General features: G+C 42.3%; 1 protein-coding gene and 1 pseudogene across 2 annotated transcripts; one reads left to right on the forward strand and one right to left on the reverse strand.

Annotated features, from left to right (window-relative positions):
- Nucleotides 1-28,824: 28,824 nt before the first annotated feature.
- TGFA (transforming growth factor alpha) lies at nt 28,825-121,518 on the reverse strand. Of its 2 annotated transcripts, none has more exons than XM_039852404.1 (6): nt 121,108-121,518; nt 88,469-88,522; nt 49,322-49,442; nt 37,335-37,484; nt 34,514-34,623; nt 28,825-32,639 (listed from the first exon to the last, which is right to left on the reverse strand). In XM_039852404.1, the coding sequence occupies exons 1-6, from the start codon at nt 121,145-121,147 to the stop codon at nt 32,632-32,634; spliced, it is 483 nt and encodes a 160-aa protein (XP_039708338.1). In that variant the 5' UTR covers nt 121,148-121,518; the 3' UTR covers nt 28,825-32,631. The 2 variants fall into 2 exon arrangements, with proteins under 2 accessions (XP_039708338.1, XP_039708339.1); XM_039852405.1 differs by having other exon boundaries at nt 49,322-49,439; nt 121,108-121,517.
- LOC120594708 (uncharacterized) lies at nt 69,284-69,398 on the forward strand (annotated as a pseudogene).
- Nucleotides 121,519-130,250: the final 8,732 nt, after the last annotated feature.

Genomic DNA, 130,250 nt, shown 5'->3' on the forward strand with positions numbered 1-130,250 from the left:
AATATATTTCAAGGTCCATTACAGTCATTCTCTTGCAAACACAACTCCATTGTCCTTTACTCTTTTCCAAGTATTCTTTAGGCAAGAACTCAACCCTGGATAAAGTAATCTCTCCACCTACTCTAGCCCCAAGCAGCAGATGCGGCTGAAGGGATATCCATAGCCATGCTTAATGTTCTTGCTTTATGTGTCTGACCACAAATCTCAAGAGATCTCCTAGTGCTTGCTGCCCAGACATCCTGCCACAGTTTTCTATTCATCTGCCTGATCTCCAAGAGGGCTTTTGCACACCTCATTGTTCTCCATAAACTACAGCAGTCCCTTCCTCCTTCTCAGCTGGCAGCCTCATCTCTTATTTCACTGAGGAAGAATAATATTTCCTCTTTGCACCATCAAATCAACCACTCTAACTTCATCTGTCTCCATGTACTCTACCTTTGCTTCTGGTAACTTAGAAGAATTATCCCCTCCTTCTGTCTAAAGCAAACTTCATTCACATTGAATCCTATCCCCTTTGGCCTACTGTAATTGCTTCTTTTCTCTCCATCGCTAAAGTGTTACCCTCTCTGTAGGATTATTCTTATCAGCAAATAAGGATAGCAAAATCTTCAATAGTCTTCAAATCCCCTCTTGCTATTTCCCCCTTTCCATTTACTTTTTTGAAGCAGCATCTCAGAGTTGCTTTATACTGTCTTTCTCATCTCCCAGCCCACTCTAATCAGATTTTTATCCCCACAACTCCACTGAAAGGACTCTTCTCAAGGTCACCAGTGATTTTTATCTTGCCAAATCCTAAGTTTAATTTTTCAGTCCACATTTAACTAGCTTCTTGGCATCTTTGGATAATTAACCATTCTATCCTTGAAATTATTTCTGCACTTGGCACTGCCCTCTCCTTGCCTTCCTCCTTCCTTGCTGGAAGCTCCTTCTCAGTCTCCTTTGTTGGTTCACTCTCTTTCAGATCTCTTAATGTTGATGATCTTGGGATTCAGTTCTTGGCCTATTACTCCCAGGGTGATCTCACTATTCCCTTGGTATGAAAAACTATCTCTGTGTTGATTACTCCAAATTTTATATTTCTAGCCTGATCTCTCTCCTAAACAGATTCATTTATACAATTATCTACTCAACAGCTGAAGACAGTTCAAACTTAACATGTCTAAAATTTGCAGCCCCATCCATTCCTTCCTCAATTACCCCCATCTCAGAAAATGGCTCTACAATTTACTATTCACTATTCTACTACTCATGAGCTTGGGCCAGTTAACCATCCTTGATTCTCTTTTCCTCATATCTTACATCCAAATCATTGACAAGTTCTGCTGAGAGTCACTTTAAAATATTTACCCCCAATCTGGCCATTTCTCACCACTGCTCACCACTTCCACCATCTTGATCCAAGACACCACAGTTCTTGCTTAGACAATTGCAATACTTTTGTCTTTTTTTCCTGTCTTTGTTTTTGTGGTCAATTTCCCACATATTAAGAATTATCTTTTAAAATGTAAATCCTACTTTAAAATACACAACATTCCTCTGCTCAAAACTCTAGTGGCTTCCCATATACATGAAATAACATCCAAACTCCTTATATCATTTCACTGGCCCTACCTGATCTGACCCCACCAGTGTCTTCTTTATCTCCATCTTCTAACCAACTGGCTTCATTGTTCTCTTCAGATCCAAGCTAGTTTCTTCCCCAGGTTCTTTGCATAAACTCTTTATTCTATCTGGAATACACTTGCTCCACATGCCTCACTCCCTCTCTTCATTCAGGTCTTAAGGATTAACTTATCAGTAATTTTCCCCCTGACCATTCTAAGATAGTCATCCATACCATGGCTCTCCATCCCCTGATTCTGCTATGTTTTTTCTTATAGCACTTGTATTGTGTATAACATTATATTATATATTTATCACCTGTTTCCTCTACTGGAATGTAAGCTCACGAGAGCAGGGAGTTTTTGTCTTCATCATTACATCTTCAGTGCCAAAACAGTGACTGTGCATTGAAGGTACTCGATAGGCATATTTTGAACGAGTTCTTGAATTAAAGAGAATAATTGTTCCTGGTATGTCTTTCTGAATAGTTTCTTTAAGAACTTGTGATAGAGGTGAGTAGCCCTGGGTTTTAGCCAAATACCATTTCATGGTAACTAACAAACATCACCAGCCCTGGCTAAAGATCTTGTAACATAGTCTGATTGAAATATCTGAGAATGCTTCTTCCGAAAAAAAGATGATTTAGGAGAGACAGACTACTATTTTTAAATGTTAAGATGTATCTTGGAAAAGAGGAATTAGTTTCATTCATTAGTGCTCTAAAGCTCTACTCTCCAAACTTTAAAAGTTGTTCATATCAGTAAAATATTTTTAGCACCCTTCCAATAAAAGCATACTTATTTATAAATTATATACATATTAATCATGGATGATGACAAAGTGACCCAAATTTTCTGTTTGGAAGAACAAACACCAGCTTCTGGGAATAGACAACTCACTTGGTCCTTGGGAATGCTTACTGTACCTGAATGAAAATTAGTCCTTGTTTAACTTCTCAATGAGAGACCTCTGGTATTCTGCCTCCTGCCTCCTGCTTTCTGTACGTGGCCTTACATTACAACCTCGATACTTAGGCTCACCTGAACACATGTCTTCCCAGGATCTGAAAGCACCTCCCTGAGACACTCTTACATAATGAAGAACTTCCTAATAGTAAGAGCCATCCAGTAGTGGGATACGCCGGCCTTCCAGGAGGTATGTATTGTCTTACGTTATTGCTTCTGCTCAGGTGGCTTGGCTTCCTGGAAATTGGCATTTATTGGAAATTTGGACTAGACTAATATTTCTCAGTGCCATCTGCATTAGAACTGGATGTATGTAGGGGTTTGGGGGTGCTGTTAGAAACGTAGATCTCTGGGTCTTACCCCGACCTCCTACATCAGTGTATCTTGGAGGAAGGACCCAGAAATCAGCAAACTTCAGCTGAAGTCCTGCTGGAATAAGCACACTCTGAGGTCCCTCCCTACTCTGAGTCTATGCTTCAGCTTCTAAAGCCATTTATTAGCTGGGACTAGCAGGGAGCCCTTGAGTACAAAATTAACCTTTTGGGCCTTTGTTTTGCCACCTTCAAAACGGAAGTTAAGCTACCATCTCTTCTAGCTCTGGAGCCCCGTGCCTCTATTTCTACCTTGTCTCTCTTTATAAAGTGAGGCTTTTGCTTGTAGCTGGGTACAAATTAGCATGTTAAAAAATGTTTGTTGCAATGAAATGAAATATAGTAGGTGCTCAATAAATTTTTTGATTGATTGCTTGGTTAAAGGTTAGTCAAAGGAGACCATTCAAAACAGGAGGAAAGCCGCATCTTAAAAGCCAGTAGCTTCCCAAACCTTGGCTCACTTCAGAGCCTAACATGAAAGCCGTTATTTAAGTTGTGCTTCTGAAGTGGGTTGGAGGGAGGAGGCAGTGACTTAGCATCATAAGGCTGCTACAGGCCAATAAATGATCTTCTAGTGATGCTTGTTGTCCAAAAGGTTTTCCCCGTGTGGCTTTATCAAAGACCACAGGCCAGCAGCCAGATGCACAGAGCTGTTCCTGTGTGGGCACAGAGACTCCTTGTCAGGCTGCCCCTCAGAGGAGCCACAGAGCTTTCCATCCACTGTGTAGGGAGGAGAAGGAGGCCCATGGGGTTTGTCCAGATCTCAGAAGCAGCAGGCAAGACAAGCAATACTCATGATCACATCTAGGGATGCAGAAGTCTCAGGCTGATGGCTGTGGCTGCAGTGTTTTCACCTACTTTGTTTTTAAGAAAACATTTAGAACAGAGGAGAATTGCGTTTTTGTCAGGAACATTGTATGTTATTGGGGATCTGACGAAGGCTTTTGTCCGTGGGACCTATGTTTTCTGTCAGCTAAAGGTGGATTCAGCTGGTCAGACTGCCTGGGTGGGGACCTGAGGATTCTCATCAGAGTCTTCATTCCTTTTCTGGAGAGTCTGTCTTCAAAGACATCTGAATGAACTGCTTCTGCTGATGATCATTCCCCTGGTTAGGACCTTGGTGAAGACCCCAGTGTGGTGACTCAGTGATTCTCATCCCTTGCTCTCAGGCTCTAGTCTCATGCAAGCTTTGTGTAGCGGAGACGGTTTGGAAGAAGAGTCGGAAACTGGAAATGTGTAACATATGGATAAAAGAGAGGAAGATGGACAACACTTCCTTCGCCTCCTATCTCCATGGCCTTTTATGGAGTTTCTCAACAATGCTAGCGTTGTAATTTAATAATAGTTACTCTCAGGTCAGTAGATACAAGCTACAGCCAACTCCCAGATTCAGCCTCAAAACCACCTCTGTGTTCTCAGCTACTTCCTCTTATCTTTTTCTTATCCTCTTAAGTATCCTTTTCTAGTCCCTAGAGCAAGAAGTCTTGGAATTGGTCAGGCATATGCGCCCTTCCTGTAACGTGTCCTTGTGTGCAAGTCCACATCTTCTTCCAATGTTCTTGTTGCTCCAAGCACCAAACATCCTGCCAGGACCGCAGGCGTCTCCTACAACATTTCCTCTTTTTCTTTTTGCTGAATTTTATTCAGCATTACTGAGAACACAGCGGCCTGAGTCTTTCTTAATCCTTGGCTTCTTGAGAATCTCTTCCAGACTAAAAGAAGAGCAAGTAACAAACAAATTACTATCCAAGAAGCAAAAGATGAACCTATTAACCTATGAATTTGTGGAATAGGATTTAAATCTTTAATACCATCAACTATGCTTTGTAGCACTGCGATCCCCTGTAATTTAGGAAGCTGTTTTTGAAAAGTGTCAGCAATATGTGTTTGTAAGTCTGTAATTAAACTTGAAGCATTACCATACCCCAAAATATGCTGTCTTACTTTATCCTATTCAAACATACTTCCATTATACGATACAGGAGTTATACAAAAGGAAGTTGTATTCCAATTACATTTAAGTTGCACCCGTTTCTGCAAACTAACAGTTTGATCTCCTAACAATATAACTGCTTGCTGTAAATCTGCCACTTGACTCTGCAATACGGAGTCAATTTGTCTTTGAGAAGCCTATAATTGTTCAGCATCTCGATGCCAGGTTCTAACATATTCAGCAGTCTGTACAGATTGATGCAGAACCACTCCAGCCGCAGTAGCAGCAGTAGTAACAGCGATGATACCCACAATAGCAGCTATCAACATGCCAAGGAATCTTTTAGCTCTTCTTTTAACATGGTCCATCAGTTGCTGCAATATCATAGTGGCAGGGGAGTCCTGCCAGGGTTGAGACAACTTAACTGGCATCCATACTCCAGTTCTTGCTCTAAGAATATATAAGCTTTCATGTGATTTGTTAAAAAGAATAGAAGAGTTAATACAAGTATAAAAAGAACAGTTTTTACATGAAATATAACCTAAAGTTTCATTCCACTCCACTGTACCCTTCATAATGATATAAGGGAGTCGAACACAGGCTCAAGCAAAATGAATAACATTTTGTTGAAAGATGGATATGAGAAGAATTCCTAGATTGATTTATGGAACCCTTCCAGGCATGCATGGGAAATAAAGCAGCCCCTAACTTCCATATGTGATTCTGTAGTCCTTGATGGGGTAGTTTGGGAGATGGAGGGGAAAACCCTCCATTATACCTGACGACTGTGTTATTGCAAGTTCTGTCTGATGAAATGCTTACTGAACCATTCTCTACCTTTCAGTGCCACTGCAAATTTACACCTTCTCCTTTCGCTCGGGCGGAGCCAGAAGAACTCCAATCAATGACTCTTCCACAGGGAGTATTAACCAAAACCTGAGCCTATTCAGCTTGACACTGAGTCCACTGAACCCAATGTTCAAGTGTCTGAACCTTCGCTTGAACCTTCGTAGTGGCACAGTACGGTAAATCAGGTGGAGAGGGGTCATCCACAGATTCTGTAACATTTTTAAATCTCTCTATACTTAACAAAAATAAGTGACCTAACCAACACTTTAATTTTTCTGCCTCTTCCCTACATTATTTCCCTTCAGAGATTTTATTTCCTTAATCTCAAAGGGATGTTGAGGGAGGAAGGTCTCTCTTTTGTAACTTCTTCAAAGCTGAGATAGGGCTGTAGTCCCTTCCTACTGGGAATGAAAATCTCTGAAAGCCTATTCTAAGGGCACCAGAGACAGACAACGTGAAGTCATTCCAGCACGTAGAAGTGGTAAGAAGCCTCACATCCTAGAAGATATAAACTTAGCAAAAAGATAGAAAAGACAAGTCAAAATTAATAGTAGAGGTAATTGACAATGAAATACTTTCTCATGGCAGTTTGTTAATTCAAGGTACACAAAAGTTCCTGATTTCCTGAGACATGTGGACTTATCTAGTTTCCAGAACAAGAGGTTAAGATCTTCCATGGGTTCAGAGGAACAGGTTGTACTGATTTATTTTTGAAGGAATCTGTGAGGACTCATAAGAAACTTGGTTAATTTAAGGTAAATGTACCTAATTGTTGATTCCTTGTAATTTGACAGTAGTTGGGAACTTAACAAAACTTAGTAGGGCCCTTTCTGTTTGCCTTGAGGGCTGACTTTTTATTCCTGTCACCATGTAGTTAGCATTGGAGAGAGGCCTATGGGATGGGTCAGTACAGAGTTGGTAGCTCTAGTATCTAGTAAAAATTTAGTTTTCCCTTCTTGCTATGTCAAGGGTGACCTGAGGTTCTACAGTTGTGATCATGGTGGATTTTTTTAACTGGAGCTTGGAAGTGCTTGAGCCTCCACTGTTGGAGGAGAGAGCAGCCCCTTCATGAGAGACTTGCTATGTGGGGCGAGGGCTTAGGAAGTCCACCGCTCCCCGGCTTCCCAGGGCTGAATGAACACTCGCCCTTTTTAGTGCCTTCAGAGTTAGATTGCAGAGGCAGAGTTAGATTGCAGAGGCTGAGAAATTAAAGTGCATAAGGACCAAACAGAAACAGGGATGGGATCCCCTTGTTGATGAGCTCTCCTTAAAGCTTGCATGACTTGCTTCCACACTTTAGCATTTAATTGGGACTTTCCCTCTGGCTTCAACCAATAGCAATGTCTACTTACAGCCATAAACAATTCACGAAACTGACTTTTCTTTACTTTCACACCTGAAGACAACAATAAATGTTGCAACAACTTGACGTACTGGGCCGCCACGTTTGATGGAGAATTCCCCATGATGATATTATGCCGAAGGTATCGCTTACCCATGAGCGGACTTACCTCTTTTGGTTTCCAGTGTAGTTCCACACCCTCTTCTTCGTGCCCCACGTTGGGTGCCACTTGTAGCGGAGACGGTTTGGAAGAAGAGTCGGAAACTGGAAATGTGTAACTTACATGGATAAAAGAGAGGAGGATGGACAACACTTCCTTCGCCTCCTATCTCCATGGCCTTTTATTGAGTTTCTCAACAATGCTAGCTTTGTAATTTAATAATAGTTACTCTCAGGTCAGTAGATACAAGCTACAGCCAACTCCCAGATTCAGCCTCAAAGCCACCTCCATGTTCTCAGCTACTTCCAATTAAGTATCCTTTTCTAGTCCCTAGAGCAAGAAGTCTTGGAATCGGTCAGGCGTATGCTCCCTTCCTATAACGTGTCCTTGTATGCAAGTCCACATCTTCTTCCAATGTTCTTGTTGCTCCAAGCACTAAACATCCTGCCAGGACCGCAGGCGCCTCTTACAATAGCTTTGTCCAGGCTCAAGAGTCCTTGACCGTCCCCCTCACTTGGGTCCCTTCCTTGTTCTTCCCTGAGCCCTATGCCTATAGAGATAAGCCTCCAAGAATCACCAGAGCTGAGGACTGGATGGCAGCCCAAGGAAAGAGAATTTGTATTAAGTACCCACTATGTGCTATGTACTATGTACTAATGCTTTTCAAATGTGGTACAAGATCCCCAAGGGTCTTGGGGAGCAGGAAAACATAATAGGACTTCTATTAGTGTTTATTTTCTAATCCAAGAAATAAGAAATAAATTATTTAATGGAAACTAGCTCCTTCATGTCCGATCTGAGGTATCTTGAGGGTAGAATGGGGGTTACAGCCACATAGAAGGCTGACAGTGGTGTCCTCAGGCTTTTGCTCATTTATCTGTAGCATATTGAAACAAACTGTAATGAACATGAATAGATTTATAGACTTTAAAATCATCCTCACAAAGTGGACAAGTGGCTTAGAAAGAGGCTATGGGTTGAAAATAATGCTGAAATTTAGATATAAGCAAACAGAAAGATGGTAGGGGGATACTTTTCTTCCCCAAATGAGCTGCATCCGCCAGCCATGTTACAAAGGAAAACAGTGGCAATCCAATCGGATCTGATGAGAAGTTGGTAAAAAAGGAGTAAGTTGGTAAAGACTATTTGAAATATTTACACTTGTAATCTGTAAGATGACCCTCTAATTTTATAACATGCTTTGAGATAATGGCTAATGAATGTATAAAACCATCACATTTAGCAACAAATTTGAAAACCAAGCACTCAAAACATGAAGGTAGATCTCTATAGTTTTCCAGAAATTTTTAAAGTCATGAAAAATCAGTGCTGTTTAAGAAATTTTATTAAAATTAATACATGTTTGAAATTTCTTTGAGGTTTCTTATGCAACAGCAAAAGACAAAAAGACATACAGTATTGGAGAAACACTTCCTGACTTCCTGGCTGAAATACACACGAAACAATATGGCAAAAAATTAAGATGCAGGATATTGAAAATTGTTGAATGATGCTTAGAAAACATTGCTTAAGATTTGAAGCAAAAAGTATTAGAATAAAGTGTTAGATTGCTCAGTGTGAGAGTTAGTCTATACATTTGGATGAAAGTAGAGCTGTATCTAACACATTTCGGCTTTTGGTAATTCCTAAATTCTATTTCAGTGAAGAAATACTATAAAAACTTTGCTTCTTTATAGACTATGAAAAGCCACAAGAGCTTATTGAGCACACACTAGAAATGAGAAAAAGTTAGACAAAGACTCAAAAAAACGTCATCAAATGATTTTGAACTCGTTAGAGAGCTGAGGTCTCAAACTGACCAGGTTAACTAAATTTCAAGGGATGAGAGACTCTTCTGAGGAATAGGACAGACGAACTGTTTTCACCTTTGTACAGTCTTGGGGAAAGGAGTTGCCAAAACAACAAATAAGAAAACGGCTGAAATGTTAATGAATTCTTAAGAGCCAAGTGTGGTTTTAGAATGACAACTTAGAATCCCTGGAAACCCCACACCCAAGGAGAGCCCATATTTACTTGCCAGCTCTTTTGTATGAGCTTCTACTAGGTGCTCATGTTGAAGACTGGGGTTTGTTAGGAGACTTGAGAGATCTTTCCTCTTGGTGTTGTATAGACATGGAACCCTACCTGCTTCCAGGATTCTTTCATGTGGAGCAAAAGCCACATCCTCCTGGGGCAGGGAGTGAGGGAAGGAAACGCTCCCATTCCCTGATCCTAGGCAAAGAACTACTACCACTGGACTAGAGGTAGAAATAAAAGCCATTTGCTGCTGGGGGAGGGGAAAGAAACCTGCTTGGGAGTTTATAACACATGTAGAAGTAAAATATTAGACAAAAGTAGCACAAAGTATGAGCAGGAGGAATGGAAGTATACTGTTGTAAGTTAAGGTTCTCCTATACCTGAAGTCATAATATTCTAGGGTAGCTTGCATATTGTAAACTGTAGAGCACTCACTAAAAAGCAAAACAAGGAGATACAACTCTTAAGTAGTAGAGATAAAATGGGATTATTAAACTCCTTAATCCAAAAGAAGTCAGGAAAAGAGAAAAAGAACAAAAAATAGGTGGGACAAATTATCAAATGGTACATTTAAATCTGAGCACATTTATAGTATTAAATGAAAATGTCTAAATATTCCAAATAAAAGACAGAGATTATCAGACTAGATAAAAAAAAAAACTCTGCAAAAAACCCTACTTCAAACATAAAGACATAATAGGTTAAAAGTAAAGATAGAGACATATCATTTATTTTTATTAAGTTTATTGGGGTAATGTTGGTTAACACAATTATATAATTTTCAGGTATACATTATAATTTGACATCTGTATATTCTATTGTGTTTACCACCCAAAGTCCAGCTTCCTTCAGCTACCATATATTGATCCCCTTTACCCACTTCACCCTCCCACTACCCCCCTATATTTAACCCCCTTTAACCATCTACCTACCCGCCTTCTTCCCAACCTCCTATCCTCTGGTGACTATTAGTCTGTAGTCCATGTCCATAAATCTGTTTGTCCTGTTAATTTGTTGCTTTTAGGTTTATATCCCACATATAAGTGTTATGTGATTTTCAACTTTTTCTGTGTGGCTTATTTTGCTTAGCATTATTATCTCGAGGTCCATACATGTTGTCACAAATGGCAATATTTCCTCTCTTCTTATGGCTGAGTAATATTCCATTGCATATATGTACCACAGCTTCTTTAGCCAATCATCTGTCATAGGACACTTTGGTTGCTTCCATGTCCTGGCCACCGTGAATAATGCTGCTATGAACATTGGTGTGAAAACATCTTTTTGGATATGGGTTTTCAAGTCTTTGGGGCAAATACCCAGTAGAGGGATTGCTGGATCATATGGTAGATCAATTCTTAGTTTTTTGAGGACCCTCCATACTGTTTTCCATAGTGGCTGTACCAATTTGCAAGCAGTAATTTAAAAAGTAGAATGGCTGTATTAAGATTGGACAAAGTGGACTTCAGGACAAGGATTATTGATTACAAAGAAAGATGTTACATAATGATGAGTCAATTCATTAAAAGATACAATTCTAAATATATATTACCTAATAAAAGAGCTTCAGAATACATCAAGTAACTACTGATGGAACAGAAAAAAGCAATAATCCACAATTATAATTGGAAACGTCAAAAAAGTTCACTCCCAGCTCACTCTAGCATTGGGGGTTCTGACTCTAAAATTTCTTCAAGCTTTTTAAAATCGCCTACAGGGAAGATGCAGACACCTCGGCATGGTCTCCCTCCTCTGTCCTGAGAAGTTAGGTAGGTAGGTAGACATGGTACAGTCCAACTCAGACTTTCAGACCAGAGGCTACTATGGGTATCCATAATGGAGAAGAGACTGATTAGAAGATAGAGAATATGAGAGAGGTCTATTCTGATCTCTTCATTTTACAGACAGGTAAAACAAGGTCCAGAATCCTGAAATAACTGACCTGAGGTCAAGCAACTGATTGGTTGCACAGCCAGGACTAGAACATAAGGACACTTGCCCTCAGTTCAGTGCCGTTTCTGGCAGAAGAGGGAAAAGGTGTGAAGAGCAGAGTAAGGGAAGAATGGAAAGGAGAAAAGGGTAGGAGAGAAGAATGATCATTTTACAGCTGAGAAAACTGAGGCTTAAATGCTTAAGTCAGCTTCCTAGTAACATAGGTCAGTAAGTGGCCAAGTTTGGAGTCAGACCCTGTTGATTCAACCCCTACTCACCTTTAGGGGATGAGAAATGTGGTTTCATATTGGATAGGGTCCCTTACAGGGCCTGTGTGAAGAATGGAGAGAAGACTAAGGTGGATGGTGACAGTTGTGCCTGGGAGAGTCAGGGTTTCACAGACAGAGAAACGTTTTAGGTGGCTCTAAGACAGGTTACTATATTTGGCTGACCATTGGATCATCCAGAGAAGTTAAGCAAAAGCCAATTCCTGGACTTCTCTCCAGACCTATCAAATCAGTATGTCAGCGGTGGAAAACTGAGAATCTACCCGTATTTGTCTCAATGGCTTCCCTGTAGCTAGATGGAGACACTTTTGCAGCACTGGGCAGGCTGGGAGCTGAGGCCAGCACAGGGCCTCCAATCCCATGCAGCTACAGGCAGCGCTTCACACCCTTCGTCTATGGGGATGGGTTCTGAATGGAAAGCCAGAGTCTTGCCTGATACTCTAGGTACCTAGCTGGGTCCAGAGACTAGGATCCCATCAACAGGGCAGGAACCTCCATGATCGGTGCCACGTGGACTCATTTACTGCCATCTGCCCAAGGACCTGTGTGTACAGAAATGATTTCTTTGTCAAAACATACTACAGGGAGCCTGCTTTGGCCCCAGGCCTCTGTTTCATAACTCTTTTTTATTGGAACAGAAAGAAGCAGCACATTATTGTTCTTCTACTTCACGTTTTCTCATGGATCAAGAAAGCAACAAGCACTTTGTATAAATAGAAAAGGCTGCTTTGTTGTCTGAAGACCAGGAGGTGAGAGACAAGAGGACAGCCTTTCACAGACCATAAAAGAGACACATCACACAAAGCAGGCTTGAGGCAGATGGGCGGGAGGGCTTGGGAATAAGTGGAAAGAAATTATTTGCACTTATTCAATGGCTCATCAAGTTTCACACACTTCAGTAGTAAAAGTAATCTGGGCAGGCATGTATCAAGGCTCTCTGGCAGAGCTGTTTCTTCTAGGAGGATCATTCTGGGATGATTTTATATAAGAATGTTTTTTCTGTAAAACTGAGCATGTTGATCAAGTTGTCGAGGGCACTTCGATGCTTTAAAAAACCTTGGTCCTAATATGAAAATTAGTGTACTTTCCGTGTATCAACTGTTCTTCCTCATGACCTGTGAGGAGACAAGGTGATTGTTGTCATCCTCAGCGACAGACGAAGCAACCAAGGCTCAGAGTGTGAGTTCTTTGCTCAGCTCATGCAGCAGAGCCAAGTTCAATTCCTGATGCATGTGTTCATTTTACTTTATTCTGGGGATGTCAAACTGTTAGTAATTATAAGTATCTCTCTACCTTTATTGGCTTCACAAATCTGAATTTTCCTATGTTGGATTTTCCTCAAGTAGAACACAGAAGTAGATTCAACTGAGAAGTTAGCACACACAGCCCAATAAGATGTGCATGTGACTTTGATTAGCATTCCTAAATATAATTTTTTTTCAACCAGACAGAAGTGAATAAACAAGTAGAAATTTTCCCCTAAGCTATATCTCTTCTTTCCCCACCTCAGATAAATGCTCTTTCTGGAGCAGTGATGCTCATATTTAGTGAGCATCGGAATCACTTGGAGGGCTGATAAATCAGATTGCTGGGCCTCATCCCTAGAGATTCAGATTCAGCTGGGCTGGGGTGGTGCCCAAGAATTTGCATGTCTAATAATTCCCTAGTGATGCTTATGCTGCTGGTGTGGGGACCCTACTTTAAGAACCACTGTTTCATAGTGTTTTTCATATATGTACATAAAACATGTATCTCTAATTCTGCATGTATACACACATAGATTATTAAAAATGAACCCATGCTTTATTTATAATTTTGAAATTTATTTTAGTTTAACAAAATATCCTAAGCATCCTTCCAACTCTGTAGTTTAGGATCTACATCGCACTTTTTAATGGCTGCATAGAATTCTATTGTGTCTGTACCATTATTTAGTCCATCTCTATTATTGGATATTTAGATTGTTTCTATTTTTTCCTACTACAAACAATAAATAGTACATATATCTTTTCACATATCTTCACACATTTGTGCTAACATTTCTGAAAGATAAATTCACAAAAGTAGAATAGATGGGTGACAATGATTACATGTCTTAAAATTATGTACAACTGTCAAGTTATTCCCTCCCTGTCATAAAGTTTGTTCCAAATCATATTCCAATAGAATTGGAAAAATCCCTCATTAACACTGAATGTTAAGAATCATTTTTATCTTTGCTAATCTGAGGTGAAGGTTATATTTTAATTTGCATGTCTTTATTAGTGAAGTTGGACATATGTTATTGCCCCATTATACTTCTTCTGTGAGATGCCTTCCTATATCCTTTTCCTATTTTCCAAGGAAAAATTAAGAGTGACAGAAAAATATACGGCCCTTTCCTCACTGTGTTGGGAATGGCTTGGGCCCCTGACACCTTGCTGAAGCAATTTGGGAGTGCCACAGAAGAGAAACAGGAAACAAGCCACAGAAATGAGCAAAAATGATTAAAAGAATAGGTTTAGAAAAGCAAAACGAATAAAAATTGTTTAGGCCAGAGAACAGAAGACTTGAAAGAGCAATGGAAAGTAGGAAAGCCTTACATTTCGGAATGTGTAGTCATTCTGCCAGGAACGTGGACCAGCTTGAATTCCCATAGATGGGATTTATTCAGCATAAGGAAGGTCTTCGATTATAAGTGTCTGTTCTAGTCAACATTTCTACTTAGAGACATTTCGACTCAATTGGACATAATTTTGGTGCAGTTCTTCCTATACTTCAAATCATGCAGTACGATCTTCTAATACCTGTGTTCCTTTTATTTAAGCTAGAGAAACTTAAAATACAGTGGTCAGGTCAATTTGATTTCACTTAAAGTTTAGGGCTTTTTCCAACCCACTTTGTGCTGTAGTGTTTGCAGCCGTCCCTCCTCAGCAGCATGTGACCTCAGCGCTTTGCAGGGCTCATTTATGGAGCTATGTCCTCTGCCTGGATATTGACTCTGGCACCAGAATTAAGATGACAGAAGCCCAGCCCAGCAACTAAGAGATCCCCTCTCTCCATGGGACCTGAAGCAAAGTGTTTTGCACGCAGGGAGTTTCTGGGGATCTAATATAACCCAAATATCAGCCCTACTTGCATGTGCTCTGTCTCTGCCCCATTGCCGCAGTCTTGACTCTAATCTCATTACTGGGTTCTTTATCCTGTTCTCCAGAGATTCCTCTTGTACCCAAAGCATTAGTGAGCAACAGCAGTAAGATGAAGATACAGTCAAGGCCCCGGGAGCTGATGATTTCTTTCTCATGAACAGAATTAGAGTCCAAGCTAGAAAACCGAGGCATTGTCATCTCCTCTCAATTCCTCCCCATGCCACCAGTGACTTGATCTTACCAAATATCTCTAAAATATCCATTTTTAAATCCTTATTATCTCTGGTTTTAGTCTAAGTCCTTTCTCCCTTTCCTGAATGAATGCATTGGCCTGCAGGCTTCCTTCAGTCACATCCTCCTCCAGTCCATTTAATCATATAACCATTCATTCATGTATTCATTTATCTATCCATCCATCCATTAATCTGTTACATGAGAATTGACTTGTGTTTGTGCCAAACATATTTAAGAAATACCACAAGACTGAGCTATTACAAAGAAGACATCCAAGCCATCAGCCTTGTTGGTTCAAAGGAGTTGGGGTGCTTTCCGGAGTGGGGTACCAGAGGCAGAACTTGAAGTGGGCCTTGAGGTGTGTGTAGGCAATGTGGAAAAATGCCATGAATCATCCATCCAGCTGTCATTTCTCATTCTTGCTGCAGTGGTGCTATTCGTTCACCTTCTCATGTGCTTGGGAAAGCTGCTGCTCACTTCATTTAGCTCACTTGTAGTTGGGTCTTCAGTTACTTGCAGCCCAAAGTATTATGCATATGGGACACAGCCCAATGCAAGTGGGATGGCTGTTTCTTGGCTTGCAGTCCTGGGGTCATAGTAGGCACTGTTTGTTTCTCTGATTTCCTCAAGGTCAAACCTGCAGACTGCAGGGTATATTAGTACCAAATCTGAAGCCTGGCCTGATGAAAAAGTGGGGGATCAGGAGCTAGGACGTGGGTGAGAGCTTCTCTTTCATTCTCATTTTACGTTAGAGTGCCCACACATCCAGAAATCATGAACATCCAAGTTGGAAAGGCATCTTGGCCACCATCTAGGTTAGAATTCAGGCAAGTGGTGTAAATGAACAAAATAGGTTTGCGTTAGTTCACCAAACATGTACAAATAGTCTTTATTTCATGAAGAAAGATGCTCTTTAATTTCTTGATGCTGGTTGACCTCTTGGTTTACCTTTCATTTTCTTAATGGGAATGGAAAAGAAAAACAGTTCTCTACTGAAAAATCAACCACCTAATTCTCAGCTTTGAAGTTGGAGAGACAATAGGCTGTATTGGGGGATGTGGAACTGTAAAGAGGACCCATCTAGGGGATGGCCATAGAAGGCACCAAGTGATTGTCGCTATATGGGAATGTTGGAGCAGTATGACAGGTCTTCTGATTTCTCAAGAGAAGCCAGAAATATGATTAACTTCTTTTGATGTATCCCTTTGCTTGCGGAGCATGTGCATTACAGGGACACACATCTGGAAGCAGAACCTCAGGATGGAGGCATTTGCGGGTTAGGAGTGCAGAGGGAGTGAGTAAAGATGCAGGGAGATGGAGACAGGAGCTTGGGCTTTTGAAGGACGGATGATAACTTCTGGTCTAGATGCGAAACATGAAAATGAGATGAAAAAGCACACTATAAAAACGCAGAAAAGCATAAAGAAATAAAAACCACATCCTGCTATACAGAAAAGCACTAATTTTTAATCTTTTTCCTTAGTCTTTTCCCCTCTTATGGTCTTCCCTGACGTTAGATTGTAAGCATTGCCCTCTCCTCATTCAAAGTTCTCTGCAAAATGATTTTCAAATGATGATGTCTAAACCCAGTGCCAGGGCCATGTCTCATGTAACTTAAATATTCTAATTCTGTCAGAATAAAAGTCCTTTCTGGACCTTGGCTGGTTGCTCTGTTCGCTTCCCATATATTAAGTTGAAATGTCACTTGTCATGCTACAGTGGTTGAATGCCTGCATCTCACCCTTGGGAGCAGAGTGGGAGGCGATAGGAAATGGTAAAACCGATAGAGAGAGAACTTTGAGGGGACCAAGGCTAAGCCAATGACTGCAGGTCTTTAAGTGGAACTAAAATCAAACTTAAGTCATGCCCCGAATGTGATTCCTTTGAGGAAAGTTTAATTAAATAAATATTGAGCCCTTCCTATGTGTAAGCCACACATGCTCTTGGGTTCTGTAGGGCATCTGGGAGTCTGTAGGAAGCTCCCACTGCAACACTCCTGCTGTTACTCTCAGGAGGCTGGGCTAGGCGTGGAGGAAAGGATCCAGGCATATCCATGCCCAGCCCTGGAAGGGCGACTCAAAGCACTCTCTGAGCAGTAATTTCCGCTGGTTTGTCAACAGTGCAAGGCCCTCTAGCTGTCCTTTCTAGGGCAGGTGCCAGGGGCCACCTAGAAGGGGTGTGTGTGAGTGAGGCCTATTGAGTCCCTCAAAAATGAGATTGTAACATGGCCTCTGAGTCTCATCTTTCTGTCTGTCACCTCTCACTGCCCTCTGGTTTACGGGTGGGGGGCCCCAGCAGACACACTATACCTGCTTTGTGACTACGTGCGTCTCCCCGAGGGTGTGTTCCCTGTGCCTTGTGCAATGACTGCTGAGTCGCTGGGCACAGGTCTGAATGCATTTCCCAGGCAGCTGGCATGATGAAACCTGGCTGGCCCAGCTCCCCTGAGAACACTTGGCTCTCCTCGTCTCTACTGTGTTCTCTTAACAGACACTTGACATGGTAGTGGGAACCCGCTTCAGTGATCACTCACAACACACCTGTGTTGAGTGAGATCTTGCTTTGTGTGTATGTACCCATGATTCCCAGAGATCAATGAGGGTGAAACCAACAAGGTGAATAGAAATGTAAGGCAGATTGTTTGTATTGCTAATAATAATTAATACAACAGTTGTTTATTGAGCATTTGCTATGTGCCAATCTTCAGGCTAAGAGCTTTTATACATTAACTCATTTAAGCCTCACAAAATCTCCCTGAGTTAGGTACAATAAACACTCTTATTTTAATAATGAGGAAACTGAAGGCCAGAGAAGTTAAGTAACTTGCCCAAAGTCCACAGTGCTGGAGCCAGAACTTAATCACAAACCCATGTACTTGACCATGAAAACATATTTGTAGGAATTAACTGTAAAATAAAATATTGAGCCAACTTTTAAGCATAATCACTCAAGTATCAGTTATCTTTTTAAATGTATATTTTCTATTAAAATTGTTAATAAAGCAAAGAAAATGATAGCAAAAATTATAACATCTAAATGAGAGTCTTGATAGTCACTATTACTTGGTTTGTGTTTCTTTAAATTATAGAATTTACTTGTTTTAACATAATTGTCATACCATATATGCAGTTCTGCACCTTAATTCTTTCCTTACATTAAACAATAAATACTTTTCCATATCATTAAATAATCTTCGTAAATATTTTTTCTTTTCTTTTTTTTTTCATGAAGCTCCACTTTCATGGTCTGTACTCGTACTGAAAATCAAGATCGAGCAAGCTTTTGCCCTTCTGCTACATGGGAGTAAATATTTTAAATGTTTGCCTTTTAATCCATTGAGTGATAAGACGTATTGGACATTGAGGTTATCTTTGATTTTTACTCAATTAAAAAACATGATGAATAACTTTCTAAAGAAAAGATCTTTTAAATCTTTGGGAATTAGCTTTTGGCAGTGGAATTATAAATCAAAAAATCATATTTTATGCTCTTGATATTTTATTTCCAAAAGAATTTTACCCATTTATATTCCTACTGCGGATATATGAGAATCCATTTTCATCACACCCTCACCAGCACTGGACCTTATTATTTTTAATCTTTGCTAATTTTGTAGGGGTTAAAATGGGATCCAGTTTTAATTTGCATTTCTCTGTCAGTAAGGTTGAACTTTTCTCATATGTTTGTTCACTAACAGTAATTTCTTTTAGTGAGTATTCATAATCTTTGTCCATTCGTCTTTTCCAGTCTTTATACATTTCAACTAATTTATAGGATTTTCTTATTTAAGAAAGATATTATTATTTGTTAAATCTGTAGCAATTATATTTCTATTCTTTGCCTTTTTATTTTTTGTATATAAATTACATTTTTGTACATAGTAAAGTCGTCTTTTCTTCCTGCAATATTTTTGGTCACTTCTAAGTTGAGAAAGTGCCCCCTTTCACAGGTTTGATAAATGATCACCTCTAGTTTTTTCTTTCCCATGTTTTGAATTTTTTACATCTCACTTCTTAATCCATCTAATTTAATGTAAGTTCAGTATATAAGGTGAGGATCTAAAATAATCAGTTTTTTATAGAGGATGATTTGGGGAGGGGGATTGGGAGGCTGGGAGAATGGGGTGAAGGGTTAAAGAAGTACAAATTAGTAGTTGATATTTGGGCACGGGGAGCATGGAAGAAGGAATGCAGTTAGCATTAATATGATGGCTAAGTGGAGGGCCAGGGGAGGGAGGGAGCAATTGAGGGGATCGTTTTATGAACATTATAGATGTCTAACTAATGTATTGTGTACTTGAAACTAACTTAAGTAAATTATTTTATTTTTTAAATAAATTTATCAATTTTTAAGCTCCATTTGTTCTCAAACAATCTCCATTTGTTGATCACAAATTCTTTGTTTCAATTGATTTCTTCACTTTACTATTTTATATTACTTTACCGTTAAGTTGTTAAAGTAACAAGTGTACATATTATACACATGCATATATGCTGTTGCATTGCTTCTTTCATTCTTACTTATTATAAGACCGATAAATAAAACAACATAAGTTTTAAAGTCCATTATAATTTTACTTCTATCCTTATTTTTCTAAATTTTCTTTGCCATTTTTACCATATAAAATTTAGTAAATTTCTCTTACCAAAAATTCCCATTGGGATTTTGATTAGAATTGCATCAAATCTATTCTACATTGGGGAGACATAAACTTTATGATATTACTTTTTTTTTTCAAATCAGGAACATAACTGTCTCTCTGTTTAAAATATATTTGACTAAAGTTTAATAATTTCTTCATATACATTCTGCATATTTCTTAAGGTCACTTCCAGATATTTTATGTTTCTATTAACAAGATCCCCCTAGGATCTCATGCAGTAAATTTTGTTGAATACCTTGTATGTGTTAAGGTCTATGCTAGACTCTGGGATTCTAATGGTGTACAAAGACAGGTACATCGTGCACTCATGGACCATATAATGCTGTGGGGGAGACCAACGTTAATCAGATAGTCACCCTAATGAACGTATAGGCACATTCTGGAATAAGAGCACTAAAGAAATGGAATAAGATACCATGAGAACACATTACAAGCAAAACAAAACACCTCTACGCTGGCCAGGATGGGTGAAGGAGAACTTTCTGAGGAAATGACACAAGCTGAGAGCTGGAATGTTATCAATTATTAAACAACTTATATATAATCAATATACTGAACTCTTTAATTGCAAAAATTCCAGTTGCTTTGCTAGGGTTTTCTAAGCGTACAATTAAATCATGATAATATTTCCTCTTTGTCCTGTATTTTTAATTTCTGTTTCATGTCTATAGTTTGTACTAAACAGATCTTTCCAAATAATTCTGAGTAACTGTGATGATAATGAAAAGTTCTTGATTTTTAAAATGAATAATTTAGTGTTTCTCTATTAAGAATAATAGTGGCTATTGACTTGAAAAGATAATCCTGTTAAGATGGTGGCCTCTGTTCCTACTAGGAGATTTTATATTTTTCATTGGAAATGGGGATTGGATTTTATCAAATATTTTACCAAATAGACTCAAACATATGGTTTGTCTTATGTGACTTATCATAATGTATTTTTAGCTGCCCTTCATCCTTGTAGTCCTGGAATGTGCCCTGGGATTGGTTGTGATACTTTTTCTTATATACTTCAACTTAAATATCTAAAGTTATAAGGAAAAGAAAAACAAGCCAATTAAAAATGATTAAAGAATATAATTCAGAGATGAAGGAATCCAAATGGCCAATTATTATCTGACGAGATGCTCAATCACATGAATTGTCAGGAAAATACAAATTAAAATATCATATTTTTTCAGGTACCAGACCAGCAAAAGTGAAAAAGGTTTATTATATCTAGGATTGGCAAGAAAGCAGAAAATGTGCACTCTTTCTATGATAGAAGTGTGAATGACTGCAATTTATTTGGAAACTGTCCTGACAATATCAATTAAAAATGAATGGGTACCCCTATGTTCATTGCAGTGTTATTCACAATAGCTAAGACATGGAAACAACCTAAGTGGCCTTTGACTAATGATTGGATAAAGATGTGGTACGTATATACAATGGAATATTACTCAGCCATAAAAAAATATAATATTGCCCTTTGCGACAACCTTTCTCTGCGCTTAGTTAAAAAAAAAAATTACATTTGCATCAAGACACTAGTTAGTCACATAACCTCTGTGTAGTGCAGCAGCCTGCCATATTGTGCATTGAACTGTTTGGGTCAAGCCAGAGTAGGAATTTAGTATCTAGAGTTAATTACTACATTTACCGTGTGCTCTCTTTTTAGTGTTTTAGCAACAAAGACGTTCCTATGGAATGACACAATGAATTTAAATTGTTTCCTTACTGAATGATGCCACCATGGAAGTTTCATCAGAAGTCTCATGTTAACATCACAAACAGCACTGTTTGTGGTTATGCTAATTATGACCTGTCTACATTAAACTTTTCAAGAATATTCTCAAAGCAAAATAACTTATTCTCCAATGTTGTCTAACATGAGCACATGTCCAAAAATTCTTTTCTCATGTTAAAAACCAAAAATCGAAAACAAACAACATGAATTAGTTAGCCATATGATATTATTCAGATCTATATTCTCATTGGCTATAAGAAAATATCACAAATTATTCACTTGTTCCCATGTAACTTGTCCTGGTGTTTTAAGCCCTATTGTCATGACGTTGAGCAACAGCATTTTCAGCAAATGTATATTTTGTTGAAACAAAAACAATCAAAATCCCAGTCTACTTCTTTAGGTCAGTGGTTTTTTTCATCTGATTGTTTTTCCTTTCCTATGGAACGAGGTCTTTAGTTGTCATTTTGTTTTAGTAATAGCTTTATTGAAATGTATTTGATATACCATGAAACTTACTCTTTTAAAGTATAATTCGGTAGTTTTTAGTATATTCATGAAGTTGTGCAACCATTACTACTACTTAATTTTAGAACGCTTTCAACATACCCAAAAGAACCCTATATCCTTTAGCAGACACTCTCTTCTCTTCTCTCCCAGTCCCTGACAAGAACTAATCTATGGATATGCCTATTTTAGATATTAGATATTTCATGTCAATAGAATCATGCAATATGTGGTCTATTGTGACTGGCTTCTTTCACTTAATGTTTTCCAGATTCATTCACGTTAGAGCACATCCCAGGACTTCATTTTTCTTTCTCTCTCTCTCTTTTCTTTCTGTCTTTCTCTCTCTCTGTCTTTCTCTCTCTCTGTCTTTCTCTCTCTCTGTCTTTCTCTCTCTCTGTCTCTCTGTCTCTCTCTCTGTCTCTCTCTCTGTCTCTCTCTCTGTCTCTCTCTCTGTCTCTGTCTCTGTCTCTCTCTGTCTCTCGCAATATATATATACTGTTAATAACTTGACGTGTATGATAATAGCGATGTATATATGCCAATCTTTTGACAATATGCTGATATATATACTTGATATGCGCGATTAATATATAAATATATGATGTATATATGACAATATAGCGTGTATATGTGATGCTTATATACGTATATATGGCATTAATATGATGTATGCTGCGGTGTATGCTTAGTGTATATACTGATAACGCATTAATATATGCTTGCGTGTAAAGTGTATATGCTGACATTAATATGCGATATATATGTATATGCGGTAATATATACTGATAATATATATACTTGATATATATATGATAATAGCGATATGCGATATATATACTGCGATATATGATATGGCGGTATGCGTGATGTACTTGATATGCTTGATATGCCGATATACTTACATTAATATATAACATTATGCCCGATGATAATAACATTAATGCCCAATATAGCGATATATATACCAGTATACTTGATATAGCGATATGCGCATTAATATATATGATATATATGCGCGTGATATATATGCCGGTATATATACTGATATATATACTTGATATATGATATGCCTATACGCGTGATGCGCGTGTAACGTATAGCGTGCTGATATATATGTATTAATATATATATACTTAACGCGATAGCGATAAACATGCTTTCCGGCGCGTAGATAATGATCCATGGTGTGGATTGTCAGTTTTTAAAGAATCCGATGGTTTGATGGACATTTGAATTTTTCCCCCTACTTTTTAGCTATTATGAGTAATGCTGCTATGAACATTCATGTGCAAGTTTTTGTGTAGACATATATTTTTATTTTATGTTTATGCCTAGAAGCAGAATTTTTGAGTCATATAGTAACTGTATGATTAGTCATTTGAGAAACTGCTAAGCTGTTTCCAAATTGGTTACATCATTTTACATCACACCAGCAATGTATGAGTATTTCAATTTCCTTACTTCCTCATCAACACTTGTTATTACCTGACTTTTTGATTCTAACCTTCCTAGTTGGCATGAAGTGGTATCTCACTGTGGTTTTATTTGCATTTTTCTGATGATTGATGATGCTGAGCATCTCTTCATCATGTTGGTCATTTGTATATCTTTGGAGAGATGTTTATTCAAATCTTTTGTTCAGTTTTTAATTGGGTTGTCTATTTATTGAGTTATGAGTTCTTTATATATTCCAGATACTTGACTTTTATGGGATATGATTCAAAAATATTTTCTCTTATTCTGTGGATTCTCTTTATTTTCTTGATGGTGTTCTTTTATGCACAAAGACTTTAATTATGATGAAATCCAATTTATTTTTTTTTATGTTGTTGCTTGTTTTGGTGTCTTATCTAAGAACCATTGCCTGATCCAAGGTCTCAAGGTTTACTTCTATGTTTTATTCTAAGAAATTCATAGTTTTAGTTTTTATATTTAGGTCTATGATCTATTTTGAATTGTTATATATGGTATGAGGTAGGGGTCCAACTTTTTTCCTTCACAGGTAGATATACAATTGTCCCGACACCATTTGTTGAAAAGACTACTCTTTACCAATTGCATTGTCTTGGCATCCTTGTCAAAGGTCAGTTAGCCATAGATGTATGGCCTTGTTTTTGAACTTTCAATTCTGTTCCATTGATCCTTGGTTACCATTGCTTTGTAGTAAGTTTTGAAATCAGGAAACATGCATCCTCCTACTTTGTTCCCCTTTGTTTTCCCTCTTCTGGATCCTTTGCAATTCCATATGAGTTTTAGAATCAGCTCATTAGTTTCTACAAAGGATCAACTGATATTCAGATAGGGATTGCTTTGAATCTGTAGATCAATTTGGGGAGTATTGCCATCTTTATAATGTTAAGTCTTCTAATCCATAGATTTGGGATGTGCTGTGGGTGTGTTGGGAAGGCTCTGCATGGGGGCTCAAGGAAGGCTTCAGAGAGAGTGAGGTGTGAGCCTGTTCTTAAAGGAACAGAAGTTTGCTCAAAGAAGAAGCCATTCCAAGTAAAGAGAACTTTGGAGGCAGAGAGTTGTAAAAGGGCCTGGCAGAGCCAGAGACAAGCAAACAGCTTGAGAGTGGAGGCTGCAAATGATGGTAACCTGTAGACAGATTTTGCTGGGGCCACAGACTGGCTTATAATCTTAAGCCACATTTAGAAGTAGAGATTTTGTGAAAAAAAAAAAATCAAGATTTCCTGCTTTTCTTGAAAAACTGAAAAATCTGGCCACCCTCCTGGATATCTAACACAGGCTGGAACTGAGAAGTGACCAACCCCTTCAGAAGGGGTCTGCGCACTCCCGTTTATCACAATGTCTACCTCTCAGTCCAGATTCGGATATACTCATGGGCACTCATGCTTTCATCAAATAGTTGTACTAATTCAGATTACTAGATTCTCTTCTGAGGCATTTTTAATTTTTTAGCTTCTGCTTAATCATTCCTGGAAATTAAAGAGCTGGGAGTGGGTGGGGAAGATTGGCAGAGTTAAACTAGTAAATGTGGGAAGCTGTGACAGCACCTCCCTCCCCCCAAATAAAGAGGACAAGGGGAGTAAGTGGTGTAAATGAAGTGTGCTGAGAGCTGGAGCTGGGGAGGAAGGTCCCGAGAGCCTAGTGCTGGGGGGTGTGATTGCTCAGACGCAGCAGCATCGGAGCAGGGTGAGAGTGAGGTTGAAATACCTCTTCTCTCCTTCAGAGCCTCCCATTGGTTGAATCTGAAGTCAGATAGCAAGCGAGCCCTGGGGAAGACATACACAGGGGTCAGGCGCCAGACACAGGGCACGGTGGATTTGAGAGAGCAAATCACAGGCATATCTAGGTCTTTGGGGATGGAGAAAACCAGGAAAGGCCCTCTCCGGAGTCACTCAGGCTGTGGTTCCTGTATAGGGAGCCTCCTAAGGAGGCTCCAATGCCAACAGGTGGAGAGAAGCAGGCTGGGTGGGGTCTGAGAAGCCCTTCAATCTCTGTGAAGCTCTGGGAGGCCACAGGACCCAGAGCAGAAAAAGGGGAAGGACAGAGGCTCAACTCTGGGCTCACAAAGACTGTTCCAGAATGGCACTGTGGGAGGTAGAGGCTTGGAGCACTGGGGTAACCCATGGACTCATGGGCAGGAGATGTGGTCAGAATACTAGAGGTGGATGGGCCCCCAGAGGTTTTCTGGCTCATATACCAGTTCACCAGGGAACCTCCTACGCCCCTGGAAGTCACTCAGCCTCTGTTTGATCATTTTGGTGTTAGCGAGTACACTGACCCAGGAGTCTGCCACGGCCAGGAGGTGGCTCTGATGTTGAAAAAGACCCTCTATGGAGCCGAAATCAACCTTTTTGCCTCCTGGCCCTGCTTCTTAAGGCCAGACTGATACCTCTTTGTTCGAGGACAAATTTCCTCCTTCCTCTGGGTTCCTAAACACTTCTAAAAGTGGTGTCCTGGAACCACAATCCTCTGGTTGTGGCCCTGTTTGCCATTGACTCTTTGAAAATATTTCTCATGAAAGTCACTGGAGAATGGGGCCTCCCACGGACAATATATTAATTGCATTCAGGATTACACTAGATTTTTAATTCCAAGAGTCGGGCTGTGCAAGTGGGTAGTTTTTAAGCTTTATCTCAACTTCCTGACTAAAAAGGCAAGAGTTAAATAGGTCCCAGAGGCTCAGAGAATCAGTAGCACCCCATGTAGCATTCAGGGGAACCTGAGCTGTAGCCGACCCCAGATCTTCGCTTCTGGGACTCCTTCCACCACTGGGGCCCAGAACCCTGTGCTCTGGTTGAGAGTTTCTTTACAAAGGCAGGTGGGAGAGTCATGCTGCAGGGGAGGTTGTGGTGCTTGCCCTGTTCTGGTGGGAGTGGGGTTAAGTGATGCCGGCTCCTCACAGCACAGTCCTTCTGGTATGTCCCATTTCCAGACCTGAGGAATGCCCCTCTAGGATGTGCTGGTCGACAAAGCTGTTCCCTTGCCCAGCTTTCAACTGTATCCCCCCGACCTCCTGAGACGGGCTCCCCCACAGGCCTTGCACTTGCCATGGAGGACTTCATGGCAGCGGGACACCTGTGCTGCTGCACATCAGGGCTTGAAGCTTCCATTGGAGCAAATGTCTCTGAAAAGAGGCCTTTTCCCATCTCAATCCTGTTTCTCTTTCAGCATAAATGTTGCTGTGTTTTTATTCCCAGTTGCAAAATTTGACTCCTGAAAAGCCATGGCCCACTTGTGCATGACTTCAAGTGCCAGCTACATGGTACTCCTTATGGGCCCCTGCCCCACAGGTGTTTTCTCACTACTCTGCCTTAGATGATCCCACTTGAAAGGAGGCCCAAGCCGCCATGTTTCCCCAGGGGCTAATCTCTGCTGGATCTTAAGGATACCTAAGTAGGGACCAGGGCAGGATGCCCTGGGTGGATACCAGGCACTCTCAGCTCCAGGCATCAAAACTCTCCCATGCCATCTGCTCCCTGGGGCCTGGTGTTTTTCAAAGAGCAGAAGGGACTGTATAAGAATCACTAGAGAGATTTTAAAAAGAGCTCAGAAAAAAAAAATTGCTCAGGGTTATACAAAGAGTAACAGGAATACAAAGTACGGCATAGGGAATATAGTCAATAATATTGTAATGACTATGGTGCCAGGTGGATACTAGACTTATCGGGGTGATCATTTCATGTTACATAAACGTCTAATCACTGTTATATACCTGAAACTAATATTGTATATTGACTATAATAGAAAAAATGTAAGTGCCCAGGGTCCACTCACAGATTCTAGAATTCAGTTGAACTAGGGTGAGAGCCACCAGTCTAGTGGAATAAGACTTTCTAATCCAACTTTTATGACCATGGGCTTGTCCTTTTTGGAGGTGAAGGGCCACAGCAGAAACCTCGGGGCCTGCCAGAAGTAGCAAGTCCTGCAGAGGGCAAATCTGGAAGAAGGAGTTTTAGGAGACAGAAAGAGCTGGTGCTAGAATTCCAGGTGCATGCAGGGCAAGGACCTCGGAGCTAGAGGGGAAGCAAGGCTAGGTCACACTCAGACACCCCTAAAGTGGGCCAGGCAGGAGTCAGGGCATACAGAAACCAGGCAAAACGGGGCTCTGAAGTTTGGGCCAACACTACCTAAAAAGACGAGGCTCAAACAGTCTAGAACATGTATTCCAGTTGGCAACTGCAGGTCACCTAGGAGGTCTGGCTTGACTCAAAGTTCATAGGTCATTTTTCCTGGGATGTGTCCCTCAACACCCCAAACAGTTCAGCGTACCTAACTAGGATGAGGGACAGCCACTGCAGGCAGGCAGTCTTGAGAGGAAGAGGGCTTGAAAATTGGGGAGGAGGAAAAGACATAGGATGGATGAATAGAAAACTCCTTGGGTTAGTAGTAAGGCCGGGAGATATACTTGAAGATGGAATAGGGTCATGAGGGGGCACACCAAGTACGTGTAGAGAGAGGTCTTGCCCTCTCTCTCCTAAGAGGTGGGTAAAGACTCTGTTGAGGGACAGAGGTAAAGAAACTCTGGACAAAAAGGTGCCTGGGTGTCCATCTTCCTGCAAGTTAGGCCAATCCCGAGCCTTGTGGCGCCTGGACGACAGTCTCCACACACTCATTCCAGGCTACAGAGAGCTGAACCTTCCTTGGTGACTAAGATCTCATGCCAGTCGGCAACTCTGCTTTTCTCCATGAGCTCCTCATATGTTGCGCGTGTGAGGTACGCACATGGATTAGAAGTGCAGAGGCTTAACTATGGGAATTCAAGTGCAGTGAGGCTTATAAGAACCGGGTTGACAGTTTTAGAACAATTCTTTCCTTAGAAACTGGGCAGTAGGGGACGGGGGCGGGTGAGCGGAGGTGTGGCAGGAGATGGAGAGGACTGTTTTTTTCCTTTAACTTGGCTGAACAGAGAAGATCCAAATAAACACACATCTTTATTTAAGACCATACTTCCTGGTGTCTATTACCTTTGAACGCTAAGGGGTAAGTTGTGTTAAGTTTCACTTTCCCTGCCTCTATAAAACTTTTCCTAAAAACTGTAGCCCTACACTAATTTGCTCTTCACTGAGTCTTACAGCACAGTGGTTCTCAAATTGAGCATGTATCAGAAGCACCTGGGTGTTGGAGGGTGCATGGGGCACCTCTAGAGTTTAACAAGTCTGGGGTGGGGCCTGAAAATTTGCATTCCTGCGAAGTTCCCAGGTGATACTGATACTGTTGGTCTGGGGACCACGCTTTATGCATTACTTGCTGTAATTCTTAATCTCTACCTTACAATTTCATGGTTTATTTGTGTTTTGTCTAAAATTAGTCTGGGATTTTCTGTTTGTCAGTCTGTCTTCCCAGTTAGATCTCAATTTCTTTGGGGCGGAGATTGTGTTTTCGTTTTCCCATACATTAGTTAGCATATCGTTGGACACATAGTAGATGAAATATTATATATTGAGAAGAACTTCAGAGAATTTGGTTTCTTCAAGCAGATCAACTGTGGTTCATTTTAGGAGTCCCACATTTTGAAAAGGAACATCTAATTTTTTCTAATCATTCACATTTGCAGAGAAAAATTTTAATTTGCTTCAGCAATATCCCAATCTCGCAAAAGAAAAGATCCAGTCTTGATTTAGGAAAAAGAGTTCATTCCTTCATCCTTCCAAACAAGGTACAGTACAACTGAATAACAATGCATATTACTGAAAAATACAACTGCATTTTACATTGCTCACTACTCTTTAAATATGTATAATTCAGATATCAAGGAAAAGAACCGCTAATCACATTAACGCAGTACAGAAATCAAAATTAACTTACCACACAAAATAAATTAAAACATTAAATATTAACCTTTTCAGTGCAACATATACAGAAGTCAGAGTAACAAGTTCTAAAAAAAAAAAAGCATCAGGCTTGTTATAATAAAGATAATGAAAAGTTTAACGCTTCAGTCACTTATTACACTAGAAAGAGGGGTCACTTTTCAGTACCGTGTGTGTGTGTGTGCTTACCACCAGATCTTTCAGAAAGCCTGGTAAAATCAGGGGCTGCAGAGAACAGGTCTTATGTTAGAACATTAAGAACAAACATAGATGTTTGCCTGTTTCTGTGATGTCCCCTTTGGCCTTGGGCTTTTAAATCATCCCCCGTCCTCACTGAGCAGGTTGGGAGAAGTCAAAATCCAGATCCTACTAAGGGAAAATAAGGGGTCAGGGTCCCCTGAGCAGTGCTGGAGGCTGGCTGACCCATTTCTGCCAAAATTGCCTGGAAAAGCAACCAGCTGCCTGTGTGCACTGAGACAATCTGGCCCTGCGAGACCTGGCTGAAGATGTCACTTTTCTCCATCTGCAGAGAACAATCTCCCAAGAAGTTCTAGAACCACATCTTCTCCTCCCTCGCCAATGTAGGTGGAGGAGTGTCAATCCCACCTCCCTCTCTTTTCTCAGGAAAATAAACTCCGAGGACATTCTGCCCACCTCCTCTGCTACCACACAATGGCAAGCTCACATCTTGCTTTCTCCCATGTGTGTCCAGACGTGTTTTCCAGATCACGATTGGCTGCTGTATATCATTTCATCTAGAAGAAAAAGTTTCCTGCCAGTATGTTTAAAGAAGTCATGGCCTGTAGAACAGTGGGAGAATCCAGGCTCCATAATTAGTGTAAAAGTGCCTCCTCCCTTAAAAAAAGTCTTTTCATTTCTCCTGAGACAGATATTGGAAACAGCTGTGTTCCCTGCTCCCAGATGTGGCTGCCTATCAGGTCAGGTCTTGGGAATGATTCCCTAATCATTACATAACGAACCTGCAGACATGGATTACAAATGCATTTTTAATCTGAAAAGAGGATATTTTTATAGCTAAACAAAGAAGTACCAATGCTATGAAATGGCACAGGAATCCAAAGCTTGTTGGCCATCTGATTTCTAGAAGAGAAATCACCAAAGAAGCAAGGCTGTCATATCCTAGGGCATGGATAAAGGTCCAACCACCCCTGCCTTGACTCCAGCCTCTGCTTCCAACTCTTTTTCAGACCTTCTGGTTTACAGAGAACTGATCCGATAGGCACTTCTAGTGAAGCACACATTTGAGCCTGTTCACTGCATGGTTGTATAGTCACAAGGAAGGGGCACTGGTAACTGTGACTTCCTGGTCCTGAGGACCAGAGCATTCACAGTCACTAAACATGAAGTCCCCACAGGGAACCAAGAAGGCTCCCTCTGCTTCCATCTGCATCTTCTTGCACCTCTGCAAAAGCTCTTGGATGCCTAATGACTGGACACTGATCCTTCTATCCGTTAGGTGAAGAAAGCCCATAAGACTTCTTCACAACAGTTCATATTCTTTAAAGGCAATCAGACGTCAAAGAGTCTCTAAAAGACTGAGGAAAGATTGTCCTAAAGTAAAAATGTGACCTCACGTTAAAAACAATTGACACTACTCCACTTTCATTAATCTGTCTAAATCAGAATCTCAGACTTTCAGGAGAGTCTGATGGGAAAAGCGAATGCAAACTGGGGTCTGTAAACCAGCGTCAATCGGATTGGTCTCTGAGTGAGATGCTGTAGTCGGCCTTAGCCCCACATACCTGTTGCTGTAGGACTGGGCCAAGAAATGTAAACCTAAACCTATTTTCTTTTGTAATTAAAATGTGGGAGCTGTGTCAGTTACATGGTTAGGTGGCCAGCTGGTGAACAGCTCCCATTTCTGCTCTGTGCTTCGGGTATAGCATGAGTCAAAAAAAGTGCCAAAGTTTAAGACATGGGTCGTGTAATTGTCTCAGTCGTAAGAAAGGAAGAGAAAAGTCATTGAAATAGACAGACTGGGGAAGAACTAGGGGAGAATGAAACTACCTGATAGAAATTTCAAGCCAATTTGACGTATTTTAAGGTCAATTTCACAATGCAAGGAGTGCAATGTACGGAAATCTTTAATTTTTTTCCAAATATTAGTGAAGAAAGAGTTCCCTCACATAAAGAGTTCATATATTTCATTATTATTCTGTTTCCAAATTTTAACGATCCTAGGGATGAGCTCCCACTGTCTAGTTGGAGGAAACCAGTCTTTCTCAGCAGCCCGGCCAATGGGTCAGAAAGGCCCAGATGCCCAAGAGAACAATTCCTCCCTTCTCTGAGGGGAAAGTAAGACCCACATGGTAGAGGTGGTTTCTTAGAGCTTTTGTTAATAAAACCAGCATCCTGAATGAGAAAAAAAAAAAAAATCACTGGAATATTTCTCCTCATGCTTGAAAATAAATAGGAAAGTTAAGTTTCTCCCTTTGAAAATAAAGCAACAAATAAATGAAGCCACAAAATGGAAACTAAATGACCAGTTCCCCTTTCATGGACGTGGCCCCAAATGCCCATGGCTCTCTGCTAATGCTCTATTTCTAAACAGACTCTTGGAGGGTTCACTAGGGAGTCGATGTTTAATTGCAGAGCAGTGTACTGCGTTTAACCTGTGTAGACGCACACACAGGTACTCTCTTCCTCTCTTCCCTGACAGAGGTGACATCTATGCTGTCAAATTGGCTAACTTTTCCACCAGAATGTATCCAGGGACATTTATCTGCTTTGTCTTAAATGGCACAACCTTTGAACCCCAATTTTTGCTCCCGCCAGCAACTCATCCTCTGCTTCCATCTCTGTACCTCCTGGGTGGCTTTTCCTAAGCCTTAGCTGTCCCAAAGAGGTCATACATTTTTAATCAGTATAATTTTGCAGCTAACAATATGTCCATCATTAATGTAGAAGTCTTAAAGAGCTGTATGCTTTTTACATTGTCTTGAGATTAAAAATAAAACCATCCATCTAATAAATAATCTCCAAGGGTGGTGATGACTTGGGGTCTTCAACATCATGTGTATGTGGAAGACGATGGGCTGGTTGATGGTCTCGTGGACAGAGGACAGACACAGCTCTTTTTAAATGTGGCATCTTCACATAACAATAAGCAGTTACCCTTTCTCCACCTTCTTCCCCAATAAATGGATGAGAAAAAAACTGTAACAACTATAGGAATCTCTGGTTTTGGGCAGGATGCATACTGTTGTGGGGAAATGGCCCATTAAAAAGAAATACAGCCTGGCATCCATGAATGGCAGAAGACAACTATACACATGCTGACTGATGCACACACCTTATCTAGGTAAACAGGAAGTCCACCCTTTGCAGTTCTTTGTTGACTTGTTGACCAGTCTTTAAATTGTGGTCTACTGATTTTTCTAGGTTACACCGAATAACCCCAAGCAGACAGAGTTCTTGACAGAGTTTCGAAGGAAGGCCCACCAAAGACAGAAAGGCTGCACAGGTGATCGCAGGCAGAGTGGAAAGGTCTGCCAGCACACCCCGGGCATCTCTTGTTGGGCCATCCTGAAGAAGTCCTTTCTTCATCAGGGCTGCTGCAGTCCACCTGGCCGAACTCCTCTGGGCTCTTCAAACCACTGAAAGGAAGAAAAAACAGATTAAGCTCTGTGGGTCGGACCCCAGCTATGCTTGAGACAGAAACTTGGAGATGCATCAGCCAATGTCACCAGGTTCTCTCGGCCAGTCAAGCCTGAGTACAAATTCTGCTGCTTCAGCTTCAGGGGCAGCAGCATCTGAAACGATGCTTTCAACACCCAAGGAAAGGCTGACCAAAAGTGAAAGGAGTTGTGGCAGAAGAGAATGGGGGTGCATTCTGTTGTGTGGGCCTCAATTCAACTGGAGGTGATTCAACCCAGCCTGTGGCCAGTTCCCCCAGAAGCTGTGGTTTAGCGGGCAGCTAAAGCTGGTGTAGGGCTCTGGTGGCAGAATGACTTCCTCTATGGTCAGACAAGAAGGGATCCATTGTTTCTCAATGGGTGGGGCTCTGGGGGCATCCTCTGTGGCTGCTGTGGTGAGGCAGCTTGGACCATGTTCTCAGCGGCTCCCGAGCCCAGTCAGCCTGGACATCTTCCTATCCTGGCCCCTCCCAGAGTCCCTCTGCAGTTGGGGAGGTATGTGTCATCTCAGCCTCGGTGGTTTTTTTCTGGAAGGCCAGACCCATTCCCAGGTTCAAAGCTAAAGTCCTTTCTGATGTGGGTAGAGAAAAAGTAACGTTAAGAAACTTACTCTACCCTGAATTACTCTGTTGCAGTGCAGACAAATGGTACAAAAATCTACTATAAATTTTCTTAAAAGGTTTAAACAAATTTTTTAATTGGTGCTAAAAGACAAAATAAAAATATTTACCTTCATTATTAGCTCAAAAGATGTCCCCCAGAGGTAGTAGAAGAGATGTAAGTGGGGCCTTTAGTTTAAAGGCCTTGATTCTCATCCTAGCTCCCCTACGGACTCGTGGTGGGACCCATGCAGGCCTTTAGTGGGCTCAGTTTACCCACATCACCCAAGGCGATTATGAGGATGAATGGATTAGCATCCTCCCAAGTCAAAAGAATTGCCCATGCACAAATACTATGGTCCTTGAAGAACAAATAAATGGTGCTTCTGGGCCTTCCGTTCCCTCCAAGTCAGATACCATGATGTTTAATGACCACATTAGTGTTCCAACTTCCTGGCTGCTTTTCTTCCTACCCTCTCCAGGAAACCTTGAGCTTCTGAAATGCCAAGTGTTTACCAGAGAAGGACACCTCTGGGTGGATCAGCCTGTGGTGACTGTCTCCTGACCCAGTACTTCTTGGAAAGGAACTTCTATGATGGGCTTTCTTGGTCAAAATAGTATTCCAGAAAAACTGTTGATGTGAGACTTTCAGAGCTTGTCTGGATAAAGGAGCAATTTGGCTCCATGATGCTCAGATGAAGGTTCCTGAGATATGGGCTTGACTCTACATCTGGATATCCAATCTTTGTGGATGTTGAAAAATATTCATGAAATGATAGTAAACAATGACAGTTGCAGGATTTAAGTTTAAAGACTCCTTAGAGACCTTCTATAGGCCAAAACCCTTATTTCATGGATGGAAAAAGGTAGGTGACTTCTCAAGGGAAAGAAAATGAACATCTATTGTATGTCTACAATTAGTGATATACTATACTAGGTACTCTGTCAGTACTTACTCAATTTGCACAATGTCTTTTTAATAAGAAAACTGTGGCTCAGAGAGGCTAAGTAACTTGTTAAAAGTCACAGTCACCAGGAAGAATAAAAGAGCTCCCTTTTGAGTAAAACATACCTTAGAATAAACTAAACCTGACTTGGTGTGATAAATATCTTCTTCCTTTTCTCCCTTCTTTCTGTTTCCAAGAACTTCTGCTCTGACCTGGAGAGGGTGGTCATTTTCTCTACTCAATGTTATCTCCCAAGTGTAAAAGGCCCCTACTCGATGCAGCCCCTTACCTGTTTCTGAGTGGCAGCAAGCAGTCCTTCCTTTCAGGAGGGCACTGGGCTTCTCGTGCCGGCAGATGAGTGCCCGGCACCACTCACAGTGTTTTCGGACCCGGCAGCAACTGCAAAGACAGAGACCATGGTCTAGGCAGGAGCCTGGCAGGAGCACCCAGCTGGTGCAGCATCTTTCTGAGGGGCCTGTAGGGGCAGCTCTGGGCTCTAAACTGGCCTTCCCGTGGGGCCCTTCAGCAGGACAGACACTGCAGGGAACTGAGGGCCTTACTGAGTGGTGGTCTTTAAAGCAAATGCTGGCCAAAAACAAAAGAACCAGCTGGCCACTTCCAAGTACCAGCCCCTTTTGTGGTGCTCTGCTCAGGGCACCCTGGCTCCACCTTTCCCGGATGTCAGAGGGGCCTGGTCACCCACCCAGCTGCTTGCTCCATAAAGCAGCAGTTGGGCAACTGCATAAGTGTAGTAATAGTCTCAGAACTGCTGTCAGGACCTCAGGCTGGTAGGGCTGTGAGGGCTTGGGAGGGGGGTCTTCCATGAGGCACTGCTAGCAACAAAGTAGGGAACGTGGATAGGCTGAACTGACCCATGGAAAGGACAAGAGAATGAGTCATGGATCTCAGTGGCTTTGAATCCTTTCCCAAGGACTGACTAGCATTCTCTAGTTGCAGCAAATCCAACCTCCTGGTAAGCGTGTGTTACCCAGGGTCCTGGAGCATTCAAGTTATGAACATTCCTGCCTCTCTCTATGGGCAGGAAAGAAGAGTTTACAGAGTTAGCATGGAAAAGAGAACCAGAGAACTCAAAAGAAGGTCAGAGAAGGAAGCACTGAGTTGTCATTCATTACCTAGAGACACTGATGTTTTTCTTGGGATGCCTTCCAACCTTAATGGATATGTAATCTATGCATCTGCTGACTGGGGCCAGGAGGGTCTCCTGGCTGACATGAGCCCGAGAACAGATGAGGAAACAAGCTTGTTGCTGAACTTCCTTCCCTCTTGGTGTCTGGTGGCAATTCACGATCCCCATCCCAACCCTGGAAAGGTTCCCAGGGTCCCTGAGTCTTTGGGCAGCAGAGCTGAGGAGGGGCCTTGCAACATTTCTGCTCAACTTGCTTTTGCCATGGGTGGCCATAGCAGTCTGCCTGGCAAGATTACCTGCTGAGTTGTGCAGTCCAGGTTGGGCCTAGCTCATCCCATGCTGGAGGGATCTAGAGGCCTTGATTCCAGATCTGTCAGTGACTGCTGTCTGCCGTCAGTTAGCCAGGTGGACTTGCCTCAGCCATGTCTCAACCATGAGCATCCAAAGGGCTGTGGGATCAAGGCCTCTGGATCTCTCTGGCATGAGATCAGTTGGTCCCAACCAACTCTGCAACTGAGGGGGGTCACCTGCCCAGGCAACCAGCAGCCTAGTGGGGATGAGGGCTTAGTCTTTGGCTCGGATTCTGAATTTGGTATCTGGCAAGGATGGGCTAGGTCAGAGGGGAGGTGGGGCTGGTTGCCTCCCTGGGAATAAAAGAGGTTGTCCAGGTAGCCTCATTTGTTCTAGTTTCCAGAGAATCTGGTGAAAATTAGCTTTTAAGTCTATCTGGGGAGGCCCATGTGGGCACCTGGTCTTGTTCCTAAGGCTCTAGGACCCTCTTAGCCATAGAAATAGGACTATGGAAGTGATGGGCAAGCACAGAATGCTAGCCAGACATGAAAATTGAAGCCAGTGGTCCATTAGGCTGCCTCCCCAGGGAAGGTCTTCATGAATCTGAGCTCTGCCCCAGCCTGAACTAGGGCTGCTTGTCCAATACCTGCAAACATGTCTTCCCAAAACACAAGGGAGTGGAACAGATACTGCTTGGAGAGGAAAGGCCAGCCCCATTCAGACCCATCTCTCCCCACTTAAAGCTGGCTGTTGCAGGAGAAGGACATGAGCAGGTTGTGGCTACTGTCAACAGAGACTCTTATTTATCTGTCCAAAATCCTAGGGTTAAAGTCTGGTTTCCTGCATTAACACGCAGCTGTTTACTCTAGCCTTTGCCAGAATGACCCATCCACTTACTACCTCCACCATGAGTTAATCCACTAAACTCCAGGCTGCCTTTAGCTGTTCTGTGAATTCCTTGGGCATATCTAATTAGGTATACATTTCTCTGAGGCCTTGCTCTGTGACTTAGACATCTCCAGGTATTTCCAGGGAATGAATCTGGCTAGATGCTTGGAATGCATCCCTGGGGTTTCTCCCTTTGCAGAGCAGTCTAGTTGGAAGATAGGTGCAAGCAAACAAGGCTAAGAAACATCCAAAAACAGTCCCCGTTGGTCCGGGCTCAGGAAGGCTTCCTGGAAGATGCAAAGCATAAACTGAATTTTGGGGGATGAGGAGGGCAGAGAAGTGAAGAAAGAGGAAGGGTTGTCATTAGCCTGTCATAATAGCAACAGTGGCCTTCTATGTGGCTTTAAGATTTGCAAAATGCCTTCTGCAGAGAGAAAGCACTTCTGTTCTCACCCAAAGGAGCCTGGGAGCTCTTTCCAGTTTACTCTGGAGCACCCATATGTCCCCATCATGAAAAAATGAAAGCTCCAACCCAACAATGGGGAGGGAGAGAGAGTCTTTGTTCTACACTGGCTCCCAGCAGGGCATAGACTCACTGCTGGGACCCTCCCAGGGTGTATGACCTCTCACAGCTCGGCTGTCACTGAAGTTCCTCTTGGCTTAGCTGACACCAGTCGGGCATCATCGCAATAGTGCTGAGGTGGCCTTGTTAGCTGGGCAAGCTGCAGATGTCCCTGGGAGGGCAGGGGGTGGGAGACCCGACTTAGGAGTGGCAAATACTCACTGAATCAGTACACACGTGATGATGAGGCCAGCCAGGGCCACAATGGAGACCACCACTAAGGCAGTGATGGCCTGCTTCTTCTGGCTGGAGGCCACCACAGCCAGGAGGTCCGCGTGCTCACAGCGCGCTCCGACGTACCCAGAATGGCAGCTGGAAAAGAAAGGGACATCAGCACAGTCTTCTGGCAGAAGGTCTTGTTCCCACAACTCCCCAGGGAAGGCTGGGCTGCAGGAACCCAAAGCCCTAGCGAAAGCCCAAAGGGACCCCTCCAAGTCAGTAAAATCACTCCCACTTCCATGCACAGGCACCTCTTGCTGAGAGAATGAAGGATAACTAATCAGCTTTATCACGTGTGGATGAAAGGTGCTGTAGAAGCACTTCATTATTATTGTTACTGAGCCAGCTCTTGGGGAAATAAAGGAGGCAGCAAATGTGTTTATGACACCGAATTCATTTATCATAAAAATCCAGGTTATTTTAAAACCAAATGTGTGTATTCAGAGTTTCCAATGATAAACTTATGAAAACACATTAAACCAGCAGGAGATAGGCTGTGGCTTGCTTTTTTATCTTCTTCAAGTTTAATTAGTTCTATAAGCATTTACCTGGTGGCTCAGCGCATGGGGCATGTACTGCAGTGGGGTCCAGCACCACTAACTGGTAATTGTAGGACCTGAGAAGCCCCTGAGCTCCTGTGAACCCTAGTCCTCATTTCTAACAATACCTGGCCTCCCTCCACCAGAGGATTAGTAAGGGCTGAAAGAGGTCATGTCCGTGAGCTGCGTGTAGCCTTTAAAGGGCAATGCCAATATGAGCTGCTGTTGTTACTGGTGTTGCTACTATTCAGAAGCGCATTGGCATCAATCATTTCAGTAACAGCCATCTATGTGCTGAAGCTGAAGGCTGATGTGACTTCTTCCATCTCACTCCAGCCCCGACTCCATTCTGAGGCAGGCATAAGTGGTTCTCACATGACTCCCTAGGACATGTTCTAGCCATAAGGAAGTGATGCCCATTTTCTGATGCAGGCATTTCCCACCCCCTTTGTTTGGGGTGACTTTAATTGTGACGAAAATGTTTGATCATCACTGCCTTCTCAGGTGGGGAAACTTCCTCCCCACAGGGGGCTTCCCATAGGAGCAGCCTTGCCCCAAATATCACTTACTGTGTTTAAAGTTTTGTTCTGCCCCCACCCCCCAGACATGGGAATGAGAGCCAAACTTTTTTTTTTTTTTTAAAGAATCTACCTTTTGATGAAGTAGCCAGCCTGTCACATTCACTTTTACATTAAAAGGCCTTTGAGGAACAAGGAAAAATGAAAGGGATTAAGAGTCCTGGTGTGCCTTCTATGTGCCAGAGCAGCCCCAGGGCATTGCATTTGTGGTTCCCCTAAACCTCTGCTCCTGAGCAGCCAGACCCCAGATGCCAGCAGGGTACTTGGAGCCACAGGGTAAATGCAGCAATCCTTGAATAACGGAATGCAATACCGTTGTTGTTTCGTTATAATGCTGTTTCATTATAATCTTGTTTTGTTAAAATGTTTCATTATAATGTTGATGAGATGCTATAGGAACAGTAACTCTTGCTTATACCAATTAGCCTATGGTAAAACTGGTTCCCTTTTAAGTAATTTTGTGTAAATTCCCAGAGCCTATCTATGAAGACGTTAAGTGAGGATTTACTATACAGTATATTCTCCTGGAGCATAAGTCTTGCTCAATGTTAACAAATATTTAATCGTTTTAATGTTAAAGGAACAGGTACCACATGGGTTTAAGATTTATGGCAAACAGATACTGAAAAAACTTCTGCTTAATGCTACAACCTAGGATATCAGAGCATACAAGCTTCTGTCTTTAACACCACTTAATGGAAAAGTCTTTCACTGGCGTACTTTATCCCAAAGCAGTTGTTATGTACTTCATACAAAGATATTTTTTAGTTTGAATTCAGGCACCTGCTTTTCTGTTAAGAGCTATTTTATATTTAGCATATCTTTTCTCATTTAATCCTTGCACAGAAAAATCAAGTCATTTGGCTGCCAGGGAAGAGAGAGAAATTCATACCCAGGACTGCTGACCCCAGGGTCTGGGTTCTCGCTCACAGTCCAGGCTGCTTCCCTTGCACACTCAATGAGTTGGAATAAGAATGTTATACACGTTAGGCTCTTGATCAAATCTAGCTTTTGGTTCAGCCACCGATCTTGATAGGGTAAAAGAGGTTTGAGGTTTTAGGTTCGATTAGAGTGCAAAGAGTTTGCAGGGCTTGGTAAGTAAGGAAGCTGAAGGTCAACTAGGATGAAAAATGCCATGCAGGGTCCTCTACAGACCTGAGGGGAAGAGAGCAGGCCCCAGACAGAGGAGAAATAGAGCAAGAGAGGAGGGATCTCTGGCAAGAAGACTCTTCTTGAAAAAGGATCTGGACCACAGAATTCTGAATAAGGACCCTGGCTCTCACAGACTTGGGCTGGGATGGAGAAGACTGAGGGGCTATGGGACAGGGGCAGATTTTGTTTTTGTTTGGTTTTAATAACAAAATTATGTGAAGGCAAGGGTCAAGAACCAGCTGACCCTGTAGGTTGAAAACCCACCCCTTCCCACTAGGTGGAAGCTGTCAGTGGACGGGACTAGAGTTTGAGAGGCAATAAGCAGCAGGCGTAGGTGACTCATAGATCTAAGCCGTTGGTGTCTGAAGAAAATTCTGCAGACGGTTACTTCTCCAGCAATGCTCGAAGTTTTGACCTTGCACCCAAATGGCTCCCACTTGAGTTTTGGGCTTTCTCTATTTGGTATCTGACACCCTCTCTCTGCAGGGCCCTAACCCACCCCCTCCACTTTATCACCCATCACCAAGGTTCCAGTTAACCCAAGCTGTCTCCCCTCCCCACTAGCCCAATGTCAAATAAATTCATGCCCAGCATACAGGCACTCAGAACACACTTGCCTAATGAATAAATGACTACCCTTTACTTGACCATCTCAACTCCTGTTACCTTCTCTGCCTAGAATATTATTCCTCACTCTCCTCCTCAGACTCCATCTCAAAGACCATATTCTATAAAAATGTGTAAGTTACAGACCCACTCATTGGCCCCGTCGTCCATCTACTCGGTGTTCTATAGCTCTTTCCATGGATCTCCCCAAACTCTCTTCCTCCTCTGAACGTCTTCAGGACTATGCCCACCTCTCTGACTGCCCTTGCACCAGCCTCACTGTAGGTCAGCCTCCATGCTCCTGTGGGCAAGACCTATCTCTACAAAAACTGGTGAGCCACTGAGCAGAGTAGGCTGGGGAGCCTGGGCTTTGAGGTGAAGTGTTAGATTTCTAACCAGGAGCTGCAGCTGAGCCAACTAGACTTCTTGTAGACAGTGTTAGTGCTGCTGCCTCCTGGAGAAGGGTAGTGTGATGAGGATTTACACAAATATTTGTGAAAGGGCCAGGTTATAGGAGGGTGAGCTTGAAATGTTCCCACTCTAACCTGCAGGCCCTGGGAGAGACAGATTCTGACACCTCCATAGCCACTTGGTTCTGAAAACCCTAAGAATTAACAAATCAATGCTGGGACTCTGAGAAATCCTATTTAAATAAAAGAGTGGCAGCCAGGTGCTAATTACAGCACCTACTATTTATGGAAGGCACTGTGCTAAACTCCTACATGAGTTACCTCTTTTAATCCCAACAATCACAGTGCATGTGAGGTCAGGGCTGTTTTTACCTTGTCTTACAGATTAGGAAATGGGAGCTTCTAGAGGTTTAAATACTAATGCTCTCAACCATGAAGGTTACCTTTCTGGGGTAATGCAAACTGGTTTGGGTGATACTCTGGGACAGCGATTCAATGACAAACTCACAAACCTCATAGCAAAAAGAAAGACGGGCTGCTTTGCTGACTGCCCCATCAAGAGATCGCCCTGCTATGGGTGTGGCAGGTGGCAAAGATGCCCCAGTGCTGTCTTCATTCACTGAGAAAGATAACCTCCTGGGCTGGGTCACAATCTGCTGACTTTCCATGTTCTTCCTATTAGAGGAACATTCCCCATTTGTGTGCACTGGGTCCTTCACAACCAGCCCAGCCTCAGAACTGCCCCCGGCAGCAGTCAAGTCTTCGTGTTAAGAAGAATGCCTCTGTCACCTTAGTGTCACAGCTGAAAATACAGCTGACCTTTGAACAATATGGGTTTGAACTATGCGGGTCCACTTACATTTGAATTTTTTTCAATAAATACCTGTATTTTTTTGATCCCTGGTTGGGAGTCCACAGATGTGGAGGGCTGACCATAGGCACTGATATATGGCATTTTATATGGGGCTTGAGCATCTACAGGACTTTGTATCTTCAAGGGGTCCTGGAACGCACCCCCTGTGGATACCAAGAGGCAACTACACGTTTGGGGAATCAAAAGTTATAATTGGATTTTGGACTCTTGGAGTTTGGGCGTTGGTGCCTCTACCCCCCACATTGATCAAGGGTCAGCTGTACTCAAATCTTAGTCATACTGAATTAGGGAGCCCAACATATTTCTGAATGGAAACTTTCCCAGTGAGGCTCAGGAGGCACCTGGGCTGCTGCCTAATAGGTGAGATCCAGGTCATGCCCTAGATGAGCTCCGAGAACAGGGAATCTTAGTCCCAAGCAGCCTAGCTGCAGCTGCGAGGCAGGACAGCTTGTGGTCCAGGTGCTTGGGCTTTCTCCCAAGACCACCCAGATCAAAATCACTCTGAAAATGAGGACTGGGTGTTTTAAAGAAAAGGCTAAAGGGAATTCTCATGAAGGCAAAGTTGACAGCCACCATGTAGGGTTCACCAGTGATATCAACTCTGGCTGCCTATTGGAATTGCCTAGGAAGATAGAAAAGAAATTCTGATACCCAGGTCACACCCTAGACCGACTAAATCAGAATCTCTGGGCGTTAGACCTGAGCATTAGTATTTTTAAAAATCCCAGATGATTCTACTGGGAAGCCAGAATTAAGAAGCACAATTTGGACTTTCTTGCCTTGGGGTGTAGGGAGATCCTTTCTCCACCCCAATCATTGATAATAATGGAGATGTGTCCCAGTTGCTTCTCATGATACGGGAAAAAGAAACTTTGATACTTTCTTCTTAACATCCCAAGCTTCTACTAATATTAGACTTAATTATGCTGATTATTTTAGGTATAAGTTACACAAGAAAGGGAAGAGTCACCTCACCTGGTCACAAGTGAATTGCACTTGGCTCAGCTGCCGTCCTCTCCTTTACCTCAGGTAGGCACTGGTTCCCACCTGGCTGCACATTAGAATTACCTGGGAAGCTTTGGAAAATGCCAGGGTCAAGGTCATACCCTGGGAGACGACGATCTCATTTCTCTGGGCACCTAGGTAATTCTAATGTGCAGTCAGGCCTGAGATCCACAAAGGCAGAACTATCATTTAAGTGCACAAAATCAAGGGCCGACAATTCAAAATCCCCCACTTCTCCTTTTCCTTTCTCCTCCTTTTCTCCTTCCCATTCTCTTTCTGGGCATTTCCCAGGTGGTGGCTGTAAAATGTGCCCCCTCATATCAAAGGCAAGAGAAACAGAAGACGTTGCACCCTGTTTAAGAAAGAAATCTGAACAAAATAGGAGTTATTTTATCTATCACAAAGGGGAATGGGAAATATATAAGACTGAACTTTCAAAAAATATCATTCGACCATTCAATTTCATCTGTCTAGAAGGGGTTTTGCCAAACATGAGGTTCTGGAATGCTGTTTTGTCTTCACGATGCTGAATATGAGGCTCTGGAATCACATTCAGGCTATTTTCCCAAAATATGAACCAAAAGGAAAGATGTGCCTAAGAAAGAAAATGTAGCACAGGAGCCTGAGGAGGAGGTCTGACCTGCAAAAGGAGCCATCCTGGCTGGAGATAAAAGGCCATATGCTCTAGCCAGGGGGGGTCCCTGAGGCCTTTTCATTTTTGTTACTGATTAAATCTGGAGGTTGCTTTGGTGCTTTTCTTAGGAGCAAACTTTGTGGCTGTAGGTATGTTTTAAGAAGAATTAAATGATCTATGATAACGCCTTTTGCTTCAAGGTCTAGTCCTGCCCAGTTGCTCAGTTTTCCCTTAAGTCCCTTTTGAACCCGGCTTTTAGCAACATTTTTAAATTTTAAAAAAATATAATAATGTATGTAGAACAGTGTTCTTAAAAAATTTTTTTTTAAGAAAAAATTTTACCAACTAGAAAAGGAATGTTTCTAAGCAAATCATAAAGTACATAAATTATAATAAACAGAAAAAAAAAAGAAAGCCCACATTGTTGTGTACCCTACCTCCTCAAATGGCAGTCCGATTGACGTTTCGTTCCACACTATTTCTAGTTTTTAACATAGTTAAGATATGGGGTTTCCCCCCACAATTTTATATGAATTTCTCATTTAACATCTCTTTGCCATTTTACTATGTCATTAGAAAACTTTGCGAAAGCCGTTTAAAATGGTTGTACATGGTTTGTTTCACCGAACCCTTACCATTTCGGCTGATCTAATTTTGAGATAATGCTAGGTGATTATCTTTGTGTGCACATCTGTTTGCATTTGAGATTATTTCTCAGAATAGGATCCCACAAGTGGGCACGATATGGTACAGACTTTGGAGCCAAACTGGCACGGGTTCAAATCTCATTCCTCGCTTAATGTCTGTGTGACTTTGAGCAAATTACTTAACCACTCTGTGCCACTGATTCTGCAACTTTAAAACGTGATGGTAATAAAACTTAGCTCACAGAGTTGTTATGAATCCTAAATGTGTTAATATCTTGTGATGTGCCTGACACAAAGGAAGTGCTAAAAATGTAAATAAAAGGATGGGGGCATTCTTAAGGCTCTAGAGAGACACTGTCTTCATAAACAATGATGTACTCTCCGGCAGGAGGTTAATGCTCTGATTTTTAGCCAAGTCTTTTGGCATAGGTCCCAAAATAAAGGTTTTAATATAGGGGCCAAGGACCAAGTTGACCAACGGCCAAGGGCCTTGGAAATATGTTTCTACCAACTTGCCTTTTCATATGGAGAAAACTCACAGGGCTGGGGTAGGAGTGGGCCCCTGAGCCCAAGGACACCTGTATTGGACTCACCTATTCTTGGCCTCTTAAGAATTGAATTTGCCAAGTCCTATAGCCTCTCTGCTCCTGGGGCTGGGGGAGGAGTGGGCTGAATGGAGTCAGGGCTTCCTTTGCAGCTCTCATCTGGAGACTTATGGGAGTCCCAGGTTCCACGGTCTACCAGACTTCCACTGCTTCTTTCAGCAGAACCTTACCAGTTCTTCAGCCATGGTGATGGTAACAATGAGCTGATCACAATGGGGACAGTGCTGATGACAACTGCTCTTACTGTCTGTTGGGAACTGGGCTTGAATGTCCTCCAGTGCCGTCTAATAGAACTTTGTGATGATGGAAATTGTTTATATTTATGCTGTCTAATACAGAAGCCACGAGCCACTTAGAGGTATTGTGTATTTGAAATATAGTAGTGAGACCGAGAAACTGAATTTTAATGAATTAAATGAATTAATTTAAATAGCCCTGCCTGTCTGATAGCTCTCGTCTTGAACAGCAACAGCTTTACATGCTTTATGGTCCCTGGGTCCTCATTACAATCCTACGAAGTATTAGCGTCCCCATTTTATACACAAAGAAACTGAGGCTTAACGGGGCTAAGTCACCTGTCGATGAAAAGACTCAGGTCCGTCTGACCACCAGGTCTGTGCCTTTTACTGCTGCATTATCCTGCCTAGTATGTGACCCTCAGTATCTGCTTCTCATGGGGGAAGAGAGAAAGGGAATGAGGACATGTACTTTCTCCAGACATGTGGATGGTGGTGATGTCATAACTTCTTAACCCCGGGGCCCTACCACCTGCTGGTTGTTGAGGTGAGAGTAGACCTACATTAAGTAGCTCAAGCTCCAACAAGCAAACCTGTCTATCCTAATCTCTTGGGAGGTGTGTCACTGGTCATGCAGGCAGCCCGCCGGCACACCGACAGCGGTCCCTTCTCTCTGATTTGACTCTGTTCAGACCTCATCGGAATGTCCTGTGGCCAGGGCCATGTGGAATGTTTTCCTTGGCTGGCAGTAATTTGTTTTCACACTTTGCTGTGGGAAAGTTAAGTCAGGGAGTTCAGTCACGGAGGAGCATTTTGGACAGGTGAGAAACTTCAAACTAGTTGCCACTGGCTGCCAACACTGGAACCCTTAAAACTTGTTGCTTGGGTGGCTTTCTTCAACTGTTTTCTTTTGTTTGAAGGCTTCTGCAGGCAGCAGACCAATAATGTGGAATCTGCCTCGGGGAAAACATGGTGTGTGAGTCCTAAGCTTGCATTTCTATGGCTTTACTGTCTTTGGAAATTCTTTTCCCATTTGTTTCCTCGTATAGCTGAGTACTAGCAGGGTTTTATTGAAGGGAGATGTAAAATACAAGTTAGGGTTCGTCTGTGGCATAAATGTTTAAGGACAGTTTTTACTACCTTTGCCTATCTGACTAGTTACCTGTTTTGACTTTTTTCTTGACCTCATATTTTAGTGTGAGATGTCATTTCAGGTTTTCTGGGAATCTAAAGACTATTGTTCTTATGGAGAATAAAGCTTAAAGATAACAGTATTTTAGAAAGAGCTCTCCTTTTTGATACTATAATCTAGGGTCACTGTGGGGCTTCTTTATGAGGCTGTGACAGACAAGGCCTTACCTCAGCGATGTCAGTTTTATTGGCCAGAATGTTTGTGTCAGCTCCCCAAAGCTGGGCGGGTCTTAAAAGCGGGGACAGAATGTTCTGCTTTCTTTGCACAGACTTTCTGGTCTAGTAGGAATTAATTAGAACGTTTTTCTAGGTACTATAAATACAGCAGGTATAAGGTATGGTCCTTATAAGCTCATGGAGCAGCAGACGTGAGCAAAGTGGGCTGGTGTAAGCAGAACAGAGGAGGCAGCGGGATGACTGGGGACCAATATTGGCTTCAGTGTCGGAGAGCAGTGGGGAGAGGTGAAAACTGGAGCGGGCACGCTCTGTGTTCAAGAGAAGGTGGGCTTCTGCGTGGAGATGTGAAACCTGACGTCCAAAATGCTGACAACTAATTTACCACCCAAGAACAATGTGGATTTTCATTTACCACCACACAAAACATGTCTGTGGGCTGAATGCCACCAAGATCCAGTGGGGGAAATAGAGGGACAGAGGTGGTAATTGCTTGCATGGCCGTGCTTCCCCACAGATGATCGGCTTTTCTAAACTGTAAAACTGTCTTGACTATGTCCATAGATCCTGGACTGGCCTCACAGGAAGGACTCCTTAGAGTCTTTGGTTAGGGCAGTGAGCTTGAGAATGACCCTGACCTTCTCTGGAGGAAGGTTTACCTCCAGGGGAAAGCTGCCAATACCTTCCCTGGAAACCAAAGAGCTTAGTGATTTGAGATGAACTTTGTGAGGTTGAAGTAGTGTGCTCTCTGGGGCAGTAGCTGAGAATGGATTTTGGGGTTGGAATTGATTGGACTGAATCCCTGTTCTTCTATTTACTAGCTCTGGGACTCTGGGCAAGTTGCTTAACTTCTCTGAGCTGGCTTCGTTTTCTCATGTACATAATAAGGGCGAGAATCCCTACCTGAGAGGGGAGCTGGAGCTGTGAGGACTCTGAGCCACATTATGTGGGGTGTTGGGGGCTGTGCCTGGCACATAGCGACAGCTTTTACTGAGAGATTATTTCTAATAGTAATATTTATTATGTGAATGGCGGCGAGATCACCAGTTATCCTGATTATAGAAATGTAATGATGTGTATATGTGATGGTCAAGTGTCTCTGTGAGCCAAGAGCAGAGCTTGGGATCCCAGCTGACAAAGCTCCCCCCAGCGATGGGGGGACTCGGCCACTGATGAGGTTATTGCTTTGGCTCATCTGCTGACCCAGGCTGGAGGATGCCAGCTCTCAGAAAGTTCACACCAGTCCCTGATCTGGTGGGGAAGTCCCCTGAGGAGAAAAAAGTGAGCTTTGGACACAATTTATCGGAACTCGGCAAAGACTTGTCATCTCTCTTCAAAGAGCACGGCTAGCGGCAGCCTTCTGAAGTCTCAGCCCTGGACACTGCTGGAGGGAAGACTGCCTTCTGCCTGCTGTACTGGGAGCTTTCCTGATATCTGGGCTGAGGCAATACTTCCATCAGGGCCAGTGTTTTTCTACAATGACCCAGCTACTAGCAAAAACAACCCATCAGTCCCCCAGGGGCCCCTATGTGTGTTTTAACAAGAATGATAATCATGAATAATGACTATTATCATTGTGCTTTGTATTTATGAGGTGAAGAGTGCTCTTAGCTCTGCAGACACGACCTGGGACCTTCACACAGTCCTTCCCCAAGGAGGAAGGTGGCCAGTGTGCCTCTCCAATTGAGGCTCGGAGGTGCCACAAGGGGTCTGCTCAGGCTCACACAGCCACGCCTCAGGAAGAAGAAAGCCCTACTCACTACTGCCTCTGCCAGAGGGCCTCTTGGTCCCCAGTCTCTCCTGGGCTCCAGCCTTCGATATCCTTGAGCATTATGGTTAACGTCTCAGTTGCAGGAGCCAGTCTGGATTTGAATGTAAACTCTGCTATGTAACCTGGGCACGACCTCTCTGTGCCTACTTCATGGGGTCATTTTGAGGATTATGAGTTAACATATGGACCGCGCTTTGAGCGGTGACTAACATGAAACAAAAGCTCAATAAATGCTAGTTTTTATTAATGGCGTTACTTACTGGTACTATTAGGTTGGACTACATGAAGTTGCTGACTTTCAAGCATTTTTGACCCAAAGAATGGCAACTTCATATAGATGGGTGGTTCTTAGTGGGGGAAGGGGGTGATTCTGCCACACCCCATGGGACATCTGGCAATGTCTGGAGACATTTTATTATGACTGTGGGTGGTAGTGCTACTGGCATCTGGTGGGTTGAGGCCAGGGGTGCTGCTAACACCCTTCAGAGCACAGGACGGCTCCAACAACAAAGAATTATCTAGCCCCAAATGTCAATAGTGCCAGTGTTAAGTATAGGGCCACCTAATAGCTTTTTACTATGAACAGATTAATTTTCTTAAACATCGCTTTACAAAACCGACATGGCTCTCACTGCCTACAGAATAAAGGCTCACTTTCAATAAAAGTTCCGGCCTCTCTTTTGATTCCGATCTCATCTCCTCCCTGCCGTAGCTGCACTGACCTGTAACAGCACGTCCCCGACACTCCAGGCCTGGAGTAACCTCTCTGCTCTCCCCACCAGCCAAACCACAACACCTGTTCCCAGAAGCTCTCTTCAGGGGCCTTTCTTCCCCAGTCTGGCTGACCATGGCTGGTGGCTCTTGACTAATGTGACTCCCGGGTCTCATTCCTGCAGATTCTGATTCAGGGGGTCGAGGTGGGGCTCATTTATACTTTCAGAAGCCACAGGGGCTCACACTCGGCCTGGTGTGGAAACCACTTTGCCCTGGCACGCATGCTTATTTCTAGGCTGTTCCTTGTTTTGTTATCACTATGTACACCAACTCTTTGTATGCACTTTCAGCTTTTTATTAGCTGCATGTAAAACTGCTACAGGGTAGAGACCTCATCTTAGAGACTCTGGCTACTCTAAGGATCCAATTCAGTGCCTTGCCCTCCAGAAATTTTAAGTATTAAACTTGAATTCAAGAATTAAACTTGAATCCAGGAATTTTCAGACTTTGCTGGACCCAACAGTCACCTGAGGTGCTTGTTAAAAATGCAGGCCCCCAGGCTCCAGCCCCCTGTAGTTCTGCCTCAGTGACTCTGGGCAAGGGCCCTGGGACCTGGATTTTTCACTAGCTGAGTTTGAAGCAGGTATTCCTCACCCTGCTGTTTGGATCCTCCAACATGTCAGGTGCCAGGAGTCTCAGGGGTTTAGGGCATGCCTTGTGGAGGTAAATCCTCTTTCAATTGGTTGTTGAGCCACCCCCAGCCCCAGAACCCCCAGACACCACGGGACACTTACACACATGCTGGCTTGTCCTCCTGCACCAAAAACCTGCAGGTTCCGTGGAAGCAAAACTGACTGTGGGAATCCGGGCAGTCATTAAAATAAGACACCACAGCTGCGGCCAGGGGCGGGTCTGCTAGGGAGAGAAAAGACATTTGGCTCAGATCCATGGCACAGGAGAACGCGCCTGCCGGCCCCCACCAGTCAGGACGAGCGAAGCCCTGATGGCTGGATTTCTGGTCCCTCCTAGCATCCCCTCCGTAGTTCTCACTCACTTTCTACCGGAGACTCCTGCATTGGGTGCTTTCCAGCCGGACTTTATTTACTTATTTACCTTTGTAGGAAACGAAACCACCTCTGCAAAAGATTCCCTGAGTCAGAGATACCAGAGCAATTTTACTATTTAAAGCCTACTACTTCAAAGCGATTTTGCTTTCGCAAAGTGACAGTGACCATTTTTTAAAGATAGCTTTCACAAAAATCTGTTTTAAATGCAAGAAACCGGAAAAGAAGGACAAAAGAGTACTAGGTAACCATGAAACCGACGCTGAGGAGGAACAAGTAATGATGCAAGAAGATGCTCATGATATGTTATTGTATGTGAAATAGGTACATTTCCAGCATGATCTGGATAGTATGATGCTACTTAAATGAACAAACAGAAATTTAGATATGAAGAAGTCTGGGAAGGATATACATGAAAATGGTAGCAGGGCTTCTCTGGGGTGGGCATGGCATGACCATGTCATGAAGATGACTTAAGGCACAGAAGTCCACCTGGAGCAGCACAGACAGTACTGGGAAAGCTCCAAGGGGGAGGGAAAGAGAACGGAGCTGGGGGGCAGAGAGGAGTCCTACTCACAGCCCTGACACCTATAACTCTCAAGAGCTGGGGGTGTCAACAAACCGCTCAGGGTTTTTCTTCCTTGGCTTTCAGACAGAAATAGAAATAGCCAGCCGGGATCACTGTAAAGAACAACACACAAACAGGTCTGCTGACCAGCACAAAAGGCATCACTTTGGATTTATTAAATTAGACTCCAATAGCCTTGTTTTGTCCAAATAACACTTGAGACACAGTAGGTAGCTATTTCAAGTTAGTACGACAGATACAGTTTCTATTGCTTCTTCCCAAAGGTTTTCTTATGTTTGTTTTGGGTATTTGGGGAGTGGGTCTTTCTCAATTATCTTTTGGAAAAAAATATGTTTTTGGAGTTTTAACTTTTTGAGAAAAGGCAGACCATTTCATATCGTGGGGTTCTAGACCACCAATGAATATTAAACTCACATTGCTGCTTCGCTATTCCTGAATTACTTCTAGAAGTGTCATAAGTTTGGAAATCTCATAATCCTAGTGGAAAAAGCAGAGCTAAAAATACGATAAAATCTTTGATGCGGAAGGCAAGAGAGCATGTGGTTATGACCATGGACTTCGGAGGCAGACAGACATGGGTTTGAATCTTCCCTCTGCCACCTGGAGGAAGTACTTGAGCTTTTCCGGCCTGCTTCCACCTCTACAAGACAGGAAATCTATCTCCCTCATGGGTGGCTCTGAGGCTGAATAAGGCAAAACTTGATCAGTACTGTACTCAACAAACTGCTTCTTACATTTCACTCAGCTGTCCGTGCTGCTATTACTATCACGGATAATCCAAGATGCTAACGAATTCTCACATGTGATAGGACCATCATAGTATATAGTCTTCCTCTCCCTCCGTAAATTCAGTGCAGTGTGACTAAAAGTCCAAGTGTCTCCTTTAGCTCTTAATAGCAACTTTCACATGTGGCGACCAACAGGAAGCCCAAAGCCAGGTGGAGATGTCCACGTAGGGCTGCTGGCCGGCCTTCCTCCTGGTGACAGCGTATTCCTATCTGGCAGCAGCTTCCAAGACATGGGGTCCAACTGCCTTGGTTGATTAGTTACCTGTGAGTCCAGGCCTGGGTGGTTAATGAACAGGCTTGGTTATTTATTCGCTGACAGTGAACGCTGGAAGGGTCCGCTGTAGTTCACATAACTGGGTCCTCTGTGCTCACTAAAGCTGTCAAGGAGCGAGCGTGGTAAGATGAAGGAGCTGGAGACTAGTGGATCTAATTTGATTTAGACCTTGAAAAAGGCTTTTGATAAGCTCCACAAAAGGCTATTTAGACAACCACCTCCAAGCAGTTAGAGGGAGTCCCTTGTCAGGGCTTAGAGCAGGGCTCCTCAAAGTGTGGTCTGTAGACCAGCAGCTTCACACCCCTGGAAGCTTGTTAGGAAGCCAAGTTCATGGGCCTCGCACCGGACCTACTGAATTAGGATCTTTGGGGTGGGGCCCGGAAATCTGTGTGACACGCTTTCCAGGCGATTTTTTAAAAGTCAGTTTTATTGAGACAGATTTCATATATAGTACCATTGGCCCTCCAGACAGTTCGCTAATTTTTGAGATTCAGGCTTATATTACACAGGAAACAAAAGGTAGAGACAGAAGTCCCAGAGGGATCCCTTTTGGAGCTGATCATCTTCTAGCTCTTCAAATTCCTCTGTGACATTAAAGCCTGAAATATGCTGAGGTTCTTTTGTGGTAGCTGAGTCGGGTCAACAGCAATACACTGACAGAAAAACTCTGGGATCTGTCTTTTGTGAACACTATTGTACAAGACTGGTGAGGGATAGACTCAATGTCATGGTCTCATGTATTCATAGATATTTTGCCTCTTCTCATAAATGTCTTGAAGAGGCTTTATAGAAACGGGTACCATAAAAAGAGGATGCAAATGGAAAAGAGGTGTGTGTGTGTGTGTGTGTGTGTGTGTATAAGGGGAGGGGGAGGGTGATGGGTGGGGAGGGAGAAGAGACATGCACAAACAGGAAGTGATAAAGAGAAGGAGAATGAGGGACAGAAATACAGAAGGAGAGAGGAAGAGAGATGGAGAGAGGCAGAGAAGGGGAGGGAGAAGTGAGAGGATGAAACACAGAGAGACAGAGACAGACAACGAGAGAGGGATGGAGAGATCTGGGCAAAGGAAAATAAAGGTAGCGATAGAAAAGAACAAAGAAGTCAGGTATCAGGTTATAAACGAAGACATGCTTCAGAAAGTCACGTGTGTGTGCTGAAGCTGAGTGGCAAATCCAGCTCTACGCTCCCTTGCAGTCTAAGCAAGAATGCACACAGTTCGTTAGATAGGCTCTTAAAGGTGTTTGTCTCAGATACCACTAGAATCAGCAAAGAAAACTCGCACTGTAGCATGGTCAGGCCAGACAGACAAGACCATTCCTACTGATGTTCCCAGGAGCTTCACCAAAGGGACTCTGGGGAAGGCTGAGGAGGGGAGAAGTGGGGTCACCACTTTCTGACTGTGCACTGTGTGCCAGGTGCTATTCTGATAGCACCTCACAAATCCAGGCAGAGTAGGTGGTCACGACAGGTGGAGGATTTGCTCATTAACTTAGTTAAAAATGACCTTTACAAGGAAACCCCGAAATTCCCAGCATCTTCTCAGAGAATGAGTCTTTCAGCCTCTGTCTCTTCTCCCCTCCCGACTCTCCCTATTCTTTATCTTCTTCCACTCTTTCCCTTCCCCCTCTTAATTTTTCTTTCTTCTTTCTGAAAACTTAAGGAAATATCAAGTGCAGGAAGGAAAAACCTAGACACTTAAAATGGGGAAAAAACTCCCCTCACTTAGAAAAGGAAGGCAGTGAAAATCAACTGGGAAACTCCAAGGAGGCCCCCGAGAAGTCCAGGCAGAGGGAAGAAGGCCGGCCCCACTCGCCAGGGCTCTAGACCCCGCACTCATCTCCTCCAGGCACTGAGTCTGATTAGCACACGGGGCTGATTGGAAAATCACATGTTCCGATTTTCAGAACAGGCCTCATATGGAGCCCATCGGCTGCTGCAGTTACAGAGCTGCTCAGTTCCTGTGGCTATGACGAGAGTCCTCTCCAACATTTTACGAGAGTCCTCTCCAACATGTTAACCAAATGCACGTCTTGCAGACACACCACTGTTCTCCAGGGAAGCTGTGAACGCTTTGCCCAGAGACCACAGACCCACTAATAGGGCCTGGAGCCCAGCTTCGCTCATGGGGAAGAGGGTCTGGAATGGTGATCGAGGGGCACGGAAGTCATGGATTCAATTCACAGAGGGGCCTCTCCAGTTCAGAAGGGCCAGGGAGGTGGTCATCTAGACAGCTACTTCTGACAGCCTTGCTCTCTGGGGAGCAGCATCCACACCGCCAAGTACAGTCACCCCCTTTTAAAAGCGGCCCTAATTGTACTTTCTGCTGGGCTGATGGATGGGAGCCAGCTGAGGCCGCAGCTCCTCACTCTCTCCTCCAAATGTCAGAAGTTGCGAACACGACCGCCTGTTATGGAGCTTACATCATTTATAGCCATTTCATTACTTCCTCAAATATCATAGCTAACAATCTAATAATGATGCCTGGATTTTTAGTAGAAACTTTCAGCCAAGGTTTTTGACCTGGGACTCAATATTTTCTCTTTAGACACTACAATGGCGAAGCCAGCTAATGCTTCTGGAATGTCTAGGAGAAAAGGCAGAGGATTAGTCTAATAAAGATGGGAGTCGGCAAGCAGCCCCTGGCGACACTAGGGAGTGTATATATCTGGTATCTGCACTCTGATGCTCCCAGATGGCAAGGCCTCCATTCTACCACAGGGCCAGGATAGAGTCACACATGATTCTGGGCTCAGTTCGGGATGGGGAAAGCTGGCTGCAGGCCATCAGTGGCCCATTTTACAAGGATGGAACTCCAAGCTCACATGTGACAATACATGAATTTCCACAATCAGCCAGCGTGTGAAGGAAAGGCTGATACAGAGGCTTACACCCAGGGTAGTGGAAGTGTTAAGCCAGGACTTAGAGAAATCGATGGTATAGAAGACAGGTACCTCCCCAGACAGAGATTGGTGAGCAGAGGCCCTGGTCCCCAGGCATCTGGGGAGTGACAATAAGAACTCTGAGAAGTTTTAAAAGTGATCCTGAAGGGGAAGAGCATTGTCAGTATCGAGTGTGGCAATACTACTGACCTTTACCACAGAGGAAGGTCCGTCAACTTAGCTAATCGATAAGAGCATTCCCGAGGATGTGTGAGTGGGCAGAGACAAGGAGGCAGTTTTCAATGAGCAATGGAAGTTGACAGAGTACAGAAAAGTCATCCCAGTCATTCATAGCAGGACTAGGAAATTCATCCTATTCTCAAGGGGTACTGACTGATGACAGGAACTCAGTCTTACTGTTCTGGGGATGTGTATAGTAGTAGGATAAGATAAATATGATCACTCAACTCATTCAATATTAAAACCAAGAACAGTGAATAAAAGCAATTTGAAAAGTTTGGCTTCACAGTACCATCATTTAAGAGAGAAGGGATGTTTATTTTAGTTAAACGATGAAAGAGAAGAGTAGCTTTAAGTAGTACTCTAATTCCTCCTTCCATCCTACCTGATGGGGCTGGGGTGAGGAAGGTAGTACCATTTTAGTTACTACCATCTTCTACCCCCAAATTTTCAATTTCCTGAGAGTAACTGCTATACTTCAAAGATATCTATTTTTCCTATAACTTAATACCTGTACCTGGAGTTACTAACTCTTCAGCAATCTTTTCCAACACTGGCTAATTTTGGCCCTATTTGTCCTTTACCTTTCCCTGATCTTAAACTGGCTTTAGACTCTACAGACCCCTCCACCTCCACTTAAGGGCATTATCTCACTAAAATTCTAACCACCCTGTAGGGTAAGCATTACTAGTCTCTATTTTTTAGGGTGAGGAAACAAAACCAAAGCTTAAATAACCTTGCCAACAAATACATAGCTAGAAAGTACTAAAAGTGGGATTTTTTTTTCTCAGTTCTTTGATTTTAAGAGAATAAAGAGCTGTAGAAAATTAAGACACTGTTCAAGTCCAGAAAGACAAATGATGGGAAAGCACATAATCAAAGTCTACAAATCACGTGGCAGTGAGGAAGGGGAACACTTATTAGGCAGCTTCTGATAATCAAAGGGGCACTTTTAGGAGAAACGAGGAAGTATTACTTTATTTGGGGGAGCAGTAGGGAACTATATGTATGGAACTTATTATTCCCATAAGGGAGCACTGGCTGCAAAACATAGATGACAAAGAGATTTCTATATGTCTACAGATGATGGTTAATTGAGGAGTAGGTGGAAACAGGGTAAGGGCTGGTTCACAGGATGGTACTCGGCCACCACACAAAGTACACCCCAGCAGAGTCCCAACCTCTGGGCTACATGGCACTCATGCCCAAGAGACTGGGAGCCTCTGGCTCACAGCAGGGCTAAAACGGACTCCTGAATTGCTTTTGCAACATTAAAATGAGATGCTGGGGGAACCTCAGGGAACATTTGAGTTAACTTAATTCCCTCTGGTCATTTCTCTTTGGATAAATACAAGGAGCATCAGAAGTTAGAGAATCAAGTTGAAAGAAGATATCGGTAAAGAAGCAGACAACATATTTTCTACTTTCCTACAAAGGCATTGGTTATTAATGACAGTGTGTGTGTGTGATGGGAAAACAGTTACATAATCACAGAAAAAAATCGCCGGTTGTATATGACCCCAATGGGGATTATCTTGCTTGTGCTTATTTGGAAAGCAAAGGCAGAATTTGCATCACTTTTGATATTCTTCTCCCTGTTGGGCTAGAAAAAGATATCAGATAACATGAACATAGAAATACTTTACTAGGTTCATATTCCACCTAAGGTCATGGGCTCAGTGTGGATTTTCTGAGGTTGGGCTATGATGATGTTGATGATGATCATAACACTATTATTATTAATAGTAGAATCGTCTGCTAACTGCAAGCACTATGCCCAGAATTTTGCACAGAGAATTCCACTTAATCCTCATAAAAATCCCAGTCTTATAGATCAGGAACTTGAAGCTGAGGGAGGTTTAGGCTGGTCAATGTTGCTAAGTTAGTAAATGGCAGAGCTGAAACCAGAACTCATTGTTGGCTGTCTCTAAAGCTCTGACTCTTTCTCATACACTACATTGTCACTTCGGAGTATGTGTGTGTGTGTGTGTGAATACGAATGTAAATGAATGAGTTGAGGGTTAAGAAATCCTTATGGACACCTGCCATAGTTAAGACAACTCTTTCATTTGAAGAGTAAACAAATTAAAAATTACCATGAAATTCTCAGGACTCCTAGAATTAAAAGAGCTAAAATTCCCAAGGCAAAAATGTCTAATTAGCAAAGAGACTTTAGGAATCTAAAATAAAATCTCAGTGAAATAATGTGAAGTTTGTGCTAAAACCAGAGCCTGGGTGTGTTTATCCAAAGATGCACAGCGTACATATTTCAACTTGGCCTCTTAGCTGCACCCAGCTCCCACCAGGAACACGACCTCCTCCCTCAAAGGGCAAGAGGGAGGGAGAAGCATGTGTGAGATGCCCCAAGTAGCCCTCACACTGCATTCTAGTTCTACCACGGGGTTAAAATGAAATGGACATAGCAGGGCAATGCAGCAGACCCAGATGATTACCTCCTCTCCCCTGTGTTCCTCCTCCCCTCACAAACCCATCCTTCAGGCCCTAGGTTGACCCTTCTTTCTCTGCCTTGCTCTTAGTAATTTTAAGCAAAAAACCAATTAAGAAAATTGCAGGTCAGGATTTTGCTTTGAAGACTGAAAGTCAAATCTCCTCTCTTTTATTATTTAATGATTTGATTTCAAAGAGACAGATCATTTCTTTCTTTCATATCTTCAAACCAGAAGGCCCCTTATTCTAATTACATCCTCTTGGGTGTCAACCAGCATTTTGAAAATAATTCACTTCAAATTTCCATTTGCAAAGTAAACAAGGATATCTATGGCTCTCATCAGCCAGTTCCGAACCAGAATGTGAACGGCTCTGGGAACTATAGCCAAGTTCTGCAGGATGGGGAATTCTGTTTTGGCTTTGTTAGGAGGAACAGACCCGTTTGAGCCCAGGGCTACTCAGCTTTGCAGACTGTGTGTGTCTCTTTTCTCCTCTTTATTAATGTCAAAATTGTTAGGCAAAGTGGTTGGCATGAAACCCTCAATTTACCCTTAGGAAGAAAAGCTTCCTCTTGTTGAGTCTTTGAACCCTAATCCCTTCAAACTGTCTACACTAAGTACATGTAAACACTACTGAGATGATCGTTTTTCTGAAACATTCTATGCCCTCAGGACTTTTTCATTTATGGTCTGCAGGTGCAGTCTGGGTGGATGAAGGATACTCTTCATCTTAAGTGAGAAAACTGAGGCATTCCGAGGTAAATTTATGGCAAAATTCAACAGCCTTAAAATCATCGATGTGAATTTTGTGGCCAGAACTTTGTCCCATGACAAAAATGGGACTCTTTTTTTTTTTTTTTTTCATCTAAGTTTCATAGCGATGATTTTTGGTTGCCCTTAGATAAAAGCCCTTCAATCAAGATTCTCTTCCAGAGGAAATACACCGAGATATTGAGTGTAATAGGGTTGTAGGCAGTCATTTCCTCTTTCATAATTTTACAAATTTTATAAAATGAACATTTTAGAGTTCGAAAACAAACATTACTTAAAATTAAAACCACACGACATTCTAAACATAACTGAAGTTTAAACAATTTTTATTTTTTATTGTTTTATTCACAGATAGAACTACTATATCATATAAGTCTGGCCTTTTAGGAATCTAGGTTTAAATCTGCGTAAGTTAAATCATGTTACTGTCTTGTCTTTGTTGTAACCATGATGGTGCAAGAAATTACTGGCCATATGAAAAGTCTTACAAGGACATTCTTGAGGAATTTCAATGACTGTCTCTATGCCTAAGAAATGGGAGAAGATATTGGATAATCTCTAATTTGTGTCTTCCAGACTGAAGCTGACACTGTATCTGTGAAATGACAGCAGGGAACTGTAAGAAGCAGCTGCAAGGAGATAAAAAAATATGGCAACCAATTTTAAATTCACGATGGACCAATGAGCAACAGATTGGATATTACAGTAAATCAAATCAGTGAAATGAAAAAAAAAAAGACCTGGGAAATTTCTCCCAGAACTCAGAAGGACACAAAGACAAAAATAATGAGAAGAAAGAAATCTGAAAAACAAAACTAAATGATCCAAATACAGATAACAATATTTCCAAAAGAAGAAAAGAAAGCAAACTAAGGTTGACATCTATTAAATATTTCTCTTATCAATAAAATAAAGAGAACTTTCTGAAGCTGAAAAGATTTGTTCTTAAGATTGAAAGTATTAATTTGCAATGTAACTTGACAAGTTTTCATTACAAAGAAAAAAATCTTACAAGCATTCAGGTGAAAATAAAAACGGGCTACTCGCAAAGGAATATAGTGAGGCTACCTTTAGGTTTCTCATCAACTACAAGGCAGAAGTCTGTGGTGGGAGGTCTAGGATAATGATCTGCTTTGTCAAGTATGATTGATGGGGAGTTAAGGTAGGTTCCATCAGAGACTGTGTGGCCCTGTTCAACGTTTTGATAAAGATAGAAAAGAAAAAGTTTAAACATACTGGCTTTCAGTAGCTGAGACATCTGTTTGGTAGAAGCAGAAGACAGAGCAAGTACAGCACAGGGTTTCATCTTTGGGTTAGAAGAATTTTTTTCCCCTTCCCTTGTTTGCCAGACACCCACGCCACGTCAAGAATAAGAGCTCACTGAGTTCATCACTCAGTGTGGCCCTGCCTGCCGTCTTTTCCTGGGATGTCGGTGGAACCCAGGTAGGCCTCCCCTGTCCCAGTGCCACATGCGTGGTCTGCCCTCACCCCCATACCCTGGTCTTCCAAAGTTGGGCTGTCAACGTGTTCCTGCTTATGACAATCTCCTCAGTTTCCGGAGGGGTGATTGCTGCACTGGGGCAGGATGGATTCCATCTGTACACTCAGTGGCAGAAATTCTTCAGAGCTCCTAGTACTGATGTAAGATTAGAAATAGTTTCATATTCCACTGATCACTGATTTCAATGAATGTCCAAGGGCAGATGGCAGAAAGAATTGAAATTGGCATGCTCAAGTCTCCCTTCATGTTCCCAGAAAAATCCCATTTTCCTATAGACATTTTCTATATTATGTGTACACAGGGTGACCAATATAACAATACCTCACCACTCCCACCAACCGTTTAAAACATCTCCTGGATGCTATTTTAAACATGAGTGCATTCTCACTTCTCCTCGTGGGGATCCCCAACAAGCGTCAGCAGTTTTTTTTTGCATGCTCGAAGAGCAGCCTGGTTTCCCTGGCGGATGTCTGAGTCTTACCTGGCAATACTCCCCAGGGCTGCATCCTCACCCCTCTCTCCACAGTTTGCTGGGATTCTTAAACAGAAAACTCAGTGCCCACATTCCTTCCCCTTCCATGATCTAAAGGCTTTGCCTTGTAAAAAGTTAGGAATTCCTGGTTTAAACCCCACAGGCTAAGTGTAAAGCAACCACATCAGAACTTTGTTCTTAAAAGGAGAATATTAGAGGATTCCCAAAACATGAAGGTCATTCTATCTCTTAATAGTTTCTCTAAGCCATATTGGTTCAGGAACAAAGACCTTATATTTTGATGACCATTGCTTTTCCATCAAAAGTAAAATAAGATAAATGAAGCCCTAAAGAAATTCCTGCCTGTTAGTTTGAATTCTGTCTTTGGAAGCCACACAGAATAAGTGTCCTTCTTCTATACAACAGCCCTTTCATATATCTGTATTCAGCCATCAAATCTGGGTCTCTGTGGAGATAACCTCCCTTTAACAGCCAGCGTGCAAGATGGAGCCCAGAGATCCCCTAGTATCTGTGGCCTTGTAAAGTCTCCTCCCACATAGTCTCAGTGTTGGTCTGTGTGACTAATAGAATATGGATGGTATGTGACTTCAGAGGCTAGGTCTCAAAAGGCACTGTAACTTCTGCCTTGCTTGCTCCCTTTCTCTCAGATTACTGACTGGGGGAAGCTAGCCATCAGGTCATCGGGACACTCAATAGAGAGGTCCATGTGACAAGAAGCTGAGGCCTTTAGCCCAAACTTATGTGAGTGAGCCATTATCTGGCCCCCAGTCAAGCCTTCAGAGGACACTGCAGCCCCAGGTGACATCTTGACAGCAATCTCTACGACAGACCCTGAACCAGAACCTCCCAGCCAAACTCCTTCTGGAATAATTCCTGACTCAGAACCTATGTGAGATAAATGCTTAATTTAAGCTGCTAAATTTTGGAGTAATTTGTTACATAACAGTAAATAACAAATATACACTCCAAGTTCCTATAAATGCTCTTTGAGTGAAAAAGTCTGCAAACTTTTTATCTTAGGACAGACTGTGACATATTTTTAGTGACCCTCTTAAAATAGTCCGCTAGAGAGTAACAATGACAACACCAATAACAAAAACATTTACCAAATACTTTGGGCGTTGGCCTCTGTGCTAAGATTTTACATGCACCATCTAAATTCTTGTAAAAGCCCCATGAATAGTTCTATTAATGTCTCCATTTGACAGATGAGGAATATGGGTTTAGAGAGGTTTAGGGCCTTGCCCAAAGGCATAGCACTAGAAAGAGGCAGAAGGAAATCCAAAAATGAGCAGTGTGACCCCAGAGCCCACACTCTGAAGCTCTGGGCTATGGGAACAGAGTATAGTAGGAATACCATCTTCCATGATCTGATTTCTACACTAATGTAACTTAGTTCTCCATCAATTTTGCTAGCAGTCCTGGAATGCTGTTGGGTTGTTTTAAACTTGTGGCCAACTAAGGCCTCTAGCTATTCTCCATATAAACTAGGAACTTTGGTCTCGTATTCTTCCTAATTAAACCATTATTTTTAACCTAAATACTGTTAATGTACCATTATTCAATTTAATCCGGTTGGTTGGTTTCGACCCACCATTCTAGCTCAATACTTTCTCCCTACCTTTTGAGTCTTTATTCTACCGTCTGACACTTCAGCTATTATTCTGGGCTTTGTGTCACCTCTCGATTTGATAAATTTGCTTTATATGCCTATTTTCAATTTGCTTATAAAATCCTCAAAGGAAAGGAGGACAAATCTTGCTGGGACACTCTACAGATCCCCTCCCAGGTCAATATGAATACATTAGTGAACATTTTCTGGGGATGCTCTGGTTAAAAACTTCTTGCCCATCCCAGAAGCTTATAGGTGGACCCATGTAGGGTATGCCTGGGGATCCATTTATTTTAGGTCACTGTTATTGTTTCATGTCACTGACCAGTACCACTTTTAACTCACATTTCTCCATTTTGTTTTACTGAATACTTTGATTTTGTCATGTGCCTTGCTGCAATCAAATTGTATTATCTTGATAGCATGCCCTGGCATCATTTCCTATAATGCTAAAAAGAAATAAAGTTAGTCTGCTGTGACTCATTTTGATGGATTTATTTGGGGTCCCAAGTATTCACTCTCTATCTGCTGTAATAATTTGGTCTAGAGTTTTCCTGGGAGTATCATTAAGTTTTATCTCTACTCTAAAGAATCTTCAGGTGTTTTTACTTAAAGTCAGAAACATATTTGTCTTTTTCCATTTTTTTACATTTGCTACTATTTCTTAAGAATTACCAACAAAGATGGAAAGAGTTTTGCTGCAAGTTTCTTTTGTCCACTGAGTTGTAATTCATCTGCACGCTTGAAAATAAATTCATTTATGGCATTAGGTGGTCTTTTACTAGGATCATCATTTACTATTCCTCATTTACTATGTTTTACTTCCTCTAGTTTGAAGATCCTTCTTGATGGAAAATATAAAAGCAAAATTATAGTAGTAATCTTTTCTTGGTTCTTCACTAATGTTCACCATCTGCTCCAAGGAATGGACTTATTCCTTCCTTTTTTACTTGTCTGTTTCCGAATATAGTTTTAAAAAGCCGTGTGTGTGTGTGTGTGTGTGGCCAATAGCCATGCGGGCAATCCTTAGTTGCTTCTGTCCTTCAGTTTTCTTGACATTCTCTAAACACCTGCCAGCCCCCAGAGTAACACCTGCCACCCAGGAGGCACCAACATGCTTGTATACTCAACAAAGTGCCATTTGGTACTGTTGTCATACTTCTTGGGACATGTTTTCCTTCTGTTCTTCTCTGCACAGCTTATCAAATTGAATACAAGAGAACTCCCTCTCAAGACACACTTGTGTCTTCTTTAAATTTTGTTCCTTGTCTTTCTCACGTACCCTCCGACTAGAAACTTGGAACCCTTACGAGCCTTCCAACCTCCCCAGGTCAGAGTCCTTTTTAGAATCCTACACGTGGGATCACATCCGGTTTTTCTCTGAATTTTTGTACATTCGGCTTTTCTGAAGTTGAACTATGCCTAGTGTTTCCTTCTTTCACCGTTACAAACTTTAAAATGACACATACAGATAACAACCTGTTATCCTTTCTGAGCGAGACTGCATTCAAAGATGCAAACTGAAAAAAAAAAAAAAAAAAAGATGCAGGTGTCTCTGTCATCTTCTCTACCTTCTGAGAAATAGGACAGCCAACATGTATGTAAAGAATTTTTTAGTTGTTCAATTTGTGGCATGCTAAGATTCCCAGAAAATGTACCAATCTGACATTTGCTGTCAAACCACATTCTATCCTTATGACTACTCAGTAATCAGGACCCAGGCAGTATTAATTACTTGGATAAACCATCTATCCATAGAATTGATCTATGATAATACTACTGTTGATATTCCCTCTTTTTCATCTTGAATCAAACATCCACGTCTCTTTTTAACTTGTGCTCAGCAATTTGAGGCTGCCTGACAAACATTTCTCCTCCTTTTTTAGCAGCACCCACATTTTTTTGGAGGGAGGGAATTACCTTTTCTATCATAGGTTTATGCTGGTTTACAGCTACAGTCAGATGCCCTATCTTCCCTTAATCCTCTCTCCCTAGAATTTGAATCTGGAGAAGACAAAGAGATAATACTAGCGGAGCTCATGCATGACAATGGTGGCATGTTCTGGGACGGATTCTGTAATTCTCATTTCCTGGCTCCCTGGAGCCACCTTAGTTACTGTTCATTTCCAAGTCCTATTCTCTAGCTTTCTTGCTGATTTTGTGGACTTCCAACTGCCTTCCGACAAGGTTGGTTTTAAGTTAGCCAGAATTGAGTGCTGCAATCACAGAACTCTAGTTGATATACTCCGGAACAAGAACTATCCTTCCAATGACTTATCCCAAAGATCCTCCTTCCTATCAAGTCTCCAAAGTCCACAGCATCTTGGAATCACCCATTCAACTCACTGGACTCATCTATTTATTTCACTTTTTCAAAAACATTTCCCTAAGAAACTCACAAGGCATAAACTGAATTCAAATTTCAAGTTTAATCTATCCACTGCCCCTCAAGTGAGCTTAATTAAAGTCTATAGTTACCCAAGGTCTTAAGTGTTGTTTATAGTAATGCTGTGTTCTGCATCATTACTGTTCTTTCTTAGCTCAAGCTCTCCATTCCTAAATTGATAAACATAACTTCATGGCCTCCTTTAATGGTTTGTGAAATTTAAAAATAAATTCAATATTGCAACTGAGAATTGAGAATCAATTCAAAGGGGCTGAATGCTGCTTAGTTTTCAAACTGCACTTGCCACTCTCTCCACAGCACCTGGCTTTACAGTTTAATTTGAATCTTTATCTTTCTCTGCCCCAAATTTCTGTTTAAGGACATACTGATCAGCTGGGTTGCTCTTTCGCCAAACATGTACTTACTTCCCTGTCTTTATATGTTACAGTTCATCTCTTGCTTGGATCTTTATAGGCCATGGTTATAGTTATATATAATGTTTACAGAAGCAACGACCTCATCTGGGTGGCTGTCTTTCTTGGCCATTCTCCGTCAAATCTCAGAAGGATGACCAAGAAAAACCAGATACCTACTACATCAAGGTCAACACTATATCCTTCAACAGGAAGTCACAATTCACGGCCGTATTGCCTCCTCCTGGTATTGAGGACTGTTAGGATCTTCTACTCTCCCAGGCGTCAAGGCGATGCTAATTGAAAGGCAAAAAGCTCACATAGCAAAGTCTCCTAAATAACGTGTTGCGAGTATATTTTTCCTAGCCTGCCAAGTCAGGAAGTCATTGCTTTCTACTGCCCACTGGAGCAGATCTTTTCTGGACATACTTATTTTTGAGATATTTCCTGCAAATGGAGGTCTATATTTTGCCTTCAGGCAACATAACAAAAATGCCTTTTGTAGGCCTAGATGGTGAAACAACAAACATTCAGATCTATTCCACTGAGGCACTTACGAGAAGGGGGGCCCAGGAAGCAAGGGCAGGACACTTCACCTCCTTTGATCCTCTGTTTGGGTACCTCCAGGGTGTATTCCTCCTGGTGGCCCCAACCACAAGTGCCTACTCTGTCTCTCAAAAACATCTGACCAAATCCCATCCAGGTTCTTAAAACTGCACCCCTTGCCTTTCTTTTTCTTTTTCTTTTCATTTTAATAACTTTTCCAATGGCAAAAGCAACACATGTTCAAGGCAGAAAACTTGTCAGAACAGAAAAACACAAAGAGAAAAAACCTAAGTCACCTGTAAGCCCATCACTCATTGATAACCACTGTTAACACTTCGGAGTACAGACGTTATTCTGTGCCCCCACTCTGTCCCCAACAGGAATAAAATGACACTATCATGAATATTTCCCCCACTCAGTAAGTATTATAGTACAAAGTAATCTTCAATGGCTTAAGTTTGCTACTGATACATTTTCTTTCACCAATTTCTTCTTGTTGGACATTGTGACAGCTTCCCAACATCTCATTCTTGTAAATAATATAGAACTGAATATCTTTTTGTAGGTCTCTGTTCATGCACATTTATGATTATTTTCCTGGGAGCAGAATTAGTGTGAAAAACAATCATTTCTAAGACTTCTGAGACATATTGTCAAGCTTCATTCTAGGATATTCGTAACAATTTACACTCCGGTATGAAGGCGATGAGTGTTTCTTCACGACCTTCCAACCCTGGGTATTCTTTCCTTTCCCTCTGCCTATTTCATGGAGGTATATGGGAATCTCTTACATTAATTAGCATTTTCTTGACTACTTATGATGTTAAATATTTTTTTGACATGATTATGAACATTTGTATTTCAACTTTGGTTAATTAGCTGTTTATATCATTTGCCCATTTTTCTACTAATATGTTCTTTCCAATTTACTTGTAAGAGCTCTTTAAAATAATAGCTAAATAATAACTATATATGTATATAATCGATAATCTGCGGTTTGTGTCTTCATTGTGTTTATACAAAAGTCACACCTCAGCAGAGGTTAGAGGCCTTCCCTTTCTTAAGATTATATAAATATGTACCTATGTTCCTTTCCACTATTTTATTGTTTACATTTAATTCTAAACCATTGATAATTGATTTTAGTGTATAGTGTGTACTTTATTGTTTCTAAACGTCCAACCAATTTTCCCAATGTTCATCATTTCCCTATTGATTTAAAATCGTATCTCTATCATACACTAGGTACTTATTTTGTGGCCTATTTAGTTCCATTGAGATTCTGTCTATTTCTATATGAGTGTAAACCATTTTATTTATTGTAACCTTGCAATATGGCTTAATATCTAACAGTAAAAATTTGTCATTCTCCCTTGTCCCCGCTCCTCATTCTAATAACATTTTTTTTTCCAGGCGAACTTTAGAAGTATTTACAAGTTCTCATCCCAATTTCCAATTTTTTTGAGACTGACATTAAAAATTAACCTAGAGATAACTGGCGTATTTAAATATGAAATTTTCCTAGTCGCAAACATGTTATGTTTTCCTATTTATTCAAATCTCCTTTGTGTGACCTGTAGTAAAATTCCATGGAACTCCTGTGCGTGACAACCATTGCCGGACTTATTATTTCTTGTAATGCCTTTGGCTTAGTGTTAACCATCCCTGATAGGATCTGCAAAGGCCTCCAGCCACACTGGCCTGCTGTAATAGTGTGCACTGGAGGCTGCAAGGGCTGGAAGAATGGTAACACAAAACACTCTGAGTTGGCACCTGGGTCCTAGTGGTAGCTGGGACACCTACTCTTGATGACTTTGGCCAAGTCATTCTCTTCCCTGGCTCTCAGTAAGATGTATTCCCCCCTTTCATATTAAAATTCTCATTCTATCAAAAGTGAGGTGGTAGATAGGAGAGCGCTTAGAGGAGGATGGATCCCATAGGAATTCACATGTAATGTCTATTATTAAAGGTATGCTTAGGAGCTGAAGGAATAAAGAATTAAGGGGTGACTGTTTAAATGCAGTTAGTTTAATCTGCGAAAACTTGTTAGAGAAGGTGAGCTTGAATGAGGGATTTTGAAAGGCACAGCAAACATGGAGAATCAGTGCCCTAATGTGAAATGTATGTGTAAAGGTACTGAGGCATGGGCGGTAGGGAGGGTGGGGAGGGTGGAAGCAGATTCGGTATGATGTGACTGGACGGCGGGAACCATGATAGACTCTTGATTAGAGAGCAGCAATTCAGGGAAATGAAGTTTGAGCCAGTTTTTATGTATGTTTCTTTTAGCTCATTCTTGGGCAGCAGTTTTACAGAATCCACCCATTCTACACAGAGAAGGCCTAGAGCAGAAAGAACAGCCCAGTCCTAAGATTTTCTTGGTCCAAATAGTCAAAGAATCCAGGTAAAATAACTTAGGGGCTTTGGCCTTGAATCAGTCCTTTCTAGGAACTGAGAGGGCATGGGGAGCATAGAGCAAGATGATCTTTCCTGGCCCAGAATGGAAGGCATGGGCAGGAGCTGCCCCTTCGTTCCACACCCAGGTCCCAGAGTGAAGCTCAGACAGGCCATGCATCAGAGCTATGCCAGGGTAGCTGGGGCCCTGTCCACCCTCGTGGGCATATGCATCCTGATGGTCTGCACAGCCTGCCTTCTCCCACCAGCTGTTAGAGGGGTGGGTGTTGGAATGCTGCTCCCAGGCACCCTGGCCTCGCTCAACCTGGCGTTTCACACACCCATTCCTTAACCTCATTCTCTGCCCATTTCATTCCTCTTCCCACGCAGTGTTTACTAAAATCTCTCTTCCCCATCAGCTGAAGCACGAGACCAGGGTTCCCTGGGTTGCCTAGAGAATGTTCCCACAACCAGGCGAGCAGCCAGAGCAGAGAACATAGGTTGCCACCCTGCAGACTGCGGCACGCGGCCACCCACTCTAGGGGGAAGGACCCCAATCTCCACCTTGGGGGTGACTGATGTTTTCAAGGACAAGAAAACTGTCTGGCAATGTCTGAGAAAGAGGCCTTTTCCCGTGGGGTTTGCAAATAATAAAAATCAGAAAAAACTTACAGGAAAAGGAAGATAACTCCAACAGCTTTGCTGTTTGTTTACAAAGTGGGGGACAGCAGTCAAAGGACAAGTGAGAACCTGTGTAGCATTTTATAATCACTGTGTCTCTGATCTAGTGTCTTGCTGTAAGTTTCCTTTCATGGTCTAGGATCTTGCTGCTCAAAGTGTGGTCCACAGACCAGTGGTGTTGGCACTACTGGAGCTCATTAGAAAGGCAGAATGTCAGATCCTACCCCAGAGCTGCTGAATCGGAATCTGCATTTTAACCAGCCCCTACCCCCACCCCGGCGTTGTGTGCACATCGCAGTTTGAGAAGTGCTCCTCTGGTACAGTGCTTCTCAATCTTGGCTGCATATCGGCATTGCCCTGGAAAAGCACCCATGCCTGGGTCTACTCCCAAGGATTATGATTTAATTGTTCTGGGATGCAGCTGGGACAATGAGACTTTTAAGACTCCTCAGGTCATTCTGATATGTAGCAAAGTTTGAGAACCAGTGGTCTAGTGTACACATAGATTAAAATTAAAAACTTAAGAAATTCTTTCCTGGATTATAAACAGAATCATAGAAAGTTTTGCAAACAACTAAGCAAAATTGAGAAGAAACTGAACATATAACCACCGATTTGATGTTTACCATATAGCATCAGTAAATGATGTACATAAAAAGAGAAATAAAAAGGTTGAATCATACTCTTCAGTGAAGTTAAAAAATTACTTCCTTCCTCCCATCTTCTTCCCATCTTGTGACTGAAAAAAAAACCCCTCCTCATATAGCAATTTTCAAATAGTGCTTCAGTCTTATTAGAACAATTTTATTTTTGCATTGCAAATTTCGGGTTTGATAATGCACTTTGCACTACGGTTACATAAGAACAGTGGAAGTTCTTGTGTTCATTTGTGAATACAGAGTTTCTTTTTACTCACATAGTCCTTTAATGTAGTTGGACATCAATCTTTCTAGCTTAGAAAGGAGGTTTTATTTCACTGCCAGGGGACAGAACTTCCAAAAAACACAAATGTCTTTCAGCATCATGTTGAGTAAATAATCAAGGGGGTATGAATGGGTCTCTCTCTGATTTCCTGCCTTCCTTTGCTTTAAACTCATAGATGAACTATGAAAAGACATCTGCCTTAACGTTCCAGCCACCTATACAGCACGTCAGCCCCAAAGCCAAGTCTTTGGGGCTTCCCGAGCTTCATGTGTTTATCTCCTGGAGCATGCCAACACAATGTGTAGACATGTCTGGGTGGCAGTCAGTGACTTTTCTTTTAATTGAAGCCATTCATAAAAGTGACTCCTGGCTCAAGTTTCCCCAATCATATCAGGTTTCACATATGATATGATCATATTCAGTGGGAATTGACAATGGAAAAAATGGTCAGTATTCAGTATTCCAAGCCCAGGGGCAGCAGCATGGAGTTCACATGCCCACCCACCCACTTTTAATTTAACTCCTAAAGAAGGCACTGTTAGATCCCGTGGTCTCACCAGAGATCCAGCAAGTTGTCTGAGAGTGGGCTGAGGGTAAGGACCTGAACTGGTGGATGGTGCTTCTCTCACACTCATCCCTTGGGCATGCAGTGTCAAGAATGGGGTTGGGGGTGTGGTTCCATAGTGTAGTGGTTAGCACATCTGCTTTACATGTAGAAGGTCCTGGGTTCGTGCCCCAGTGGAGCCACGGTCCATGGTCTACGGCCATGCCACCCTGAACAAGACCGGTGTCTGATCTCGGAAGCTAAGCAGGGTTGGGTCTGGTTAGTACTTGGATGGGAGACCACCTAGGAAGACCAGTGCTGTAGGCATAAAAAAAAGAATGGGGTTGGAATGGAGACCCCCAGGACAAACCCACATTGAAGCAGACCACAGTGAGGTGTCAGGAGGTTGGCCAGGACCAGTGGCTTTCGGTTCTGTGGTGTGCAGGGGAACAACAACCCTCCAGAACAAACTTTCCAGCTTGGCATGATCCAGAAGTCACTTGATCTGGAAGTCACCCCACCACAAGTGTGCAAAGAGAGCTGCTCCACCCAGGATGGTGCAACCGAAGCCCACCTGTGCACCCGTGTCTCCTTGGATTGTGAACTGGCTTACATGAAACTTGGTTTTAAACAAATGTTCATTCTCTTTATATTTTTGAAAATTCAAAAGGAACACAAGTGTTCACTGAAAAGTCTCCCTCTCACCCCATACCCAGCCAGCCAGGCCCCCTCCCCGGAGACAGCGGCATAACAGGGTCTCGTGCAAACGGCTGTTGGCACAGCGTTCCTTCTCAGAAGCGCTCCGCCCTGGAGAATGAATGAAAGGCCCTCTTTGCTGACCTCCAGCCACCTAAGAAAAAGCTTGCACAGAGCTTCCCTGCCATGCGGAATAGACCACGCTTGGCTGGTTTCTTCCTCTCGCCCCCTAGGAACTCCCAGGGCACCAGTCCACGTGGCATGGACTAACAGTTTATGACGCCCAGGAAATGAGTTGCACAATGGACACGGACATCACCAACGTCTTGTAGATGAGGCCATCAGTTCCACAAGAATTTTTTTTTTTTTTACCAAATACTAACCGAGCTCTTTACCTGTGCGAGGAAACTTACTATAGAAGAGAGAACTTGCTGTAGAATAGAACCATAAGTAAGTCATGCTCTACCTTCATAGGACCGGACTCCTGGGTGAAGTTAATACCCACATTCTAATTTATGGTGAGGCAAAGGAGAGAAAACAAAGGTATTGAGAAGGAAGAGAGGAAAGGAGGCAAGACAAAACCTTAGGCCTCAACACAATATGGGATTGAGAAGGGGAGGAAGAGCGATAGAGCTTGTCTCAAACTACATACCATGGGCCTGGACTTGTACTCCCATGTGGCACTTCCTTCTCCACACCTGGCCAAGGTAGGGCTGAGGGGAGAGGATTTTAGAGCAGGAGCTAATGAGCTCTTGGAACATGGTCAGTCGAACATTGCCCTGGCATTTTCTCAGCTGGATTGTGCATCCCTTGAGGTCAGGTGTGGACAAGATGAGTGGCTGAATGTGTCACCCATCACCCCTATTTCTCACCACTACCAGACAAGCAAGTATTATTTTTCCCATTTAACAGACAAGGAAACAGACTCAAGAGAGTAAGTGACTTGCCCAAGGTAGCTCTGCTGGTTGGCACCAGAGCTGCGGCAGAGACCCAAGACGGACTGGTGGATCAAGCCTCGGATTTTTTCCCCTCTTCACTGTGCTAGGTTGTTTTGTTTACTTTCTTGTTTCTTGATAGCTCTTTTGATTACTGAGTCTAATCTGTGTAAAGTAGGGGTTTTCCATATTCCAACGTTTAACTGAGAAACCCCAGTTCCTTTCTGCACGCTGGGATGACAAGTTATAACTAAGACCTCCTCGTATGGGTCTCAGTCACCACTTGTACTTCAAATGTAGTCCGAAAAACAAAGGGGTCTTTCATGTCATTAGCTGATAGAAACAGCTTTACTTTGGGTGTGAAGGCTAAATTCTACAGTAGTTTGTTCTTGATGGTGAGAAGTAATTCATTCTCATTTTTAAACGTAGCTCTGATCCTTTAAAGGCACAAACACCAACTTGAAAACTACATGTGTATACATTTATCTTTAATATAGTCAAACTCAAACAGTAATGGATAGTGATTGTGGTTCTCGTGCTTTTATGGAGAGGAAAGAATGTACGTGACAAAACTCCCAAATGCCTGCATACCAAGTTGTTAAACATAAATGCACTGGTATCAGGTGATAACTCACTGTCAATGTTTTGAACAGTTTCTTCCAGCAACATTTACTGTGCCCCTTCTGTGGGCCAGAGAGCTGACAGCATATGAGGAGAGAAGACTGAATAAAGCCCACTCTCCATTCTGGGAAGGTCCCGTGGGTCTTCTGGGCAAGTGACTACAGATGCCTGGGTCATTCCAATGCTGGGTTTTGATGTGACATTGTGACATTGTAACCTCAAACTTCTCCTTCTGTATGTACAAAAATTTGCATTGATTTGGAATAGGGGTCTGAATAGGAGGGATCTTCTAGGCCATCCTTCTAGAAAGGTCTCAGAACACCCTGGGAGACACTGTGAGGCTTATGTGTATCCAATCTCAGGTGCACTTTGTCATCCATTTGTCATAGTCCCAGAGGCTTCTAACCTCTGTCTGTGTCTTCACTTGCCTCCACAGCGCTCACTGAAATATTCAGGATCCTCAGCAGAACACACCACGTACCCAGGCACATGCCCCAAAAAGGAAAATGCTAACAGTAGTGTAGCCAGCTTCCAAAACAAATTCAAATCTACTCATCAGCCTCACCCACACTTATCAGTGTCACAACAATGACGTACCTCCTGATGGTAAACAAATGCTTAGGGAGGAACAGAACTTTAGGGCAAGAAGGGAACCTTAGGGATGAAGAAAATGACACCTAGGTAGGTGACTGCCTAAGGCTGTCACCAGAGTCCAGGTCTCTGAACTTCTCACCCAGGACCAACTAACGTATAACTACCACTCAAGAATAAGTTTGATTTTTCCACATTTTCCAAATATATTAATTTTCTACTGCTGCTGTAACAAATTACCACAAACTTAGCAACTTAAAGCAAACATAATTTTCTTATTTTATGGTTCTGGAGGTCAGAAGTCTGAAACGAGTCTTATGGGGCTAAAGTTAAGGTGTCATAAGGGCTGGTTCCTTTGACACACTCTAGCGGGGAATCCTCGCCTTTTCCAGATTATAGTCTGCTAGAATTTGACCTGAAGCAGCATCACTCCAATCTTTGTGTTGCCCTTAATTACATTAGGTCTACCCAGACAATCCAGGATTGTCTCCCCATTTCAAGGTCTTTAATTTAATCAGTCTGCAAAGTCCTTTTTTGCTGTGTAAGGTAACGATCTCAAGTCGTTGGGTTTAGGATGCAGGCATCTTTGGGGGACTTCTCAGTCTACCACACCAAACAAAAAGAATTCTCTTCTGTTTATTTAGTCACCTGTTTGTTGTCTGCAGAAAAAAATTGCAAGTTTGGCCCTTCTAAAATGCAAAACTGGGTAGAGCAGTAGGAAGAAGAAATCTACATTTTTTGTTTATACATTTATAATCCAAGGGCCAACACAAGTCAGAAATTCAAGCAAATGACTATGTCCACTAGTTCTATGCAAATCTAAGCAGGTGTTCAATAGCAAAAGTGTAAATTAGAAATTTGGCCCCAAATTCACAGTAACCTGCAAGATACAAAACTGAAAAACTTTCATCAAAATGGAAAAAAAAAGTGAAATAATAGACCATCATTGCCATTTACATGTACGCCTCATTCAACCCTTAGCCAGTGACTTGAGCACTAAATGTCCCGTGTAGTCCAATAATATGGACACAGGTCCTATCCATTCATTACAAAGTAATTCTAGAGCTTCTCCAGCACCTCTTACTGTATCAAAACTTGGATTTTTCCTGACCAATATCTTGCTGCAATGAACATCACTGTAGCTAAGTCTTAACATGAATCTAAGCATGTTTATTAGGATATATTCTTAGAAGTGAAATTTCTGGGTCAATGGGTAACAGGGAAGTTCAAAGCCTTATGGTAAGTATTACCAAATGGCTCTCATAAAAGTTGTAACAACTCACACCCCAAAATACAAGTCTCCAATCTTATCTACTTTGTACTCCAACACTTATCTTTGCTAATTTGATCAATGAAAATGATATCTCCCATTAATTTGCATTTCTTTAATGACTAGCAAGGCTGGACAACTTTTCTATGTTTATTGGCCACAGGTAGTTGTTTTATGACTTATCTATTCAAATAATTTGCTTGCTCTCTTACTGGTACGTTAAATTTTTTGTTACTGGTTTGTAAGGGCACTTCATATATTAAAGATGTGAATCCTTTTTAGGATTCAAATATTGGCAAATATTACCTATGGATTTTCTTATTGTGGTATTTTTGGTAATGTTCAGAGAATTATGATTTTAATGTATCTACTTTCCTTTATGGTTTCTGCCTTTAATGTTCTGGTTAGTTGTCCTTTCTTATAAGTCATATAAATATTCACCTATTTTTTTAGAGAAATTTTATGCTTCCATTAAAAATATATTGCAATCAGCTAGGACTTATTTTAGAATGCCATCGGGTTTTCATATTCAACTTAATCTCTATTTCAATGTTTAGCTTATGACCCCAGAATCATTTGAGATGTCATCCCCCCTTTTCCTGAGGGATGTGAAATGGCACTTTTTATCACATCGACATGCTTTGTGCAACTTGTTCTCTTCTGGAGATTCATGAATGTATCTATTCTTGTGCTAGCATCACAATGTTTTAATTAGTGCAGCTTTCTATTATTTGTTAATATTTGATAGTACAAATCCTTCCACCTTTTAAATCAATATTTTCTTGTGCCTTATTCTTCAAAGTAAACTTTAGAATCATTTAGTCAAATTCCCCTTACCCATTCTGATCCCATGGACAGACTAACTAGAACTGTCTTACGTTTCTAAAGTAATAATGGGAAGAACTAACAATTTTATAACATTGTGCTTTCCTATTGAAGCACAGGTCTCTTTAGTCAAATAAACTACCTCAAAAGGAAAGTTTTATGGTATTTTTAAAGTAGATTTTAAGCATATCTTTTAAAGGTTATTCCTATGCTTTATAGTCCGTTTCATAACTATTTTGAAGATGAGCTTCCCTAGTATATTTTTAATTAGTTATCGATGGTTTATAGGAAAACCACTGATTATTTTCTTGCACCCTATTAGATAGTCTTAATATTTCTAACAGGCATTCTGGTGGTTTATGTGTGTTTTCCAGGTATATAATTATATGCTTTGTAAAAACAGTGATGGAATCTCCTTTCTAACCAGAGTTTACTAAGCACCCTTTGTCAGTTTTAAGTCTAAGAACTCTGGCTGGTACATGGATGTCAGTGACACTGCAGAGCTGCCATCACACCCACATGTGTGAACCTCTGACACTCCTGCCATGGGGCCAAGGGTGTTACCGGAGCATCGTCATTGTTGTCTGGAGCTTGGCCCTCTTTTCCATTTGCTGCCATAATTATTTTTATTGTTTTGTTATCCAAACACTAAACTTTAAGATGTGCATTACATCTCAAATAAGAACCATCCATAATCCTCATGCTAAAGCAGACATCCAAAACTCCCTCCAAATAAGCTTCTAACAGAACACTTCCTTGTTACCACCAAGTTCTTTTGCACAAAAATGTAGGTAATGACCTATTTCAAAGGTCATGAACAAAAAGTTTTGAGCCATAGGGATAAACAAAATACTTCCTACTAATAAATCTATGAAGGCCAGAACAAGGCAAAATTTAAGACTGAACCATAACCTCAGACCTGACACTGGCACAGACTTTTGTAGGCAGGTAGACTGAGATCAAATCTTGGCTCTTTGTTACTGATTCTGACCTTGGGTAAGTCCCTGAAATCCCCTGGGCCTCAGGTTCCCCATATATCAACAGTGAATGTTGTAAAGATAAAGAGTGATGTAAAGCAGTCGGATGGTGCTTAGTATCCGTTCATTTCTTCATTCACTCACTCACCAAAATACCAAGTGCTTTCCATGTGCCAAGAACTGTGCTGGGCACTCAGGATACATGAATGAACTAGACAGACAAGATCCCTCCTCTCAGGGAACTTAGGTCTGCTGGGGGAAGTGGGCACATGATAGGTGAACAATCAAATGAAATCATTACAGACAGCAGTGAGTGCTATGAAGGAAATGAACAGAGGTGTGATGGAGACTGGCTGTGGGAGGTCACCATTCAAGGAAAGCTACTCTAGAAGGGGAAGCTGAGTCTACGAACGAGTCATGGGGAAAACTGGGGAAGGAGAATCTCAGGCAGAAGGAACAGCAAGAGCAAAAGCCTAAAGACAGAGAAGGGTCTGACACAACTGAGAAAAAGGAGGCCAGACGGTTGAAACAGAGAGAGTCAGGAGGAAAGAAGTGTGAACTGCAGCTGAAGAGGGAGATGGGGCTGCATTCGCAGGACCTCGCAGGGCAGGAGTGCACTTGGGTCTTAACTCTGAGACTATGTTGCTATGGCCACTGTTCTTGCACCTGAGGGTGGGAAACATTGCATTGGGTGCAGTTTAAACCAGAAGCTTGAATACATGTTCAACTATCTAATTTGCAAGAAAGTGTGCCACAGAGATCTTACTTAATGAAGCTCATTTTAAGATTGCTAAGCATTTCTGTTTAATTCAATGAACCTTCAATATCTAGACTAGACCTAACACTACGCACAAATCAATAACAACTGCACCTACTATGGGGGAGGCACTGGAGGTACCAATAAGCTGTGCCAGTGGTCCCTGCTGACAAGGAGAGCTCCTTGAGCATCTTTTCCTTTAGACATATCTCATTCCAGCCCTACTGGCTTCAGATTAAGAACCAAGGATGTAGAGGAGTCTCAGGCTGATGGTTAGGAAGGAAGTGGGCTCCAGCTATTGGAAAGACTGGGGTGGCCTATAATTGGATGCTCGACATAAAACCTCCACTGCCCAGGACCTCGGCTGTATTAGTTGTGCCAGTAAGGATCATCCCAAAGGATCTACAGCATTGCTGTTTAGGCCAAGAGGGTCTTTTGATTCTTCTATATAGTCAACAATTCATATCAAACACACAGATCTGTATTTTCACAAGTAGTATTGCATTTATTTCTTATAAGGTACTCTTGCATTGTTCTTCCTTGAAAATTGTTAGACACAAGAGGAAAAATAATTAAAAACAGCTTATTCCAGCATTAACTCTTAGCTCTGTCAATGGAAGAGAGCCAATGTAGTATTTTTATAACTAAAGAAAACTGACTTTTGAGGCAATTTCCAGGTTATAGAATGGTAGCATTTCAAGAGGTTGTTTGCAAATTAGTTGGTTAGATCTCAGGATCTAACCTGAAACAAAATATTAAACCACAGGAAACAAGATATTATAAAAAGTGGGTGAGAGTGCTAAACCAGCTCACAAAAGCTGGCCTTACTTATGACATATTTTACAACCCAGGGTGCTGCTGGACCTGCCAGTCCTAATGATACAACAACGGTACAATGCCTTGGGTATGAATTTTCTGATAATATAGATTTATTATGCTGCTCAACACATCGGAAGGCAGGAAGGGGCCTCACCCAGGTACTTGCTATCTGTCCTAGCATGGGACTGGGTTGTCAGTGGGGAATGGGCTATAGGAAGAGGTTGGAGAAAGGGTCGTGGGGGATTAGAGGTGAAAGGCACAGGCCTCAGGTTGAAGGGAGAGTGATGGGAATGGGGCCTGGGAAAGGCAATGGCAGAATAAAGGCTATGGGTTTCGGAGCAGGGAGAGAAAAAGAGACAGAGAAAGAGATTTTTTTCCTTCTTTTATTCTCCCCTTCATCACCAAGATAAACAGATGGGGAGGGAGAAGAAACCACCCACTGACTGTCTATAAAAGGAGACAGATGCGAAGGTATGGAAGATGCTTTCTCTCCTCTCCTGGCTTTGTGGGGAAGGGAGACAAACATCATTTGTATGTAGGAGTGTACACAAATCCAGTTTCTATAAAAGTCCATACCTGCCAATGTGCAATAATAGCTAATATCTGTTCAATATTGTAGTTGACAACTACTTTCACATTTGTTTGATCTTCACCGCCATTGACTCATATACAAATAGAGGCTCAGGCAGTATTAGAGGCAGAATTCCATGACTCTTGCTCTTTTCCCTAAAACTGGTTTTCTACCCTGACCCCATACCGGAATCTGCTGGGGAGACTGGAAAAGGCCTGATGGCGGAACCCCTACCCCCAGCCTCCACAAATTAGAATCTCTCAGGGAAGGACCAGGGCACGTGTATTTTCAAAACCCCCCAGATAGTTCTAACGTGCAGCCAACTTTGAGAACTCCTGTCCTACCCAACGGTCCTCAAACTTTAGTGTGAATGTGGATCAGCAAGGGAATTAAACATGTAGATACTGGGGCCCCAGCTCAGAGATTCGCTTTTGGCTTATGTACCAATATATGAACGTCTCTGTATCTAGGCACACAGAAGGCTTGGTCTTCCCCAACTCCTTGTAGTTGGGTATGGACATCTGAGTTGCTTCAGGCAATGAAATCTGAACTCCAAAAAGTGACACATATCTGGGTGACAGTGTTCAAGTGCTGGCATTAGACTTTATATCCCACTTGCTGACATAGAGGTTTAACCTGCACCTTCAGTTTCCTTGGAGAGTCACCCAGGGTCCACAATGGACTTTGAATGAGAATTAAACTTTTGCTATTAAAGCAATGAAATTTTGGGTCATCTCTCTTCAGTCTCATCCCAATCTTTTGGTCTAGCCCAGTGGTCTAATATAGTGCTTTCTCGTGTTACCTGCCCCTGTTCTGCTTAGGGAATATCGACTCGTCTTTTAAGATCTAGGTCACACATCTCCTCCTTCAAAAAGCTTCTATTGTTTTTCTTTGGTTCATGGATGAGAGATCCTGGATTCTGAACCACTCAAGATCCTCCAAATATACATTTTCAAGCCTCCTGTCCTTGCTGAAGTGGATTACCAAGCTGAGAAGGCCGTCCGTCCACGGTGGTGGAACCGAGATTAAAAACGTGTTTCTCTGGGGTGCCCCCTTCAGCTTCCTCAGGCAGAACACGGCCCAACCTGGCCCTTCCTGACACCAGTTTATTTATAACTCAGTCATTTATTCAATATTTGAATGGGCTGCATTCTGTTGTAACAGTTTGCGGTTCTATTCCTCACCCCCGTCACTTAAAAGGCTCTGAGGGCAGAGACTGGTCTTGTCTATCTCTGATGCTCAGCACAGCCCTCTGCAGTGAGCCCTCACATTCAATCATGATATTAAAAAAATAAGAAAAGTCAACTCAAATTGGACCGAAGAGTCCTTCAGTATAATATCCTCTTTCCCTAAGGTCTCTAAAAAGTTTTTTTTGCTTTTTTTTTTTTTTTTTTTGAAAGATATGATTTTCTTCCATGTGTCACCTGGGTGGTTAATCCTAAAGCCATTTAGTTCCAATAGCTCTAGTTTCTCAATTAGGAATACTTAGTTTAACTATCTAATTATTTTCTCATTTTTTATACATTTCTAACCTGTGTTCTCACTTAGATTCTCAATTCATTAGAATCAAAAGGGAATTAGGAGTGAACTCTTCGCATATAAATCTCTATAAATAGTCCCCACATGTGATCAACCTCTCCCTGAACCCTTCACATGAAGGAAAAGCAACCCATTTATACCTTATTTTAAACAGTGTCAGGGGTATCCACGTAGCAAGTGGGAATGTGAATTCCTCAGCAAGTGACCATGCTGTTCACACTCTGTATTTTTGTGACATGGGCCGAGCCCCCGCCACAGGGAGCTGAGACCTTCTTTTTCCGCCCTCTGGTGCCTCACCCGGCTGTCAACCTTTCCACATGGTGATTCCAACTGCTCTCTGTACCTCCTAAATCTCACTACTCACAATAGAGAACAACATCCCAGGTATCCCATAACTGTTACTAAAGGGGCAGACTGTGTTTCCTCTGCTTTGGGTATAGTAATTCTAACAGGAAAGCTCAACTTTTTGGCTTTGCTGGAGTAGCAGGTTCCATAAGACCACTTCCCAATAGGCAGAGTGGGGATCCTCTGACCCACACTCTCCTGAGCATCGAGATGTGTGGCTTACCCCATCAAGGCCTTTTACATGTTTCAGCTCTAACCGTATCTTTGCCACCAAAGGGCTGAGGTCTTCTTGGTCTTTCAGATACCATTTCTTACATGTATGTTACTGCTTTCTTTCTCTCTTTGTAAATCGAAATGAAAGATTGATATAACAAATAGAACTTAGTACGCATGTGACACTGTTCAAGCACTGTACATATGTCATCTTGTTTAATTCTCACGATGACCCTATGAGGTAGGCTCTGTTATCTCCACTTTGCAGATGGGAGAACTGAGGCACAGAGTGGTTAGGTAACTCGCCAAAGGCCACAGTCCCCAAGGGACACAGTTAAGACTTGAACCCAGGCCATCGGGCTCTAGACTCTACTGTAACCACTGTGCCATCAGATTCTCATGATTTTAGGTACCTTTCCATCAAGCTAAACTTTTTTAAATAGATGAAAAAGGCATAATTCCCTTCCCTGCTAATGAGAAGCTGAAATCAAGTAAAACATAAGCTCTGAGAATAACGTGAGAATTTGTAACCTGGTAACCACCCCCACTAGATATACACCCCAGGCAGCGGGCAAACAGGGAACACCATACATAATAAAGCAAAAGAGTGGGAGAACTGTGTTTTTATCCACATGGATTCTTGTGACCTTGGAGCCTTATAGGTTTAGTCCCCTGTGTTTCATAAGCTTAGTAACAGCCATTTTAGATAAATCTGTGAAAAGATTATTTCAGGAAGCACCTATCTGTGACTAAATTTAGACAAAACATTTACAATAATAATAATCTATATGCTTCAGAACAAAGACCATGCATAGTCTTCCTCAGCTGGTTACTGCCTTCTTCCAGCCTCACCTCATACTCCTACGAGATATGTCCTCTCCCCCACAGTCGGCCTGTCTAACTCCATCTCGGCCTCTAAAACTCAGTTTGAGTCACTTCCTTTGAGAAGCCTTCCCTGAAATCTCCCAAAGAACAAATTTGGGTTCCCTCTCCCCGTCCATGGCACCCGTGCAGCTACCCGACAGCACGTGTGCCCGTGTGCTGTATGAGATCGTGATTATTTGTTAGCCAGACAGTTCTGCTCTAAGAAGATGAGATTCTTAAGGGCAGAAATGATGTGTTAGTTGTTCCTCTGGTACTCAGCACACTGTAGAAATGGAGTCAGTCTTTGTTGAATGGAAGAATAAATGTATAAGGGAAGATTCCATGGTTTTGTGTTAAGAACATGTAATTAAAGAAAAGCTTATATACGCAAATGCATACACACAGAGGAATGCTTACACATGCATATGCATACAGACACACGTATGTGTCCATGCTTTGCTTTAAGATGTATATCTAATTTTTAATGGCATGGAGAATTAAAAACCTATGAAAGGAAACAAAAGCAAAAACAAAACAAAAAAAGTCTATGGAAGTTCCCAATGTGTCTTGAGTAGAACTGAGGCCCTCCAGTTTGTTCTATCTTATCCATTTCCCCTCCTTGTTTAGTGCTGGTATGTTCTGGTATTTAAGAAACGTTTTAGTCAGTGCAACCCGGTAATAAAATGGCCAGATGTGTGAGATCACCTTCCATTACGCATTCTGATAAGGGAACTGGATCATAACTTTTAAGACAGGAAGCTAAGAAGACTCAGAATGAATCAGTAAGTCAAACAGTTGTTGAGCCTGCTAAGGAGGATACCTGAACCTGACTGGATTAAAATATCTAAAGGTCCCTTCATTAGTAAATAACCAGACACTTCAGCCTGTTCCCCAAACTCGGCTTGGGCTCTCAGAAAACAAAGCTGATGCTTTACCCAAAAGCCACCGTGTTCATTACAGTAAGGCTAACAAAAAAGAGGATGCTTCAAGGTGATGGCCCAAGTTCCTGGGTGAATGCTAGAAAGTCAGTCTTGGAACCCAAACTTTCACAGACTCCTAGAAACCCACTCTGTCAGGCTGGGAGGAGCAAGAGCTCCAAGGACAGGGGAGTGCTGCTGCCTTTAGGAGAAGGCACCTCAGCCTATGAGGACGTGTACCTCTCAGATTCTTCCCATCGGCCCTTAGTAAAATGTGGTCAAGGACTAAAAGTGCACTTTTCTGGGCCACGCTTACCCATTTTCCTTAACAACATATGTGGCCATCTCATCTCACACACTCTAACATTCAGTATTGATGCTCTCAAAAATATGCCAACTTGATAGATTAAACATGTAATATATCTGTCTTTCCTAGGGGAGCGGAACGATTTTGAGAACAGGCCCTTTGTTGTGATCAGGGCCTGGCATATAATAAGTGCTCAAATAAATATGTGTTGATTGAATGAACGATATGATGAATCAGTCTGGATTAGGGATGCTGGTCTTTGCCTCTTCCAGCTCTAATAAGGGACTCTGCCCTGCCCAAGACCTGTGCTGCACTTAGGCATCTTGTTATCCTGCAGCCTTCCCCTCCCAAACCTGCCAAAGTTGCTAGGTGACCACTGGACCAAGGAAGGCAAGCCAATCTGATCCTCTCCTGAGACTCTGAGCTAAGAGGCACATAACTAAAATGAGTTGGTATTATTTTCATGGTAGGTACAGAGTAAATGGCCACAAACTGCTGTAGCCAAGATATCTGCAGTCACCCTGGCTCCTGCACGCCCCATGGCCAGGCTGCTCAGGATTGCTGTAGATTCTCCAAGGGCTGTCTCCTTAAAATCAAGCCCCTTTTATGTTGATGTGATGTGTGGTCAATTCTGCTTTTGCAATACGGGGATCCTAGCAGAGATATCCTCTTTGCCCACTTCACAGATGATAGCTACAGCCCAGGAGAGTGATTGATCAGATGGAAAACCAGCCCAGCACCATGGGTCATACTGAGCAAGATGCAATTTAACAAAGAGAATTGAAAGTATACAGTATATTGTAGAAGCAAGTGTTTTCTTCAAAGAACTTCATCTTGGTAGATCACAGCTTTGTCTATGATTTACTTTGATATGTAAAAATCAACATTATCTGCCGGGCCCTATGCCCTGTGATGGGGTCATGTTTAATTCTCATATGAACCTGTGGGTCCCAGCACAATGCCTCAGGTGAGAGAGTAATTAATGTGTGCTAAATAAACGTCAAAAACTAAAAAGTGAGAGAACAGCATGGCTTCCATAGGTCTAGAGTTTTTAAAATCCATGAGGTGCGTCACTTGCCTTGCTTCCTTCAAAGATGGTAGATGCTCTCTTCACTGAGCTTGACTTACACCAAGCCCCTGCTTTACTCAATCCATCCTCTCCCTTCCTTTGCTAAAGCATCTTGATCAATGCCCTCAGCATGCAAAAGCCCAGTTAGTTGACTACTCTAATTGGCTATTCTAGTTTACCAACCCTTTTTCTGTTTTTACCAGTTAAGCTGTATATTTACCAAGAGGACATTTGTGTTTGTTCCCAAGCCTGTTTATGTCAATTGCACTCATTACTGTATTTACGTAATTTAATTACTTATTATGTAAACTAATGACATGCCTATGCATAAGGAAAGAGCTGTTGTTTCTATTATAAGTTGAGTATTGGAAAGACTTGTTTGATAAAGGTGAGTAGATTAAAAGAACTGCTGTCAAATTAGAGATGACTAGAACAACTATAAAAGTCTAAGAGTCTGTATGGGGGTATTGAAAGGTCTAGAAAGATTTATGGCACTCTGCAAGTGTCTAAATTCTTACACTAAAGAAATCAAATCTGGAAATTATAAAGAATGCAATGTGGGTACAGCTTATAGAAGTAAAATGATGCAGAATACCTATATATGAACATTAATAACTAAAACGAGAGTATCATGAAACAATCAAAACCTGGCCTTCCTTTACGTAATGTACTCTGAAATTCTCTATTTTAAGCTATTCAATCTCATTTAAAAAATGTTAGTCGAGACCCACTAAAGTGATTTTGTGACTCAGTTTGAAAAGACACTGCCTTAGTCCTACTCCTTAATTTTATTGGTGGGGAACTGAAGTTCAGGGGGATTTAAGAGCACTACACTAAAGTCACACGGCTAGTGAGTCAGAATTATGGTCCCTGTTTCCACATTCTATGGCCTGTCTACTACCCTGAGAGACCTTCCTTCTGACCTAGCAGTTTCCTTAGCAAAAAGTAGGTGAAATGAGGAACTGGATGACAAGGATAAACTCTAGAAAAACTCTAGGAAAAGAGAGAATCCCTTCTTTTTTCCTGAGCCTCCACATTCCTGTAAGCAAGGAAGCAAGTCCCAGCACACACAGATATATGTGCTTTTATCTCCAAACTAAGACACACAAAGTGTCTTGTGCTGTAGACACAGTTGGAACAGTGAACCGTGTACCTGGGCAGTACACGTGAGCCTTCTAATTTTAGAATGACTGCAGCTCCACGTGGGAAAACTCCAGACAATGGAATGAGGAAGCAGTTTGCAATTCTGAAAAGCTTTTGTTTGGTGAGATGAGCAATAAACAGATCTGTGGCTTGCTGGCTGACCCGTGTTCTACCTGTTTTCCAAACAAATAACGCTTTCCAAGACCTTTTCCTATAATCTGCTTTGCCCTCCCTCTGTGCACCTCCAGCCCAAACTTGCCCTCTCAATACAGTTAAACTCAATGTCCCCACAGAAATCTGACCACCATTTCCCCAAGCAAGCTAATGGTGACCTTCCCCATGAATAACGCCACTGTGAATTTTCCACGTTCTTTCATGAAACCAAATTAAGTAAGCCTTTAAACATTCCCCAACTCTATGTGGCTATCATTAGACACGGGCTAGAGCAAGGAGCAGTAGTTCAGAAGTTTAAAGAGCCGCTCTTAGTATCAAGATCGTGCAAGGCAGATAGCAGAGGGAAGCCCGGCGCCCAGCTTCCAGGTGCCCGAGCAAGGCCCGCACCACACCCCTCAGTCATTAGAGCGAGTCACATGAAAACACGAGAACCAGATGGGCAGCCTGGGAACTGTGCAACATTTTGGAGAGTTAAGCAAGGAGCCACCCAAAAACTTAACCGGGTACATTCTGTCCCTTTTAAGGGATATTAAAAGGTGCCTTTTGAAGATAGGTCATAGCTCCTTCCTCAGGAGGGTATGACAGATGTTCTAAGTTGTAAGTGCTGTCACCCTCACCTTGCCTCCAGCTAATGTTTCCCTGCATGCTTCACAAATCGACAACCAGATAAAATTTTCTTGTCCTAACCCCTCGACTATTGATTTCGCTCCAGCAGCAATTGTTTTCTAAATCATGCACTAAGCAGTCAGCCCAGGCTGCCTTATGTCATTATCACATTATGGGTTCTCACGCTATCTTTTCACCTATATGGTGGGATCCTTGAGGACAAGGACAGAGAGGGACTGCCTCTTTGTGTAGTCCCAGCAACTAGAATGTAGGGACCTGAATGTAAAATAGCGTCTGGTTCCAAGAGAATTAAATACATGGCAGTCACACTACCACTTCCCTACCTTGGGTGTGTGGCAAGCACTGCCAATTGATCACTTTATTTCCTAACAGCCCGAAGGCAACCTCATAATCCTTCTCAACAAAGCCCTCCAAGTAGTCTCCACCAATCTATCGGAGAGGTCATGCGAAAAATCTTAACAGGCTATTCCTGATTCAAGTCCAACAGATGAGGAAGCTAAGATCCAAACAGGAGCCAGATGAATAACTTGTTCAGGGACCTAGTAAAACAGACCAGATCGGCCCAACACCCAGGATTCCCAACCTAACCATCTAAGGCATGTATCCCTCTAAGTCCCACACAAAGTGGATGTCTAAGAAGCATTTGCTGATGATAATAATGCCAGTTTCCTATGCCTCTGGCATCATCTACCCTCCATATCTGGGCATCTAACAGAGAGGAAGAAACTAATAAAACCTCAAAAAGAAAGGCCAGTTAACTGTCAAATAATAAGAACATGGAACTTTTTTTTTTCAAAGAGCACAGGAAAGCCACGTGGGATCAGCCCCTGTTCTTTTAAGCTCATGTACCGCACTTGATTGGCACATGAAGTTTGCAATTTCTCCTCTATGCTGTTCCCCCAAAACGTTCAAGTTTAATCCTGAATATGCCTGCAGTCTTCCTGCTCCAGCACTGTCATTCAGGAATGTATCGAATCCTTCTTACATCCATTATTCTCATTCTCATCAACTCCTTATGGCTTTGGTCCTAAAATGACCCATCTTTACATCTAAATGGATAGTTCTTGGATTTAGTAAATGGGCCCACCAACACCCAGAGCATAAAGGGTTAGAAGGGATGCAGATGAGAAAATCAATCACCCAGTATATAAATGAGCGCATTTTACAAAAACAGTGTTTTCACCTTAATATAAAATAATACACGTAGAAAGAAAAATGTGAAAACATTAAAGGAAACAAAAATTAAATGAAGTGCCACAAAATCGAATGAAGTGCCACATCATCCACTCTTCATATTTAAGCATCTGACAAAAAGAAATTATTGTTGCTTTTGTTGGTGTAATGGAACTATGGTTTTGTTTTTAAAAGTCCTCATCTGTTAGATATAATATACACAAGAGAAATAAGCTTTGCTTTAAAATAGCCCAGCAAAAGGAAAAATAAAAACTATGGGAGAATAGATAAAAGAAAAATGGCAGAGCAATGCTAATTGTTGACGCTAGGTGATGGGTATATGGGAATTGATTTCACTATTATTTCTTTTCCATAGATAGAGATTTCCATAATGAACATTAACAAATAGTTTTAATTACTGAATTAGCCAAGAGTTAAAACACACACACACACACACACACACACACACACACACATCACACACACACACTCCAGTGCTGGGGTAGCGAGTGTGGTTGGTGGGGGTGGTCCCCAGTTTGAGCTGCATCCACCACAGGATTTCAGCAATGTCTGGTGAGAAAAGAATAGGGATGGTGGTGGTCAAGGCCTACCAGAGCCTGAGGAATCTTCTAGGAGACAGGAAGTTCACCCGAAAGGAAGAGAAAGTTAAGCAAAGAAGCCAGATTAAGTCTCAAGGCCCTAGACCTTGGAAGGGTCTCTATGACACAGTCATCACACTTTGGACTTGTCTCCTAGCCCATGGGTTCATGTCTGGATCCAATGGGGCAGAACAGAGAATTAATAAAAATGGAAAGAGCTAGTCCGTTAACCTCTCTGGCATAAGTCCCATAGCTCGGTAACCCGTCAAACAGATCATTGCAGAGGCCAGACAGGCTGTCCACTTCCCTTCTCCACAGACCACCAACCAACTCCAAGATCTCAAAGCCCCCTGGACACTAGAATTTGTGGCACTGCCCCTGCTCTCACCCACCACGTTGGGTCATAGGGTGGCATTCAGCCTGTTACAGGGTGATATGCAACATAGCAGGGTATAACTACTGTTCCCTGAAGAAACATCATAATGAGGAGAGTGGGCCTCAGGTACCCGTTCATATCAGAGACATTTCCACAGAAGCACGTCCAGAAAGGAAAGATGGAACAGAGGTTGCCACCACTGCAGCAAGGACAGTCGTTCTGGGTATATATAGCAGGTCTCCCCATGTCTGCCCAGAGGAAACTGGAAAACCTCAACACACCGTACCTGAGGGAACAGGCTCAGGTACAACACCCATAGGACTTCCACATCTATATGAATGGATGGCGATTGGAAGGAAAGGTCAAATAACCAATAGTACCCATGATGGTAGCCTCAGCATTTGCCATCACTGCAACCTGTCATCTGCAAGCGTCACCTTCGCCTAACAGGTACTACAGTGATGACCAGGAGGGGCTGAGGATTCATCTAGGGGTAAATGGACCCCAGGAAGGAGGTCAGGACAATTGTGAGAACAGTACAGTGGGAGATCACTAAGCTATCCCCCTCCTCATATATTTATATCTGAGCCCTTTGTGATGTGGGAGGTAATTAAAAAGTGAAAGAACTGCTTTATGAAGACTCTGGTAGACCCTGGACCCCTGAAGCACTGCTCTGCGATGGATACACCTTTCTACCCTCAGCCCCAACAAAGCATAACACAGGAGAAGAGAGGCATTTTCTTCTGTGGCATCATGGATCATCAAGTGGACAGTTAAAGGTTCAAGAACATCAAGGATAACAGTTCCAAGGGGAGACCGTGGGGCTGCAGAAGCAGTGGTACCCTGTGGGAGTGGCAGTATCACCTGTGGTGTATTCGAAGGGAAAGGTCTTGCAGAGCAGAAGAGCAAAGTACCAGGACAGCATGTGGTTGATTAGAGAATTTGTGAATACATAAGAAACACCCACCCCCTGCACTGACACAGCCCTGAAATGACTAGGGAGACAGACAAATCAGGGGCTGCTGGTACTTCGCTTTCCCCTCCATGTCAATGAGGGAAACTGGCAGATTCATGCATTGCTGGTGTCAAATCAGCTCAAATTCCCTTAGAAAGATATTTGGCAATTTGTACCAAGGGTCTTAAATATATTTATTCTTATTCCCGAAGATATAGCCTAAGGAAAGAATCCAAAAGAAAGAAAAAGCTTCTAGGTATAAGGTGTAGCATCGTAACTTAAGCTGGAGGCAACATAAATATCCAATGGTGAATGCTTAATTCAATTACCCGTGTCAATTTTAATGGAACATCATGACATTTTAAAAGGATAAATTTTAAGACTTTTTAGCAACATGGAAAAAAGCACAACTCCAAACCGTGAATTTAAAAAGCAGAAATCAAAATATTTTCCTCACTATGACTAATTGTATAAAAATATTAGTGCACATGGACAAAGGCTAAAAGCAATGTGCAAATGTAACAGTGATGTTTCTGTAGTACTCTGACCATGAGTGGTTCGCCTCCTACGTTCCCCAAACTCTCTAATCTGTTGATCTAGGATCTTTAAAATGAAATAAAGAAAATATTACTACAAATGTCAAAAGATAAATCAGAAAATAACTAAATGAAGATCACAAGGCAGAAGCAGAAGAAAGGGTTAAAAAATCTGGGCTTTTCTTTGGATGGATTAATACATGAGCTAGAAAAATGGGGATGACTCCGAGCTCTCGGGTCCTGCAGACTGTTTTCCAGCACCCTTGCCCACGGTGATTGTCTGAAGAGAGATAGGAGAGGGTGAGCCCTGAGCAAGCAGTTGGCCTCCAGTTAAGCTCTCCCAGGATCATGACCTTAACCGCTGAGACAAAGAGCAGAGAAGGTTCAGGGCCCCAGAAGGAAGTTTAGAGCACGGGCTCCACAAACCAGCCATGGCCTGCTTCCTTCCCATGCCCCACATGCCATCCCACGCCAAGGGGATGAGGGGGCAGGACTCACCACTCAAGGCGGATGTGGTGTTCTCCAGGGCCTGGCACACAGCCAACAAAAGACCTGTGGGGGAAAGAAGGGAGAGAGGTAAGAGTCAGTTTAGCATACGACTTTTAGGATTTGAGGGCAAACCTCCAGAAAGGTAAAGACTGGGTAGTTTTACCAGGTGGCCAACAGTCAAGCCTGGCTACATTATCAGTTAAAATGAAAATGTGAGACCCCTTGTTCAAAAAGGAAAACAGTGCCATTAAATGTACTAAAAATAAAGCTTTTTTCTTTCTTTCATAGTCTCTCTCTCCACCTGTCAATGTGTTTTTTGTTTTTTGAATATCCTATAAATATGTCTATTGTGGTAACCTATCCGTAAAATTTACTATTTTAACCATTTTTAAGTGTACAGTTCAGTGGCATTAAGTTCATTTACATTGTTGTATGTGACATGTTATTTTATATGCTGTTTATATCATGTTTTCTTCGAAGTATGAGGATGATTGCAAGGTGAGCACAGCCCCCACAGGCACAGGGGCCCCCAGTGACAAAGTATGCAAGTGCACATGTGACCACCGACTGCCAGGTTTCCCCTTTGGCCAGCAGCTGGACAGCTATGCCATGACCTGGCCAGGGGCAGGGAAGTCTAGTCAGGTATTTCTTCTTTCCAGGGACCAAACGCCCCAACCAGAGGTGGACAGGTGACTCCCAAGGGTATTACAACCTCCAAGTCAGGATGTACCAGGAACCTGGTTCGGGGTAGTGGAGAGGCTCACGCCCACCTAGTCACCCACTGAACATGCCTCAGAGCTGTCATCTCTGGATGGGGACAGCTGCCACCAAATCCTGACCCGAGATACTGCAGGTGCACGCACCTAACTCCAGCCTTTCTTGTGTCCAGGTTCCGCCAGGGTCGGAGTATGGCAGGGGCAAGAACCCACCCAGGGTGGGCAGGAGGCAGTGATTGGTGGGGTCACGTGCCTCCAGTGCACACTCCATTGACCCATTGGACCTCACTTATAAGACACAAAGTCAAAGATAAAACTACTAAGAATTTCAAGACTGCAACGATACAGCATTAACTCCAAGCTCGGGGCCCATCTCTGTGTAACCCTGTGACTATACAGGTTGTATGCTGATGAAGCCACCCCTGCTGGCGGATGACCTTAGGTACCCTCACATTACAGTACTAGCGGTTTCTGGAAACACTGCAACAAATTTCCAATGAAGAAGGAACCTCTTGTGAGTTATGCAATCAGCATAAACTCAGTTAGAATGACTTCCTAAAACTGAAGTGCAAAGTGATGCCACAGTGGCCACACAGAGGCCAGGACACCTATGAGTTAGCCTGGAAGGCAGGTGAACCAAGTCACACAAAACAAGTGGAGTTCTTGGCTGTGACCCCTCCGCTGCACAGGGCCAGGGCAAAGCCTGCCATTCAGGTTGTGACGGCTCCTTTCCCCTTGCACTCAGGGTGACATAGAAGCCCTTGGTTCTCAGGAGAGAAACACACTTAAAACAGATAAAGCAATCATGCCCACGACTTTCCTTTAGGCCTTTGAAGTGAGAAACATCACAAATACTTCAGGCCACTTTTACTGGAGGTTTGGCATGGATTTCCCAAAGGCTCCTATGAAGTCCTGAACCAGATATTCGAGCTGGAGCAGGGAGTAGGGGGCAAGGAACGAAAATTAGTAAAACTCCCATGTCTTCCCTGTGCGATTCTTTCTTGCTGCTCAGTAGACACTAATTTTGGAAGCATGGCTCTTAGGGTTTCCCTGGACATATGTTAAAGGCTGAGTTTGTAATGCATACACCAAGCGTAAAGTGAGGCATTCCTGCCAAAGCCAGGAAAAGTCTTACTGGTTCCACACTGTCAGCTGGGGACCCATCACACTCTGACTTTGCTGGCACTGTCAAAGTCAGCCTTTGACCTGCAGTAACATAAAGAATGACATGAGGATTCTTTGCATAGCTCTCAAGAGGAAGAGCCACTGGCTTGTCACAAACTGTCCCTGAATCAATGAGTTATCTGGCCACCTCCCTCCCCAGCCCTATATCCCATAAGTTAGCAGAAGTAGAGTCAGTATAGACCTCTGCTTAAGCAAAACCAAGACATTTAGAAAGCAAATACATCCAACTGCAGCCAGAACAGAGTGGAGACAACCACCTTTCCAGGGATGTGGAGGGTCTGCTCCCCCAGCCTTGGGGCACGTTATTCCCTCCCCAACACCAGTTCCTCACACGTGAGCTATCACAAAGGTGTCTTGAGAACTAAACGGAGTTTGGAAAACCACCATGTTCCACAAATGAAAGATACTGGGTTTTTATTCATAATTTGAGCAATACGAGAAGAACAGTTCCTTTCTGTACTGTATCATTCTCACGGCGAACAACTTCCTTATGCCCTGGGTTTCTCCCCACGTCTCGATTCAGGCACAACTTCAGTTGAGGCTCTGTGATGACAGGTGAGGGCTCTGCCTTCCCTTCACTATGTGATGTGCTCCCTAAGAGGGTCTTAGGCGGAAAAACCAGGGGTCGGGCCTCTTTCATGTCTCAGGTGGGCGGGTGCCACTTAGTGGGCATGTATCGGTTCCCAGCCCAGTGCTTTTACATATGTTGTCTGATGTGGTCCTCATAATAACCCATGATATAGGAACCTTCCAGCCCCAGGCCTTCTGGTCCAGCTGGTGGAAACATGTGGTTTTCCAGATAAGGGAACTGAGGCTTAGAGAGGTTAAGAAATGTGCTCAAGCTCCTGTAGCCAAATTCAAACTCAAGTCCGTCCAACTCCTATGCCCAAGACAGCGTTTAATTACCACACCGCACAATAATCCCTCTGACCACAGCCTGTCATGACACACTGGTACGTGTGTATTCACCAGTTACAAACCCTAAAAAGAGTCTGAACAACAGATTTAGCGGGCCTGGCAGTGGGGCTCGATCCCACTCTTCTAGAAGCCACGTCTTGGGACTTCCCACTGCCACCAATTCCCCCAGCTATGAGCAAGGTCTCCTGAGGTGCAAGGGTGTGAACACCCAGATCCCTGACTCGTCCATCTGCATGAGCCCGGTGCCCAGACCGCGGGCCCTACACCTGTGCTTGGAAAGCTGGGCTCTGCAAAGGCCTTCCAGAAACGTGTGGCCTTGGCAGGCTCTGAGTCTCATCAGAACGCAGGAAGTCCTTCCCTGGAGCACCAGTGTGGGGACAGCACCGCCCCGGGACAGCCACCACATGCAGTGGCTCCAGGCAAATAACATACCATTCAGAGAGAGGCTCACGGCCTCCGCCATAGGCCCCTCTCACTGAATCTTGCCCACCACAGGCCACCCAGCCAGCTTCTCTCTGGGGCAGGAATCCCTTTTTAAGCTGCTCCTGCCAGCATCTCATTTCGGTTTAAATAGTTCCAAAGAGGGGAATCCCTGGATTGTGGACTTCAAAAAAAAAAAAGAGAGGGAGAATTGGTGAGGGGAAAACCACACACAACGGAAGGAAAACCTTATGAAAGGCCAATCCTCCCCCGACCCCAAGGAGAGTGGGAACTCAGGCCTGTCCCCAAAAAAGGACAAGGGCTGCAGTGCTTATAACTCAGCTGTTTGGAAGGCAATAAGAATTTCCAGCAGACAGAATGTCAAAAGAGAAGCTAGCTTATTTATCTTGTGAGTTCACAGAATGGAGCCATTGTGAAACCCATTTGCTGATGTCTGGGTGGGAGATGCTGTTGAGAGGTCCTGGGTGCCTGTCTTCCCAGACCACAGAGCAGGGGGCTCACCCACAGCCTCTCTGTGTGGCCCTTTGCTCATGCACAGGATTGGGACCTGGGCTCTGCCTTCGGCACAGGACACCCTCCATCCTCTCCTATCCATCAGCCTGGTGGCTCTCTCCCCTGTAGACCCTCATCTCTAGTGCCCAGACCTGGAAAAAGCATCCTTGGGTCCCTGGTCACCATAGCAGAGATGACCATGTCCAGCTCTGGCCTCTGCAACAGTCAGTGTTTGCTTCTAGGCTCCTAATACTTCACTGTGTGAATCAGCTGTCCCTTGAGAAAATCAAGAGTTCCATATTTCATCCATTTGCGGTCCCCTAAGCCAGGCTTCCTGGGTAATAGGGTAAAGGGGGTTTTGGTGTCAGGGAACAGTGGGGAGGATAAAGAGAGGTTGCAGCAGGTTCTTTTAGATAAAGGATGCCCTGGATTTAGAGGAGGTAGAGAGGAAAGACATATGGATAAAAAACCAAAGCAGGAGAGAGGCAGAAGGAGTATGAGTGTTTGGGGGCAGCCAGGATCCTCCTTCTTCTCCCACCATGCTTGAGGCTGGAGGGTCACAAGGGACAGAGCCAGGGGCTCAGGAAGTGGTGGGTGTTGTTGCCTAGAAGGCGAGAATCCTGCGCTTAGCACGACACCCGTAGGGGACACTCATGGGGCAGCCATGTGGGCATAAACATATGTGTAAATGGGCCTGCTGGTACAGGTTCTAAGGCCTCTTCCCTTACGAATTATATCCCAATATTAAATTTCATCTGCAAACATGGCAGGATTTTTAACTACATAGCAGAAACTACAATATTGTGTGATTTTTGTCAGTATTTTTAAATGCAAGAGGTTTTGATAGCCAGGTGAAGACGTTGGTTGTAGGGTAAGAACTAGTTCAGAAGAATGAAAAAGGGAATGCACTACAGGTAGGGGCAAGGGGGGACACTGGGAGGACCAGGAGACCACGAGCCTGCCCCCCACGATGATATCCATAAATGCTATGGCTGAAAGCAGCCACAGCATCCCCCATCACCCCAGTGCAGGGAGGCAGGCCCTCAGAGAGGAAAAGGTGACAGTTCACATTTGCCCTTGCTTACAGACTCCAGTGACATTTGCTTCAGAGGATGTCAGGCAAAGCTGCAGAGGAATCTGGGGAGGAACTGGCCAGACGGGATCAGGGAAACTCTGGAGAATGGCAAGGAGAGTTTAGAAGCCTGTGACACAGGAATGAGTCACCTTGGGCAGACGAGCTCATGGGACAGAGGGCTCTTTCTTTTACCATCTCAGCATCTGGAACAGTTTTCGAAACACAGGCTAGACCTTGCTACCCAAGGAGAGAGTCTTATCGAGACACGGTTAGTGTTGTGTTTCAGGTGGCAGGTCCTGTTGCACCGAGCAGAGAAACCAACTATGTGGGGAGGGGGCAGCTTTTAGTTCCAAACCCACAAAAATTAGGTCTTGGCCCCTGTGCCAAGACACAGCCATGACATGGGACAAGTTAACCAGGAAGGCTTTTCTATGACAGTGGCGGGCAGTGGAGGGAAGCCCCCTGGAACTTGATTTGTGTCCTGAGCTCCCTCTTCACGCAGTTCAGCCATGGGACTGTCATTGTGGCTGACGGTGTTATTAGCAATTAGCAGCAACATTTGCTTGAACACTTACTATGTGCCCCATGTCATGTCATTTAATACTCAAAGCAAGTCCTAGGAGGTAGGTCCTATTATGCTCCCATTTTAGAGGTAAGAAAGTGGATGTACTGGTGATGAAATAAGTGACATACATTGCAGGCGCAAGTTACAGTTGGCCCCACTTTGCTTCCGCTTACCCTGTGAAGTACAGCCAAAAAACACAGACATGCTAGAAAAGACCACCACCTCCTCCTCTCTCCTGGATATAAGCCAAGTATGTACTGTGATATGGAGAACTCAGCTAATGGGGAGCCAGAGACTAGGGTCATCCATGAATGGTGTCACTGTTAGCAAGTCACTTTACCTCTCTCAATCTTGGGTTCTTTATCTTTACATGACAGAGTTGGGCAATAAGATCTGCCCAGTCCCTAAATTCTAAGCATTTGTGAAGATACAGGTCTGTCTACCTTCCTCAACTATCCAGCACAGGGCGCCAACGAGGCACACCAGTTTCCTTGCAACCTTCGTAGGTGAAACTCTTGCATCGAACAAGGATCAGACAACATGAAGGCAGTATGCATTTGTCTCACTGCATGGGCTCTGTTTATGGTAATTTTGTCTTTCAATTAGCATGGCATTTACATCAAATATCAGAAGATGGGAGCGATCCTAAACCTAAGTGAGCATATCTTTCATCTCTACATTTTACACACAGTCTTGATGTTGCCTTGATAATATAATGCAAGCTCACCATCCATGAAAGAATGTACTTGGGTCAGTGAGCTTGGGACCCTCAGCTGCCCTTTCTAATGGGGTGGCCATAAGCAGCAAAGTCCAACTTGATGAGAATAAGGCAATACCTCACGATTATGACATCATGGAAAATAAGCCAGAGCTACCTGAATGTTCATAGGTATTTTCTATATCCACCTCAATATATCTGCAGATGGGAAAAACCAAAGTATTCAGAATGAACCTTTAGGATCAAGGAAGTGGAAGAGATGGGCAGATAGGAGCCTCCGCTTCAACCTCTACCATTTTCTAATTCTCACTCAGAGTTTGTTATGGCAGAACAGGAGCCTTGATGTCAGACCTGGGTTCAAATCTCGGCTCTGCCACTCCTTACCTGTGAGATTTTGATGTCCTCCTTCGTAAATAAGGATAACACCTCCTCACACAGCTACTGCAAGGATTAAATGAGATGAAATCAAGTACACAAAGTCAGGGGAAAATGGAATCTTCCATACTACAGCAAAGGCAGGTGAATTTGGGGTACCAAAGGTACCACACAGATCTCATTCCCACAGATACTTCCCCTGTTTCCATGCCCCAAGCACTGTCTCCAACCCTGGCTACTCTCTAGAGGCCTGTACCTCAAACTATGTGTTCAAAAATAACTTCATCTGGTCCCCTGACCTGTTCCACCTCTTCCTCCTCGCTCCTGGGTGGGGTTGAAGACCGAACCCCTCCCTCTCCTTTACTCCGTATCGCTGCCAAGGTCTCCTACACATCCCACCTCCGCATTGTCCATCTCATCCATCCCCTGCATCCCTGCTGCTGCTGCCCCAATTCAGGCCTCACCATCTCTCCTGGGCTATCATAATAGTTGCCTAACTAGTTTTTCTGCCAACAGCTTTTCCACCTTTGCTCCTGCTGCCGGAGGTGCCTTCCTGAAGCATTTGCTGGACCATGGTGCGCCTTTCCTCTCTATTCCCGTGGACTCTCCGGCTCGCAGAACTCAGTCCAAAGTCCTGAGCAGAGATTTAAGGTGCAGGACCTTGTCCCAAACCCCATTCCCACCCGGCTCTTCCCAGCACTGCCATCGGGCGCTGTCTCCCTTCCCCTGCACGTGACCTGCCTTGGGCTCATACCACCAGAATCCTGACTCAAGTCCTTGCATCTATGTGATATCTGCTTAGCTGCCCGAGCCTTGGTTTCCTTAACTGGAAAAAGAGATAAAGATGTCCATCCCCTGCATGGGTTATTGTAAAGGCGAGATGAGAGGACACATGAGAAACATGTAGTATACCGAGTGGCACATAAATGGAGAGCTACCATTAATATTATGTCGATCTCTCAAGTTGGCATGACCCTATCTCTACCTATGGGAATCAGATTTTCCCCTTAAATCCTCACTCAAATGTCAGAAACAGTCATTTCTTCTTCAGAGTAGTTCTTATTTGATTCTGCCCTGTAGTTTGAAAGTTTTCACGTCTTCTCTGTTTTCCCCTCTAGCGAGGTCAGGAACCGCGCCTTACTCATCTCCACCCTCACACCTGGCATGACGCCGCACATCCAGTTAGGTTTTCGATACATGTATGTTAAACCGAATTTCTCTAAGAGGTCACCAGCCTGAAAATGGATTCGGAGGAGGGTGAGTATTGAGAGTGTGCACATGGGGAACAGAAAACTAGCCAATACTTAGGAATTCCTTCCGCACAGCTATCCTGGACCCCCGCAGCCGGAGCTCTAAATCTTGGTCCATATTCCGATTTCAGTGGAGAAGAAGAACACTTAAAACCTGGCTTTCATTCCTTCAGCAGGTGCTTACTGAGCACCTACTATGTGACAGACATCGTTCTAGGTGCTGCCAAGATAGCGAAGGACTCAAAGTTCCTTCTCTTACAACTTCTGCAACATACTCTTCTGTGAGAAATAATCCTTCCAATTCTTGGAAACTATTTACACTGAACTCCATTATAAACGCCTGACTGTACCATATTTAGGTGGATGGTGAGTTAAAATGTGCCTTCTGTTTCAACAATGATGTTAACTAGTCTCACTAGACTAGAGAGAGGCCTATGGAGGCATGGGGACATGTCTTCCTTCTCGTAAGTCTGGAGTACATCTGCTGAACCGGCATGCCAAGATGATCCTGAGTTGTTTGGTCACTGATAATATGACCCCTATTTTCAGATCCTTAACTCATTTGTAGGCTTTCCCAAAACCTTTATGAGAACACAGGAAGACCTGAACCTAGGGACCACAAGGACAAGACAGAGGATGTGACAAGTAAAGTAGAACTCTATGAATGTCTTGGAGCAGCAGGTTGGCCACCCAGTGTTTGCTGGGCACTACATCTCCAAGGGCTCTTCAGGCAAAGGCAGGAATGGCCACATGTTTACAGTGTAGATGAGGAGACACAACTGAAGCAAACACACTCACACTGTGTGCTGCGACTATTTCCCATGCTCCCTCGGCAAGCCCTCTGTTCCACCCAAAGGAGTCTACCTGGTCCAGGTCTCCTAAATACACTCACTTGTTCTCTCCTGTCTGGAAAACCCTCCTGCTGCCCCAACCTCACTTCTACCCAGGTTTCCAGGCCCAGCTCGATCCCCCACGTCCTCCACAACACCCTCCTGACCACTCTAGCAGGCAGCGTTCTCTTCTTTTGACGCCTGACACCTGTCAGCACCAGGGCAGGTGCAGAGCCCACTGCAGTCACTCACATGGGTACCCCTGTCCCTCCCTCTCTCAGTCCAGACTTCATTTCTCACCATCTCTGACTCAGGGAAACCAATTACTATATTTGTTTCCCTGCTTCAAGGGGTAAATAAGATGCTTTGAGCTCTTTAGAGTCGAGGGCCTAAATAATGCCTGGAACCAACCCTATATCCATGAGCATCAGAGAAGCAACAGAGCTGCAAAAGAAAGTGACATGTGCTCCTCTTGACTTCCTGGAAAGCATGCAAAAAAAAAATAATAATAAACAAACTAAATAAAAAAGACTCAGAGACCCTTGCAGGAGGAGGTGTGTGTTGCCCTGTTAAGATAAGACAGGACCGGAAGGTGATGCAACATAGACATCATCCTCCCCACTCTCCTCAATGCCCCGCCCACTTCTGAGCCTTACAGAACAATGCTGCCTACTGATCTGGTGATCTGAGAGGACCCCTGCCAATAAAGCAGGAAGCATACAGGGCAAAATATCTTTATCAAACGATCAGTTAACCAGGATGTACCGAGCATCCACCTAGATCTATGCTGCACCTTTTTCTGTTAGGAGGCAGCAGTCACATCTTCGGCAGTTAAAGCCTTATCAAAGACCCAGACCAAGGGCTTGGTACTCAGTCAAACTTCCTCTTCTGCAGGGCCCGCTCCTGTGCTGGCTGGCTGAGGGCCCCTGACCAGGGATTGCAGGGCAGCAGGACAAGTATCCCGGGTCATCTGGAGTTCCCCGGCCACTGAATCACCAACAGGCTCTACCAGGGCTGAGCTCTGAGGCTGCAAGAAGCTGTGCCAAGATGAGCACTCCGAAATCCTGTTCTGGCTGACTGACACTGAGTTGAGGCATCAAGGTGTCTGTGGAGGGGGCTACGCTTGACATTCCCAGAGTTCCAGAGGAAAGAAGGGTGGGGAGTGCACTAGAGACAAGGCCAAGATAAGGTGGCAGACACAGTGGCTCTATCTGCAGGACCCAGACCCCTTAGCACACTGCGAATTGAGAGGAGACCTGGCTGCCAGGAAATTCAAGAATCAAATGCCAGCTCTGAAAGAGTTTACTGGATGTTACCAGCTCCCTCCCACTCCACGGAGCCCCACTGGCCCCATCTCAGCTTCGCCTGGCCTTGTGGTGGCCTCGGAATGGCCATCTTCCAGGCACAGGGTCAGCAGTAGCTTTGCCTGTGTGGGCCTCAAACCAGCAGAGTTAGCCTTCCAATAGAACCAGCGAAGTCAGGCCCATTCCTCAGCTTTGTCAAGGCCATATGTACACAACACTCACAGAGAGAGGCTTGGAAGTAGGCTATGAGTGAGGAGGAAGTAAAAAATAAGTAAAACAATTTCCTCCATATGAATAGCTTGGTGATGACAAACTCACCTTTTCCCACTGCTCTACTCAAGACAGCCCCAGAACCACCCTGTAGAAGGCACTGCGAGGTTTGGAGTTTGGGCCAAGATAAATACCAGTGTGACTTGGCAAATTTCAGATCAATGCGGCATCAGCCTGGGGTGGGGCCGGGGGTGGAGGGGGCAGTGTTGCACTAATGTAATCACCAGTGTCAGGCTTCCATTGTGTTCTGTGTTTTGGGGGATGGCCATAGAATATCCCTGTGGAGAACTCATTTGACTAGATAGGGGTCACCAATTGAGAAGCAGGGTTGAACCAGAGGAGACAAATTTCTAGAACTACAGATTTTTAAGAGTTAAAGGGAAAACACCCTGAAATTCTTGTAAGCCCGCATTTCTCAACCCACACCATGCTGTAGACTGGGAAAATGTCTATGTTCATTTCCTTGGGCCCTGGAAGTGAGAGGCAGGAGGACAAGGAAGAGGGGAAAGTAAGTAAGAAAGGGCCTGGGTGACAAGTGCAGGTATAAGCTGCCAAAAAAGGCCCGAATGAGGGGTGGGCAGCAGGTGCTCAGGTTGACCTCCTGTCACTGGGAGACCCTGACCAGACCACCCCTAGCCCAGGGGTTCTCACTGCAGGCAGTGTTTCCTAGGAGACATCTGGAAACTGGTGGGAGCAATTTTTGATGGTCACAATGACTCGGGGGCACTCCTGGTATTTAATGGGTGAGACTGGGATGCTAAGTTGCTGTGATGCACAGGACTTCGTCCCATGTAAGATGTTAATAGCACACCCTGTGGAGAAATTCTGGACCCCAACAGGGAAAATCCCTTCAACCATGGGTCATTCGGCCTCCAAATGAATGGGCAGAAGCACCCAAAGCTCAGGGGAAATGGAACAGGCAGGGCTGCTCATTAGAGCCTTGCAAACGGTCTCGGGGAAACTCGCAGATAACCATGGTGATCGGCCTGCCCTCAGTTAGCTGGGATGACCCCGTCCCCATTCGGTAGTTCCTTCTTATGTTCATCTGCCTGTCTGTCTCCATATTAACCCAAAGTATTTGGGTTGCACAATATGAAGCCTATCTAAAAAGCAACAAGACCGACAAGCCACGAACAAACCCACTCCCAGTGTTTTATACTCATAGGGTTCCAAAGAGACTCCTAGGAGCCCCAGGAGGGAGGCAACTGACAGGAGAGGTGGTGCATTCAACTTTTTCCTGGTCCAATGCCCGATTTCAGGGCTCCTGACGTATTTTCCTCAGGCCAACGGGAGTTTTTCTGGCCACACATAGCAAAGCTGTTCACGAATGTTCCAAAAGCGCTTAGTTATATGACTGAGACAAACCTGTAAGGAACTAAGCATGCCTGCCCCACAGTTTTGGGGTGGAGAGCATCATGTACCCTTCAGTGGCGTCAACTTAAAGCATTTTAAAGGAAGACAAAAACCTGGGGAAGACACAGTAGTTCTTCCAGGGGAAAATGGGAGTGGGATCTCTTCCACTGTGCTCCCGCCTCTGTCCCTATTTACCTCTTTGCCTTTGGGGGAGGGGGCAAGGTAGAGATGAGAAGCAAAGAGCAGAGAGAGCAGGAAAAAGGGAGTTTCTGCTAGGATGATTTAGTTCTAGCGAGACCAGGAGGATGAAAGAAAGAAGAATGTGGGTGGCAGCCTTGCACATTTAAGTCCTAGGGAGGAGTGCAGTGAGAACAGGGACTTGGAATATTAATATTCAGTGTATTTCTGAAGCATTGCCTAGAAAACCCAGACTCATCGAAGTGAAAGTAGGGTAGGAAACCAATCCAGCTGATGAAATGGTACAGTCATTTTGGAGGAGAGTTTGGTGGTTTCTTGCAAAACTAAACATAGTCTTGCCGTATGGCCTGGCCATCAAACTCCTTGGGATTTACCCAAATGATTGAAAACTGACATCCTTCAGTAGGTGAATCTACAAACTGTGGTACATCCAGACCATGGAGTATTATGCAGCAATTAAAAGAAATGATCTGGCAAGCCACAAAAGGACATGGAGAAACCTTAAATGCATATTACTAAGTGAAAGAAGACAAGAAAACAATCAGAAAAATTTATGGACTATGACCGGGTGATTCCAACTCTATGACATTCTGGAAAAGGCAAAACTGTGGAGACAGTAAAAAGATCAGTGGTGGCCAGGGGTTTGGGAAAAGGAGAGAAGGAAGGATAAACAGGGGACATACAGGGAGTTTTTAGAGTAGTGAATTAGTCTGTATAATACTACAATGGTGGATGCATGTCATTATACATCGGTCAAAATTTATAGACTGCATAACACAAAGAAAAAACCTTAATGTAAATTAAAGGGTTTAGTTTACATTTAACTTTAGTTTAAAAACATGAACTTTAGTTGATAATAATGCACCAATATTGGCTCATCAATTGTTGCAAATGTACCACCCTAAAGCAAGATGTTAAAAACCAGGGAAATTGTGTGGGGTGGGGTAAGGAAGTATATCGGGGCGTAGCACCTTCCATTCAATTTTTCTATAAACCTGAAACTCCTCTAAAAAATTTTCAATTAAAACAAAAAACCCCCAGCTGATGACAATTACAACACTATGAAACCAAATTATTTTATCCACATTCCGAATTCTCTAGTCCTATCATTTCCCTAAGTTCAAGTACAATGTCCTTCTCCTAGGAAAGCCAAGCTGGCATAAGTAGCTTGGGTTGGACTTTTCTGAAAATACAGAGGAGACACTGCAGCCTTCCACGGAGTCCCACAGCTCTTGGCATCAATGCTGCCCCATCAGCTTGGCAGAGTATAAAGACAGACAACAAAGCTCGCTTCCCGGCCAGCCTTTGCCATCTCTGTGAATTCTAGCTAGCTGAAAACTTAGAGAGGGCAAGAAGCACACTTACTTCTCATGTCGTGAAATGTGGTGTAGGGCTGTGCTCACTAAATGTTTATTGACAGTGGCTCCCAGGAGAAGCGATGACCACCTTTGGTCAGTGGCTGATCTGACTGGGCTGGGCCGCTGTGAACCCTGAGCCTCACTCTCAAACTGGGAGCACGTCGGATGAGAGGAAGCAGAGGAGAATCACGTTCCCCATGGAAACAGGCCAGGGGGAAGGCAGGGGACGGGATCACAGGGGAGGAATAATGGGTGAAAGGTCTTCCAGAGAAGTCTTCCAATGGAGAGGTTGACAGGCACAGTCAGGAATCTGAGCAGCCTTCGAAAAAACCAGGGAAATGCCGTATCTCAGTTTCAGGGCAACTGGACTTGCTTCTGTGGCCTCTAACATCAAGTGGATAATGTTTCCCAGATGTGCTGTCTCTCATCTGAGGACAATTATGAATATAATTTTCAATCTGTTGTCGGCTGCCGTCAGCTCTGAGACTGAGGGAGCAGAATATGAGTTGCTACAAGGATGGTTGCATCCAATTTCTTGGCCCTCCAGCTGCATCTAAGAGTGGGCTCCCAAGTGGGTGTCAAGCACAGCCTTTGTCATAACAAAATGAAGCTACAGTTACAGAGAATGTTTCCATCTTCCTCTTCCTGTCTTTTCTTACACTTCAGGCAAAGAAACAAGACAATGCTGAAGGCCTTTTAGATGTTTAACATCATCCTTCTGTGAAAACCTATGAACAAGGTAATAAGGCAAGAGGCTCCCAGCACTGTTGCAACCTGACAGTTAATTGTAGGTTTGTTTGTTTATTTCTGTCTTCTTGGGATGAAGTAGGGGAGAGAGCGAGATGGTAGTTTTTGGTTTGCTGTATCCTCAGTGCCCAGAACAGTGCCCGACACAGAGACAGCTCTCAACAATACTTGCTAAATGAATTCAATTTCTTTTCAAGCCAAACCTGCCAGACAGTTCCACAGAGATGTCTAGGGAGTGTGAACCGAAGAAGACAACACTTAAACTCCCACTTGGGCAGGGGCACTTTATAAGGACTTTATGGAATCCAGGTTCTTTCATTCTGGAATAAGACACCATGAGAACTTTTTTGCAATGACAGCTTTCTGAGAAATAATGCAGACAGTGTGCATGTGTGTATGTGTGTGTGTGTGTGTGTGTGTGTGGATAGTCATTGTGGATGTACTTTCTGAACAGGTGACATCTAACAGAAACCTGAATAAAATTATGGAACCAGTCCTATAAATATCTCGGGGGAAGAGCATCCAAAGCTAAAGAAACAGCAGGTGCAAAGGTCCTGTGGTGAGAGAGAACTTAGCTTGTTCAGAGAAGCACAAGAAGGCTGGTGTGGCTGGAGCGGGACAGTGGTGGGAAACGAGGTTGGAGAGATGCCAGGGCAGACATCTCTCATGGGGAGTGCTAGCAGTCTGAATTTTATTCCACACTGGGCAGCTACCAGAGGTTTTGAGCAGAGGAGCAACAGCATCTGATGCATGTGTTAAGAGGATTGCTCAAGATACCAAGAACAGAATCAGCCTTAAAAGAGGCAAGACTGGTGCTGGAGGAGTGGGGATGAGTCCAGGCGAAAATGAGAGGGGTAGCAGGGAGGATGTGAGAAGTGGTCAGATGTAGAACATAAAATAATCAAAGGACTCTCTGAACTTGGGAGGACTGAACTTGGGAGGTACGCTTTGGCCCTGTTTCTTCACGGACCTCCTCTCTTTACTCCATCTCTACCTCTACTATTCCCCTGCCTTCTCTTCAACTTTCAAGGCCAGTTCAAACATCAATGTCTTCCAAAACATTTCCTGACCACCTCAAATGGAGGACCCCATCTCTCTCACCTAAATTAAAAAGCAAACAAATGAATAAACATACAAGAACAAAGGCCTAGAGAAACCTATTAGCAGGCTGAATGCCCACAAGAGTCAAAGCCACACAAGTCAATTTTATCTTGGCCCTGATGTGCTCAAACTTCTCTAAAGTATTTTGGAAGCTTTCATTAACAGTTCCCCTCCAGGGTCTGCTCACTACCCCTGAAATCCTCCAGGATGCTACAAGCCAGAATGAAGAAGGTCCTGGCCCTGGTCATACTCAGGCAGGTCCTAGAAATCTCAGTTCAACGCACCCCCAGGTTTACCTGTAAGATACACGTTCGACATCTGGGATAAATTAGCCTCCAGCTGATGACAGTTGTGCGCAAGGACTTTTGGAAACTCACACAGTATCTAATCCCACTTACCACATACACCTCTGCTACTGCCTGCAGGCTGGACTAAAGTATCCAGGCTCAGAAGTGAAGGGCTTGCAAGAAGCAAAGTGAACAGGCTCTGTGCTGACCTATGCCCAGAACACATGGAAATTGCAAATGTGCAGACCCAGTGGCTATTCTCTGCTCTGAGTTTCTCTGCCCTAAATGTCCTGCCTCTTATGCCCTCTGTAGGCATAGGCACAGCCCAGCTCTCTACTTTCCATAATATCCCTCAAAGTATCTGGAGGAAAGAACTAAACAGAGATGGTTGCCCCCACTGATGTGGGCGTAATAACACCAAGATGGCTGCTGGGCTGGGGAACTATGACATGCCACAGATCCTCTTAGGAAAGGAGTCCTTCCCTCTAAGACAGGTAGAAGTCAGTGTTCCTCCTGACCAGGAGGCAGCCAGAACACTCCTGCTAAATAACTCATCAAAGGCCCGAGATGGGCTGACTTGAATGTCAACACAGAGCTTCGTCATCCAGCATTAGCTGTGGTTTTCTGCTTCTTACTTTGAAGGGAAGCAAATACCTGAGACCTGAATGATGACAGGACATACCAGTCCACACCCTCACAGGCTCCTTGCCCTGCTGGGATGCTAATCCTGCCTAATAGGACTCTGTAGCACTTCTATGCCTATGGTATTAGGTTTACGGAATACCTTTTAAAAACCAGAGCACTGTATTTTTTTAAAAGGCATAAAATATAAGTAACATAAGTGGGGACATCTTCATCTAATGCCTTGGAAATACATGTCTTTTTCTCATTCTTAACAAAGCCCCACCATCTTGAGCAGGAATCAAATATACTGCACATGCATCACCACCTCCACACTGAGCCCATAGCAGACATTACTAACTGATCACAGCACTATTTCCCACTAACTCAGATGCAGCCTTTAAATCCTTCTAAAGAGCCACTTCCAAGTGATCACAGTTGGTCTAGAAAAGTGAAACCATTTCTTACTTCTCATAAAATATTTGTTGGTATGTCAGTGATGTTTTGGAAGTGAGGGCCGGGGAAGGGATGGCAGAGAAGACAGAAGAGAGACTTGGAGGGAAAATTATTTGTCATCAATAAAAACATATTTGTCAACTATGAAATGTTAGGTATTGTGCAAGGCACTGCAGAAGTTGATAGGGGCAATAGGGGAAAGAAAAAGCCCATGAAATGGGAAAGGAAACCTTTGAATGAAACATACACATTCTCACACACAATTATTATCAATGGAGCAAGAGGTTATCCAGAGACACCTGTTGGTATGACTACGAAATCGAAGTGGATTCTTTTTACCCCCAGCATAAGGGAGGCAGGACCTAAGAATATCAATAGCTATTCATTCGTATTGATTTCTCTACCTCCTTAAAGAACAGGTTCTTATATAAACAAAGCCCTAGATTTTCAGAAAATTTCTGCCTGTGAAGTCTCTGAAAATAGCTCATCAGGTGATAAACAGCCCAGGTGAAAACAACGACTGAACCATTTATTTAAGAGGCTAAAGTAGAAAAAACCAAAAACGGCATATCGTAGGTACTTTAGAACAACCCAGATTTCTTTAATGCTTTCTAATTATTTTACTGGGAGCCTAAACATGCTTTTTCACAAAAGTGAATGGCTTTATCTTCAAGGACAAACAGTGAGGCCATTCACTCACTTTTGCTCTGTAGTGGAGTCGGATGACATCACAGCCCCCAGAGGGCATTCTTGGCTGAGCCAGGACCAGCCTCTGGGGCCTAGGAACTCTCGGGGATGAAGACCTCTCACGGAGGAGGCTGTGCCCTGCAGTCTGACCCCTTCACCCATTCACAAAGGTACCTGCCTTGCTTAATGATATATTCAAAGGAAGATACATATCATATCCCATTTTCTGGGATAAAAAACATACCCACAACCCCTCACCCCCTTCCCGCCCTGCAGTTCACTTCTCAAGACTAGGAGCGCCGATAAACTGTTCAACCAGAGGGCGGGCTTGCAGGAGCACTGCAGAGAGAGCTGGCCTGTCAGACAGACCGTCTCCATCCTTGGCCTGTGAACAGTCAGTCACTGGAGCAAAACCTTCTCCTTGCTTCAGGCAGTTCCTCCCAAAGAAGAGAAAACAGAGGGAAAGTGGTGTTCCCAGATTAGTAGGTAAAACCCATCTATGAATGATGAAGCACGTTGGTTTTCTTTACCGCTGGAAAACAGCGAAGCTCCTTTCACCAAAGTCTTTTCCTTGTTATCACTCACCAGCTCCATGCTGTTTTGGTTCCTTGGGTTCTGAGGTGCACGCTGGAAAGGTAAAATTCTGACCCAAAGAGACTTCTCTGTCCCCAAAGGTTAAATCTTTTTTTTTTTTTTTTCTATGCCCGAATGTGCAGCTAAAAAACATTGATCAGAGAGGAAGAAGAACTGTTAGGTATTGGGTCACTAGAGGTTAGGTGAACAAGTGAAGATCAAAGGAAGCCTAAAGGGAAGGGTGGAGAAGCCCTGTGGAAAATACGAGTGGGCCCTCTGCTCTGAGAACAATAGAATTTTTATAAAGAGCTACTGTCTATGTGTTTAAATCTCAGGGGATAGTTTGATTCTCTGGCTCCCTAAAACATCAATGTTTTCTCCCCCATGGGCCAGCAGGATAGGATTTTACATAATTACCAAGCAGTCAACTTTTTTGGGGTGGGGTGGAGGGCCACTGCAGTGAAGGCAATCTACTTTAAGCAAAGCATAGACGTGAATGATTTGCATTTACAGATTAAGGAGAGATTGTCCTGGAAAAGGATTATCAAATAAGGTCCTTTAATTAAGACAGATTTTTAAAACCCACATTTTTTTCAGCCGCTCACTCATTGGAAAAGAGGTCCATCCCACTGGTTGGTCTCTGTGTTAATAATACGATTTGCCAATGTATACAACTCCTTTACCTTTACCTAAGGTACAAAAAGATCATCTTTAATAAACATCTGTAGAATCCACACTGTGGCACTGCTCTAACACCCAAGGGTCCAGATATTAAACTGTCTAGTCAGAGGTGCAAAGGGCATCAGAAAAATGCTGCCAGCCGAATGAAGGAAGTTCCCATATATTGGTGAAACTGTAAATGCTGTTTTTATGCTATTTTTGTTCTGATCAGCTATTCTATCAAGTCAATGGAAATGCCTGTGTTTTTGTGGGTACATGTCATTGCTAAGGTTGAGGCTAAAGAGTCTGAAAGTAAGTCAGCTATTAGCAAATGTGCTAACACAGATTCTATCTTTAGTTGGACTGTGAAGAACTAAATGTGTCATAATAAAACTGTTAAAGACTCTGCTATCTTCCGCTATTATTGGGGGGAAATGTCAATTGGGAGGTATAGAAATGGGGTGAGGAGGAGGTGAAGCCAGCACCTTAGCAGAGGGCCTTAGAGACTACAGTTCATGTGTACTGTGATTTTCAAGTATAAATGGAAGAGATCACCCTTTAAAACAAACACCTTTTTAAAATTGTATGAAATTGTATAAGATTGCATAAAAATGCAAACAGACCTCCATTAATGAATTTATCATTAGAGGTTCCTTGGTCACAACAAAATCAAGTACAACTGTGATTATCTGTTCTCTGAAGCTCTGGACTCTTGACTGAAGGAGGAAAAAAAGAACTCTATCACATGTGTTTCTGTATAATATTTCACAGCATGGGGAAGTAGCAAAATCTCTTTTTAGCCAGCATAATTACTTTCAATATAGTAAGTCTTTAGGGCAGTGGCTGTCTGAAAGTCTGATTACATTAGCTTAATGTCTGCTACAAAATGGTACTCTACATATCTTAGCATTCACAGCTTTCCATGACTGACAGAGAAGCAGAATGGTGGGATGGCTAGGTCAGCCGTAAGGATCCTGGGTTCAAATCCTTGTTCTGCCACTTGCTGGCTGGGAGCTTGGGTCAGTTACATAACATTTTATGCCTCAGAATCCTCATCTGTAAAATGGGGATAATCACCATATCTCATAGGATTGATAGATGGGTTAAAGAAGCTTGTGAAACACACAAAGCTTTACAGAGTTTAGCATGTACCAGGCACTGTTCTAAGTGGTGGCCATTATCTCTTCAGAGAGTGCCTTGCCCTGTCATATCAGGAACTCTCCTCTTGAGCCCAAGGTGCCTGCTGCGTATCTCATCATATTGTTAAAGGCTGTGTGTCTGCTTCTGCTACAATCTACAAAGAATTCAAGGGCTAGGGGCAAGAGCTAGGTCATGGCCCTCTGTATTAATATCATCTAATCCAGCAGACAATCTGAATAACCCATGTATCAAATAAGTAACCTAAACAAACAAATAAATAGCATCCCTCACTTTGAGCTGATAAATCTTATTTTTGTTATTCATCCCTTTGGCTCTGTAATACAGCATATGTAAGTAAAATAGCTACCTTAGGTGAAATGAGAACCACATTACATTAGGCCCACTTCACAAAAATCACAACTACTGTTTGATCACTTCGGTATAGCCTACATGGGACGACAGCTGAGATACTCCAAATGCCTCTGTTATTACTGTTAAAAGAAAAACGTCCTGCTTTTTATCTGAAATAAAAAAAAAAATTCAGTGTAGTTGAAAGGAGTGTTTTGTTTATTTTTCCCTCTCTTCCACAGTAGGGGAAAGAGGCACTTCACAAGAAAATAAGCTCCCATTACATAGTGAGTTGATGTTGTTTTCCTAAGTGTAAATCTCTCACTTTCAAGTGGATCACTGGGGCATAACCAGTTCATACACTGAAACCTTTTACAACCTACAGAAGATTCAAAATAAAAACTTACTTGATATGATGGCCTCAATCAAAGACAGTCCCATTGTCTTGATCCTAATAGAGCACTAGTCCAGGAAATTGGAGTAATGCTTTTTGTATTTTTTTTTCTCTCCACAAGGAAAGTTAAAATAGAGCCAAGTTTGTTTAACTAAAGAAGAAGACTACTCACTGGAACTTCGCATTCACTGGTAGTAATGGAAGTTTTACAATAATTGCAGGTACCACGTGAGGATGACAGTTTACTAGTGATGACCTTCTGAAAAGCTTCTGAATTGTTAAATAATGATGAAGTTACATAATAACCTTTAACATATATGTGCCTAACAATAGAACATCAAAATATATGAGTCAATAATTAGTAGAATTTATTAAAAATTAATAATAATCTTATTAAATTATAATAAAATTAATAAAAATAGAAATAGAAAAATTAAAAAGAAATAGATAAATTTATTATCATAGTTGGAGACTTCAACACTCCTTTATCAGAAATGGACAGATCCAGCAGGCAGAAAATCAGTAAGGATGTAACTGAACTCAACAACACCATCTACCAACTGGATATAACTGAATCAATAGACTATTTCATCCAAAAACAGCATAATACACATTCTTCTCAAGGTCACGTGAACATTCATCAAGCTAGACCACATTCAGGGCTATAAAACATACCTTAACAAATTTAAAAGACTAGAAATCATTCAATGTTTGCTTTCAGACCACAAAGGAGTCAAATACTGGAGATCAGACAACTCACTTCTAAATAACATATGGGTCAAAGAATAAATCTCAGAGAAATCAAAAAATATTTTGAACTCAATAAAAATGGAGATAAAATTCAAAATGTATGGGATGCAGCAAAAGCAGTGCTTGGAGGAAAATTTATAGCATTGAATGACTTAGAAAAGAAGAAAAGTCTAAAATCAATATCTAAATTTATTTGGATTAGGAAAAGTTAGAAAAAGTAAAGCAAATTAAATCCAAAGTAAGCAGAATATGATAAAGTTGTTCATTTTAGTTACTGTCTTATTTTACTTTAAATATCTGAAAATTAGTCATCCACATGGGATAGTACTTCTAAACTTTTCCATTAAAATCCCCAAAATGGCAAAGAGAAGTAACTCATACTCATTCCTTTATAGTCTGAAGGCATAGTTTGAAACAATCGAAGAAAAAAACCAATTTATATGAAGTCTTATATTCTAAAATTTAATTTTGATATTTCAATCTTCCATTCTATTCACTGAGTTTGTTTTAATATAGAAAACACTGTTCTGACTTGCCAGCCAAGTTCCTTTTTGATTCCTTAATTATTCCTTGCTCCAGCAAGATGTGCAAGGTTTGCTCTGTAGTTCTAAGTCTGCCACAGCATACTTTACAGTATTCCCATTTGAGAAGGGGACATGAAAATATACAGTCTTTGTTAACTAGAATGTCACATGGCGGACCGCAGGCCTGCCACCTGACCCCTAATTCCTGCAAAGCACAAAGTTTTGGAAAGACTAGGAGAGCAAAGACAGGTTCACCATTCCTTTCAGTGGACTGAGACCTAATGCCCATTAGTCTTTGACCAAGCTGAGGAATTAGGTAAAACAGCCTTTCTCCTCAGGGATTAAAAAATGGTAAATAACCTTTCTCTCCACCACAGTAAATGTTCCTTTCTTCTATCACAGTGCTTTTCCTTCAACACACCTTAGGTAGGAGGGAAGTGGAAGTTTTGTCATGAGAGGGAGAAGTGAAGTGATATCCACTATAATACACTGTATACTTCCTGGATCTTAATATTTTCTGCCCCAATTTCCTGGGGCAATGACGTGTTCCCAATCCAAAAGAATTATTCATTACAGGGTAGGCTCCTATTAATGGAATAGAACAGAAACTCCACAAACAGTCCTAGTACTCCTAAGAATGTATCACTTGACGAAAATGGGTTTTGAAATGAGTGAGTAGAGAAAAAATGGATTCAATAAATGGTATTAGAGTAACTGGATCGTGATTTGACAAAAAGGCAAGTTAGATTCTTATCTCACATCTTATACCAAAAAACATTACCTAGAAATTGACATTTTAAACAAGGGAAAATGAGAGATCAAATAGTCATTGCAAATGCATTCCTACCCCAAGACTAAGTATTATGCAAAAGTAGAAATCATAAAGAAATAATGGACATAAGAATAAAGTCCTTAAAAGTGAAAAAAAAAACACTAAAAAACCATACTTCTGTAAACATACACATTTAAAAGGCATGAAGAAAATATTTTCAAGATATCTTTTTAAAAACTGCTTACAAATCAATGAGAAAATAACTAAGGATAGAAATAGGTAATCCACAAGAAAATACATTCAAATACTCAAAATGAAAAATCATTCAATTGTACCAAACTTTGGTCTTACCCAAAGAAATAGAAATTAAACAATAAGATGTTATTTTGCCAACTAATTAGCAAAGTCTAGAAAATGATAATATTCACCATAGGCAAGTTTGCTGATAAATAGGTATTCACACATAGGTGGTAGAAGTATAAATTTGAACAGCTTTTCTGGAGGGCAGATTGTCAAAACATGTTAAGAGAAAAAAAAGTGTGTACCTTTGACCTAGTAATCCATTTCTGGAGATTTGTCCATAGAAGATAATTAAAAGATGCTGGTAATGATTTAGCTGTAAGATTTTTCATTTCAGGTTTCAATATTTAAAAGCTTGAAATAACCTACATCTCAATCAATAAGGGATAGATAAATAAACAATGATAGAGTTGTATAATGTAATGTGTGACAGTCATTAAAAAATAATAGGTCGACACATATATTTAAATTTTTGCCACAGAATTATTTTCTTATATAGTGTAAGTAAAACGTAAACTTTAAAACAATCTACCAAATGCCATTTTTGAAGGGAAAAAAGTGAATATACAAATATTCACAAATATCTATGTCTATATACAGAATGAGATCTGATAGGATACCTGCTGGTTAAACTGAGCAAGAGGATGTCACTGGTGAGTAGAATTTGGGGGAGTTTATTTTAGATTCTTTTGTTTGTAGATACTGATTTCCATTTCATTTTGGGAAAAGAATAAGTAGGATGGACCTGAGGCAGGCAGAGAAGGAGCGTATCCTGAATGGCCCACATGGGGAGATGGTGATTGATCAGTGGGTGTACATGCTCTGTGAACACTAAGTGGCCTGCACAGTGGCAAGCACAAGAAGTGTGTTTGTTTGGGGGGTTTTATTTGGTGAGAAGGGGAGTGGTTGATGAGGTTAGAGAGAGTCCAGATCCAGAAGTATTCCCCAAATACTTCTGAGTTTACCTCACCTTTCTAAAAAATGCTCAGGCCCCAGGCTTGCTTTCATTCCAGTTCAGGGGCCTATGATTCATCCCCTGGAGCCCTAATTATAACACCCAAGGTCTGCTATGTTGCAAAAAGCATCTGTCATTGTTTAAATTTGCTGGCAGGGGGTGTGTACAGCATGCAAACCAGCCTGATGATGTCCTCCTCCAATATAATAACCCAGAAGCTGTCCCAAGGTGAGAAGTGCTCAAGTTCAGAGTTTTCAACTGAGCTTGGTGCCAAATAAGGTAAAAGGGTTATGTCTCTCCTTAGTTCATATGCTAATTACTCAGGGCCACTGCCCTGGTAAAAGTTACTGGTCTCTGAGCTGTTTCTTTCAACCAAGAAAAGTATCCTAAGTTTGTGTTTTCCCCGTTGGTTGCCAAGGCCTGCGGAGGGAGGGAGCTGAGTGTGTAATTGCAAACCTCTCATTTATCAGCTTTGGCTGCTTTTCTGTCACCACATTATGTGTACCATTTAGCCAGTTAATCTCCTGTACCTCTTGAAAGTAGAGTAATTACACAGAGAATGCCTCAGACTTGGCAAGAGATGACGAAAGAGCAGTCAAGGTACATCTCTAAGCTACCTCTAAGCACCTAAGAGAATTATTTACTGAGCTCATTCACACTCAGATCAAAGGCCCTAAAGAACTCAAGCTGAAGATATGGTCTCTTTGTAAGAATCCAATATTTTGACCTAGAAGTATTGATTTTAAAAACGAAACACGAAATAAACAAAAAGTGAATGAGCAAACAACAAAAAAATATCTCCCATATAAGCTGGGTTGTCTTGTTCCAAACACTACGGTAGCATCTAATGGGCACGATAATGTATTTAGAGGTTTTTAAACTTTTTAAAAGTTAAGGAACACAACAGGAATCGACTTAGCAGCCTCTGCTAGAATGCGATGCATCATCCAAATCAGAAATGGCATTACTATAACAACTTTGGTACAGTTATGTAGGTAAATGAGTTAGTTACCTGGGCTTCTGGGAACACTATTGAATATGAAGCATAAATTTGGCTTAATGATTAAAAAGAAAAATTTTCTTAAAATATCATTATCAAAAAATAAAATATATTTTATTTTGGGAGTAGGTGCTTACTTTATTTCATATTTGGTAAAGTCATATTAACTGGGGCTGCAAATGCAAAAGTGACACTTTAAATTAAAAGGATATCATTTGTAAATCTGTGCTAAAAATTTAGAAATCTGAATTGAATAGATTGTGAGGAAAATAATTACCAAAAATGACTCAAGAGGTAAAAAATTCTAATTGACTACTAAAAAGAGACCAGGCTCAGAAGCTTCATAAGCAATTTCTTTCAAGCCTTCACAGAACTACAGATTTTCATATTTCACCTATTCTAGAGCATAAAACAGATGCAATTTTTTTAAATTACTTTTTATTGCTGAGTAGTATTCTACTTAATAACTATATCATAATTTTTTCTTTATGGTGACATTGGTTAATGAAATCCAATACATTTCACCTGTGCAGTTTAACAGTAAGGCATATATATATTTACACTGTGTGTTCACCTCCCATAGTTAGATTTCTTTCTGTCACCACATATTTGACCTCCTTTACCCTATCGGCCTCCCACCTCCCCCAACCCTCTGGTAACCAATAGTCTATTGTCCATGTCCATGAGTCTCTATTCGTCCTGTTCATTTGTTGCTTTTAGGTTTATATCCCACATATAAGTGATATCGTGATTTTCAACTTTTTCTGTCTGGCTTATTTCGCTGAGCATGATTCAGATGAAATGTTTTAAAATTTATTTTATAAAGCTGACATAATGCTGATATCAAAACCTAAAAAAGAAAACAAGGCCCCAAACACTTCAGAACAGATCAAATTTAGGAGTACATAGAGAATAAGAATAATACCATGTAGCTAAGAAAGGTTCATTCCAGAATTAAAGTATGGCTTTAACATAATTGAGTCAATAAAAGTCCTCAAAATATTAGGAAAAAAAAAAGATAACTCATATTCTCTATCCTGCTTTAAAAAATAAAGGGCCAATTTTTTAGTAAGTTATGAAGAGAATTACATTTTAAAGTTTATATACATACACATATATAAATACATAGTTAATATATGTATTTTTACCACAAAGTCATCCTCATACTAAACTGTTAAATGCTACGAACATAATCAGAAAGAGAAATACAAGGCTATCTACTACCTTTTCAAAACTGTTCTTTAAAGTTCTAGCCAGCACTATAATAAAAGGTAATAAGAGATAAAAATATTAAAAGAAAGGAGGCAAAGTTATTACTATTCAAGATGCATGATCATATGCCTGTGAAATCTAAGATCAACTGAAGGACTACTAGAATGAACAAAACCCATTACAAAATAAATATTAAAAAAACTTTTAAATACCAGAAATAACCAATTAGAATAGAGAATGGGAGAAAAGTCTCACTGACCAGAACACCAGCTCTATGAGAACAGGACTTTGTCTCATTTTTGGCTAATTCCCTAACATCTAGAAGCAGTCGCAGGACAGGATAGGTGCTCAAAAATATGTGTAGACTACATGAATGAACACATCACAATAAAGACAAAAATACAAAATAACAGAACGAAAATGAAATTCCACAAACAGATTCAAGGACTTATAAGAGTTTAGCACATGATAAAAATGGAATTTCAAACCATAGTAGGAAGGATAGATTGTTCCAAAAATAGCAATTGAGACTATTAACTGATTGGTTATTTTTTAAAAAATGAAATACGAGTTGTACCTCACATCACACAGTAGAATAAATTATAGATAGAATAGCTCAACATAATGAGACCACGAAAGAATTAGAAGAAAAAAACAAGTAAATATTTGCCTTACCTTGGCATAGGCAAGGTTTTCCTAAATATACAAGCAAAGGTAGAAAGCTTAAGGGAAAGGATTAATAGTTTCTGCTACTAAAGAATTAAAACCTTAGATATGTCAAAAATATCATAAACGAAATAGTAAAAGACAAACAATAAATAGAGGAAATACTTGCAAAATAGTAATATCCTTTTTATACATAGTGTTGTTATAAAGCTCTAAGGATAATCAATTGATAAGGAAAAAATTTTAAAAGGTTTAGATGCAAATAACAGCATGGCAATGGCCAACAAATTTACTCTAACAAATACTAAATATGAAAATTTTTTTTATGAAACCTGTTTTCTCCAATCAACTTGGCAAATGTTAAAACTAAATTCTAATGTTATGGAAGATTTAAGAAAATGGGCATTCATATACCGCTGGTGTGAGAAAAGGACAATTTCTAGGAATTTATCCTAAATAATCGAAAGTGTATCAAATACTTACACACAATAACATCTGTTATATCATTTATGTTCCTTGACTTTAAGTATTATAAATTTAAAATCTGCTTGTTAGAAAAAATTAACCAGTTCAAACCAAAGCACTAACCTACACATATGATTTTATGCCTTTTTAAATTTAATATATCATGAAAACCTTTACTCTTTTAAATAGATATATAGTAAATCATTGTATTAAAATACAGAAATAACTTATTTAAGGAATCACCTTAAGTAATTATAACAGTGTGGTACTGGCTACTTGTTACTATTATAAATGAGTCAATAATCACCATCCTTTACATTTCTCTTTGCATATTTAGGCAAGTATTTATCAAAAAGTAGAATCGATTACACAAGTTTTGCTCACTTAAAATTGATAGCTTTTGCCACATTGACTTCAAAAAGTTATATCAATTTATATTTCCAACAACAAAGCGTGTATTATTTGTAACAGTGAGAAAAAGGAAAAATCTATATCCTCAAAAGGGCTTCAAAATTGGTTAAATTATAATAAATACAGTCAAGGGATTATTTCCTAGCCACTAAATGAATGGCATTATGGATGAATATTTAATGACATAAAAATGCTTATTATGAAAGGTTACAAAAACAAATTAATTCATTGGAATGCATATATGCTTTTAAAGACCATCTACCTTTACCTTCATCCATAGGCTGTATAACAAAATGTTAATTGTAGTTATCTTTGGGTGATAGAATTTCAGGTCATTAAACCACTTTTTTTCTTATGCTCTCTGCAATTTTCTAAATGGTCTAGAGAAAAAATACGTTTTTGCAATCATTAAAAACATTAAATCATAATCTATTTTAAAAAGAAAATAATAAAGCACTATCCTGATGACTAGTTGCATTGGTGTTGCAAGAATTTATATGCCACCACCCTTATCATAATAAAGCATTTTTCAGGATTAATGGTAACTATGTGGCCAAGTGTTGGCCAATTGAGTGTATACTCGGAGCATCCAGCACTGGGCACCGCACGGTGTCATCAAGTGCTTAGTGGTCTCCTTTGAGGCTCCACCTGTGCTCAGAAGGGCCAAGAGCAGAGATAAAGGACCAGGAGTCTCTGCCCTCAAGAAGTCCTCAAACAAGAGAGAAGAGAGGGTGTGCACAACCAATGTTAGTCCAAGGCAGGACATGGAGGGGCCAGAACTCTGCTGCTGAGGTCCCCAGCCAGAAAAGTTAGCACATTCAAAGATTAAAACCAAAAAAGGTAAGGCAATAGCAAGCTGGAGCTCCACAAAGTTATATGTACCAGCTTGTTACGCAAAGGAGTTTTGTGTATAACCCTTCTTGAGGAAGCCCTAGAAGGTGGGAAAAACTGATAGCTTTTCAAGGTAAGGAGACAAAGAAAAATTAAAGGCAAAAGTATTGAGCATAGAATTCAGTTGACAAGCAGACTTTATGTGAAAGGAAATTGTTTCCTCTGACTTAAAAAAAGCACTAGCAAATACATAAAATTCCATTTCAATAAACTTGCGATTTCTTCTAAGCCCAGGTAACAACAATTTAAGTTATATTTAATACAACCAATTTATTATGCTTCAAAAGAATTTACCCAGATTTTTAGAGTTGGTCCAAAGAGAATATGCCTTGTATTTGAAGAGTTCCTTCTACATTTAGATTCAGAGTTTCCTATGAAAAATTTTTAGACCTTACATTTCACAAGGGGAAAAACAGCAAAACAAACCCAAAGGTCACCACAAAAGCACCCCAATTCTCTATCTGGATGCAACCTATTAGCCTTTAGCATAAATTGAGTTCACACTTTAAAATGAGGTAATTAAAAATATTTGAAATGGCAGCAAAACAATGGTCAGTTTTTGACAATCCAAAGAAAAAAAGAAAGAGTGACATGATTAGCATTGGTCAGCCTAAGTCTAATGACATCTGATCATCACATTTCCCTTGGGTAAGGAACAAGAACACCTACGACAATTAAGAGATCTCAGCAAGAATTCTAACTCTTCCCGGGTCAGCAAGACAGGCCATGAAAGCACCTGTAACAATGGCTGATAAATCCACGGCAGCATTTATAAATGTCAGAACGTACTTTTAGATAAAATGTAGTTGGTTAGGCCAGAGGCTTCCCTAACAGCAACCCACTGAAGAGTGGTGGTTCTCCAGGTGTGCCTCTTGTCTCCTCCCCACCAGCAGCATAAGCCACACCTGGGAACTCGTTAGCCGTGCAAACTCCCTGACCTCCTGCCTGGCAATCTGGTTTACCAAATCCTCTAGGTAGTTGTGATTTGAGGGCACTGCTGTGGAAGATATTACAGAGGTCTGCATGTAAAACCAAGCACAAAAAGCCCAATTCAGTGTGTCAGGTTATTCCCATTTTGGTTGACTCAACTTCCACTCTCATTGCCCATCCCTTTTAGTGGGCAGCCCAAAGAGTAGGGCCCTGTTCAAACACACTTTCAAAAGGCCCTTACAGATAGGGCTAATGGAAAAAGTCATTTATTTTTCATACGTTACCATAGTAACAGGAAGCATCATTTACTCCCATAAGAAAAGTCCCCTTTTCAGGCAACATTAAGTATTTACAGAAAGATCAATTATCCTGAGGAAACCAAATTTTGGAAAAGCAAATACGGGAAAGAGCCTCGAAGGCTTCTATATACACCTTTATAGCCCATGTTCTAAGTGAATTTTTCCTAATATGGCTGTCCAATAAGGAAACCGTGTCCTGGGCCAACCTCCACTGTCTACACTGAAGACATAATTTCCATGCAATAGAGAAATATCTTACTTCATGCCCCCTACTGGTCACTCAGTCCCAAATCCACAGGGAAGCTGACCGGTTTCATCTCTACACATCCTTAACAGTCCTAAGATTGCCTTCTTTATAATTTATAAATAGCCTCATCTTTACCATCTCATCTGATTCTCATAACAACCTGTGAGGTGGGTATAGTTTTATTATTTCCACTTTACAGATGAGAAAACTGGAACTTAGTGCAGGCTTCAGTAAACTACTGAATATTACAGAGGACACAAATACTTTGCATCAAAAATTAAAGAATTCGTGATGTTCAAAAGAACTCCCAAACTTGCTTGAATTTGTCATCTGCCAAATGATATTCACAAAAATCATTAGGCAGATTTTTAGGTCGGGTGGTATTTTTCTGGCTTGAGAGGGATGGGGAGTAGGGAGGTGAGTTGAGTAAGACAGACAATTCTCCCAGTTATAAAATTGACAAACCTGCAATGAAATTCTGTGAGGTTCATATAACAATGTTGATAATGTTGGTGGCGCTAAGATTAATTAGGCTCTTACTATGTGCCAGGCACCAATCTTATGTTCATTAAATACATCCAACAATCCTATTAATATCACCATTTTAGAGATGAGAAAAGGCACAGAGAAACCAAGTAACTTGCCCAAGATTACACATCTAGCTTCCTGGACACAGAGGAGGATGTGGGACTGGAGTTTGTCCTGCCAGCAGTGGAAACCTGACATGGGAGGGCAGCTACCACAGGAACCTGGATTATTTTTCCAATATTGCCATTTAAGTCTCCACACTCTCTCCACCAAAACATCAATCAATGCTCAGTCAGGTTCCAAGTAATCAGGAGCATCAATAGCTGGTTCCTTCTCAGACTGTTCCTATGAAAATGGGGAAGGAGAGGAGAGATCTTGGTTCTCTAGATTTTGGTTAGTGATGGAACACTGGCTGGTTTGCCTGGAACTGCCTTCAACTAATTTAAGAAAATTAGAGAGGAAAGCAGCTCTGGAGGAAATGTGCAAATTAAAGAGGCATGTGGCACTGATGAGTATTTAGTAATCTAGCAGAAAGTGAAGTGGGAGGCAGGAGTGCTAGTAACTTTTTTTTTTAAGAATTATAAATAAAAAGGAATCCTCACTGGTGTAAATTACTCTTGCTTTCTTTTTCCCTGACTTTTCAACTGCTCACATTTTGGAATTATACGATCCAGTTTTTACACGGTGATTCATCTTTTAAGTTTATACATCTTTTAAGAAAGGAAACAAAGATCAAATTGAACATTTAAGCAAAAGAGAACAATTAGATGATGAATGAATGCAGTCTTCATGGGCAAGTATACTATGATGGATGGAGGTGCGACAACTTGCAAAGGCTTCCTCAAGTGTGTTTACCTTCACTGTTCCTGCCTCTAACCTTCACTGAATAACCTAAGACTGCCTTGAGGTCCTAGGAATTCAACAGAAAACCCAATTTAACATCAAGTTCCAGAGTATTCCACATAATCTCTCCTCAAGGCAAAGTCCCAAACCTGAGAGATGGGACCATAGCAACCACAGTAAGGAGACTTTTCATAGCCACATTCCTTTCACATTCTAAGAATCCTGGCCCAACTACTTACTAACTGTAGGCCCTGTGTGCTTCACGTTCCTCCTCTATAAAATGGGGATGATAATTTCTTCTTCAGGTTGGTGTGAAAATCAGATGATTTAATACAAGTCAAACACTTAACACAGTGCCTGGCAAAGAGTAAATGCTCGAGCTTTGGTCATGATTACTAGAATGACAACAACATTACAACAGGGAACTGCACATGGGAGGCTTCTATTGTATTGGTAATGTTTTATTGCTTTAGGCAAAAGAGAACAGTTAAAACAACCAGACTCTAAATCAGAAAAAAAAAGGTCTTAGAAAAAGCTTAGAAAAAAGCTGTCCATATCATGCCACCTGTTGGTGAGTTTCAGGTGAGTTTCATGTGAGGGTACAGCTGGGAGGATCCGGTTCCACTACCGCTCTTTCCTTCCCTTAGATGATGCCTCCCCTTAAGCTGCGGTTCTTAGGCGGGTCCGTGAACCCCCTGAAACTGTAACAGAACTGGCTAAGGCTCTGCGTGTTTGTGGTGTATAAGGGGCACATCCATCGCTTTTCTCAAACTCTAATAGATGACCCTGTGGTGAGCAACTTGCTTCACAAAGTTAAACTCGGAGGATATCGACAGAACAATTCATTTCACGAAAGCTGCAACAATAACCAAGATACCTGGGGTGTTAATCTTCTACCTGAACACCAGAGAGACCCAGCACCGCGAAGGTTCATAGCCTGCCAGGTGCTGCGCGGAGCAGCGCCCCTCACTACTTACAGACGTACTTGCCCCTCGCCACGTACAGACGGACTTGGGAACTTCACCGCTGAAAACTCACAGGCTCCGCAGAATCAAGCCCGGGTTGCGGGCTTGTGGAGTTTACTTCCCCTCCCTTCCCCCATCGTTCGTTCCCATCAAAGAACAAACTCAAAGGAAATTGGCAACTCTTTGTCTAGGGTTTCACTCCTGCCCTCGGCTGACACTTAAACCACTTCTGCCAGGGAAGTTAATTAAAAGAACAATTAATCCGCACAAAAATCCAAAATCTACCCCAAAGCTCGAGAGCACTGAAAGTTAGATTAAGGGTGCCTCCGCTGTGAACATCTGCCAGTCGCTGGGGCTTAGGGGTAAGCAGCAGGTATGAAAGGGAAGCAGGCAAGGTCCAGCTGGAGGGTCCGACCCATTTGTGAACTACACGCTACCGACGACGCGAATGAAGACGGGCTTGGAGACAGCGAGGTAAGCAGGTAGGTGTGGGCAAGTGTACCAACACACAGACACGGCGGATTAAAGTTCAAGCCTGTGAGCACACCGCTTCCCCTTCCCAAGTAGGCATTCTCACGCACAACCGGGGCAACCACTTCGCGGGGAGAGCCTGGGAGCTCGACGGTCCCCTCTTTGGAATAGGCTCCCCTAAACCCAGTAAGACCTATTGACTTCCCTTACCTCTTAACCTCCAACCTTTGAAAAGCATTAGCCACCCTCCACTTTCCTAGGTGAGTGCAGAAAACCCCCGGGAAAGAGAAATGGAGAGGACAGGGGAAAGCGGGGTGTCACCAAGGGCAGGGGACGCGCAACAGGCAGCGTACATACCCAGCGCGAACAAGGTGAGCTGTCCAGCCGAGGTGACCATTTTACGGGCAGCAGGCAGCAGGCGCTCCAGCCTCCTGCTCTACCTGCGGTGCCCGAGTGGCGAAGCTGCTCCGCGGTGCAGCGGGGGAAAAGGCGCCGGCGAAGCAAGGCCAGCCCCTGCGCAGGCGGGCGGAGGGAGGACCTCTGCTGGCATTCACTCTACCGCACTGCCGGCCAGGCGGAAATGGGAAGGCGGTTACCGTCACCTCTCCACCACTTGTCGACCGGGCACGGCAGACCACTCTCCCGCCCCAATGGGGGTGTCCCCCTAAGGGCATAGGGGGTGGAGGTTTGGGGCTGGGGGCGGAGAAGCTTCACGCACGATATAGGGCGCGGGCGGCGGGGCGTGGCAAACGGGGACTCTCTGAGCCCAGCCTCGAGAGCCCGTCACCTAGGCCAAGTAAAAGGCAGGAAGCGCCTGACTTCAGACCCCACCCTCAGACTAGTAGTGTAGTGCAGCCCCGGGCTCGTGCGCCAGGGGCTGGTGCCTGCTGCGGAGGATCGTCCCAGCGCGGTGGCAGCTTCTAGTCTCTAGGCGGCGGAGTGGAGCAGCCCTGGAGAGGGTCACCTGTGCCCAGGGCCACTGCAGAGGCGCTCCCCAGAGCGAGCGAGCTACTGGAGACGAGGCCTGGAATGCGACCCGTGCGCTTCGTTAGCCGCCTGCCAAGACTTGGACCAAAGAAAGTGTTCCCCAGAATCAAGTGAAGAATTTATTAAACCACATTTCCTACCTGCGCCCCATCCAAGAAAACACTTGATTCTAGGGACGTTTGCCACTGGAGCACAGCCACCCCACATTCCCAGGATGGTACATTGTTAAGATTAGCGCCTCTTCGTACATATGGCCTGGGGCTGGTAATGATGATGGGTCTGTCTACGGGGCCTCTGATTACCGCTACTGCTACCCCGCAGCCCAGCTCAGCCCACTTCACGCCACAGGCAGCAGAGGCTAGGAGCCGGTAGTTTGCCGACAAGTGTACCCTGAGAGACAGATGCATATGCTGGAGCCACCTGGGTGGCCCTTTCAGGATTTGTGGCCTTGAGCTGGCCCCTGGTACTAGAATTTGGAGAAGTGAGGGGACAGAGGGAAGACATTCTGAGCAGAGAATGAAAGAACCACAGGTTTCCTGGGGACCACCCATGGGAGACAGTATAACCCGGGAAGGCAGTGACCAGTCATATTCTCCAGATGACCTGAGCTCAGGAACTAATTTTGTTCTCTTAACCCCTCGGTGGGGTGGGAAGGAGAACAGGCGGAATCTCTTGCTATTTCTTTGGCTCCAGGTGCAGATTCTCATGGCTGACCAGCTAAGTTTGTTTCATATGAGCTGAGAGGCCTAGTTTCAAAAAGGAAGCACCAGGCCATTGGCTTCCAAGTTTGAGCAGGGAGCACCAGGGGGGAAAGAGATTCTGAAAACAGTATAAATTTATATTGCAAAACCATTCTTCTGCTGTTCTTTCAACCCTTAGAGATCTGGGTTGAGGATTTTATGGTAAGTGCTGGGGTACCTATGCCCGCAGCCATACATGTACAGGGCACATATACACTTTCTTTAGTAAGTGGTCCCTGACCCCGTTCAAGCATCTGTGTTCACCTTCTTCAGACTAATATTGATCTGTTCTGGTGGCTCATCTGTCTCCTTCCTAGATTAGTCTGGCTTTGGCTACAGAAAGGAAGAAATCAGTTTTCCAGGCTCTTTTGTTCTCCAGCCCCGCCCCCCGCGCCCCAACTAGGACTGGAAAGTGATCCTGTCACATTATTTCCTGCTGAGATGCATGTATCAATTCGCTATGGCTGAGGGCTGGCTGTCCAAGCTGGTGAGAGGTTGGGCAGTTTCTACTTCTCTGTCCTCTGTCTACACACAAAGCTGGGGGCGGAGGGAAATAGCAGCAGATTCAAGCCAATGAGCACCGATCCCTTAAGGACTGGAAAATCTTTTTAATCAAGAGATAATTAGCTGTCTTGTAAACTAAAGAGTACCCAAAACAAAATACGTTCTAATGGTTGAAAATCACTGATTCTCCCCTAGCATTTTCAAGAGGCAATACATGTCTACAGTTTCATAAACCTAATTCATTAAAGTCAAACAGATAATCAAGGGTAAGGATTTTTTTAAAAAAAGCTAAAGAATTTTTTGTAAACAACTGAAATAATTTTTGAACATTTATTTATAGAACTAGGAGGACACCTAATATCCTAAAATGTTAACACTCTGCCTTTGGCATCTTATTTATCTCATTTAATCTTCACAATAATCTTATGAGATAGATTCTATCCCCCTTTTATATGAAAACAGTTGAGACCTAGAGAATTTAGTAACTTACCCAAAGTGACAAAGTCGGCAAGTGGCAAAGCCCAATTTTGAAAGCAAAACAATTGGTTCCAAGGCCTATGTGTTGGCTCCCATGCCATGCTGCCTCAGTTTCCACATTTCCATAAGGATAATACTGAACTCAGTAGGTTGATGTGAGGACTAACTGCAAGAATTTGTTTGCACACTTAGCACAGTATTTGATGTCAACAAATCTAGCTGTGGTTTAAAGAAAAACTCCCTCAGTGGCCATATCTTTTCCTTCTCTCAGTTTCCTACCATTATCTTTATTTTATCATTTGCTGGTGCCTATGCGCATATGTCTGCATATGCACACAAACACACCTTCCTTCAGGGAATAGTTTCACAGGGAAATCGGGAGCTACGAATTTGTGATATAAGAAGAGTGGGGGAAAATTACAGAATGTGATTTAGAGCAAAGAAATAATTTTTCTTAAAGGGTGATGTGATGCTTTCATATTTTAGCAGTATGGAATACATTGCTCTCCAAGCTGAGTGAAATTCTAGCTGTAGCGTTGGAAACTATGTGGAGATGTGGGTGCATTCCTTCAGCTACAGGCACTATGGCTGTCTCTCTTGGCCACTGAAGGTCCTGTTCCTTTGTGGACATGGAACCTGATGAACCGTTGGCCTTTCCACTAGGAATCCGCCGGGCCTGCTTTTGCACACACTTGCTTCAGGTGGCCCTGAGCTCAAGAATAACCTCTGCTGAAACAAGCCAATCACAGCTTCTCCTTCCTCTGCAAACAAGAGAATTATGTTATGTTCTATTCAGAGCCCAGTAAAATCCCCCTGTCAGTTTTCTCTTTCCTTTCTTCTATGTACTTATTACAGAGTGGTGTTTAAAGAGTCCCCTTCTTCACTGTAATCAGCCTCCCCCTCCTTCCTGATTCATATGTAGAAGTGATTGTGGAGCCAATGACACCAGAGTCTTCCCTGAATGATTCAGACCAGGTGAGCTCACTGTTTAGACCGACAGTTACCCAAGACATTAGTGAACAAACAGCCCAGGCATTCTTAGGGAAGAAGCACAGCCATGGGCCACAACACTGAAGGAATTACAATTCCTGCAGACGAGCCTCAGAGAGCAATGACCAGAGTCTGTTTCAGGGGGCTGCAGGAATTTCCCCTGTGGCAGCAGCAGCCAGGGGTGCTCAGAGGAAAACAGGAAAGGGCGCCTGGCACAGTAGAAAGGCAAAGGTCAGATGTCATCTGTGTATGAGAGAAAGAGAAAAGTTTATAAAGGATTCTGGAGAACTATATTTAGGCAGAGTAAGATTTTTATGAGTTAAGGGATTTAGAAAAAGAAACCTAATCCAAGGTAAGGTATTATTCAAGTATCAGTGAAAACTTAGCTGTTAGTGTATTCCTTATCTCTAGCTGGAAGAAAAATAGGAAACCTTATGCTCAGTCCATTTTTACAGTTCTCATCACTAGCATAATAGGTAGAGTAAATGGCCATAAAAGACATTTGCTTTGTCCTCAGCTAGTGGGGTGATATTAATGGCCACTGTTGTCCAGAGACTGGTATGACCTTCTGCTTAACGTCTTCCATACCGCAGCTCTCAAATCTACCTTGGAAAATACATTGAAATTGTGTATTAAGCTTGAATCCTTTCTTCTCAAGGAATATCACAGGACGGCTCTAAAGCCCAATGTTGAGGTCTGGAGGTTAATGATTCCATGGGTGGTCCAAGCAGCTTTAAGGTGTCGAGGCACTAGGTTGAATCTCTAAGACTTGGAGTTACAAGATGGTGGCTGCAACTAAAGACATTATCTTCTCATATCGCTTGTGTACTGCCTAGATGACCTGAATGCAGTAGAAGTACCCAGAGGATTCAGCACAGCTCATGTCAAACCATTCCATTAAGTAAGTACACTTGGAGGAGGAAGAGCTGTGTATTCAATTCTGTCCTTGCTGTCTTTGGTGCTGTCTTCCCAATAGCCTCAACCATATAGCCACATCATTTTGAAGACTGGGAATATTGCCCCCAGAATTCTCAGGAGTGCCAAGCAGAAAATCCTAAGTCAAATATGCCTAGAAATCCTTAGGCAAGTAAAACTGATAATGTCGACAGAAATAGGGTAGTGATAATTGAGAGAAGCAAAGGAGAGACAGGAAAAAAAATATATATATACATATATATATATATAAAGAATTGAGGAAGTGAAAACACAAGAAAGATAGAGATGCAAAGGGGGCTTAGTTTATTTATCAGTTATGGGTCAATCTGCTTGATAAACTCAAAAAATGCTCCCCAAGCTCACAGGAAAAGGAAAAAAATTATGAGCGATAAGAAATAAGACACAGAAAGTCAAAACCATAATATCCAAAATATTTGTAATAGGGAGCCCAGAAAGGAGCATAGAGCTGATAGAGGAGAAAATGTTCTTGTTCCCCAAACAGGAGGGATATGTGATGAGAGGAGGGAGTTATATATCCCATAGATCTATAAGGAGGAAGGGACTTTGTCTAAAGAGACTACGAAAAATACAAGGAAAATTTTCATTCTGTGACATTCAGACTGTCACATTGAACTCCCCATCCTACCTCTCTTCCAAAGTCCCATTAAAACAACCAGAGGAAAATAATGATAGGAAGAAAATCTGTCATTGTTCAAAACTGAAAAAGAGATTCCACCCGCATACCAGACATTTTAAGGAATTTCTGCATGACTTAATACAGATGAGACCAGTTTGAGAGAAGGGTTTGACAACCTTCGATTCACCTCACAGAATAAAAGGTCTCTTGAGGGAGAAACTCCCACCAGAACCACTAATGCTCCCAAGGTGGGTTGTGACAGGGCTGTGGGCAAAAATTAATCACACGAGAGTCAGGAGGAGCAAATATCCATCTTCCTGAAGCATCTGGGAAGTGTCTAGATACTGAAGTACGCACAGGGCAGGGATCCCACAGCTGACATTTGATCCCTGGCACAGACATTGCCAAAGGGCAATGAATGGTGAGGGCAGCCACACCAGCTCCCAGGTCCCAGCTAGCTTTATGTGGTTACAACATGCAGGGGAAAGAAACTCTTTAATATGAAGGTGAAACTCTGATCTTTCAGGAGTCTCTGCAGACAATTGGCTCTTAATTGTTTTCTTATATCCATTCATGCTACACATGTCCACAACAAACCTATTACGTTTCAGGCACTAGGTTAGGCACTAGAGATTTGGCAAGGGAAAAGGAAGTGTTCTCCTCTGCTTAGTGGAGCCACTCAAGCAGAATGATTAGTTCACCTCTGAAGAAAAAAAATCATTTTGACATTTGCCACGTGAATGCCAAAGACAGGCAATATTCCTGGAATTTTGAGGGGAAATGATTGTGACACAAAATTATGTTTCTTACCAAGATATTTCAGACACGCAGCTATTTAAAAGTGAGCTATTCGTGTACAACTCAAACTGAAAAAAAGACTCCACAGAAAATATCCCAGTCAAGCAAATAAACTCAATAATATAATATAGTGTAAAAAAATGGTGGTGAATGATAAAAGCAGTAAAACTTAATGTCGAGACTAAGTCTTGATTTTTAATATACTGTGGCATACTCACTGTTACATGCCAATAGTATAAACGTTTTCCTTTCCTTCCTACTAACAGAATTGCAGTTTTGTATGATTGAAGATGGCTGTCTAAAGAAACAATATCTGGAGTGGGGCGACCATCTTATGACCATGTGGAGAAGGTCAAAAGAATCTGAGAGATGTCCACCTAGCACCCTGAAGCATATTGAAGATCTGCTGAACCTACCTTGGGCCTTCCTCCTTTTACCATCTTTCTATCTGGTATAGTTAAAATGTCCTTAATGTCTGAGACATGTGAAGCTGAAGGTATGGTTGTATATTTAATAAAACTGTTGAAGATAATTCTTGAAAGAAAACATACATACAGAGATTAGGAGTTGGCATTAAATCATAATAATAATCTAAATATAAAGGCCCAGATTATTGTTATAGAAACTGGGAGGACAAGGTGGCATAAAAGAAGGGAAAGTAAAAATATACTTGTTTTGTCATCTTACATTAAAGAGAATTAATGGCTATTGTAAAATTATTTTCTTTGATAGATATATAAATTTGTTAAAAATTTAAACATAACTAGTAATAGAATAAAAACAGAACATATAACATCCAAATTTCTGAGCAAAAAGGGAGGAGATAGAGATAGACGACAGACAGACAATGAAAGCAAGAGAGAACGAAGAAAAGTTCAAGAAATGTAAAAGCCAAAAAACGTGTGATCAGATGGCAGAAGTAAGCACAAATGTAACCATGTTCCTATTAAACATGAATAGTTTTAACTCCCCTGTTAATTCCCCTGTTAAAATACAAAATCCAACTAGAAGCTTTTAAGAAATATACCTGACAGTGATGTAAAAAGCAAATACAATTGCCCGTAAATGCAAACCAAAAGAAATCCAGTGGGGGTAGTACAATTAAGAGGAAACTAAAATTTGCAGCAAAAAAGGAATTAATATGTAAACAGGATCATTTTGGTCAAAACTGTTAGAAATATAAGGAAAACTACAAGAACAAATTATCATCCCTTTGCATGGTAGATTGTCACATTAATGGATTCCAGTGAAGCATACTTCCTATTACCATGCTTTTGTGTAGTTCCCTCCCACACTGAGTCTGAGTTTCGCCATGTGTCTTGCTTAGTTAAGTGGGCTTTAACAAACAGAATGATACAAGCAGAGACTTAAAAACTCTTATGCATTTGAGCTTGCCCTCTTGGAATGTTTCTGCCATCTTGAGCAGAAGCCCAATCTAGTCTACAACAGAAAGAGAGGCCATATAGAGCAGAGACAAGCCACCATTCCTGCAGCCAGCCCCCATCCAATCCACTAGTTGAATCTGGCTTTGAGAATGACCCCATCCAACTCACGGAACTGTGCAAAATAATAAAATGTTACTGTTTTAAACCACTAAATTTTGGGGGATTCTGTTATGCAGCAATAGATAGATAATGAATACACTTTGTGAAACCCAAGCATTTTTCTCTGTCTGAAGCACCCCAAAAAGATAAGCCATCTTCAAGGCAGGAAGAAAGGTCAGGTTATTTCACTTCTTATCTTTATAAAGAAGCAAACTGCTCCCCAAGAAATCTAACAGGAGACTTTCTCTGACAGTTCATTGGCCAGATCTTAGTCACATGCCCAACCCTAAGCCAATCATCAACAATGGGCAAGAAACTGTCTTGCTTCATTCCCTGGGTCAGGGCACGTTGTCAATCACACAAAACTGCAATTCTGTTAGTAGGAAGGAAAGGAAAATGTTTATACTATTGGCATGTAACAATAAAATTATGACAAATTTGAATAATTTATCTAATAGAATTAATTTAACATACACAAATTGAGATTTCCTGTTTTACAAATATAAATACTTTTCTTTTTAAATCAAAACATTTGAGACTCAGCCAAAGCTATACAAAGAAGAATTTGTAGCCACGAATTTTCTTTTATTATTGAGAAATAATAAAACTAAATGAAGTAACAACTGAAATAGAAAAAAGAAAAAAATGAAGTCTAAGGACAGCAGAAATTTGGGGTCACAATTAAAACAAAAAATGAGTTAGAAAAGGCAATAATTAGAGAATAAATGCAAGAGTGTCTTGGAAAGAATAATAAAAAATAGTAAGATTAATCATGAATGAAGAGAAAATTTAAAAATCTACAGTATTGGAAATGAGAAGTAAGATAGAACATGTGGAAAATATTTTTTATAAAAAAGTGATATGTATAACTCCATGTTAATGAATTTGAAAAATCTCATTAAAATGAACAAATTTTCTAGGAAAATACAATTGCCAAATTGACTCAAGAAGAAGTAGAAATTGAAAAGACAAATAATCAGAGAAGAAATGGAAGAGTTGTCACATAATCTAAAAGATGACTGTTCCACAGAGCTATAAAATATATTTCTTTTAACCCTCATGGAATTTAATGTCCTTGCTGTTTAAAATGTTCCAGAACATAAAAGGATGAAAAATGTCCCGATGCAGTTTTTCAAACTAAAGTAACCCTGATATCCCAAGCTAACAAAAGTAGCAAAAACAAAAAGAGAAAAAGATCAATCTGACTTAAGAAAATAGAAGGAAAAGCTAAATAAAATGATAGAAAATCAGATCCAAAATGTTGTTAAAAGCAATATACTATGACCAAGTTGGGTTTTTCCTGCTAATTCAGGTAATATGTTAACATATATAATTCTATTTTTAAAATTCAGATTTAATTGACAAATAGCATTATATTACTTTCAGCTGTACAGGTACAATGTAATGATTAGTTACTTGTATCTATTACAAAATTATTATCCCTATAAGTCTAGGTAACATCCTTTCTATGAATTTTACATTTAAAATCAATGATAAAACATAATTATGTCTACAGCTGTGGGAAAAGTTCTTAGTTTATAAGAAAGAGGCTACTTCATTTACATAGGGCAAACCTACATTGAATCAGCGTTGATAAAATTCTTCATATGAAAACGTTAGCAGCATCCCCATCGGAGGCGGGAACCAAACAATGGTACCAAACTAACCACTGTTCTAGAACCTTCTCCGTGAGATTTGATTTAATGGTGAAGAATCTTAAGGTTTTTGATAATCATTACTTTTATCTATTCTTTCCCCACTGATTTGAAATAATACCTTTATCATACTGCAAATCTTTTATATTCTTGGTCTTGTTCATCCCGAGGCTTTTTGTATTATTTTAACTTCATAATATCAAATGGCTATTTAAATCACTCACACACACAC

This window comes from Pteropus medius, unplaced genomic scaffold (genome assembly GCF_902729225.1).
Source record: "Pteropus medius unplaced genomic scaffold, Ma_sr-lr_union100, whole genome shotgun sequence".
NCBI classification, from domain to species: Eukaryota; Metazoa; Chordata; class Mammalia; order Chiroptera; family Pteropodidae; genus Pteropus; species Pteropus medius.

Coding starts and splice junctions, on each gene's coding strand:
- TGFA (XM_039852404.1), bottom strand. CDS start 121,147: ATGGTCACCTCGGCTGGACAGCTCACCTTGTTCGCGCTGG. Junction 88,523..121,107: donor GCTCACCTTGTTCGCGCTGG/GTATGTACGCTG, acceptor TTTCCCCCACAG/GTCTTTTGTTGGCTGTGTGC. Junction 49,443..88,468: donor CACCACATCCGCCTTGAGTG/GTGAGTCCTGCC, acceptor TTCTCTCCCTAG/CAGACCCGCCCCTGGCCGCA.